This window comes from Suncus etruscus, chromosome 15 (assembly GCF_024139225.1).
Source record: "Suncus etruscus isolate mSunEtr1 chromosome 15, mSunEtr1.pri.cur, whole genome shotgun sequence".
Classification (NCBI taxonomy): Eukaryota; Metazoa; Chordata; class Mammalia; order Eulipotyphla; family Soricidae; genus Suncus; species Suncus etruscus.
The window spans coordinates 19,219,072-19,340,967 of NC_064862.1; the positions used below are offsets into that span (position 1 = coordinate 19,219,072).

Sequence of the window (121,896 nt, forward strand, 5' to 3'; positions counted from 1 at the left end):
CTGTGTTATCACTCTCGCCTCTCTTTTGCTGTCTTTTTTTGGGGAGAGGGGGGCACACCTGCTGACGTTCAGGGGTTACCCCTGGCTATGCACTCAGAAATCGCTCCTGGCTAGGGGTACCATATGCGACATTGGGGATTGAACTCCGGTCCGTCCTAGGCTAGTGCTGGCAAGGCAGACACCTTACCGCTCCACACCACTGCTCCGGCCCCATCTTTTGCTGTTTTTGATCCAAATTTGGGAGTGCTTGCAAGCTAATTTGTGCTCAGTGCAGAGGTCCGTGCAGTGCCAGGAACTACCTCCCAGAGCTACCTCCATTGCCGCCATCACTCTCACTTGCTCTTCCAACATCCTCCCTAGACTTTGTATCCTCTTACTTCTTCTAACTAGCAAATGTGAAGCCTTTTGTTTCTACATTTCTGTTAGTTTCTAATTGGACTTTTAAATAAAAGTGTCTACAAGTGTGTCTACTCTTTGCATAGACACTTCCAGTTCAGCTTCTTGCGATGGACCTCCACACTCAGGAGTAAACATATGCTGAATGAGGAACAGGGAGATGGCTCAAATGGCTGGAACATTCCAGAATCCCTGAGGACTACCAGGAGCAAATTATCAGCAGCCCAGTTCCCTATCCTCCCAAAAAACCCTACAACCTTCTTACCTTGGTGAAAGAGAGAAGATTTTTCCGGTACATCTATGGAGGCATCCCAGTGCCAGAGGGATCCATCTTCAGAACAAGTAAAAAGATGATCTGGGTTTGATGGATGAAAGTGAACTTCCCACACTAAAATTAAGAACCAAGACAGTTATTCCTGTGTAGATTAGTTAAAAAACATTAAAACCTTTCTTATAGATATTATCTTACATTCCTACCCATCACAATCTTCAACCCCCGGGGGAGAGATAGGAAATGGGGGGACAATGGTGGCCGGAAAGTTGCACTGGTGAAGGGGGGGGTATGCATTTTATGGCTGAAACCCAATTACAAACATGCTTGTAACTGTGATACTTAAACAAAAATTTTATTTAAAAAAAAAGAGCAATATTCAACCCTCTTAAATTGGTAATGAAAAGTAAGATCTAAAGAACTAAAGCCACAACTCTTCCAATAGCTGGGGAACCAGTGCCAGGCCAGACTCCATGGCAAGTTTTCTGTAGCGTGCAGATGAAACAGGCCTGGTAGCAAGGGATCTGGGACTCTGGTTGAATTGGCCTGGAGGCAGCAGTGCAAGAAGATAGTGGAGCAGGAAAAGAGCAGGTTCCACATTTGCAAGCTGGCAGCTTCCATTCTGACTTGAAATAGCCTAACACAGGGGTTGGAGCTACAGCACAGCAGGTGGAGCACTTGCCTTGTACACAGCTGGCCTGGGTTCGATCCCTGGCATTCCATAGGGTTCCCAGAGCACTGCCATGAGTGATCCCTAAGTGTTAAGCCAGGAGTAACCCCTGGAGCACTGCTGGGAGTAGCCTCCAAGTAGAACAATAAAAAACATCCTAACACAGAACATAAAATAGGCAGCTTCCAGGGCCGGAGAGATAGCACAGGAGAGATAGCACAGCTGTGTTTGCCTTGCAAACAGCTGACCCAGGACCTAAGGTGGTTGGTTCGAATCCCGACGTCCCATATGGTCCCCCGTGCATGCCAGGAGATATTTCTTTCTTTTTCTTTTTTTTTTTTTTTTGCCAGGAGCTATTTCTGAGCAGATAGCCAGGAGTAACAACCCCTGAGCATTGCCGGGTGTGGCCCAAACCCTCCACCCCCCAAAAAAACAGGCAGCTTCCCTGGGAGAAGACCAAGTTCTGAATCAGTCTTTCCCAGAGTGGTCTATGATACACCCCACCGCCCTGCCTGTCCTGGGTTGAGGGAGAAGTGCTGGGCACAACTAGGACACCTTCTATTTGCTTACAGCAGGGGGTCTCGAGGCAGTGCTGAGTGACTTCTCTGCTGAGAACGGGGTATTGGGCCAAATAAGATTGGGAACCCCTGTTCTAATTATATCTACAGTTTCATTAAAACAAAATAAAAATCTTTTTTTTTGAACCCAGGTCTGTCCTGGGTGAGCCATGTGCAAAGCAAACGCCTTACCGCTGTGCTATCGCTCCAGCCCAAAATAAAAATCTTGAGTGCAAAGTTACTTTAAAGTTAGAAAAAGTGGGGCCGGGCGGTGGCGCTGGAGGTAAGGTGCCTGCCTTGCCTGCGCTAGCCTAGGACGGACCGCGGTTCGATCCCCCGGCGTCCCATATGGTCCCCCAAGCCAGGAGCGACTTCTGAGCACATAGCCAGGAGTAACCCCTGAGCGTCACCGGGTGTGGCCCAAAAACAAAAACAAAAACAAAAAAAAAAAAAAAAGTTAGAAAAAGTGTAAATTTTTTTACACACATATTTAGCTTGTACTAGGTGTGTCGGTGTTGTGTGATGGTGTTCAGAGGATGATGAGGTTGAAGCTAGAGAGATAGCATAGAGGTAAGCTGTTTGCTTTGTATGTAGGACGGTGGTTCAAATCCCAGCATCCCATATGGACCCCTGAGCCTGCCAGGAGCGATTTCTGAGTGTAGAGCCAGGAGTAACCCGAGCGCTGCCGGGTGTGACCCAAAAACCAAAAAAAAAAACAAAATAAAATAAAGAGGATGATGAGGTGCCAGAGATTGACATCGGGACAACCCCCCCCAAACACACACACACATACATACAAACCTTATATCCAAGCATTTTGGTATTTTGGGGGGGCGGGGACACAACACAGCAGTGCTCAGGGATTACTTCTGTCTCTGTGCTCAGAAATCAGTCCTGGGGGCCGGGCGGTGGCGCTGGAGGTAAGGTGCCTGCCTTTCCTGCGCTAGCCTAGGACGGACCGCGGTTCGATCCCCCGGCGTCCCATATGGTCCCCCAAGAAGCCAGGAGCAACTTCTGAGCGCATAGCCAGGAGTAACCCCTGAGCGTCACAGGGTGTGGCCCAAAAACCAAAAAAAAAAAAAAAAAAAAAAAAAAAAAAAAAAAAAAAAAAAAAGAAATCAGTCCTGGCAGGCTCAGGGGGTCTTATGGGATGCTGGGCATTGAACCTTCTTCGGCTGCGTGCAAAGCAAATGCCCTCCCCATTGTGCTATAACTCTGGCCTCAACTCCAGTCTTTTGAGCTATCAATACAGTCCTTATAAAACATTATTATTTAATTTCTAGTCAGGAGTCAGGATGAACACAAAACATAAGTCACTACAACTCAGGGTATTGTTTATTTAGCAGTGCAGAATGGGTCCAGAGAGGACGGAAGACAAGGCACTTTCAGCAAGTGTCTAATCCACTTCCAACCAACCCTACTTTGGTCCCAGGCACTGTAAGCGCACAAAGCCAGGAATAATCCCTGAGCTCTGTTGAGTGTGGCCCAACATACCCTGACTCACACCCCAAATATAGGCTCGGGTAAGAGATCTAGTCCATAATTCTATTACCACTGGGTTAGTCTTTTTTTTTTTTTTTTTTTCAGTTTTTGGGTCACACTTGGCATCGCTCAGGGGTTACTCCTGGCTCTACGGCTCAGAAATCGCTCTTGGCAGGCTCGGGGGACCATATGGGATGCCGGGATTCGAACCACTGTCCTTCTGCATGAAAGGCAGGGGCCGGAGAGATAGCATGGAGGTAAGGCGTTTGCCTTTCATACAGGAGGTCATCGATTCGAATCCCGGCGTCCCATATGGTCCCCCGTGCCTGCCAGGAGCAATTTCTGAGCCTGGAGCCAGAAATAACCCCTGAGCACTGCCGGGTGTGACCCAAAAACCAAAAAAAAAAAAAAAAAAAAAAAAAAAAAAGAAAGGCAAAAGCCCTACCTCCATGCTATCTCTCCAGCCCCTGGGTTAGTCTTTTTCAGGTCTACTCTATTCCTGGCCCATATTCTGTGGTGCAAAGGATTAAATTCAGAGCCTCTCACAAGCAAGGCCAGTGTTTTACCACTGAGTCATGCCTCTGCACCTCTTCTTATCATATTTGGAGTTGGGGTATACCTGGCAGTACTCAGGGCTTTCTGCTCAGGGGTGACTCTGGCAATACTCGGGGATTCCTATCCAGTGCTGGGAATCTATCCAGGGTCAGTCATGTACAAGCCTTACCAGCTGTAATATCCTGCCTCCTCCTATTCCCTTTTTTTTTTTTTTTTTTGGTTTTTTGAGCCACACCCGGCGTTGCTCAGGGGTTACTCCTGGCTGTCTGCTCAGAAATAGCTCCTGGCAGGCACGGGGGACCATATGGGACACCGGGATTCGAACCAACCACCTTTGGTCCTGGATCGGTTGCTTGCAAGGCAAACGCTGCTGTGTTATCTCTCCGGGCCCCCTATTCCCTTTTATATTCATTTTATTTGGCAAAAGAGAAGTCTCTACAAAAAAAAAAAAAAGATAAGAACCCATATTGGTTTTTGGCCACAGCTGGCTTTACTCAGGTTTCACTCCTGACTCTGCTCAGGAAGCCATATCCACACTCCACACACACCCTTTAAGGTAAAAACTAAACTAAATAACTAAAAACTAAGATTAGCAATTACTAATTATGACACTGGCCTATCATACAACTGTCCAGTTTGATTCACAGCATCATGTATGAGCCTTGAGCACCTCCAGAAATGACCCTTAGCTAGAGCTGAAGAAATAAAAAATAAATCTTGAGCATGACTGGATGTGGCCTCCAAAACCAAAAAGTTGCCTGCATTTGCTTGAGAAAAGGATATTCTGAGCCACTGCATATACCAATATAAACTGGTCTTTATTTTGGAGGGGAGCTACTGGGGGACACACCTAGGTGCTACTCTGGGCTCTGTGATCAAGAATGACCCTGGGTTGTTCAGGGGGATGGTATGCGGTATCAGGAATCCAAAAGGGTCAGCTGTGTGCAAGGCAATGACTTTAATCCCTGTACTGTCTGTCTCTCCAACTCCAGAATTTGGCTTTTGGGTTTTTTTGGGTGTTGTTTTAGCTCACACTCAGTGGTCTCAGGGCTTTTTCCTGGCTCTGCCCTCAGGGATCATTCTTGGTAGTTCTCAAAAGAGATGCTTATGGGTACTTATGGAAAGCTGGAATTAAACCAGGCTTGGCCACACCACCTGCTGTACTATATCACTGTAGTCTCTAAACTTTTTTTTTTTTTTTTTGGTTTTTGGGCCACACCCGGCGGTGCTCAGGGATCACTCCTGGCTGTCTGCTCAGAAATAGCTCCTGGCAGGAACGGGGGACCATATGGGACACCGGGATTCGAACCAACCCCCTTTGGTCCTGGATCAGCTGCTTGCAAGGCAAACGCCGCTGTGCTATCTCTCCGGGCCCTGTAGTCTCTAAACTTGATTATTTTTATTTCATTCTTTTTTTTTGGGTCACACTGATAAGAGGACTCTGGGCTTACTATTGGCTCAGGTATCATTCCTGATGGGGCTCCAGGTACCACACAGGTTTCTGGGGATCAAAACTGAGTCAGCCCCGAGCAAGGCTGTACAACCTTGCTGTACAATTACTATAACCCTAAACTTCAAGCAGCACAAGCTTGTAACATGTATCAGTTTTAAAATTACAACAGCTTGGGGCCGGGAGAGATAGCACAGCGGCGTTTGCCTTGCAAGCAGCCGATCCAGGACCAAAGGTGGTTGGTTCGAATCCCAGTGTCCCATATGGTCCCCCGTGCCTGCCAGGAGCTATTTCTGAGCAGACAGCCAGGAGTAACCCCTGAGCACCACCGGGTGTGGCCCAAAAACCAAAAAAAAAAAAAAAATTTACAACGGCTTTTACAACCATTCATTTTACTCCGTATACACTATCTTTTTTTTTTGGTTTTTGGGTCACACCCGGCAGTGCTCAGGGGTTACTCCTGGCTGTCTTCTCAGAAATAGCTCCTGGCAGGCATGGGGGACCATATGGGACACCGGGATTCGAACCAATCACCTTAGGTCCTGGATTGGTTGCTTGCAAGGCAAACACCGCTGTGCTATCTCTCCGGCCCCCGTATACACTATCTTAAGAGCAGAAATGAAGGGGCCAAAGATAAGCACAGCAGTAGGACATTTGCCTTGCATGCAGCCGATCCAGGATGACAGTGGTTTGAATTCGGCATCCTATATGGTCCCCCGTGCCTGCCAGAAGAAACACCTGAGAGCCACCACGTGTGACACACACACACACACACACATAAAAATTAAGGGGGCCGGGGCCGGAGAGATAGCATGGAGGTAAGCTGTTTGCCTTTCATGCAGAAGGTCATCGGTTCGAATCCCGGCATCCCATATGGTCTCCCAAGCCTGCCAGGAGCGATTTCTGAGCATAGAGCCAGGAGTAAGCCCTGAGCAATGCCGGGTGTGACCCAAAAAGCAAAAAAAAAAAAAAAAAAAAAATGAAGGGGGCCAGAGTTATAGCACAGCAGTAGGGCATTTTCCTTGCACACCACCGATCCAAAACAAACCTGGGTTGAGTCCCAGCATCCTATGAGCATAGAGCCAGGAGTAATCCCTGAGCGCTGCTGGTGTGACCCAAAAAGAAAAACAAAAATAAAGAGTACAAATGAGGGGCCGGCGAGGTGGCGCTAGAGGTAAGGTGTCTGCCTTTCAAGTGCTAGCCAAGGAAGAACCGCAGTTCGATCCCCCGACGTCCCATATGGTCCCCCCAAGCCAGGGGCAATTTCTGAGCACTTAGCCAGGAGTAACCCCTGAGCATCAAATGGGTGTGGCCTGAAAATCCAAAAAAAAAAAAAAGAGTACAAATGAATACAGAACAATGAAACATGTTAAGGAACTGAAATATCTAATAAAAAGGGCCTACTAAGTAAATTTATAGAATTCAGCCAATGGCTGCAAGATGATTTATAAATGACATAGGATCACCATGGAAAGCTGGAAACAAGGACCACATGACTCACCCAATGGAAGTCCTCCAAGCCCTCACACTTACTTTCAGCTTCATGAGCCTTCAGCAGAGACACAGGCATAACGCCTTGCCTAACATCCCAAATACTCAACATTCCGTCCTGGCCACCAGTGGCCACGATGTGCTGCTGGTTAGGATGTCTGTCCACACAGTGGAGCGGCACTCGGTCCCCAGTCCTGTCAAGTCAGAGATAGACAAGGACATTTGGTCAAAATCCTGTGATGTGTTATCTGTATGTACATAGCCCCTCATCTACATTTCATTTTGGAAACTACATGGTACATCTGTGGCTGGAGCTACTAGATAAACTTGAGATGTTAGTTCTAAGTAGTGTGGGGAGAGACAATGAAAGCCAAATTTACTCATTCACTCTTCCATTTGGAGACATAGGGAGAAAGATAATAACATGGCAAGAGGTATAAAATGCTTTTATTTTATTTTTTTTTTGGTTTTTGCGTCACACCCGGCAGTGTTCAGGGGTTACTCCTGGCTCTGCACTCAGAAATCGCTCCTGGCAGGCTCAGGGGACCATATGGGATGCGGGATTTGAACCACCGTCCTTCTGCATGAAAGGTAAATGCCTTACCTCCATGCTCTCTCTCCGGCCCCGCATTTCCATTTCTTAACCTTCTAAAAACAATATATCTCAAACTGCAGGTCCTTTTTTTGGTTGCTTGTTTTGGGCCATACCTGCAGATGCTCAAAGGTTAGTCCTGGCTTGGGGAACGCCGGGGGGGGGGGGGGGGGATCGACTTGAATTACATCCTAGGCTAGTGTGTGCAAGGCAAACGCCTTACTGCTGTGCCACCACCCTGGCCCTAAAATGCAGGATTTTTTTTTGGGGGGGGGGGGGTTTTGGGTTTTGGGTCCACACCCGGCAGCGCTCCAGGGGTTACTCCTGGCTCTATGCTCAGAAAATCACCCCTGGCAGGCACATATGGGATGCAGGATTCGAACCACGGGTCCTTTTGCGTGTAAGGCATTTGCCTTACATGGACATTTGCCTTGCCTTTCATGCTATCTCTCCGGCCCCCATAAACTGCAGGTTCTTTTTTTTTGTTTTGTTTTGTTTTTTTTTGTTTTTGGGCCACACCCGTTTCACGCTCAGGGGTTACTCCTGGCTATGTGCTCAGAAATCGCCCTGGCTTGGGGGGGACCATATGGGACGCAGGAGCGATCGAACCGAAGGTCCTTCCCTTGGCTAGCGCTTTGCAAGGCAGACACCTTACCTCCAGCGCCACTACCGGGCCCATACTGCAGGTTCTTTATTCCCTCACTTAGCTTATTTTTTTTCTAGTTTGATACATTCTATTTTCTTCCTTGAACAAAGGTATCACAGGATCGGAGCAGTGGCGGAAGTTGTAGGGTGTTTGCCTTGCCGTTGCTAGCCTAGGACAGACCGCGGTTTGATTCCCTGGCATCCCATCTGGTCCCCCAAACCAGGAGTGATTTCTGAGTGTAGAGCCAGGAGTAACCCCTGAGCGCTGCTGGGTGTGACCCGAAAACCAAAAAACCAAAAAAAGAAAAAAAAAAAGAAAAAGAATTTCTTTAAAAATAAAATCTGTGGGCCGGAGATAGCAACAGCCGTAGGGTTTTGCCTTGCAAGTGGTCAACCCAGGACCAACCACCAACGGTGGTTACGAATCTCAGCATCCCATATGGCTCCCCCAGTACTTGCTAGGAGTGATTTCTGAGTGCAGAGCCAGGAGTAATCCCTGAGCACCACTGGGTGTGACCCCCCCCCCAAAAAAAAAAAAAAAACATAAAAATAAAATCTGGTAGGGCCAGAGCGGTGGCACAAGCGGTAGGGCATTTGCCTTGCACGTGCTAACCTAGGACTGACTGTGGTTCCATCCCCTGGTGTCCCATATGGTTCCCAAGCCAGGAACACTGAGTGTCACTTGGGTATGGCCCAAAAAAAGCAAAAAACTAAAATAAACAAATAAAATAAAACAAAAATAAAATCTGGGGCCGGAGCAATCACAGCAGGTAAGGCATTTGCTTTACACACGACCTGACCTGATGGTTCAATCTCCGGCATCTCCCATGTGGTCCCCAGAGTACCACCAAGAGTGGCCCCAAAAAAACAAACAAACAAACAAAGCACACAACCAATCTTCTCCAATTCACTTCTAGCATGCTTATATCTATTATTAAAGACTCAAATAATGAGCCCAAATAAATTTTTCATAAAGAAGCATTAACTACAGGGAGAAAAGTTCTGAATCAATACAACAAATATGCCAAATATGACAGCATTAAAACAACACACATACCTGCTTTATTAATAAGGAAAACATTCTCTCAAACTTCAATTAAATCACAATTTGATTTTAAAGTAACTTGCTCTAAATGAGTTAAATAATTTTGTTTTTACTACTGGGATTACACATTGAAACTTACAGCGATAATATCTGAGAGGGCTCATTTCCTTGTTGTCTGAAATCCCATATTTTTAACTGTCCAATCGAATTCACTGTAACAATCTCAGGAGTTCGAAGAAAGGTCACTGCATGGAGCGTGCTGCTATCTGCATTGTCTACAAATTCAAAAAGTGTGTGTGAATAAGTATCCCTTTCCACGAAAACTGAAGTCACATTCCTTTTTTTTTGGGGGGGGGGGCACACCAGGCAGTGCTAGGGGTTACTCCTGGCAGGCTCCGGGGACCATATGGGATGCTGGGTGATCAAACTTGAGTCAGCTGGTGTAAGGCAAATGCCACACTGTGCTACCACTCCTGGTCCCATTTTTCTTTGATTTTTAAACCCAGGACAGCTGCACACACCAGGCAAGTGCCCCTATCCCACCCAACTGATCCTCATCACATATTCTCCTTCTCCACTAGATCTTCATTGTTTTTACAGATCCTTTTCTTTTTACCTAGAATAACTTGGCATTATCAACAAAACTTATGTGACATTCTACTGCCACCCACAGGAGTACTTTAACAATGAAATGGTGCATTCCCTCTGAATGAAAAATCTTTTAGAGAAGACATGTATGAAGTTCTGCACTCAGGCGATGCTCAGGGCTACTCCTCATCAGTCCCAGAGGACGTATTTGATTTTGAACCCAGGTTAGCTACATGCAAGGCAAGCACCATACCCTTTTTCTCCTCTCTGGTCTCAGAACTAAAAATTTTGTAAACACACACTTTCCTCAAGGGACCTCCATCAAAGTCTAGTAACTGATCCATTTAGCGTGACATTTCAAAATTTCAAAATTTCAGTGGCAGGGGGGCAGAGAGAATACTTGAGAATGATGCTTGCCTCACATGCATCCAACTCCAATTCAATCCCTGGGATTCCATATGGTTCACTGAAACAATTCCTGAGCGCAGGAATCAAGAGTGACCCACCGGGTATGGTCCCCAAACAAACAAAAAATAATAAAATAAACATTTCCAATGGCTGAGTTGCCCACCTAGTAAAATGTAACCTCTGGAGCTATGTAGGCATTATGTTCCCCACTACTTGGCTTCATTTTACCATGGGTCTTTCACCTCTTTTCTATACTCAGATGCATGGCTGGAGGACAGGGACAGAGATTATGGTGCTTGCTACAGCTGACCCCTGGTTGGCTTAGTGGCCAGGGTCCACACCTGCTCACAAAGCCAGGATTCGCCAGGAGCTCAGGGTAGTCACTTCTCTTGTATAGCCCTTTCAACGATCTTATCCTGTCTCCTGCCTCTTCCCTCACTCTGATACCATCTATACAAATACCTAAAGATCTAGATTTAGTATAACTAGCCTTGTCAGTTTTTTATCTACTGCTTTCTCCCTTTGAAAGTAATGTTAACAGGGGCCTGAAGTGATAGCACAGAGGGACCAGAGCCGTAGCACAGTGGGTTCAATCCCCGACATCCCTCCCACATGACCCCCCAGGAGCAATTTCTGAGCATAGAAACAGAAGTAAACCCTGAACACCTCCAGGTGTGGCCCAAAAAACAAAAAGAAAGTTATAAATAAGTTTCTACTGCCTCTGTCACTGATGCTTATAAAGCAGGCCTTATCAGCATACAGACCTAAGGAAAGGATCCATCTGGCTTTGTCTATATTTTGCTGTAGGGACTGGATGTGGGTAAGTAAAGCAAACTCCCTACCTGCTGTATTATTGCTCTGGCCCCATTTTGCCTGTTTTTATACCCCTCAAACACAGCAGTGTGTTTACTCATGACCATGGCAGTTGGAGAGACCAAAAAAGAAAGAAGACTTACCTATAGTTCTCACAGGTTCCTTGTGATCTGCTTTGAAAAGATTGATTCGACCATCTTCTCCCACTGTGACAATTTCTGGATTGCTACACACAATGCCTGTGCATGGAGCACTGCTGTAGGAAGGACTGCCCTGGCCCATGTGTAGTGAGCGTCTCGTCCATTGTGGCTGACGGACACGGTCTTTATGATCAGGAACAAGGATGGGTAAGTAAAGCAAAATGGAAAATATTTAACTTTCCCCTACTGAAGGTTTTTTTTTTTTTTTTTTTTTTTTTGGTTTTTTTTTTTGTTGTTGTTGTTTTGGGCCATACCTGGCCTGCGCTCAAAGGTTACTCCTGGCTCTGAGCTCAGAAATCACTCCTGGCAGGCTTCGGGGACCCAAATGGGATGCTGCCAAATCGAACCAGCCCATCCTAGGTCTGCTGCTGCAAGGCAAATGCCTACCTCCCGTGCTATCTCTCTGCCCCTACTGAAGAATACTTTAAAAATTTAGTCTCATATAAGTCTAAAGAGTAAATTTTCTTTTTATTTCTCTTGTATTTCCAGTTATTAAAATCTAAAATATTGGGGGGGGGGCCAGAACAATAGTACAGTGGGAAAGGTGCTTGCCTCTGCATACACCCAATCAGGATTTGACCCCTGGTATCCCAAAGGGTCTCTAAGCCCCACAAATGTGATTCCGGAGCACAGAACCAGGACTAAGCCATGAAAACCACCATATAGTCCCCAAAACAAAAAACAAATTTAGGGGCCAGCGAATAGTGGCACAAAGCAGCAGGGCGTTGCCTTACATGTGCTAACCTAGGAACTGACCGCGGCTCAATTCCCTGGGCATCCCATATGGTCCCCCAAGCAAGAACAATTTTCAGAGCCCATAGCCAGGAGTTAACCCCTGAGCATCAACAGGTGTGGCCCAAAAACCCAAAACAAAATAAAACAAAAAAACAACCAAACAAACAGAAAAACATTTGTAGGTATAAATGAACAATTACATTAATAGATATCTGGTTAGAAGGGAATGTAAGTTTAGAATCTAACTGCTGTTTCATTTCTATAACAGTGCTTTGCTATAGACATTAGGACTGCCAAGACAGGGCCTCAGATATGTGGCCAAAAGGACTAGGCTAAAACAGCCAGTTTCAGGAACTTCGAAGACATGTACCTTGCTAGTTAGATAAACTAGCAACATCGGGGACCTGTGGATGATAAATCTTATGAACCTGCATGCCAAGGTCATGGGCACAAAGTGGTGTGCCCGAGAATTTCTCTTCTCTAATAGTTCAGCCAAACTGTTTAAACCTAATGATACAACACATACAATAGTTTTACCCCTAGTCTTAAAGCCCTATAAAAAAAGGGAATGTTAAGGTCCCTCTAGGAGAGGTGCGGCTCCTAGCATGTTAGGAACTGAATATGCTCCCTGCCTTTTGCATTACTGCCTCTCCCTGGTCTTCATGAATAGGACCTCAAGTATAGAGTAACATATCCAATCTCAATAAAGGTCACAGAAACAGTTCTAGAACTGCACTAATAAAGCATGGATCAACTAATGTTATTTTCCCTCCTCCCAAGTTTTAGCTTTATAAAAACCTCATTATTTGTGCCCATTATTGAGTATAGTCTTCTTTCAAATAATTTCAAAAAAATACCCTGAATACAAATCTCGTTTCAAACAAAATTTCCTTACCTGATTTTTTGGATGGTGAAGAAAAATAGTGACACATCCTGTTGAAGAAGCAGCTACAATTCTTTCCTGGTCAAAAAACTAAAGAGAAGATTCCTGCTTGTTAAGATTCAGAAATACTGGTAGGAGAAAACCCAATCAATTACTACTGTGATTCCCTGAAAATAAGGCCACCATAGGTTCTGTCTCCAAATAAAAATTAATTTACTGTAAAGTGGTTTAATTGGGCTGCCCCTGACTGGCATCTGTACGATTCAGTTTGTGTAGTTTGTGTGGACAACTACCATACAAAGGTAATAAATCTCCTTTATTTTCATTTAACAATGTGTACCCTATTCTTCTTCATGGAAAAATAAGATATCTGGAGCCATAGAAATAGTATGGAGGTAAAAGCATTTGCCTTGCATGCAGTGATTCGAATCCCGGAATCTCATATGGTACCCAGAGCCTGCCGGGAGTGATTTCTGAGCGTAGAGCCAGGAGTAACCCGAGCGCCACCGGGTGTGACCCAAAAACAAAACAAAACAAACGAACAAAAAATGACATCCCCTGAATATCAAGACCTAATGCATCTTTGGAAGCAAAAGTTAATATAAGACACTGTCGGGGCGGGGCCGGGCGGTGGCGCTAGAGGTAAGGTGCCTGCCTTGCCTGCGCCAGCCTTGGAAGGACCGCGGTTCGATCCCCCGGCATCCCATATGGTCCCCCAAGCCAGGAGCAACTTCTGAGTGCATAGCCAGGAGTAACCCCTGAGCGTTACAGGGTGTGGCCCAAAAACCAAAAAAAAAGACACTGTCGGGGCCGGAGAGATAGCACAGCGGCATTTGCCTTGCAAGCAGCCGATCCAGAATCTTGGCGTCCCATATGGTCCCCCGTGCCTTCCAGGAGCTATTTCTGAGCAGATAGCCAAAAGTAACCCCTGAGTGCTGCCAGGTGTGGCCCAAAAACCAAAAACCAAAACAAAAAAAGATACTCTTATTTTTGGGATAACAGGTAGTGGGACAATTTGAGGCACCAAACTCATAGTACTGTAATTTAGGGTATTGGCTTTGCACACAGCTGACCCAGGTTTGATCTCCAATATTCCATATGGTTCCCAGCCCACCAGGACTGATTCCTAAGTGCAGATCCAGGAATAAGCCCTGAGCATCACTGGGTATAGCCAAAACCAAGAAAATAATAAAAAATTAATCCCTACTTATGATTGTTATAACCATTTAAAAGAAAATCGAGGGTTAGAACAATCCTCATCATCCCCCAAGCCCACTAAGAATAATTCCTGATGGGGGCCGGGCGGTGGCGCTGGAGGTAAGGTGCCTGCCTTGCCTGCGCTAGCCTAGGACGGACCGCGGTTCGATCCCCCGGCGTCCCATATGGTCCCCCAAGAAGCCAGGAGCAACTTCTGAGCACATAGCCAGGAGTAACCCCTGAGCGTCACAGGGTGTGGCCCAAAAAAAAAAAAAAAAAAAAAAAGAATAATTCCTGAGTGCCAAACCAGGAGAAACCCCTAAGCAATACTGGGGCTGACCCAAAAACAGTGCCTTGCATTTTGTTATCACCAATTTGTGTGTGTACACATGAAATAAAACTTTTCTTTTTTCTGGTTTTTTTGTCTGTTTTTTGTTTTTGTTTTGTTTTTTGTTTTTTGGGCCACACCCAGCAGTGCTCAGGGGTTACTTCCTGGCTGTCTGCTCAGAAATAGCCCCTGGCAGGCACGGGGGAACATATGGGACACCGGGATTCGAACCAACCACCTTAGGTCCTGGACCAGCTGCTTGCAAGGCAAACACCGCTGTCCTATCTCTCCGGGCCCTTTTTTCTGGTTTTTGAGCCACATCCAGTGATGCTCAGGGGTTACTCCTGGCTCTACACTCAAAAATCACTCCAGGCGGGCCGGAGAGATAGCATGGAGGTAAGGTGTTTGCCTTTCATGCAGGAGGTCATCGGTTCGAATCCCGGTGTCCCATATGGTCCCCAGTGCCTGCCAGGAACAATTTCTGAGCCTGGAGCCAGGAATAACCCCTGAGCACTGCCGGGTGTGACCCAAAAAAGAAAAACCACAAAAAAAAAAAAATCACTCCAGGCAGGTTTAGGAGACCATAGGGGATGCCAGGGATTAGACTCAAGTCAGCAGCAGACAAGTCAATCGGCCTACCATTGTGTTATTGCTCTGGCCCCAAAGTAAAACATTTTTGAAGAAATTTACTTAGCTTAGTAAATTTTCTCATTGGTAAAACAAAGGTAGAAAAAACTTGAGTTGGGGCCGGGCGGTGGCGCTAAAGGTAAGGTGCCTGCCTTGCCTGCTCTAACCTTGGACGGACCGCGGTTCGATCCTCCGGTGTCCCATATGGTCCCCCAAGCCAGGAGCAACTTCTGAGCACATAGCCAGGAGTAACCCCTGAGCGTTACTGGGTATGGCCCAAAAACCAAAAAAAAAAAAAAAAAAAAAGAAAAAACTTGAGTCACGGGGGCTGGAGAGATAGCATGGAGGTAAGGCGTTTGCCTTTCATGCAGGAGGTCATCAGTTCGAATCCCAGCGTCCCATATGGTCCCCCGTGCCTGCCTGGAGCAATTTCTGAGCCTGGAGCCAGGAATTACCCCTGAGCACTGCCGGGTGTGACCCAAAAACCACCACCAAAAAAAAAAACTTGAGTCACAAACTGGAATGAGTCATGCAAAGCTCCTTATTGTGAAGAACAGAAAAAATGGGGCCAGAGCAGTGGTGCAAGCGATAAGGCATCACCCTGCAAGCACTAGCCTAGTTCGATGCCCCGGCATCCCATATGGTCCCCCAAGCCAGGAGCAATTTCTGAGGGCATAGCCAGGAGAAAGCCATGAGCGTCACTGGGTGTTGCCCAAAAACAAAGAAAGGGAAAGGGAAAGGGAAAGGGAAAGGGAAAGGAAAGGAAAGGAAAGGAAAGGAAAGGAAAGGAAAGGAAAGGAAAGGAAAGGAAAGGAAAGGAAAGGAAAGGAAGAAAGAAAGAAGAAAGAAAGAAAGAAAAGTCAAAGGAGGGGCTGGAGAGATAGCATGGAGGAGGTTGGGCGTTTGCCTTGCATGTAGGACAGTGGCTTGAATCTCGGCATTCCATTTGGTCCCCCAAGCCTGCCAAGGAGTGATTTCTGAGTGTAGAGCCAGGAGTAATCCCTGAGCACCGCCAGCTGTGACCCAAAAACAAAAAATCAAAACAAAAGTTCCAGTGAGGGATCAGAGAGGTGGCGCAGCAGTAGGGTGTTTGCCTTGCACGCATCTGACCCAGAACAGACCTCGGTTCAATCCCTGGCATCCCATATGGTACTTGAGCAGGAGCGATTTCTGAGTCCATAGTCAGGAGTAACCCCATAGGTGTGGCCCCACCAAAAAAAGAAGTTCCAATAAAATAAAAGGAGTAAAAATCTAGGATACATCTCAGGAGCTGGAGAGATAATACAGTAGGTAGGTCACTTGCCTTGCACCCAGCAAACTAGCATTCAATGCTGGGGCACTCCATATGTTTCCCCCAGCCCTTTAGGAGTGAACCATAATTTTAGAGTCAGGAGTAAAACCTGAGTACAGCTCAGTGTGAACCAAGAACACCCCTCCATAATAAAAGTCGCAACCCAACAGAAAAACACAATACAAAAATGCCTTCTGCACACCTATACTCATTGCAGCGCTATTTACAATAGCCAGACTCTGGAAAAACCTAGATGCCCAACAACAAATGGAATATTATGCAGCCATCAGGAGAGATGAAGTCATAAAATTTTCCTATACATGGATGGGCATGGAAACTAGTATGCTGAGTGAAATAAGTCAGAGGGAGAAGAGAGGTAGACACAGAATAGTCTCACTCATCTGTGTGATTTAAGAAAAATAAAAGATATTTTTGTAGAAATACAGAGACTAGAGATGAGGGCTGGAAGGACTGGCCCATGGTATGAAGCTCACCCCCAAAGAGTGGTGAGTATAGTTAGAGAAATAACTACATTGTCAACTATGGTGACAATGTCAATGAGTGAGTGTTGGCTACCGTGACTGACTCAGTGGTTACTTTTGCAAAACTCCCTGCCATTTTTTCAGTGCTAAGTGCTATTTGCTATAAGCCCATATACCAACAGGAAAAAGGCAACCATCAAGTAATAAGTAACTTCTCAGCCTAGGGGAGGAAGACACTGCCTGATACCATGGAGCCAAGTCTCCCCTTAACTTACATTTCTGAGTTAATAGCTAAATGCAACAAAGCTTGCCTGCTGAAAGTTCCGGAAAGTGGTCTGCAAACCCTACTTTAGGGTCATAGGGCAATTCCTTGAAAGCTGCTGACTTAGGAGTGCTTGTAAGATGTCACTGCTTCTCCCTCCCTTCTGGAGAATGATTTACTGCCTTTGTTTCATGGCTTTCGCGCCAAAAAGTATGATTGACATGCCTTTTGCCTGCCCCCTTTCACCTTCCCTATATAAGGGGTGCAGGACCCTAATAAACCTTACCTTAGACCGGTTTAATCGCCTAAGGTCATTATTACTAACCTCTCACAGATTTTTTACAGGTGTGGTTGTGCTTCTAGCCCTGCTAAATAAAGATGTGGTCCTCCGTGAGCCTCCCGACTGATTCCTGCTGGCCGGGCCCCCCCGGGGGGCTTGCAGGACCCCGCAAGTGAGGGAAATACAATGCCTATCTCGAATACAGACAGGGACTGGGGGAGGAAAGAGATGGGCGATATTGGTGGAAGGTTGCACTGGTGAAGGGGGGTATTCTTTCTATGATTAGAACCCAACTACAAACATGTTTGTAATCATGGTGCTTAAATAAAGATATTTAAAAAAATGTCACACCCCCTTCCACAGTCTTAATTTTGCCAGTGAGCGGACTAATCATACCCAAGAGGTTCCTCGGTTTCTGTCAACGAGGGCTGGCATTGGACAAACTTTGAGCATTTCTCAATAACTACCCTTGCCTACTACGTCTTGTCACCCTGAACCTCCCCATCTTGTCTAAATACCCATATATATTTTTTAATTTTTGGTTTGTGTTAAGTTGTCGAGCTTTGGGGTGGTTTGGGGTGTGACCAGCTTACTTGCAAGTCCATCACATCGCCTTGATGTCTGATATCACACAACAACTGATGATCTCCATCCAACCCTCCTTCACCATTCCCGAAATCGCCCACGGACCACAGCGACACGAAATTTTTCTGGAAAGCAAAAAAAAAAAAAAAAAAAAAGAAAGAAAGTTTTACATTGAGAAGCAAACTAGACTGGAGCTTTTAGAAAAGTGCCTCATGGCCTTCCTCCTGCCTTGAAGTCAGCCATCTTGATGGAAACCCAACAGAGAGGTTCAAGCATGCTCGGAAGTGAGTTTGGAGGAGCACTTGAGCGACTCAATCAGAAGATAAATAAATTAACAAACAAATAAATAAGGGGGCTGGGGTTCAAGTATGCTCTGAAGTGAGTCTAGAGGTGCACTTGAGCGACTCAACCAGAAAACAAACAAATAAATAAGGGGGCTGGTACCAAACAAATATATAAATAAGGGGGTTGGGGCTCTCTCTTCTCTATCTCTTCTTCTCCCTCTTCCCTCTCTCCTCTTTCTCTCCCCTCTCCCTCCTTCTCTCTCTCTCTCTCTCGCTCTCTCTCTCTCTCTCTCTCTCTCTCTCTCCCTCCCTCCCTCCCTCCCTCCCTCCCTCCCTCCCTCCTTCCCTCCCTCCCTCAATAGCCCTACCCTCTTTTCCTGTTCTCTCTCTTTCTCTTTTAGTTTTTGGACCACACAGGACCGTACTCAGGGGTTACTCATAATTCTGTGCTCAGAAGTAGCTCCTGGCATGCTCCGGGAACCATATGGGTTGCTGAGAATCAAAACCAGGTCCTCCTCAGGATCGGCTGCGTGCAAGGCAAAGACACTACTGCTGTGCTTTCTCTCTGGCCCCTCTCCTCTCTTTTTTCCCCCCTCTCTTTCTCTAAAAAAGAAACAAAAAAAGGGGGGGAGGCTGGGGCTCTGAAGTGAGTCTGGAGGAGCACTTGGACGTCTCAAACCAGGAAATGAATAAATAAATAAGCAAGTAAGGCGGCTGGGACCAAACAAACAAATTAATAAATAAGGGGGCTGGGGCTCAAGCACGCACTTGAGTGACTCAACCAGAAAATAAATAAATAAATAAATAAGGGGGCTGGGGCCAGAATGATATAGCACAGCGGTAGGGCCTTTGCCTTGCACGCAGCTGACCCAGGCCGGACCCGGGTTCGATCCCCGGCATCCCACATGCCCCCCCCAGCCTGACAGCCAGGACAGCTGGAGTCGTGATCCCAAAAGCCAAACATAAACAAACAAACAAATAAGGGGGGTCCAGGGCAGGGGTGGGCGCGCGGCCGGCCGGGCTCGGGGGTGCACCTCGTTGTCCCAAGACCCCGTGGCGAAGGTCTCGGCGGTCTGCAGGCTGCCGGGAGGCAGCGGCCTCCAGCGGGCCTTTCCGATCTTCTGGGCGACGAACTTGGCGCTCAGGTCGTCCATGCTGCCGGCGGGAAGAAAAGCCCCGCGCCCTCCGGGTCCCGCCCCCGCGCGCCAGGCGCTGATTGGCTGGCGCTCGCCGGGACGACGGTGGCCGAGGAGGGCCAGTCTGCTCCACGCCCCACCCCTCAAGGCTCCCGGGACGACGGTGGCCGAGGAGGGTCAGTTTCAGCCACACCACGCTCGACACACACCCCCCCACTTGGCTGCGCATGTATTTTCTCTCTCTTTTTTTTTTTTTTTTGGTTTTTGGGCCACACCTGGCGGTGCTCAGGGGTTACTCCTGGCTGTCTGCTCAGAAGTAGCTCCTGGCAGGCACGGGGGACCATATGGGACACCGGGATTCGAACCAACCACCTTTGGTCCTGGATTGGCTGCTTGCAAGGCAAACGCCGCTGTGCTATCTCTCCGGGCCCCCACTTTTTATTATTTTCCATCCAGGTGGAACGGTAACGCTGAGGCTGCCTTATGCTGTTCAGTATGCTGCTTTACGTGTGTGTGTGTGTGTGTGTGTGTGTGTGTGTGTGTCTGTGTCTGTGTGTCTGTGTCTGTGTGTCTGTGTGTCTGTGTCTGTGTGTCTGTGTCTGTGTGTGATGCTCCCCTGAGCACCAAACTTGGAGCTCATCACCAGGAATGCTCCTAAATCCCCCCCCAAAAAACCTCAAAACCCTAAAAACCCAAAACAAAATCACACACCGTTTGTAGGTCCTGCACCTACTCTCATTCTATAGGAGCAGAGACTGCATTTGCATTTGTTGGAGTTTTTTGTTTTGTTTTGTTTTGTTTTATGGGGGGCACACCTGGCAAAGCTCAGGCATTACTCCTGGCTCTATATTCAGGAATTACTTCTTTCCGCTTGTGCTTGGGGTGAGAGGTACCCTATGGGATGCCTGAGATTGAATTTAGGCTGGCTGCTTTACTAGGCAAGCACCTTACTATATCCTTGTACTATCTCACTGGGCCCTGGAGTTTTGTTTTGTGGGTTTTTTTTTTGGGGGGGGGGGTTGACTCACCCGCCTGTGCTCAGGGCTTACCTCTTGGTTCTGAGTCACTCCTGGCGGGTTCAGGGGAATCATATGTGGTGCCCAAGAACCAAATCCTGGGGCGGGAGCGGGTGGCACAGCGGTAGGGTGTTTGCCTTGCTTTGCACGTGGTCTGACTAGGACAGACCTTGGTCTTGATCCCCCCCCCCCCCAGCGTCCCATATGGTCCCCCAAAGCCAGGAGTGAATTCTAAGCACATAGCCAGAAGTGGCCCCTGAGCGTCATTGTGTGTGACCCAAAAGCCCAAAAACAGAGAATCAAATCCAGGTCAGCTGCTTGCAAGACAAGCACCTTACCTGCTGTGCTGTACTGCAGCAGATAGTCTCGAATCCCTAGACTGCATTTGTGAAAGAAACAACAATCACTGACATTCCAACAGAACAACTAGGAGTGTTAACCCATGAAGAAATCACTATCATCTCTCACTAAAGATAACGCATAGAAATTACTATGACCCTTTGCAATCTGATGTGTGACTCTCGATGGTGTGCACAGCTAAAAATTGTGCCAGCAGCAGCTGGGACCAGAGAGATAGCACAGCGGCGTTTGCCTTGCAAGCAGCCCGATCCAGGACCAAAGGTGGTTGTTCAAATCCCGGTGTCCCATATGGTCCCCCCGTGCCTGCCCAGGAGCTATTTCTGAGCAGACAGCCAGGAGTAACCACTTGAGCACCGCCTGGGTGTGACCCCCAAAACAAAAACAAAACAAAAAATTGTGCCAGCAAAAAATAAATAAATAAACAAATAAACAAACAAATAAATATGTGCCAGCACCACAGTTAGGCATCGTGTGATCCCAGCTCATGCCACAACAGCTTTAGCCTTATCCTCAGACACCTAAGAGGAGGCAAGAGGCAATACAAAATTTTATTTTAAGAAAAACCAGTATTCATTAGCACACTAACTTATGATTCTAAATCTTTCCCCATTTTGTCCTCAGAAATGAGTCATTTTCTTTTCTTTTTCTTTTTCTCTTTTTTTCGTTTTTGGGTACTCCCGGTGGGTGCTCAGGGGTTACTCCTGGCTTTGCACTCAAGAAGTCGCTCCTGGCTGGCTTGGGCTACCATATGGGATGCCTGGATTAGAACCACAGTCTGTTTGAATCAGCCTGCGTGCAAGGCACTGTGCTATCTCTCTGGCCCCTCAGAGCTTATTCTTGGCCTCCTGAACTCAGTTTTCATTCCTTGTAAACTCAGAGGACCCACGCAGGGTGCTGGAGATAGAAGCTAGGTTGGTCTCGTGTAAGGCAAACACCTTACCTACTATACTCTTTCTGTATCCCCCTCCAACACAGTATTTGTTTGCTGTTATTTTGTTTTGGCCTTAGTCAGGAGAAGCTCAGGGGGTGCTTGAGGTTACTCAAGGAACTCTGTAGTGCCTGGGAAACTCAACCTCTGCTTCCTGCACACAAAGAATGTGCTCCAGTCCCGGGATCTAGGGATCTATTTATCTTTTTTTGTTTGCTTGTATTGTTTTGGGGCCACACTCGGTGATGCTCAGGGGTTACTCCTGGCTATCTCACGCAGAAGTTGCTCCTGGCTCAGGGGACCATATGGGACACCAGGGATTGAACCCAGGTCCGTCCTGGGCAACTCTTGTGCCACTGCCCCTACTTCTGTGCTGTTGCTCTGACTCCAATGGATCTATTTACTCTTTAAAAAAATAATTTTGGGGGGCCAGAGGAGTAGCACAGTGGTTAGGGCATTTGCTTTGCAAGTGGCTGACCCAGATGGACCCTGGCTTGATCCCCAGTGTCCCTTATGGTCCCCCAAGCCAGGAGTTATTTCTGATTGCAGGAGCATCAGTAACCCCTGAGTGCCCGCAGGGTGGTAGGTAAAAAAAAAAAAAAAAAAAAAGAGGAAAGAAAAGAAATTACAGAGATGCGATAGACTGAAAATTCTGAGTGGATTACTAGCTGACAATTTTACTGTTAGGCCTTAAGTGAAAGAACACTGACTGCTTTGTGAACAGTTGTTAGTGTGCAAAGAATCTAGAAAATAGGTTATGTATACTCTAGATTAAAATAGGTCTAGAGTAAGAAAAAAATAAGGCTCTAGAGGCTGGAGCAATAGCACAGTGAGTAGGGCATTTGCTTTACACATTGCTGACCCCAAGTTCGATTCTCATTCATCCCTATGTAGTTTCTCCATGAACTACCAGGAGAAATTCTTTTTTTTTTTTTTTCTTTTCTGTCTTTTGGGCCACACCTCGCAGCACTCAGGGGTTACTCCCTGGTTCTGCATTCAGAAATTGCTCTGGCAGGTTTGGGGGACCATATGGAGATGCTGGGATTTGAACCACCATCTGTTCTAGATTGGCTGCTTGCAAGGCAGACATCCTACTGCTGTGCAATTCCCCTCCCTACCCGCTTTTACTTTTGACGGAATCTAACTTGCTTGGACTAATCTTTGAAAAGCATGCTGCAATAGAGGTCTTCTTTCTTCTTTACCTATTTTTTTTTTTTTTTTGGTTTTTGGGCCACACCCTGTGCCGCTCAGGGGTTACTCCTGGCTATGCACTCAGAAGTTGCTCCTGGCTTCTTGGGGGGACCATATGGGACACCGGGGGATCGAACCGCAGTCCGTCCTAGGCTAGCGCAGGCAAGGCAGGCACCTTACCTCCAGCGCCACCGCCCGGCCCCTCTTCTTTACCTATTTATTGAATTAGATGATGATGAATTTTCTCAGTTCTGACTCAGACACAGGAAGCTCAGTGGCAGTGGTAACTTTCCTGTGGGAAAAGTAACAATTCTCATTCCTTTTGATTTGAAAATGATAGAGCTGACGTCCAATCTAATGGCCAGTTTAGGAGGCTTAGCTATCTGTAAACTTTTTTTCTTTTTTGGTTTTTGGGCTACACCCATTGATGCTCAGGGGTTACTCCTGGATTTGCACTCAGAAATCACCCCTGGGGGCCGGAGAGATAGCCTGGAGGTAAGGCGTTTGCCTTGCATGCAGATGGTCGGTGGTTTGAATCCCGGCATCCCATATGGTCCCCTGAGCCTGCCAGGAGTGATTTCTGAGTGTAGAGCCAGGAGGAACCCCTGAGCGCTGCCGGGTGTGATCCAAAAACCAAAAACCAAGATAAAAAAAAAATAAAAATAAGATAAAAAGAAATCATCCCTGGTTTGGGGGACCATATGGGACGCCGGGGGATGGAACCGTGGTCCGACCTAGTCTAGGGCATGCAAGGCCAATGCCCTACTGTCTGTGCCACCGCTCCAGCCCCCTAACTGTAAACTTTTATATCAAAACGCAAAAAAAATGTGTATTGGGAGAAAAATTATCACCCTTCAATAATACTGTTGTATTTTTTGTTTGTTTGTTTTTGTTTTTTTGGGTCTCACCCGGCAGTTGCTCAGGAGTTACTCCTGGCTCCATGCTCAGAAGTTGCTCTTAGCAAGCACGGGGGACCATATGGGACGCCGGGATTCAAACCGATGACCTTCTGCATGAGAGGCAAATGCCTTACCTCCATGCTATCTCTCCGGCTCCGTATTTTTTTTTTTAATTTTATTTTGTAACAGAGCCTCACATGGCAGTGTTCAGGGCTGACTCCTGTTTCTGCACTCAGGGATTACTCCAGGAGGTGTTTGGGGGACCATATGTTATGGTGGGGATTGAAGCAGTTTTGAAACAATAATACTTAAACCCCCTCAGAAAACCCACAAATTTTTATTTTGTAAAATTTGAGGCCACACCAAGTAATACTCAGTGTTTACTCCTTTTTTTTTTTTTTTTTTTTTTTGGTTTTTGGGTCACACCCGGTAACGCTCAGGGGTTACTCCTGGCTATGTGCTCAGAAGTTGCTCCTGGCTTGGGGGACCATATGGGACACCGGGGGATCGAACCACGGTCCGTCCAAGGCTAGCGCAGGCAAGGCAGGCACCTTACCTTTAGCGCCACCGCCGGGCCCCAGTGTTTACTCCTGACTCTTCTTTGAGGAATCAATTAGTCCTGGCTGGGTTTGGTGGACGACATGGGGTGCTAGACAATTGAAACCAGTATTGTGAAGGACAGTTTGTCTTACCCCTGTCCTATCGCACCAGTGGCCAAACAACTTTATTATTATTATTATTATTATTATTATTATTATTATTATTATTATTATTATTATTTTGTGGGGGGTTTTTGGGGGTCACACCCGGCGGCGCTCAGGGGCTACTCGTGGCTCTAGGCTCAGAAATCGCTCCTGGCAGGCTCGGGGGACCATATAGGATGCCGGGATTCGAACCACTGTCCTGCATGCAAGGCAAGTGCCCTACCTCCATGCTCTCTCTCTCTCTCTCTCTCTCTCTCTCTCTCTCTGGCCCCTATTTTTCAACGTTTGGCACATCTGTGAGTGTTCCCCTTAAACTCATGTTAAGGGCGGGATGCGACGTGGCCTTCAGCCCTTGGAAGTAGAGCAGGCCTTCCTTGGCATGTCTAAGTCTGGCAGTCCCCAGCCCTCACCGCGCCCTCCTTGTCCCGTTGTGCCACTCAACACTTTCTCAATCAGGGGCTGATAAACCCAGGTCCCAAAGTCCCTGCGAGCCTGTCACCAGGCCAGAGGCCTGCAAAGCAAGGGATGGTGGTAGTGGGGTGTGTCTTTGTGTGTGCGTGTCTCCTTTGCAAACATGCGATGTGTGCGTGTGTCCTTTGCAAACAAGCGATCCTCTCAAGAGGGGAGCTCCAGGCTTGGCCACGCCCGGGCCTCCTTCTCCACGCCTCGGGGCGCAGCTGGCAAAAGGCGGCGGGCAGTGAAGCACTTTCGCAGCAGCAGCAGCAACAGCAGCAGCAGCAGCAACAGCAGAGGGGGGGGGAGGAGGGCCGGGCGCGCCGCCACTTCCGCCCGCAGTCGCGCCCGGTCGTTCCGTGGCCTCGCGGCGTCCCAGAGCGCATGCGTACCGCGGGGGGTGCCGGGAGCGCTCAGCCGGGGAAGCCTCCGCTTCCGCCCGCGACCTTGCCCGGTCGCTTTCTGAAGGCGCGGCGTCCCAGGGCGCATGCGTGTTACGGCTGCGGCGCGGGGGATGCCGGGATCGCTAGGCCGGGCGGCGCACCACGCGCCACCACTTCCGCCCTGGACCCCGCCCGGTCGCGCCCCGAAGGCGCGGCGTCACAGGGCGCATGCGCGTCGCGCGCGCGGCCGCGGGGGATGCCGGGAGGAGCGCGCCAGCGGGCGGCGGCGGCGGCGGCGGCCACAGCCCCAGCGACAGCAACAGCAACAGCAACAGCCCCGGCGGGGACGCGAGCGCGGCGGTGAGCGCGTGGGAAGTGGCGTCGCTCCTGGGCAAGCTGCTGGGCACCGTCGCCGCGCTGAAGGCCGTCCTGTACCTGCTCCGGCTGTGCCTCGCGATGGCCTGGAAGTCCGGCGGCGCCAGCCACTCGGAGCTCATCCACAACCTCCGCAGTGAGTGGCCGGAGCTGGGCGGGAAAGGGAAGCAAGCCCGGCGCGGGGGGCTTGGGGGGTCCTGCCCGGCCTCAACTTCCCCCGGGACCCCTTCCTGGATGCCCTTCCCTCCCTCCCTCCCCGCCCAAGGCCTCGGCGTCCTCCTGCGATGGCCCCCCAGGAGCAGCAGCATCCTTCCTGGGCGATGGCCTCCGTCCCTCCCGCCCTCCGATGACACTTGGAAGCGGGAAGAGAAAGTCTTGGTTTGGGGGGCCCCGGGAGAGAGATTGCGTGGAGGTGGGGCGTTGGCCTTGCATGCAGAAGGATAAATAGTTCCTTTCCCTGAATCCCATAGGGTGTCCCCCCCCCCCCCAGCCTGCCAGGGGTGATTTCTGAGTGCAGAGCCAGGAGGAACTAACCCCTGAGCGCTTGCTTGCTTGCTGGGTGTGACCCCCCAAACACAAACAAACAAACAAAAGAAAGTCTTTGTTGAGCTACTTCTTGTTCTTTTGGGAAAGTCTATATAGGGCACCCAAAGAATGATCCCTCCACCCTTGGTGGTGGTAAAATGGGGAGGCAGGCAGGCTGCATCCCTCCCTCCTCCCTCCCTCCTCCCTCCCTCCCTCTGTCCTGCTCCTGTGTCAAATTCTGCAGCCCAACCCTGTCACCACCTGTGTACCTTGTTCCTGCCGTCATAGGTTGTGCAGCTAGCTTTGATCTCTTCTCCACCTTCTGTTTGAGATCTCTTGGAGGACTGAGACGGGATTTGAAAACATAAACATGCCCTTAAATTTGAGGGCTTCCTTCCTTCCTTTCCTTCCTTCCTTCCTTCCTTCCTTCCTTCCTTCCTTCCTTCCTTCCTTCCTTCCTTCCTTCCTTCCTTCCTTCCCTTCCCTCCCTCCCTCCCTCCCTCCCTCCCTCCCTCCCTCCCTCCCTCCCTCCCTTCAGGTTCAGGTTCAAAGTTCAGGTCTTAATCCTGTCTCTGAACTCAGAAATCAACCCTCTTGGTAGGTTCCAGGGACCCTATGGGATGCCCGGGATGGAACCCTAGTTGGAGGCGTGCGAGGCAAATGGCCCTCCCCTCTGTACTCTTTCTTGTTCGGGCCCCAGCTTTTGAGTTTTCTCAAAGAACGAAATACTCACCCTCTTTACCCTGCACATACTCATAATTATCATTAACATTTATGCTAGGAATACCGAGATAGAGGGAGAAATAAAGAGTTTGTAGCACATGGTTTAATAATAGTATCAGTCATTTGACATTTTTTTTTTGTTTGTTTTTTTGGTGTCACACTCAGTAGCGCTCAGGGGATTATTCCTGGCTCTGTGTTCAGAAATAGCTCCTGGCAGGCTTGGGGGACCATATGGGATGCTGGGATTTGAACCACCGTCCTTCTGTATGCAAGGCAAACGTCCTACCTCCATGCCATCTCTCTGATATTTGTTTTAAACAAAATAAAACTTAGAAGTGATGCTCTTAGTTTTAAAAAGATGATTTGATCCTTAGGCCACATCAGGCTGTGCTCAGGGATCACTTCTGGCACCACAGTGGTGACCCTGTGTGGTGGTGGGGAAGATGCTGGGAGGTGGGGATTGTGTGCAAGTGTGCAAGGCAAGCACCTTCCCTGCGCAGGCTCTACTATTTCCCCCTCTTTTTCTCTCCCCCCCCATCTTTATATGCTGTATAATTTTTATTTTTCAGGCGGCCCAGGTTTTTGAGGCCACACCCTGCAGTGTTTGTTTCCTGTTGGGAGGCTATTCTGGGCTCTGTGCTGGGGGTCAATTCTGTCAAGTTGGGTCTCAGCATGCATTCAGCCTTTTGAGCAATCTGTCTAGTCCCTCCTGTAAATAATTTTGTAAAATTTCCTATAACTTTGTGCCTGCTTATTGCAACAACCCACCTGAAACATCCTCCTTGCGAATTGTGAATGAGTAATTTTCCACCAGCTATCCTAGCTGACACTTGGCTATGGCAGAAATTTGTAATCAATCAGGCTCTTAAATTCTCCTTTTGGGGCCAAATTTGTAGTAAGCCAAGACTAGATCTTATTTTCAGTGGTTTTATAATCACCTTAATGTTCTGTTACCTTGCTAGTAACAGTGAAAATTTCTAAAGATGTTTTACTATCAGAAAATATAATAAATATTTAACATACATGAATATGGTTGAAAAAATATATTATTTTGTGGGCCAGCTTTGTCTTAAGAGGACACTAGAACACATAAATTATTTAATCTCTTTGGTAACTTGTGCAGCTCTAGTTTAAGCTACTTGCAGAACTAATTCTCAGAAAATAGGTTTTATTTCAGTAATTCTTTGTTGTTGCTTTTTGGTGGGGGCATATCCTGCTTACTTATCCACCTACTTCAAGCTTTGACCTGGCTCTGCATTCAGGGATGCTCAGGGAATGGAAACTGGGAACCTGGGATATCAGGGATGGAACCTGGGTTTTTTTGAGGGGACACACCCAGTAGTGCTCAGGGCTTGGCTCTACACTTAGGAATCACTACTAGTGGGGCTTTCGTGTCCATATGGAGTGCCAGAGATTGAACCTGGGTCATCTGTGTGGAAGGCAAGCACCTTACCTACTGTATTATCACTCCAGCTCCTCCTTTTAGTATCTTTTTTTTGGGGGGGGGGCCACACCCGGCTATGCTCAGTTACTTACTCCTGGATGTCTGCTCAGAAATAGCTCCTGGTAGGCACGAGGGACCATCTAGGACACCGGGATTTGAACCAACCATCTTTGGTCCTGGATTGGCTGCTTGCAAGGCAAACGCTGCTGTGCTATCTCTCCGGGCCCTCCTTTTAGTATCTTTTTTTTTTTTTTTTTTTGTTTTTGGGCCACACCCGGTAATGCTCAGGGGTTACTCCTGGCTATGTGCTCAGAAGTTGCTCCTGGCTTGGGGGACCATATGGGACACCGGGGGATCGAACCTCGGTCCGTCCTAGGCTAGCGCAGGCAAGGCAGGCACCTTACCTTTAGCGCCACCGCCCGGCCCTTAGTATCTTAACCTAAACCCTGCACATGATAAAAACTTGCTTTCTCATATTTCCTTGCACACCCCTCCAAAATCCATGTTCCTTATTATTATTATTATTATTTGTTTGTTTGTTTGTTTGTTTTTGGATCACACCCGGCAGCACACAGGGGTTAGGTTACTCCTGGCTCTACGCTCAGAAATCGCTCCTAGCAGGCTCCAGGGACCATATGGGATGCCTGGATTCGAACCACCCTCCCATGCAAGCCAAACCTCCATGCTATCTCTCTGGCCCCAAAAGTCACATTTTTTTTTTTTTTTTTTTTTTTTTTTTTTTGTGGTTTTTGGGTCACACCCGGCAATGCTCAGGGGTTTTTCCTGGCTCCGTGCTCAGAAATTGCTCCTGGCATGCACGGGGGGACCATATGGGACGCCGGGATTCGAACTGATGACCTTCTGCATGAAGGTAAATGCCTTACCTCCATGCTATCTCTCCGGCCCCCTTTTTTTTTTTTTTTTTTTTTTTTTTTTTTGTGGTTTTTGGGTCACACCCGGCAGTGCTCAGGGGTTACTCCTGGCTCCATGCTCAGAAATTGCTCCTGGCAGGCACGGGGGACCATATGGGACGCCGGGATTCGAACCGATGACCTTCTGCATGAAAGGCAAACGCCTTACCTCCATGCTATCTCTCCGGCCCCCCTTTTTTTTTTTTTTTTTTTTTTTTAATTAACATTACATTCAGTACTGGCCAACATGATTTGAGGATATCAGTGAAAAACTGAAGATTATCAGACCAGGGTGATGAAGATGACCAGAGGGTTAGCATTTTAGAAGAATACGATTTGATGAGATTGAGGTGATTTAGCTTAGCAATGAGCATGCTTAAGACAGCAAGACCTGGGGCCGGAGAGATAGCATGGAGGTAAGGTGTTTGCCTTTCATGCAGTAGGTCATCGGTTGAATTCCGGGGCCCCATATGGGCGCCCCATATGGTCCCCTGTGCCTGCCAGGAGCAATTTCTGAGCCTGGAGCCAGGAGTAACCCCTGAGCACTGCCGGGTGTGACCCCCCCCCCCCACAAAGACAGCAAGACCTTTAAAATGCTTAAAGAAATGTCTTATTCGAGAGGGTCAAAGCAGGACAAATGGGAGGCGGGCTTGGACTCTATAAAGAAGCATTCACAAAGCAAGGTTAACAATGAAAGAGTGGCTTTGGAAAGTATTTCTGTCATTGGATACGTGGAAGCAAGAATGGCTAACTTTTCCATGGTGAAAGAGATTGTGGAAGAGGTTTGTTTGCAGTTCTGAGTACCTGTGTGCTATCTAAATACCTTCCCCATCCAGATTGCATAATGAATGCACGAAGTCATCTGTGAGGGGTCTGTGTATATATTTGGACACACAAGTTGATATTTGGTTATTGTACTGTTTTGGTGTACCGCCCTTATGTCTCTCTGCTGGGCATTGAACCCAGATCTTCCATTAGCAAGGGGACACTCTGCCACTGAGTCACAGGACCATCTAGTTACCTGTTATTTTCTGGTATTTTGTGGCAGTGCTCAAGGGCTGCTGTTTTGTTTTGTTTTGTGGCCATACCCAGTGATGATCAGGTGTTATTCCTGGCTCTGCACTCAGGAATTACTTCTGGCAGGCTCTGGGTACCATATAGACGTTGGGGATTGAACCCTGGTCAGCAAGGCAAATGCCCTACTTGCTATATTGCTCTGGCCCCTGGGGTAACTATATTTTTCTTTTAATTAATACTTTTCTAAATTGAATCACCATGAGATATGTACAAAGTGGTTCATGATTGTGTTTTAGTCATACAGTGTTCCCAAATCCTATTCCTTCACCAGTGCACATTTCCCACCACCAATGTCGCAAGTTTCCCCATCTCAGACCTCCTCCTCCTCTTCTCCCTCCCCTCTCCTCCTCTTCTGTTCTTCTCCCTCCCACCCTTCCTCCCTCTTCCTCCTTGTCCTCCTCTTCCCCCTCCCTCATCTCCATCTCCATCATACTGGATTGCAGTATTGTTACTGAGAGTTATCATGCCTATCACTTTATCCCCTTTCAGCACCCAGTTCTTGTTTAGAATGACCATTTCCAACTATCATTGTCTTAGTGGTCCCTTCTCTGCCCTAACAATTCTCCCTCTTTGTGGCAAGTTTCTTGCTGTGGACTATTCCTCCTTGCCATTGTGTCTATTGTCTTTGGGTATTGTTACCATTATCAGTTTTTTTTTTTTTTTTTTTTTTTTTGGTTTTTGGGTCACACCCAGCAGCCTTGAAGGGTTAACTCCTGGCTGTACGCTCAGAAATCACACCTGGCAGGCTGGGGCACCACCATATGGGATGCCGGAATTTGAACCACGGTTCTTCTGCATGCAAGGCAAACAAACACCTTACCTCCATGCTATCTCTCCGCCCCCCCTTTTTTTTAACACCCCTGCCCCCCCAAACAAGTGTAATCATTGTATCTCTCTCCCTCTCTGACTCATTTCACTCAGCATTATACTCTCCATGTCCATCCATGTTTAAGCAAATTTAATGACTTATCTCTTCCTAACTGCTATGTAGTATTTCATTATATAGATGTACTTTATTTATTTATTTATTTTTTTTATTTATTTTGGTTTTTGGGCCACACCCGACGGTGTTCAGGGGTTACTCCTGGCTGTCTGCTCAGAAATAGCTCCTGGCAGGCACGGGGGACCATATGGGACACCGGGATTCGAACCAACCACCTTAAGTCCTGGATCGGCTGCTTCCAAGGCAAACACCGCTGTGCTATCTCTCCGGGCCCAGATGTACTTTAGTTTCTTTAGCCACTCATCTGTTCTTGGACAATTGGGTTGTATCCAAAATTTGGCTATTGTGAATAGTGTTGCAAAAAAGACATAGGAATGCAGAGGGTTTTTCTGCATTGTGTTTTTGGATTTCTTTTTTTTTTTTTTTTTTTTTTTTTGGTTTTTCGGGCCACACCCTTTAGATGCTCAGGGGTTACTCCTGGCTACACGCTCAGAAATTGCCCCTGGCTTGGGGGGGACCATATGGGACACCGGGGGATCGAACCGTGGTCCTTTCCTTGGCTAGCGCTTGTAAGGCAGACACCTTACCTCTAGCGCCACCTCGCCGGCCCATGTGTTTTTGGATTTCTAAGGTATATTCCCAGGAGGATTGCTGGGTCCTAAGGGAGCTCAATTTCTTTTTTTGTTTTTTGTTTTTGGGTCACACCCGGCAGTGCTCAGAGGTTACTCCTGGCTCTATGCTCAGAAATCGCCCCTGGCAGGCTCGGGACCAGATGGGATGCCGGGATTCGAACCACCGTCCTTCTGCATGAAAGGCGAACGCCTTACCTCCATGCTATCTCTCCGGTCCCTCTTTTTTTTTTTTTGAGGAATATTCATATTGTTCTTCAGAAGACTTGACTGATCTATATTCCTGCCAGCAGTGAATAAGAATTCCTTTCTCCTTGCATCCCTCCCAGCACTGATTGTTCTTGTTCTTTTTTTTTCTTTTTGGTTTTTGGGTCACACCTGGTGGTGCTCAGGGGTTACTCCTGGCTGTCTGCTCAGAAATAGCTCCTGGCAGGCACGGGGGACCATATGGGACACCGGGATTCGAACCAACCACCTTTGGTCCTAGATCGGCTGCTTGCAAGGCAAACGTCGCTGTGCTATCTCTCCGGGCCCAGGCCCTGTTAATTTTCTGTATTTGGAATGATACCTGGTTAGAAAAAGATTGTTTAAAAAATGTGGTCATAGGGGCCAGAGATATAGTATGAAGGTAGTGCATTTGCCTTGTATGCAGAAGAACAGTGGCTTGAATCCCGGCATCCCATATGGTCCCCTGAGCCTGCCAGGAGGGATTTTTGAGTGTAGAGCCAGAAGTAACCCCTGAGCGCTGCCGGGTGTGACCCCTCCCCCCCCAAAAAAAAAGAGTGGTCATTTTCTTTTGCCTTTGCACCATACTCAGCAGTGCTCAGGGCTTACTCTTGGCACTGTGCTCAGGGATAATTTCTTTTTTCTTTTTCTTTTTGGCTTTTTGGGCCACAACTGGAGGTACTTAGGAGTTAGTTCTGGTTCTATGCTCAGAAATTGCTCTGGGGTGGGGGACTGGAGAGATAACATGAAGGTAGGGCCTTTGCTTTGCATGCAGAAGGGCATTGGTTCGAATCCCGGCATCCCATATGGTCCCCTGTGCCTGCCAGGGGCGATTTCTGAGTGTAGAGCCAGGAATAATCCCTGAGTGCTGCTAGGTATGACCCAAAAACCAAAACAAAACAAAACAAAAATAAAAGAAAGGAAGAAATTGCTCCTGGCAGGCTTGGGGGACCATATGGGGAATTGAACCTGGGTCCATCCAGGTCTGCCACATGCCAGGAAACACTCTGCTGCTGTGCTATTGCTCCAGCCCCTACTTACTCCTACTTCTGTGTCCAGGAATAACTCCTGACAGGCTTGAGGGCTCATATAGGGTGTCAGTGATAAAATCTAGGCTGGCCATGAGCAAGGCAAGCACTTGGAGTACCCATTGTACTCTCTCTCTGGCCCACAAGATGATTTTATTTTTTGACACAGCTGATGGTACTCAGGATTTATTCCTGGCTCTGCTCTCAGGGATTATTCCCAGTGGGGCTCAGGAGACCATGCAGGACCCATGAGATTAAATCCAACTTGGCTGTGTGCATGGTAAGTGCCCTAAAGCTATACTGTCACTCCAGCCCAGGTGATGTTCTATCATAACTTGCCAGTTTATCAAATTCTTGTTTAATTGTATGATTTTTTTTTTTTTTTTGGCCTTTCCCTGCTGGTGCTTTGGCTCTGCACTCAGGGATCACCCTTGGTAACTGAGACTCAGGGAACTATATAGGGTGGCAGGTATCAAACCCCGGTTGGCTAAGAATAAAGAAAGCTTCATACCTGCTGTAATCTCTCTCTGGGCCCTCATAATGCAGATTTCTTTTTTTTGGTATTTGAGTCCCATCCAGCATCGCTCAGGGTTACTCCTGGCTCTGCGCTCAGAAATCACTCCTGGAAGGTGCAGGGGACCATATAGGAACCAAATCACTGTCAGTCCTGGATCGGCTGCATGCAAGGCAAACACCCTACCACTGTGCTATCTCTTTGGCCCCTCTCAAGCCCTTCTTACTCAACAGGATTAACTATTCTAGATAAAAATAAAAGGTGGGCTGGAGGGGCCGGAGAGATAGCATGGAGGTAAGGCGTTTGCCTTGCATGCAGAAGGTCGGTGGTTCGAATCCCGGTATCCCATATGGTCCCTCATGCTTGCCAGGAGCGATTTCTGAGTGCATAGCCAGGAGTAACCCTGTTGAGCACCAAAAACCAAAAAAAAGGGGCCCGGAGAGATAGCACAGCGGTATTTGCCTTGCAAGCAGCCGATCCAGGACTAAAGGTGGTTGGTTTGAATCCCGGTGGCCCATATCCCGGTCCCCAATGTCTGCTAGGAGCTATTTCTGAGCAGACAGCCAGGAGTAACCTCTGAGCACTGCCGGGTGTGGCCCAAAAACCAAAAACCAAACCAAAACAAAACAAAAAAACCCAAAAAAAAGAAAAAAGAAATTGCCTCTGGCAGGCTCTAGTGACCATATGGGATACCAGAACTGAACCACAGGGTCTGCTGTCTGCAAGGCAAATGCTCTACCTCTGTGCTATTGCTCCAGCCCCTGCCTTGCTAACTGGAAGTTTGTTTGCATATGTGTGCTCAGCTGTATACCTATATAATAAGTATACAGCATCCACTAGTTAAGATAATTTAAGAGATTAATATCTAGCCAAAGGGGGCCAGAGAGATAGCATGGAGGTAAGGTGTTTGCCTTGCATGCAGAAGGATGGTGGTTCGAATTCCTGCTTCCCATATGGTCCCCCGAGCCTGCCAGAAGCGATTTCTAAGCTTAGAGCCAGGAGGAACCCCTGAGCGATGCTGGGTGTGACCCAAGAACCAAAAAAAAAAAAATAAATAAAAACCTAGCAAAATAATGTGCACACTGAAGACAAAATAATGGAGGATTTGCTCTTTTCTTTTTTTTTTTTTTTTGTTTGTTTTTGTTTTTCGGGCCACACCCGTTTGATGCTCAGGGGTTACTCCTGGCTGAGCGCTCAGAAATTGCCCCTGGCTTGGGGGGATCATATGGGACACCGGGGGGGGGGGGGGGGGATCGAACCGCGGTCCTTCCTTGGCTAGCGGTCCTTCCTTGGCTAGCGCTTGCAAGGCTCAGACACCTTACCTCTAGCGCCACCTCACCGGCCCCTGCTCTTTTCTTTTCTTTTTTTTTTTTTTTGGTTTTTGGTTTCTGGGTCACATCCGCAAGCGCTCAGAGTTCCTCCTGACTCTACACTCAGAAATCGTTCCTGGCAGGCTCGGGGACCATATGGGATGCCGGGAGTCAAACCACCGTCCTTGTGCATGCAAGGCAAATGCCTTACCTCCATGCTATCTCTCCGATCCCTGGAGGTTTTACTTTTTTGTTTTTGTTTTGTTTGTTTTGGGTCATATCCACTCAGGGCTTACTCTGGGATCTTTGCCCAGGGATCACTCAGGGGTTGGAGGCACCAATATCGGTTGCTGGGGATCGAACTTAGGTTCAGCCATGTGCAAGATGAGTGACCTACTGTAAGGTGATACCCAGAACCCAAACAAAGGTGCTCCCTATTATCCTCTTCCCTTAAATTTCTTTTTATTTTTATTTTTTTGGGGGGGGGGTCACACGGCAGCACTTGGGTTATTCCTGGCAGGCTCAGGGGATCATATGGGATGCTAGGATTTGAACCACTCTCTGTCCTGGATCACTGCCCTGGATCGGCTGCATGCAAGGCAGATGTCCTATGACTGTGCTATCTCTCCAGCCCCCAAACCTTTTCTTTTATATGTAAAAGCCCACCTGCATTACTTGACCTTCCCCCTCCTGGCAAATGGATATTGGTTTAATAAAGAGTTTTTGGCTTGGTACCCTAGGAAACACCATTGGGGGGAGAAGCCATTGACTCCATAGCTTGTTTTTGTTCGTTTGTTTATTTATTTGTTTTTTGTGGTGTTTGGGTCACACCCAGCAGTGCTTAGGGGTTATTCCTGTCTCCATGCTCAGAAATTGTTCCTGGCAGGCACGAGGGGCCTTATGGGACGCCGGGATTCGAACCGATGACCTTCTGCATGAAAGGCAAACACCTTACCTCCATGCTATCTCTCCGGCCCCATGGCTTGTTTTTTAACCCTTTGTTGCTGCCCTACCTGCTTCAGACCTGTCCGCCTGGAGTTGGAGGGTTGGAGATGCGGTGCCTGGAGTGATCTCACCACTAGAGTTGTGATGTGTTTTTATTTTACACGCTACCTCCTGTACTTTCTCTCTCTCTCTCTCTCTCTGCCTGAGTACTTATTTTAAAACATTGTGTTCCTGGGGCCAGAAAGATAGCATGGAGGTAGGGCATTTGCCTTGCATGCAGAAGGATGGTGGTTTGAATCCCGGCAGGCATCCCATATGGTCCCCCGAGTCTATCAGGAGTGATTTCTGAGCACTGCTGGGTGTTACCCTTCCAGAACAAACAAACAACAAAATATCGTGCTCGTGTTCCTTCCCATTCCGAAACTCCTTACCTAGAGGGAACCCCTATTTCTACATTTATGTATTGATGGATAATCATAATGTATAATAATGAGGACTTAAAGCTTCACACTTGCAAGCAAATCCTGTCTCTGAGCTTTACCCTCTGGCCCTTATATGGAACTGCTTTCACTACCTTTTCTACCAGTTCTTTGAATCTCTGTCAAGTTTAAAATGCTTTTTACTTGTATTATTTATTTATTTATTTATTTTGCTTTTGGGTCACACCTGGCGGCTCTCAGGGTTACTCCTGGCTCTGTGCTCAGAAATTGCTCCTGGCAGGCTCGGGGGACCATATGGGATACCAGGATTTGAACCATTGTTGGTCCAGGGTCTGCTGCTTGGAAGGCAAACGCCCTACCGCTGTACTATCTCTCTGGCCCTATTTTTATTATTTTTGTTTTGTTTTTGTTTTCGGACCACACCCGTTGACACTCAGGGGTTACTCCTGGCTCTGCGCTCAGAAATCACTCTTGGGGGCCGGAGAGATAGCATAGAGGTAAGGCTTTTGCCTTTCATGCAGGAGGTCATTGGTTCGAAAACCGGCGTCCCATATGGTCCCCCATGCCTGCCAGGAGCAATTTCTGAGCATGGAGCTAGGAATAACCCCTGAGCATTGCCGGGTGTGACCCAAAACACACACACACACACACACACACACACACACACACACACACACACACACACACACACACACACACACACACACACAGAAAAAGAAATCACTCTTGGCTTGGGGGACCAAACCACCGTCCGTCTCACTCACACACACACACACACACACACAAATCACTCTTGGCTTGGGGGACCAAACCCCCCCCCCCCCCACAGAAATCACTCTTGGCTTGGGGGACCAAACCACTGTCCGTCCTAGGCTAGTGGTTGCAAGGCAGACACCTTACCTCTAGCGCCCTATTTTTATTAATTAATTAATTATTAATTAATTTACCTTTTACTTTTTTGAGCTTCACCTGGTAGCTTTCAAGGGATGCTCACTCCTGGCAGACTCTGGGGACCATCTGGGATGCTGGGGATTGAACCAGGTTGGCCGCATGCAAGGCAAATGCCCAACCGACTACTATTGCTTTGACTCCTGGACAGGTTTATTTTATAGTCCCAAGTATATTGTACTTTGTCTGGTATACATTGGAGAGTAAACATTGAGTGTTTTAATAAGAGCTTTATTGACTAACAAGTTTTTATATGATGATATTCCAAGGTATCTAAGCTTAGCATGTTGACTCTTACATATTTGGTGATTGGGGGAGTCAAATACGTTATTGACTTTTCTGAAAAATTAATTTTTTTTTTTTTTTTTTTTTTTGTGGTTTTTGGGTCACACCCGGCAGTGCTCAGGGGTTATTCCTGGCTCCAGGCTCAGAAATTGCTCCTGGCAGGCACGGGAGGACCATATATGGGACGCCGGGATTCGAACCGATGACCTCCTGCATGAGAGGCAAACGCCTTACCTCCATGCTATCTCTCCGGCCCGAAAAATTAATTTCTGTTTATGCTTTGCAATGTATCTGCCTTATATTTTTCTCTTTGGGGTCACACCTGGTAGTGCTCAGGGGTTACTCCTCAGTTTGCACTCAGGAATTAATCCCTATAGTGTATGGGAAACCATTTGGGTTGCCAGGAATCGAACCTGGGTCTGCTGCATGCAAAGCAAGTGTCCTACCTACTGCCTACTGTCTCTGGTTTATATGTGTTTTTTTTTTTTTTTTTTTTAATCCACTTCTGATTTTTATCCTTGTCATAATCTGCTTTTTCAGTATATTGTTTACTTCTTTTATGGGGTATGGGGTATCTTCCAAATGGTTCTCAGGGTTGAGGTTCACTCTTGGTGATACTTGACTAGACCAGATGGTTCAGTGCTAGGGCCTAAGGGGTTGCAGTGCTCGGACCTCCAGGACCACAACGGGGTGGGCGTGGGAGGGCACCTCTCGAACCACACCAAGCGGTACATGGGGAGAGACTGGGGCTTGCAGATAGTCTTTTTTTTTTTTTTTTTTTTTTGGTTTTTTGGGCCACACCCGGTAACGCTCAGGGGTTACTCCTGGCTATGCGCTCAGAAGTCGCTCCTGGCTTGGGGGACCATATGGGACGCCGGGGGATTGAACCGCGGTCCGTCTCCTAGGCTAGCGCAGGTAAGGCAGGCACCTTACCTCCAGCGCCACCGCCCGGCCCCGCAGATAGTCTTTAGTGTTCTGTGTGTGCCTTCTTCCCTGGCCGTTTAGCTCCTGCAGTCATCATCCATAAGTAGAAGCCCATGCCTGTCTTTTCTGAGCCCCAGAACTACATGTCCAACCGACTGCTGCATGTCTCACGCTTCTAACTCTGGACACTTTTGCTCCTGTCCTTTAAGATTTCTGAAATCACTGGCATTAGCAGCTTGGCCACAGCCCCTCGTCTTCCTTCCAAATCCAGCCAGTCCAGCTCTATCGTTTACTAAGAATAACAGGAATGTTTTCATCCTTACTGTCATGAAGGACCAGGTCACAGTTACCTGAACCTTTTTTTTTTTTTTTTTTTTTTTTGTTTTTGGGCCACACCCGGTAACGCTCAGGGGTTACTCCTGGCTATGCGCTCAGAAGTCGCTCCTGGCTTGGGGGACCATATGGGACACCGGGGGATCAAACCGCGGTCCGTCCAAGGCTAGCGCAGGCAAGGCAGGCACCTTACCTTTAGCGCCACCGCCCGGCCCTACCTGAACCTTTTCAACAGCTTTCAGTGGCCCCACATCCAGGCCAGGCCCAGCAGTTCAGCCGTGTTGTTTATTTTAGAGCACAGTTCATCTCACCTCCACAGTTCAAATATTTTTCTCCTTCATTGCAGAAAATGGTATCATCAAGACAGATAAAGTATTTGAAGTCATGTTGGCCACCGATCGCTCCCACTATGCGAAATCAAACCCTTACATGGATTCTCCACAATCCATAGGTGAGATTGCGCTTCTGAAAATGTCATATTGTAATCTATTTCATCTATAGTTTTTGTAAGTGAAAATAGAGTTGGTATACAAATATTTATTATCTGCTTGCCAATAGACTGATATATAGAAATGTGTTATTATACATATACATGTTAATTTAAATGTTTTACCTTATTTATTTATTTATTTTTGGTTTTTGGGTCACACCCGGCGGTGCTCAGGGGTTACTCCTGGCTGTCTGCTCAGAAATAGCTCCTGGCAGGCACGGAGGCATGGGGGACCATATGGGACACCGGGATTCGAACCAACCACCTTTGGCCCTGGATCGGCTGTTTGCAAGGCAAACACCACTGTGCTATCTCTCCAGGCCCGTGATTTTTGGTTTTTGGGCCACACCCGGCAGTGCTCAGAAATTGCTCCTGACAAACTCGGGGGACCATATGGGATGCTGGGAATCGAACCACCATCCTTCTGCGTGCAAGGCAAACACCTTACCTCCATGCTATCTCTCTGACCCCAGCACTGAGTTTATAGCCTTATCAAACAGGAGTAGAACTTGGAGGGCAAGTTGGGGGGTAATCTGTTGAGACTGTATGAGCTCATCAAGGCTTTCCTGAAGACTGTTTTCCAAAGTAGCATTTCTGTATAACTGATATGCCATGGTTTGGAGAAGAAATTATTTTCTTTATTCAGGCTTGCGTTGATATCTTTTCAACTGGTTTCATTGCTTCCACACTTGCCCCTACATGTGGATCCTACCTGGATAGCATTTAATGTTCAAGCTTTCTCAAGGAATTTTTGATAGTATAGGGAATGTTGTACTAGATGAGCATTTAGCCATTGGCTTGATAGTGTTTTTTATAATTTTATTTAGCTGCTGCATGATAGAACTCGTAAAGTATAAGGTTGAGGGGCTGGGCAGGGTGCTTGCATGGGACTAATCCAGGTTTAATCTCTGACACCCCATACTGCAAGGAGTCTATGATACTGCAAGAAGCCAAGTACAGCCAGGTATGGCTCCAAAACCAAGCAAATAAAATATAAGATTGAGTTTTAGTTTCTTGAGATTTATAGTTCTTGAATATTATAAAATGGGTTTGTATGGAATATTTGATATGTTTGTGCCTCTCAGTGTATCAGTTTTTCTTTTCTTTCTCTTTTCTAGGATTCCAAGCAACAATTAGTGCTCCACATATGGTAAGCTAACTTTGATTATTTGGGTATAAAGACATTTTCCCCCCTGAGTACTGTGAGTGCCCCTCACCAAAAAAAAAAAAGAGCAACCACCAAAAAAACCCCAGAAAATAAACTGGCCAATTATAGCAGTTATGGTTTTAAGTTTTTAATGTCAGTTAAACAATACTTTTCTGATTTTTTAATAGGTATTTAATATTGCAGAAACATTTTCTAAAAATTAAATTCTACATTGCCGGAGAGATAGCATGGGGATAAGGCATTTGCCTGGCATGCAGAAGGATGGTAGTTCGAATCCCGGCATCCCATATGGTCCCCCGAGTCTGTCAGGAGTGATTTCTGAGCAAAGAGCCAGGAGTGGCTCCAGAGCACTGCCAGGTGTGACCCAAAAAACAAAAAAAAAAAAAAAAAAAAAAAAAAAAATTTAAATTCTACTTTATGCTAAAATAAGCTATACTTATATTTATTGTATTAATTGCAGGAAAATAAAGGAGGAAAATTGTGTAAATATTAAAAATAGAACTGACCTTTTCCTTTGATTTTGTGACCATACCCAGTTGTGTGGGGCCAGGTTGGTGCCATCCCTCCCAGGGCTCCTGCATACAAAGTATGTGCTTCAGGCCTTCATTTTTCTTAAACTTTATTTATTTATTTATTTATTTATTTATTTATTTATTTATTTATTTAATTTTTGTTTTGTTTTTGGGCCACACTCAGTGACACTCAGGTTACTTCTGGCTATGCACTCATAAATCGCTTCTGGCTTGCAGACCATATGGGACACAGGGATTCAAACCACTGTCCATCCTGGATCTGCTGCATGCAAGGCAAACACCCTAGTGCTGTGCTATCTCTACGACTCCTAAATTTTATTGATTGATTGATTGGTTTTTGGGTCATACCCAGTGGGGCTCGGGTTGCTCCTGACTGCACTCAGAAGTCGCCTCTTGCTCGCTGGGGCAAAATATGGGATGCCGGGAATCAAACTGGTTTCGAACACCTGTCAGCCGCATGCAAGGCTAACTCTCTACCGCTGTGCTATCTCTTAGGCCCCAGTTCCAGGCCTTTTTTTTTTTTTTTAACATTTTTTTGGGGGTGGCCACACCCGGTGACACTCAAGGGTTACTCCTGGGTATGTGCTCAGAAATCACTTCTGGCTTCGGGGACCATATAGGATGCCAGGGATCGAATGCAGGTCCGTTCTGGATTAGCCGCTTGCAAGGCAAAATGCCCTACTACTGTGCTATTGCTTTGGCCCCAGCTCCAGGCCTTCTAACTGGTTCCCTAGCCCTGTGAAAGATGGCTTTTATGCAAGATTTCCTGAGATAATTTATTACCAAAACATTAAAGTGAAGAAAATAGTCAGCTTTTTTGTTTTTGTTTTTGGGCCCCAGAGATTGAACCTGGGTCAGCCACATGCAAGGCCAGAGCCCTACCTGCTGTACTCTTGTTCTGACACCCAAAGATCAACTGTTTATGTAGATATTTTTTCTTTTGGGGGGGAGTTTGGGTCACATTCAGTGGCAGTCATCGCGGCTCAAGGGCTCTTCCTGGCTTTAGGTTCAGGAGTTACCCCTGACTCTGCTTGGGGGACTCTAGGTGCTGGGGTCTGCTGTGTCCAAGGTAAGTGCCTTAACTTCTTTGGGGGGGGGGGGTTTGGGCCAAAGTCAGTGATGCTTTGGGGTTACTTCTAGCTGTGTTCTTAGAAATCGCTCCTGGCAGGCTCGGGGATGCCAGGGATTGAACCCAGGTCAGTCCTGGGTCAGCTGCATGCAAGGCAAATGCCCTACTGCTGTGCTATTACTCCGGCCTCTGGTGCCTTAACTTTTATATTATCTCTCGACCCTTTCATGATGATGTTTTGTTTTGGAGTCAGATGTAGCTTTTTGGGGACTACTCCTGGCTCTGTGCTCATGAGTGTCCTCTGGTGCCCTGGGGATAAGCTGTGGTATTGAGGATCCTAACTGGGGTTGGCCACTGTTCTCTCTCTCTGGTCCCCTGATGAGTTAAACATGTTATATTTAGACACGATGGCTTCTGAAGTTGCTGACAGATTTTAGGCCTGCAGTGTTCCCAAGTTCGTCCCAGAGACCTCAGGATTCTTCCCCTACAACCTTTAGGGAATTTTAATTTTAATTTTTTTTTTTGGGGGGCCACACCCAGCGATGCTCAGAGGTTACTCCTGAGGGCTGTCTGCTCAGAAATAGCTCCTGGCAGGCACGGGGGACCATATGGGACACCGGGATTCGAACCAACCACCTTTGGTCCTGGATCAGCTGCTTGCAAGGCAAACGCCACTGTGCTATCTCTCCGGGCCCTAATTTTAATTTTTTTACTTTGGGCAATACCCGGCATTGTTCAGGGATTACTCCTGGCTCTGTGCTCCCAGCTTCTTGCTAGGGGAGCACCTGGGGTGCTGGAGAACGAACCTGGGTCAGCTGTGTGCAAGCAGGTGCCTTACCTGTCAGACACTTTCTCTGATCTCTTCTTTTTTTTTTTTTTTGGTTTTTGGGTTACACCCGGCGGTGCTCAGGGGTTACTCCTGGCTGTCTGCTCAGAAATAGCTCCTGGCAGGCACGGGGGACCATATGGGACACCGGGATTTGAACCAACCACCTTTGGTCCTGGATCAGCTGCTTGCAAGGCAAACGCCGCTGTGCTATCTCTCCAGGCCCATCTTCATGATTTTTTAATAATGTGGTAGACATTTAAGTGTAGCTTTGTAATAACAGTAATTAGTTTTATTTATTTTTGGGTTTTGGGTCACACCCAGCGGCATACAGGTTACTCCTGGTAGGCTCGGGGACCATATGGGATGCCGGGAATGGAACTCAGGCCCATCCTGGGTAAGCTGTGTGCAAGGCAAATACCTTGATGTTGTGCTATCACTCTGGCCCCCAGTTATTAGTTTCAACTCCTTGTTTTGGGAAAATCTCTAAAATTAAGGGTTTTTTGTTTTGTTTTTTTGGTCCATATCTGGTGACGCTCAGGGGTTACTCCTGGCTATGCGCTCAGAAATTGCTCTGGCATAGGGGACCATATGGGACGCAGGGGATCAAGCCGAGGTTCATCCTAGGTCAGCCTCGTGCAAGGCAAATGCCCTACTGCTGCACCACCACTCCAGCCCCTAAAACGAAGTTTTATATGAAGAATGAACTAAAGGAGGCCCTATTTCCAAAGCATACCTAATGTGATTCTTTTAAATTTGTAATTTATTATAAACACACACACACATATATACTTCTTAGAATTTATCCTCTCTATTATGTTGTTACTATTTTATTGCCCTACAGATACACTTTATACTTTATATACTTTGATCTTTTGTTACAGGCGAGCAAATTTCGATATCTTTGTTTAGGGACAGGCTAATGTTGTAATGCGTCTTATCATAATACTCACCATACAAATGAATAAGCTTGACTAGGAGGATAAACCTGGGACCGAAGGACTTGCTTCTATATATGCTTGTATATATATATATATTGTATATATATATGCTTGTATATCTATATACATATATATACACACACACACACACACACAATGAACATATTTGGAAGGAATCACAAAAATAGGTGTGACATAGATTGTCTTTAAGGAATTCAATTAACTGTCAGGGAATGGATATGGAATGGAGACTTTATAAAAGAAAATTTGTTTTTGGATTCTGGGTCACACTAAGTAGTTCTCAGGAATTACTCCTGACTCTGCTCATCGATCATTCCTGATGGACTGAGAGGACCATATGGGGTGTGAGGGATTGAACTCAGCTTGGCTGTACTATTGCTTTAGCCCAGTAATGGTATCCAGTCAATTTCACACTAAATTCTTTTTTTTTTTTTTTTTTTTTTTTTTTTGGTTTTGGTTTTGGGTCACACCCGGCAGTGCTCAGGGGTTACTCCTGGCTGTCTGCTCAGAAATAGCTCCTGGCAGGCATGGGGGACCATATGGGACACAGGGATTTGAACCAACCACCTTTGGTCCTGGATCGGCTGTTTGCAGGCAAACGCCGCTGTGCTATCTCTCCGGGCCCCACACTAAATTCTTTATAGTATTTTGACTTTGGTTATTTAAGCTAAAAACCATTTCACAGATTTTAATTGCTAAATGTAAAAATTTAAAAAGTGACAATATTCTTTTTAATTTCATGTAGATATGTTTTATTGTCTTTATAGATGACAGTGGGAGATAGATTGATGCAAAACTGGTAGCTTCATGTGCCATGGTGTATATATGTATATACATATATGTGTACACACATACTACAGAGTCTTAAAAATGTCTGTGCTTTGTTTTCTTTTGGCAGCATGCGTATGCACTAGAACTTCTAGTTGAACAATTGCATGAAGGAGCTAAAGCTCTTGATGTCGGATCTGGAAGTGGAATCCTTACTGCATGTTTTGCACGTATGGTAAGAGCTGTATTGGTGTTTTCTTTCGCCCCCATAGTGTCATAGCAATTTGTAAAAATAAATTTCATTAAGATAGCAGTTGGAATACATATTATTTTGATCTTTTTTGGGTGTGGGTGGGTTGCAAGTGATGGAACAGTCAACTCAAATTGACACAGCTAAAAGGAGGAGTTTATGTGTTTGGCTTCCTGCATATCTGGAGTCAGGAAGCTTGGATGTTTTTGACAGGATTTTTTCTCTGGGTCTTGGGATGGTTTTGATTTCCTTTCCCGGGTTGGCTTCAATACCAGGCAAGCTCTCCCTTTGGATCGTAAGATGACACCCAGGAACTTGGAGGTTTTGTCTTTCCAAGTTTTCCTTCGTGTGGGAAATAGTGCCCCTAATTTCTAACTAGCCTTCATGGGTTTATTAGGAATGAGGATAAGAGGTTTTTTTTCCCTCTCACATTGAGAAGAAATACACTTAATGTGATGTGTAGTTATGGGCTGGGAGAATTGATCAGGGGGTTGGAGCCCATGATTTGTATGCAGGGACCCTGTTTTTTGTTGTTGTTCGTTTGTTTTTTGGGGCCACACCTGGTGATGCTCAGGGATTACTTCTGGCTATGCGCTCTGAAATCGCTCCTGGCTTGGGGGACCACATGGGACATTGGGGATTGAACCCGGGTCCATTCTAGGTCAGCTTCGTGCAAGCAGCCCTACTGCTCTGCCACCACTTTGGGCCCTGGACCCTGTTTATTTGAGCACCAGCACTTCATGGTGTGTGCCCTACATCTGTTGTAATGGGAGTGACAATGCCACCACCAAAATCAAGGGAGTCAGCAGACATTAGATTTTAAACTCCTAGTAGGTGGGAACTTGGTCTGATTTTTGTCGATTGCTATATCCTTCTTATTTGGCACATTATAAAGACTCAGGGTTTTTTTCATTGTTTTATTTCTTTTCTAAAAGTTAAGCCCTTGATGGTGCCAGCGAGGTGGCGCTAGAGGTAAGGTGTCTTGCCTTGCAAGCGCTAGCCAAGGAAAGATCGCAACCGCAGCATTCCATATGGTCCCCCCAAGCCAGGGGCAATTTCTGAGCGCTTAGCCAGGAGTAACCCCTGAGCATCAAATGGGTGTGGGCCCCCCAAAAAAGTTAAGTCCTTGTTAATAGAGTTCTGGCTATTGGCTTTTTTGGTTCTAACTGGCAGTATTCAGGGCTTACTGCTGGATTTGCATTCAGGGATCACTCCTGGTGGAACTCAAGACTATGGGGTGCCAGGATTGAACCCAGGTCAGCTACATGCAAGGCTTGTAGATAATACATAAAGATAATACATGCTGTATTATCTCAAGAATATTTTCTAAAAGCTTTAGATATAGCATTTAAGGGGGCCGGGTGGTGGCGCTGGCGATAAGGTGCCTGCCTTGCCTGCGCTAGCTTAGGACGGACCGCGGTTCGATCCCCCGGCGTCCCATATGGTCCCCCAAGAAGCCAGGAGCAACCCCTGAGCGTCACAGGGTGTGGCCCAAAAACCAAAAAAAAAAAAAAAAAAAAAAAGAAATAGCATTTAATTAATTCAGTATGCTCTCTATACTCAGCATATTTAGGCTTTAAAAATTTATCTTAAAAAGTAAGAGGTTGGCCCGGAGAGATAGCATGGAGGTAAGGTGTTTGCCTTGCTTGCAGAAGGATGATGGTTCGAATCCCTGCATCCCATATGGTCCCCTGATTCCCCCGGAAGCAGGAGTGATTCCTAAGTGCAGAGCTAGGAAACCTGAGCACTGCTGGGTGTGGCCCTAAAACAAAAACAAAAAATAAAGATACTAATTTAAATTAATGATTTGTATATATAATTGCTAGTTCTATATAACAGTCATTGCTCTAAGCGTATTTAAGATATTCTTTTTGTTTGTTTGTTTCTGGGTCACACCCGGCAGCGCTTAGGGGTTACTACTGGCTCTATGCTCAGAAATAGCCCCTGGCAGGCACGGGGGACCATATGGGATGCTGGGATTCGAACCACCGACCTTCTGCATGAAAGGCAGATGCCTTACCTCCATGCTATCTCTCAGGTCTCCTAAATATTCTTTATTGGGGGCTGGAGAAAAGCACAGCATTTGCCTTGCTGTGGCTGATCCAGAACCTGGGTTTGATTTCTGGCATCCCATATGGTTCCCAGAGCCTGCCAGGAGCAATTTCTGAGCACAGAGTCTGACCCCTGAGTGCTGCTGAGTGTATATAGGCCAAAACCCAAAAAATAAAATAAAATAAAAAGAGATATTCTTATTTAATTATTTTTTATTTTATTTTACTTTTTTTGTTTTATTTGTTTTTTGTTTGTTTTGTTTGTTTGTTTTTTTTGGTCACAACTGGCAGCACTCAGGGGTTAACTCCTGGCTCTATGCTCAGAAATCCCTCCTGGCAGGCTCGGTGGACTATATGGGATGCCAGTATTCGAACCAATGACCTTCTGAATGAAAGGCAAACACCCTATCTCCATGCTATCATCTCTCCAGCCCCCCAAAACCAAAAATAAATAAAATGTATCGCATAATTAGTCATAATAACATTTGTTTCCAGGTAAGTGAAAACAAAGTTACTTGGAAAAAAAGTGGAAGAGAAGAGGAGAGAGAGAGAGAGAGAGAGAAAAAGAGAGAGAGAGAAGGGAGAGAGAGAGGAGAGAGGGGGGAGAGAAAAAGGAGAGAGAGAGAGTGAGAGCGAGAGAGAGAGAAGAAAAGAATACATTTGTGAAAATTATTGTATTTTCAATGAAGTCAATACAAGGCTGAAGGTTTTTTTGGGGGGAGGTTTGGGTTTTTGGGCCACACCCAGTGATGCTCAGGGGTTACTCCTGACTATGCGCTCAGAAATCGCTCCTGGCTTGGGGGACCATATGGGACGCCAGGGGTTCGAAATGCAGTCCATCCTAGGCTAGTGCGGCAAGGCAGACATCTTACTGCTCCATGCCATCACTCTAGGTCCTGGGGCTGATTATTAAGCTGTTGTTAGCTGTCCACTCTGTTAAATTGTGTTCCTTTAGGGATGACAACATCAAACAAATGAAGTTTTCTAGAAATTCAAAGCACTGTTATTGATACTATGACTTTTAGGGCATGAACTCAGCTGGCAGATCTCCAGAGATGAGGGAGGGCCCTTGGACTTGTGATTTGGGGTGATGGAGGCAGCAAGCTAGGCTTTGATTTGAAGGCAGCTTGGCCCACCCTCTCCTCCTGAGATGATCAACTTTCTGCTGTGTGGGCTGGTGTACACATACTCTTCATGGCTCAGTTTATGACTTTTGAGAAAGGAATGAGTATGGAGCTGGATTGATTCCACTGTGGCACCTTTATTTGTGGGCATGGTTACAGCAGCCAGGCCTTTTGGAAGAAGGAAGATATGCAGGGAGGGTGCCCTCACTTGCTGCAAAAAACCCTGGTGATATCAGCCCCCTAGTTGCTGTATCCGAAGTTTGGTCAGATTGGGTGTCCCTGAAGGGAATTGTAGAGGCACTATGAGTCAGGGCCATCAGGAAAACAGTGGTTCTGGGTGATGGAGGCAGCTTGTATGGCTTGGGCAGCATGGGGGCTTGGCCTGCTCTCTCCTCCGAGCTGGCCAACGTTCTGCTTATGTGGGCCAGTGTCCCCGTGATCTTTCATCTCATTCGAGAAAAGAGTGAGTCTGTGGAGCTGCCCCATTCAAACATGGTGACTGCCTCATTTTTCTTACTATTACAAGTTTTTGTAATTCAGCATCAAAGATGAGAAAGTTGTATTTGGTAAATTATTAATTGAGTAGTTGGTATTCTTTTTTTTATTTTTTTTTTTTTGTTTTTGTTTTTTTTTTTTTTGGTTTTTTTTTGGGGCCACACCCTGTGACGCTCAGGGGTTACTCCTGGCTATGCGCTCAGAAGTCGCTCCTGGCTTGGGGGACCATATGGGACGCCGGGGGATCGAACCGTGGTCCGTCCTAGGCTAGCGTAGGCAAGGCAGGCACCTTACCTCCAGCGCCACCGCCCGGCCCCTAGAGTAGTTGGTATTCTAATTGGAGGCTTAAACTGTCACTTTAATTCTCTAGTTTCTTTTGGGGGGCATACTTAGTGATTCTTTGGGGGGCATACTTAGTGATTCTTGTTCTTTTCCCCCAGCTTATTGCTTGGTACTCTGCAGTGCTGAGACTCAAATCTCTGTCTCCTCTTTCCAAAGCCTGCATTTCTAGCCCTCGGAGCCTCTCAGCCCTTTATCTTGAATTCTTATTATTGTCTGTGCCCTGTGGAAACATTTTAATGCTTACAATGAAAAGGTTTGAGCAGTGCCTTACCAAATTATTTTCTCACTATAGGTTGGCTCTACTGGAAAAGTCATAGGAATCGACCATATTAAAGAGTTGGTAGATGACTCGATAAATAACGTCAGAAAGGATGACCCAGCACTTCTGTCTTCAGGGAGAGTACATTTGGTTGGTGAGTATCCGAGCATTTAAAAAAATGTTCTTGGATGATATTTTATGTTTACAAAATTCCATGTAATAGTTAACACTTAGATCTAATTCCTTTTTTTTGTGTGTGTGTGTGGTTTTTGGGTCACACCGGCAGTGCTCAGGGGTTACTCCTGGCTTCATGCTCAGAAATTGCTCCTGGCAGGCACGGGGGACCATATGGGACGCCGGATTTCGAACCGATGACCTTCTGCATGAAAGGCAACGCCTTACCTTCTTGCTATCTCTCCGGCCCCTAGATCTAATTATTGTCTTTGTTTATTTTTAGCAGTTTTTCTTTTCCTATGCTGGTTTCTAACACATGCAAGGCATATGTTTTATCACTAAGCTACAACCTGCTTCCATAATTTTTGGGTGGGGGGGAGGAAGGGGATGACAACCCATACATGGTGATGCTCAGGGGTTACCCATGGCTCTGCACTCAGGAATTACTCCTGGCTGGCTCAGGGGACCATATGGGATGCGGGGATTGAGCCTTGGTCTGCCACAAGCAAGACCAATGCCCTACCCTCTGTGATACTGCTCCAGGCCCTCTATATTCAATAGTTAAGTCCTAATTAAGAAAAAAATTTAAAATGTTAGAATCATTCTACATTAACTATGGTGACATGACTATTAAATTATTTCAGAAAAAGGTGATGTTGAATTATTTTTCCTTTTTTTTTTTTTGGTTTTTTTTTTTGTTTTTTTGTTTGCTTTGTTTTGTTTTGGAGCCATACTCGATGGTCAGGCCTTACTCCTGGCTCTGTGCTCAGAAATTACTCCTGGCAGGCTCAGGGGGCCATATGAAATGCTGGGGAATGAACCTGGGTTAGCCAAATGCAAGGCAAATGCCCTTCCTGCTGTGCTGTCACTCTGGCTCCTCTCCATTGGTTTTAAAGAAGTAATGCCAAACTGAAAGTAGGGGTACTGAGAGGAGGTTGTGAGGTGAAAGTTGGCACTCTGAGACAGCGATGGAAAATGTGGTGCTTTAACATTTCTGCATGAAGCACTGTCATTAATAGTCTTCTAAGTCATGGTGCCTCAGATAAAGTAAATAATAATGTGAAAACAAAGGAATGTATGTCCAATATGAGAAATCTAATCAGTACAGGAAAGACATTTTTCTGAATTCCTGGGTTTTTTTAGACATTTGTGAGACTGATTATATAACTTTTATAATTGTTTCATATTATATGTACTTTATGTTTTATAGGTTTTTTTTCTTAGCTATATACAATAGGTATATCCATGTAAGAACATTGTAGGCTGTTGTGGAAAAAACAAAAATATACAAAAAGCGCACAAACTATCACTTTTGAACTGGAGAGATAGCCCAGCTGATAATGCTCTTGCCTTGTGAACTGTCAACCAGGTTTAATCCTGGCACCCCAAAAGGTCCCCCAAGTTTTGTCAGTTGATCCCTGAGCATGGAGGCCAGAGTAAGGCCTGAGCACAGAGCTGTGATCTCCAAAAACAAACAAACAAAGAAAACCAAACATACAAAAATACAAACAGAAAGAAATTGGTGCCAGGGAGATAGTACAGGATTTGTGGCCACACATTTTGCACACACAGGTGCAAATCCAGGGACCCTAGCACTGCTGGGTCTGAGTGACATCATATCCTTGGATCCTTGGGCTCAGCAGTAATCTGTCTGGCCCAGATGGCTGAATATTGCCAGAATGGTCTGCCAAGGTTTCTTGAATACCACCTAGGAGTCCCTCCTGGGGTGAAAAAAAAAAAACAAAACAACAAAACAGAAACCACATTAGTGCTTCTCTTTTTTTTTTTTGGGGGGGGGGGGCCACACCCGGTGGTGCTCAGGGGTTACTCCTGGCTGTCTGCTCAGAAATAGCTCCTGACAGGCACGGGGGACCATATGGGACACCGGGATTCAAACCGACCACCTTTGGTCCTGGATCGGCTGCTTGCAAGGCAAATGCCGCTGTGCTATCTTTCCAGGCCCGCTTCTCTTTTTTCTAATGTAACTGAATATCTTTTTTTTTTTTTTTCCTCCTTTTTAATCCACACGTATTGTAATAATGTACATGGGATGCCGGGCTTCCAACCTGAATGGTTCCATACGGGCAGCTTGCTAGGCAAGCGCTTTTCCTCTGGGCTAGGGTTCCGGCCTCTACTGAATATTTTTTTTATAAAAATCTTATTATTCGGGCCCGGAGAGATAGCACAGCGGCGTTTGCCTTGCAAGCAGCCGATCCAGGACCAAAGGTGGTTGGTTCGAATCCCGGTGTCCCATATGGTCCCCCGTGCCTGCCAGGAGCTATTTCTGAGCAGACAGCCAGGAGTAACCCCTGAGCACCGCCGGGTGTGACCCCCCACCCCCCAAAAAAAAAATCTTATTATTCTGTGGTACTCGGATTGAACTCAGTGGCTCTACATAGAAAGTTTGCACTTTAGCTCTGAGCCACACCCCCCCATACACAAGTACTATCTTTTTTTGGGAGGTGTGTTGGGCTGGCTACACCCAGAGGTACTCAGGAATTACTCCTGGCCCTGTATTCAGAAATTACTCCTGGCAGGCTCATATGAGATGCCCGGGATTGAGCCTGAGTTGGCTGCATGCAAATGTTCTACCCACTGAGCTATCACTTTGATCCAAGCACTATCATTTTTATGACTTTATTGCACAATTACTCTACCATTGAGTTTTGCATAAATAAAGCCATACATTCAGGGTTTTGTTTGTTTGTTTTTGGTTTTTGGGCCACACCAGAGACGCTCGGGTTACTCCTAGCTCTGCACTCAGAAATCTCTCCTGGCTCGGGGGACCATATAGGATGTCGGGTCCATCCTGGTTAGCCACGTGCAAGGCAAATGCCTTACTGCTGTGCTATTGCTTCGGCCTCTCAGGGTTTTTTTAAATTTTTATTTAAAAATTAAATGGTTTTGAATAAAGAAAAAAAAAAGATAAAAATTAAATGGCTTTATCTAGGAAATACAGGGCTGGAGAAGTGTCAAAGAGAAGCCAGGCCACTATAAAGGAAAGGAAGGAAAATGATGCAACCTAAACTGAGAAGTGGATGATTCTTGACCTTCGGTTTATTGTTCAAATAAAAAAATTTTTTTTCTTTTTGGGCCACACCCAGTGATGCTCAGGGGTTACTCCTGGCGATGCGCTGATAAATCGCTCCTGGCTTTGGGACTCAGGGGGATCGAACCAAGGGTCTGTTCTAGATCGGCCACATGCAAGGCAAACACCCTACTGCTTGGCCACCACTCTGTTCCCCAATTAAATTTTTTTTTGTTTTGTTTTTGGGTCACACCCGGCAGCGCTGAGGGGTTACTCCTGGCTCTAAGCTCAGAAATCGCTACTGGCAGGCTCAGGGGACCATATGGGATGCCGGAATTTGAACCACTGACCTTCTGCACGCAAGGCAAATGCCTTACCTCCATGCTATCTCTTTGGCCCCCAAATAAATATTTTTATCATTCATTTATTCATTTATTTGTCCCACACCAGGCAGAGCATAGGGGTTACTCCTGGCTCTGTGTTCAGAAATACCTTCTGGCAGGCTTGAGGGACCATATGGGATGCCAGGGATTGAACCTTGGTCTGTCCTGGGTTGGCCGCATGAAGGTAAATGCCCTACCTGCTGTGCTAAAGCTCTGCCTCTCATATTTTGTTTTTTGACTTTTGGGTTATACCTAATTGTGCTCAGGGCTTACTTCATCTTTCTTTTTTTGGCCACACCCAGTGATGCTCAGAGGTTACTCCTGGCTGTGCACTCAGAAATTGCTCCTGGCTTGGGGGGACCATATTAATGCCAGGAGATTGAACCATGGTCCTTCCTAGGCTAGCACAGGCAAGGCAGACGCCTTACCAGTTGCACCACCGTTTGGCCCTCACACTTACTTTTATAGCTTTGCTAGGGGGTCAGTCCTGGTGAGGTTTGGGAGTCCACATGTAGTGTTGGGTATCAAACCCGGATCAGTCACGTGCAATGCAAGAGGCCTACCTGCTGCTGTACTACTGCTCTGGCCCATGCAGTTTCTTTTTATGACCATAGAACATTTCATAATCAGAGCATTCCTGTAATGATCAACTCGGATTGTGAATAGGTAATTGCTCCTGATCTGGGATGCATCACGTGTTTCTGTGAACAGATAGTTGTGTGTAGAGGTATATATCCACATCATGAAAGCATTCCTTTCTGTATGAGCATTCAACCTGAAGTCAGGTTTATAGGAAGATGACTGAGGAGTGGCAGGCCTGCTTTCTTTTTTTTTTTTTTTTTTTTTTTTGGTTTTTGGTTTTTTGGGCACACCCGTTTGACGCTCAGGGGTTACTCCTGGCTATGTGCTCAGAAATCGCCCCTGGCTTGGGGGGACCATATGGGACGCCGGGGGATCGAACCGCGGTCCTTCCTTGGCTAGCGCTTGCAAGGCAGACACCTTACCTCCAGCGCCACCTACCCGGCCCCAGGCCTGCTTTCTAAAGCGATTGCACCAGGCTGCAATTCTCACAGCATCGAGTCTGGTTTACTTTGCTCTGGATCTCTGAGCACCTCCTTTGGATGGGCCACAACTGGAAGGGAGTAAGGCTACTTCTGGCTCTGTGCTCAGGGCTGGAGGTGCTGGGCTCGAACCCTGTGTTGGCTGCTTGCAAGGCAAGAGCCTTGGCTTCTGTGCTCACTCTCTCACCTCAACACTTCCACTTTGTTTTTCTTTTCCATTTCTATGCAAGTGCATAGCAATATTTCTTTGTGACTTACATTTTGAAATTTTCTATTAGTGAGGTTCAAAACTTGCCTGTGTTTGCCATTTGCATTTTATCTTTGGTGAGCCGTTTGTTCAGATAATTGAGTGTGCTTAGATATTTTTTGCTTTATAAGACTTTTAAATGGTTTTGTCTGTGTGTATTGCTAAGTATCTGTTCCAACTCTGTGGCATGGCTTTTCAGTCACACATTGGTTTTTATTTTTAATAGAAATTCTTAATTTTAATGTAGTTTGATTTTCTAGTTTTTATTGTTGTTTCTTTGCCACACTTGGGGGTGCTCAGGACCACCTATGGCTTTGTGCTCAGGGGCTATACCTGCTGGTGCTCAGAATTTGAGCCAGTGTCACAGTTGTAGCCATGTGCTGAGCAAGTGTGTAGACACCTGTGTTGTCCTTCTTGCCCCAGAGCATGTTTGTCTGTATTATTTCTTAAAAACGTTATCACCATAGCTTTTCACGTTTAAATTTTTGATCTTCCTTTTCTTTTGAGGAGTGTGTGTTCACACCCAGTGTTAGTTGGGCTGCTTGTGGTGTGGCTCTTGGGAGCAATTCCCAGGGCCCTTTGGAGGACAGCGCAGTGCTGGGGTGAGCTCTGTTATCTCACAGGATCCTGTCCTGTGAGCCATCTCCCAGCCCCTGCTTCCTCATTGTCCTGACATTACTATTTTGCATGCATGAGGTAGGGGTTTGCATATGTTTTTCCTGTATAAATATCCAGTTGATTTCAATATAGATTTATTTAAAAACCCTGCCCTTGCCTTACTTTATACCTTGTGTAAGGTGGTTCCATCTGAACAGTGTTTTACAGCATCTTGGTTTTTCTTTCAGTGGGGGATGGAAGACTGGGATATGCCGAAGAAGCCCCTTATGATGCTATTCATGTAGGAGCCGCAGCCCCAGTTGTGCCCCAGGCAGTGAGTTGGGTTCTTTTCTGTGTTTGTGTGCTTCATTCGACGGGAACGACACGGTTTGTAAAGAAATGTCTCTTGAGTCTTGTCTATGTAGTTAGACTTTATGTCATGCATTTTAGTTCTAGCGACTTGTCATTTTTATGTACAAGAAAGTTAATATAAACAACAGGAAGATGACTAAACAGTAGCACATAACTCTTTTTTTTTTTTTTTTTTTTTTTTTTGGTGGTTTTTGGGTCACACCCGGCAGTGCTCAGGGGTTATTCCTGGCTCCACGCTCAGAAATTGCTCCTGGCAGGCACAGGGGACCATATGGGACGCCGGGATTCAAACCAATGACCTCCTGCATGAAAGGCAAACACCTTACCTCCATGCTATCTCTCCGGCCCCAAGCACATAACTCTTGTTTGAAGTGACATTTGACTCACTTAAAAGAGTACTCGAATTGGGAAACATACCTTTGAAAAAAAATTTTTTGTTGTGTTTTTTTTTTTTGTGTGTGTGTTTTTTGGGTCACACCCGGCAGTGCTCAGGGGTTACTCCTGGCTCCATGCTCAGAAATTGCTCCTGGCAGGCACTGGGGACCATATGGGATGCTGGGATTCGAACTGATGACCTTCTGCATGAAAGGCAAACGCCTTACCTCCATGCTATCTCTCCGGCCCCTGTTGTTTTGTTTTTTTGTTTTACCTACTGGCACTCGGGTTACTCTTGGCACTGTACTCAGAAATTGCTCCCGGCAGGCTGAGGACCATATGGGATGCCGTGTGCAAGGCAAACACCCTACTACTGCACTATTGCTCCGGTCCCATTGAAAGTTTTTTAGTTTGTTTTAGTTTTGGGGGGGGGGGTCCACACCTAGCATCACTCAGGGCATACTCCTGACTCTGTATTCAGGGCTCACCCCTAGTGGTGCTATGAGTCCATATGAGATGCCAGGGGTTAAATCCAGGTTGGCCACAAAAAAGGCAAATGCCCTCCTGTCACTGGCCCCTTGCCCCTGAGGCCTTTGACCTTGACCTTTTATTAAATTCTGAACTGTATAAAACTGTCTAATGTGATTGGGAGAAACCAGGATATATTTGTCGTACAGTTTGCCCTCACAGAGCTTATATTTTAATTTTTAATTTGGGGATGTCACACCCAATGGCGCTTAGAGGTTACTCCTGGCTCTGTGCTCAAAAATCATTCCTGGCATGCTTTAATTTTTATTTTATTTTTTTTTTTTTTTTGGTTTTTGGGCCACACCCGTTTGATGCTCAGGGGTTACTCCTGGCTATGTGCTCAGAAATCGCCCCTGGCTTGGGGGGACCATATGGGACGCCGGGGGATCGAACCGCGGTCCTTCCTTGGCTAGCGCTTGCAAGGCAGACACCTTACCTCCAGCGCCACCTACCCGGCCCCAATTTTTAATTTTTTACCAAGTTATTCATGATTGAGTTTCTGTCATAGAAAGTACACCAGTACACCACCCTTCCACTTGGTGCACATTTTTCGTCACCAGTGTCTCCAGGTTCCCACCTACACACCCATCCCTGGAGCTTATGTTTTGGGTTCTATTTTACTTTGTTTTTGAGTCACACCAAGCAGTGCTTAGGACATACATTGGGTTCTGTGCTCAGGGATCATTCCTTGTAGTACCCATGGCCCAAATGGTGTGCCAGGGATTAAACCCAGTGTGGCATTGTGCAAGGCAAGCACCCTATCCACTATACTATTGCTCTGGACTTCCCTTTTTTTCTTTCTTTTTTTTGGAGGGCCACATCCACCAGTGCTCAGGGCTTTCTCCTGGTTCTGTGCTCAGGGATCACTCCTTGTGTTCTCAGGGAACCCACCGTATATGGTACTGGGAATTGAATCTGGGTTGGCTCCTTGTCAGTCAAGCACCCTTCCCACCCTACCTATGACTTCAGCCCATCACAGAGCTTATCTTCTTGATGATCTCTGTTGGGTGAATTAGGGAAATGAATGACATGCAGTTTTTGATACATGTTGACTAGAAAAGTACCAGTGGGTGTTTTTTTTTTGGGGGGGGCCACACCCATTTGATGCTCAGGGGTTATTCCTGGCTAAGCCCTCAGAAATTGCCCCTGGCTTGGGGGGAACCATATGGGACGCTGGGGGATCGAACCACAGTCCTTCCTTGGCTAGCGCTTGCAAGGCAGACATCTTACCTCTAGCACCACCTCACCGGCCCCAGTACCAGTGGATTTTAAGGACCAGAGGATTTTGCATAGCCAAGGAGACTTCGTATATGGAAAGGAACTTGAACTGAACTTCCGAGCAAGAGGGAGGACAGTTCTGTATTATATGTTTGTAGGAAGGGAAATGTCCAAGTATGGAACTGATTTCTCCTCTCAGCAAGACCTGATGTTTGTGTCAGCCCTTTATAGATTCAGTTTACTGAAATCTTAGCTTTCTGTCCCCAACTTTATCAAAGCTCTTGATGATGAATAGGGACTGAAAGTGACACTGTCTCTTCTGTCCTGCCTCATATACTTGGCAACCTGGAAAAATTTCTTTTTGATAATTCTTTTTTTTTTTTTTTTTTTTTTTTGGTTTTTGGGTCACACCAGGCAGTGCTCAGAGGTTATTCCTGGCTCCAGGCTCAGAAATTGCTCCTGGCAGGCATGGGGGACCATATGGGACGCCGGGATTCGAACCGATGACCTCCTGCATGAAAGGCAAACGCTTTACCTCCATGCTATCTCTCCGGCCCCTTGATAATTCTTAGATCAGTGATGATGGCCATTGATCTGGTTATTGACTGAACACTTTGGGGGAAAATCACTTACTCTCTTTGGCCATATTTATTTTTAAGTTAAACTTAAATAAAAAATTGTTTCTTAGATTTTGTTTTTAGAACACAGCTACTGGTGCTCACGGTTGACTCTTGGCTCTGTGCTCAGGGGTCACTCTTGGTGGGGCTTGTAGCTCCTCATATGGCATTCTGGGGATTAAATTTGTTGGCCACTTGCCAGGCAAATGCCCCACTTACTAAACCTGTCTCTGGTCTTCTTTGGCCTAATTGTTAGTTTAAGAAAACAAGAAGAAAAGAAGTTTAGGGGCTGGAGCAGTGGCGCAAATGGTAAGGCTTTTTCCTTGCATGCGGCTGACCTAGGACTGACTGTGGTTTTTACCCCGGCATCCCATATGGTCCCCCAAGCCCCCAGGAGCAGTTTCTGAGTGCATAGCCAGGAGTAACCTGAGCGTCACCGGGTGAGACCCAAAAAGCAAAAACAAAACAAAAAACCCATTAAAGTAGTGTTTTTTTTCACACATTTATTTTTATTTTTTAGTTTCTTCTTCTTGCTCCCTTGGTCGATGTTAATTTGTTGACTAGAGGCTGCTTTTTACGTGACCAGAGGTCACGTGGTGCACTGCTCTCACACTAGGTCTGGGTGATCGCCACAATCTGCATCCCTTAAGTGTAGGTTGACACACATTCTTAGCCGAGCCAAACAGTTCTGGGTTGTGATGCTTCCTGAGGATCACTGTCATGCTCGCTCACGTGCTCCATGCACACAGACATCAGGGATTTGGATGGTTGTCTCTTGGGTTCCTTGGCTTTCAAGCCATGTGGGTGGGGTTCAGGGGGGCTTCTCTCAGCACTTCCCTTGGAGATTCCTGATGTCCTCGGGACTCTCTGGTTCCAGGGATCCAAGCCAGCCCATCTGCATGTTGAGCTGTACATCCCTCCCGAGCTTGGTATTTATTCACTTTGGCTTAATTTTAAATAATGTGTGAGGTGGGGTCAATTAATTATTTTGGGGTTTGTTTTCTCCTTTTAATTTTTTTTTTTTTTTTTGAGTTTTGGGCCATACCCTGTGATGCTCAGGGGTTACTCCTGGCTCTGTGCTCAGAAATTGCTCCTGGCAGGCTTGGGGGACAATGAGATGCCAGGGATCGAACCCAAGTCTGTCCTGGGTCAGCCATGTGCAAGGCAAACACCCTACTGCTGTGCTATCGCTCTGACCCCTTTCATATTTATTTATTTATTTAGTTTATGGGTCACACCTGGCAGTGCTCAGGAGTTACTCCTGGCTTTATGCTCAGAAATTGCTCCTGGCAGGCTCAAGGGACCATATGGGACCTTCTGCATGCCAGGCAAATGCCTTACCTCCATGCTATCTCTCTGGCTCCTTTCACAGTTATTTTTTTTTTTTTTTTTTTTTTGGTTTTTGGGCCACACCCGGTGACGCTCAGGGGTTACTCCTGGCTATGCGCTCAGAAGTCGCTCCTGGCTTGGGGGACCATATGGGACGCCGGGGGATCGAACCGCGGTCCGTCTCCTAGGCTAGCGCAGGTAAGGCAGGCACCTTACCTCGAGCGCCACCGCCCGGCCCTTCACAGTTATTTTTAAGGTACATAGTGACAGTGAATCAGGGCCATTCTCACCACCAGTGTTAACCTCCCTTTGCCCTTGTTCCCAGCACGCATCCCATACCACCTCCTTTCCCCCAGGAAAGGAGTGTAACTGCTAGTGTAACTGGTCCCTTTTGTCTATAACTTGTTGTAGATTGGGTATCTTTATTCTGTTGTCGTTGACTTTGGGTTGAGTGGGTTGAGTAGCGTGTTTTTCTATGGTCTCAAGGCAGATACTGATTGTCCAAGCTGCTTTGGTACTCCTCTCAGTCTCCTTACAAGATTTTTCCCTCCCCTTCCCCTGCTTGTAATACATTTTAATTGAAGTATTTTTGCTGTTATTTTTGGGTCACGCCTGATGGTGCTTAGGACTTTCTTCTGGCTTTGTATTCAGGAATTAATCCTGGCAGTATTCAGGGAACTATAGGGGATGCTGGGAACTGAATCCTGGTTGCCTGAGAGCAGGACAAGTACCCTCCCCACTGTACTCTCTCTCAGACCTCCAATTAACATGATGTAGAAAGATGTAGTCATGTGTCTGTATATATGTATATCTACACATATCTATATATATATACACACACATTCTATCTATATATATACACACACAGTCATGAGTAGTTTGGTGAACATGATAGTTAACTTTTGTTTTTTTGTTTTTGGACCATACTCAGCAGCGCTCAGGCATTTCTCCTGACTCTATGCTCAGAAATCAATGTCTGGCAAACTCAGGTGACCATATGGGACGCTGGAAATCAAACCTGGGTCGGCAGAGTGCAAGACAAATGCTCTCCCTGCTGTGCTATTCCTCCAGCTCCTATAGTTAATGATTTAGTTTTGTTTTGTTTTTGGTCCACACTTGGTGGCGTTCAGAGGTTACTTTTGGCTCTGTGCTCGAAATCACTCCTGACAGGCTTGGGGGTCCTTATGGAATGCTGGGGATCGAAACGGTTCATCCAGGTTGGCCACATGCAAGGCAAATGCCTTAACCGCTGTGAGCCTGCTATATTCAAATTTTAATTTGGTTATTTGGTGTGTGATGCCAGAGTTGAACCCAGGATGTAGCGCTACCGTTAAGCTACAACTTTGGCATAGTAGTTTGTGTTTAATTTGGGGGCAAGGTGAGGGAGGATACCTGGCAATGTTCAGGGCTTATTTCTGTCTCCTTGGGGTTACTCCTGGTGGTATTCAGGGACATATGTGGTGCTGGAGATAGGCTGCATTCAAGGGGCTGGTTGTATTCAAGGCAGGTGACTTAAGCCCTCAGTACTATCTCTGTGGCCTTTTAATTTTTATTTTGCTTTGCTCTTTGGCTTGGGACCCTACCTAGCTGTGCTCAGGACTTAACTCCTGTTTCAGTGCTCAGGGATCACTCCTGGCATAGCTTGGGGGGTGCACATGGAGTGCTGAGTATCAAACCAGGGTCAGCTGAATGCAATGCAAGTCCCTTATCTGCTGTATATGACTTTCTTTTCAGCTCCCCCTCTTCCTTCCTTCCTTCCTTCCTTCCTTCCTTCCTTCCTTCCTTCCTTCCTTCCTTCCTTCCTTCCTTCCTTCCTTCCTTCCTTCCTTCCTTCCTTCCTTCCTTCCTTCCTTCCTTCCTTCCTTCCTTCCTCCCTCCCTCCCTCCCTCCCTTCCCTCCCTCCCTCCCTTCCCTCCCTCCCTCCCTCCCTCCCTCCCTCCCTCCCCCTCCCTCCCTCCCTCCCCCTCCCTCCCTCCCCCCTCCCTCCCTCCCTCCCCCCTCCCTCCCTCCCTCCCCCCTCCCTCCCCCTCCCTCCCTCCCTCCCCCTCCCTCCCACCGTCCCTCCCTCCCACCCTCCTTCCCTCCCTCCCTCCCTCCCTCCCGCCCTCCCTCCCTCCCTCCCTCCTTCCTTCCTTCCTTCCTTCCTTCCTTCCTTCCTTCCTTCCTTCCTTCCTTCCTTCCTTCCTTCCTTCCTTCCTTCCTTCCTTCCTTCCTTCCTTCCTTCCTCCGTTTTTGGGTCATACCCGGTGGTGCTCAGGGGTTACTCCTGGTTCTGCACTCAGAAATCGCTCCTGGCAGGCTTAGGGGACCATATGGGATTCTGGTATTCGAATCACCCTCTATTCTGTCTGGGTCAGCTCCCTTTTTAATTTGTTGTTTACATAGGAAAGGTGGTGCTAGTTCCCAGAGTTTCTGTAAGGGGAAATTTAGGAAGTCCTGCAAAGAACTTCCTAGGTTTGGAGCAGGAGAAATGGAGAAATACCTCAGGGATTCTCCCTCTACACTCATTCCATAGTTTTGGCTCTATGAAATTTTTACTAAGATGCTGTTGGAAGACGAGACGTTATGTTAAAAAGAAAATTAAATGAATTTAAAAAAAGAGATAGATCTCAATTAGTAACTGCAGGGAAAAAAAGGATCCTACAAGAAAGAAAACCCAGTAGGGAAGGTGCTGCAGGGCTGGTGATGGTGTTTGGTCTGGGAACACTGGGGTTTTGCTTCTTCCCTGCATGGTTCCCTCAGCACTGCCAGGAATCAGCCCCCAAAGACCCATCCCGTATGACCCTCCCAAGTCCCCTATGCCTGGCCCCCCAAGTGGGGGAAATGATCATCAGAATCTGGTTCCAAAGCAAGTCAAATATACACAGAGTAACAAATGGTTTCCATATAAAAGTAGGATGTTGCTTGTCTTGGGGAGGAGTATGTGTGAGAGACTTTGGTGCCACAGAGCATCATCAAATTTGAAAGAGAACAGTCAAAAGTGGCTTGTTCTCTGCCCAGAGCATCCCCTGCCATTGTACTTCCTCTCTTATTGACTCCCCTTCAATTTCTTTAAATAAAACTATTTTACTTTAAAAAAAAAGGGGGGGCTAGAGAGATAGCATGGTGGTAAGGCGTTTGCCTTGCGTGCAGAAGGTCAGTGGTTCGAGTCCTGGCATCCCATATGGTCCCCTGAGCCTGCCAGGAGTGATTCCTGAACCTGGAGCCAGGAGTGACCCCTGAGCACTGCTGGGTGTGACCCAAAAACCAAAAAAAAAAAAAAAAAAAATAATAATTGACTAACTGGTAACTGTAGTTAATATAGACTATGAACTATATATAGTGTATTTAAAAGGTCTGAGAGGTGAATGTGCTGCTAAAGCTCAGCTCAGTAAATGGGCTAGTAAAGTACATGGATGTGAACTCAGCTGTCTTGACAGTTTTTTTTTGGTTTTTTTTTTTTTTTTTGGTTTTTGGGCCACACCCAGTAACGCTCAGGGGTTACTCCTGGCTATGCACTCAGAAGTTGCTCCTGGCTTGGGGGACCATATGGGACACCGGGGGATTGAACCTTGGTCCGTCCAAGGCTAGCGCAGGCAAGGCAGGCACCTTACCTTTAGCGCCACCGCCCGGCCCCCTGTCTTGACAGTTTTGATGATATATTGCAACAAGTCATGATATTGTATATCTAAAACTGATTCAGTGTTCCAGATATGTTTTAGAAATAAGTACTAGACTCTCCTTCTCCCTCTCCCTTCCCCTCTCCCTCTCTCCCTCTCTCCCTCTCCTCCCTCTCACTCTCTCCCTCTCTCCCTCTCTCCTCCCTCTCTCCCTCTCTCCCTCTCTCCCTCTCTCCCCCTCTCTCCCTCCCCCTCCCCCCCAAAAAAGAAATAAGTACTAGAGAAGAAAAAATAGTGAGTGGAGCCTGGAAGATGAGATTCATTGGTTAGAGTCCGCCTGGCAGAGTGAGATCAACCCCAGACATACCCTATGGAGCTGAATGTGATCTTAGTCACTGTGACCCCCGAACAAAGGGCACTGAAAGGGCAGCACTGTAACCTTGGCTTCTGAACGAGGAAGGGCACAGTCTCTGGTGTGTGAACATTGGAATCAAATGTGTGATCCTAACACATTGCGCAACAGTATTGAATTGTTGGAGTGTGGGGCTGGAGAGATAGCATGAGGTAAGGTGTTTGCCTTGCATGCAGAAGGACGGTGGTTCAAATTTCGGCATCCCATATGATCCCCCGAGCCTGCCAGATGCGATTTCTGAGTGTAGAGCCAGTAGTAACCCTGAGCGTTGCCGGGTGTGACCCAAAAACCAAAAACCAAAAAAAAAAAAAAAAAGAAATGTTGGAGTGTGGAAAGAAAGGTAGATGCCAGAAGAAACAATTAAAATGATTTAGAATATTTGGATTTTGGTGTTCCATGAGATTTTGAGAATTCCATGGGCCATGGGCCTGTTTTGCTTGAGGGAGATCTGAGTTTGATCTCCAGTACTGCTTATTCCCCTGAATACAGAGCCATGTGAACCCCTGAGTCCCCTCTGGGTGTGACCCAAAAACAAAGGAAAAACACAATTTGGGGAGCAAGATTGGGATGGGACAGGAAGACTGTTTTCCAGTGACAAACCTTGACTTTTAGTAAAAAGCTCAGAATAATTAGAAGTATTGATGTGCTAGAAAGTGAGAGGGGGAAAAAATTAGACTTACTAACTACCGAAATCACAGTGAGCTGTAATACTTCATTCCTCTGACAGGGCACTTCAACATTTTATTGACTGGGACATTCTGATATTGTTTAGTCTCTCTTCACTGGTTGTGTTACTAGTAACCGTAAGTTCAGTCGTAGGACCAGGCTCGGTGATTGCCTAGACTAGAGTCTAGACCAGTGATGGCTAACCTTTTTTGAGCCCGAGTGCCCAAACTGCCGCACAAAACCAAAGAATTTCCTCAAAAGTGCCAGCACGTCAATTAAACCTTAATAACAAGATTTTAGTATCTAAAAACTATGCGGCATGCTCCTCATATCTTAATTGTGGACCTTCCCGTGTGCCAGCTGCAAGGCCTTCGTGTGCCACCTCTGGCACGTGTGCCATAGGTTTGCCATCTTGGGTCTAGACTATAGATTATGGCTTCTTTGCTGGTTTTCTACATGGTCCTTCCACTTCTTCCCTCCAACCCCCAAGTTGAACAAAGGCAGGCACAGGTAGGGAGTTTCTGCTCCTAAGTGGCCGGTTGTGAGCTTCTCTAATAGAACCTGAAGGGACACTCCACCTTCTAGTGTCCTGGGGAGATTGCTAGGCAAACAAGGTGGTGAAGTAATTATTTAAAGGCCAAAGTATGTCTGCACAAAGTCAAATGATGTGTCTGCTTCTGTCTGTGGACACCGTGAGTTGCTTTCTAGGGAGGGAAATAGCTTCCTGTAACCTTTGCTCCATCTTCCTTCTTTTTCTTTCAGCTCATAGACCAGCTAAAGCCTGGCGGAAGGTTGATCCTGCCCGTGGGCCCCGCTGGCGGGAACCAGATGTTGGAGCAGTATGACAAGCTTCAGGATGGCAGTGTCAAAATGAAGCCGCTGATGGGCGTCATCTACGTGCCTTTGACAGACAAAGAGAAGCAGTGGTCCAGGTGGAAGTGATTTTCTCTTCTGCTCTTTCTTCCTCCACACACGCAAGGTGAAAGGGTGTGGATTTTAAGGCATTACCTTCGAGAGCTGCTCCTCCGGCTGCCCCCTTGTGCCACTCCATTTTAGCATCCAAAATCGGCTCCATTAAAAGTGTAGACACATTTTTGCATGTCTGCCTGTCTTTGGGTTTACCTCATATCTTTGGGGAAGGGACGTGAGACTTGGATGGCACACTTTTTTTTTCTTTCTTTTTTTTAAAGCTACTTTGAGCCAGTTTAGTCATTTCTAAGGGCATCTGGTTATGAACCACTGACGCTGCATTTTTAAATAAGTTTGACAAGTGCTCACTGGCCACAGAAACAAAGGCTTGAGTCTGAAAGGAAGGACGCTATCACCTCCTGACCCTCATTCTCCGTTGTGAAGAAAGAAAGGAAAAGGTGCTCCTGACCTAGATTTTGATGGTGTCAGATTTCCACAGGAGACAGACAGTTCTTCCTGTCTGCTTGATTTTGCTCTTGTCAGCTGGAGTCAGCGATGTCTGACCCTCTGCTGGTTTTGCATTCAATTATTTTAGATATGTGGAAAAGATCCACCATGTTTTGGGCACTGTGAGTTGGACCCATATGCCGCTCTCAGGACAACTCGGAATTAGGAACGGAACCTGGGTTCCTGCTTGCAAAGCATGTGCCCTAGTTCTGTGGGGCTCTCCTGGTCTCATCAATGTTTCAGGGCCTTGAGCTAAGTTCCTGGAGAGGGGGGACTTTTCCGCAAGCCCTCCCCACTGAGTGCCCAGGTCTCACAAACCCACCCCAGGGCCAGCAGCATGCTGCATTATCTCCAGCTCTGCATGGTTCATCAATGCAATGCCTACCTTTGTTTGATGTTTTAGCATAATCTGAATATTTTATTTGAAGCCAAGATCTCTCTTCTTTCTTTCCTTCTCCCTCTCCACCCTAGTCCCTCTGGTGGGAAGGAGTGACAGCAAATAAGTCTGAGTAAATTAACTACAGATTACTTGGAACTAAATGTGAAAGTAAGAAGGGCTTTACAATGTCCTTGTTGTAGAATTTAGTTGACAAAGGTACTTATTTTAAGGTTATTTACTTCACTAATAAGTAAAATAGTGTTTATAAGTTTAATCACCCTTGGTTGTGTCTTCTGGAAAGTGGAAAGAATGATACCTTTGGAATGAATGAATGTTGTAATATGGTTATGAGTTGAATTCGATTTGTTCAAAATAGTTTTACTTTTAAATAAATTCAGATTGTCAACTTCTGATATCTTACTAGGCATCGCATTTTATTCTTCTAATGTGATTATAGTGGTTTTCTTTCTCTAACCTGGGGAATACTACTTAAATTAGGGCTGGAGTGTAGTTTAATGGCAGAGCACTTGCCTGCTATATGTGAGATCTGGGTTCAATCCCTGGTACAAAAAAAAAAACCAAAAACAAAATACAAAATAAAAGGAAAATCCAAAAAAAAGGGGGGGAAAAAAGCACCTTCCTATTCCTCCGGTTGGCATTTTGCATTTTTGCATCATACCCAGCTGTACTCGGGGTTTACTCCTGGCCCTGCTCTCAAGGATTACTCCTGCCAGGACTTGATGGATTATATGGATTTCCAGGAATCAAACCTGAGTTGGCTGCCTCAAGGCCAGCACCATCCCTGCTGTACTGTCTCTCCTATTTAAATACATTTTCTAACAACCAAGAGATAGTTTTAATTTTTTTGGTTTGCTTTGGGCCTTACCTGGCAGTGCTCAGGATTTACTCCTGGCTCTGATCTCAGAATTTCTCCTGGTGGTGCTTGGGGGACCATATGGGATGCCGGGGTTGAACTCATGTCACCTGCATGCAAGGCAAGCTCCTTGCTTGTTCTACTATTGCTTGAGTCACCCCCTCCCTTTCTATCTTTTTGGGGCATGGGATGAGAGGAGAATTTTTTGAGTTTCAGCCAGCAGTGCTAACGGCTTACTTACTCTTGGCTCTGTGCTAAGATCACTCTGTCCTAAGATCAGTCCTGGCAAGGCTTGGGGGTCGGATATGTGGTTCTGGGAGTCAAGGAAGCTTAACTCCTGTAATATTTCTTTAGTCCTTATTTATTCTTTTTGTTTGTTTGTTTTTTGGGCCACACCCAGTGACGCTCAGGGGTTACTCCTGCTATGTACTCAGAAATTGCTCCTGGCTTGGGGAACCATATGGGAAACTGGGAGATCGAACTGCAGTCCCTCCTGAACCGAGGTCCGTCCTAGGCTAGCGCTGGCAAGGCAGACACCTTACCTCTAGCGCCACCACCCTGGCCCCTCTTCCTCCTCCTCCTCCTCCTCCCTCTTCTTCCTCCTCCTCCCTCTTCTTCCTCTTCCCTTTTTTTTTTTTTTTTTTTTGTTTTTGGGCCACACCCGGCAATGCTCAGGGGTTACTCCTGGCTGTCTGCTCAGAAATAGCTCCTGGCAGACACGGGGGACCATATGGGACACCGGGATTCGAACCAACCACATTTGGTCCAGGATCGGCTGCTTGCAAGGCAAACACCGCTGTGCTATCTCTTCGGGCCCCCTCTTCCTCTTAAGGGAATGCAGGAATTCAACCTGGGACCTCATGCATGTACTCTGTGTCTGAGGTAGATCCCTGGCCCCCTCATTTGTACATTTTTTTCCTCTAAGTAATTAATTCCCTTTCCTATCCATGCCCCCTTTTTATTTTATGTTATTGTCATTATTATTATTATTATTATTATTATTATTATTATTATTATTATTATATTTTTTTTTGGTTTTGGGGTCATACCCAGCAGTGCTTAGGGGTTACTCCTGGCTTCATGCTCAGAAATCACTCCTGGCAGGCTCAGGGGACCATATGGGATGCCAGGATTTGAACCAGTGACCTTCTGCATGAAAGACAAACATCTTACCTCCATGCTATCTCTCCAGCCCCCCTTTTTGTTAATATTATGTCCGTCAGACACTTATTTCAGAGCTTGCAATCTTGGTTGTGGTGCTTTATGGGATACACACAGTTGATTGAGATTGTATGTTTTGTTGTGGCACTTGGCTTGGGTTATCACATGAGAGGCCTGTGGGACAGTTCTGTGGGGTTGAATTTATGGGCTCAGCAGCTTCATACAGGGGCAGATGCTCTGCCACCGAGCTGCTCCCTTTCACTTGTTCCCTTTCACTTACTCTCAATTAAGAATATTGGGCCAGGGGCTGGAGCAATAGCGCAGTGGTAGGGCATTTGCCTTGCATTCGGCTGTCCCAGGTTCGATCCCCGGCATTCCGTATGGTCCCCTGAGCCTGCCAGGAGCGTTTTCTGAGTGCAGAGCTAGGATTAACCCCTGAGTGCCTGTGACTATGACCCAAAAACCAAACCAAACTGAAACAAAACAAAAGATTGGGCCAGAGCAATAGTACAGCAGGTAGTGTGCCTTGCACACAGCTGATCCAATATCCTATCGGGTCTCCTGAGCACTACCAGGAGTGATTGCTGAGTTCAGAGCCAGGAGTCACCCCCAAGCATCACCAGGAGTGATCCCCAAACCAAAAAGAATGTATGTTAGTTGTTTAAAACTATTAGCCTAATAATTATATCTAATTATGTTCTCTACTAAACTAATATGTAGTTATTATCTGTAGTTAATACATAGGTGTAAGTTGCTATTTTAAAGAACTCTAGAAATTTAGGATATCACTTTTTAATTGTAAATGAGCTGCATAAATCATTCCAAGGAAGTCATAGTTAGATAGAATCTAAAACATTAGGAAATAATTATCTTTTGGGACTGGAGCAATAGCACAGGGGGAGGGTGTTTGCCTTGTACCTTACACAGGATGGACCTGGGTTTGATCCCCGGCATCCCAAGTCACCTGAGCCTGCCAGGAGCAACTTCTGAGTGTTACTGGTAATGACCCAAGAACAAAAAAAAAAAAAGGGAAATAATTAACTTGAAAGTGATAAGCTTTTGAATATTAGGATACCACAGGTTCATTTATGCACAGGTAGAAAAAAAATTTTTTTTTCACACTGAATGCTAGTATTCAGCTCTAGAAACTTAATTTTTTGTGAGTGGAGGTTTGATTCACACACAGCAGTGGCCAGAAGCTATTCTGGTCCAGTGCTGGGAATGGAAAACAAGCCTTCCACATGCAAAAATGCACCTTTGAGCTCTATGTTGGTTTTCTTTCTTTTTGGGGAATTGGGGAGAGTGGGGCATACCTTGCTATGCCCAGGGCTTATTCCTGGTTCTGGTATCATGGAATACTCTTGAGGATGTTAGGGGCACCCTATGAGGATTGAACCCAGGTGAGCTGTAATCAAAGCTAAGCTCCTGGACTGTAGAAATTATATAATGGGGAAGGTGTTTTCCTTGCACAGGGAGGGAAGGCAGATCAAGGTTCAATCTGTGGCTACCTCAAGTGCTTCCTGAGTGCAGAGCCAGGAGTTATTCCTGAGCATTTCAGGGTGTGACCACAAAACTAAACCAAACAAACAAAAAGCTGTTCATCTGTCACCGTGTGGACCCCAATTTTTTTTTTTTTTTTTTTAAATTTCTGGGCCACATCTTGTGGTGCTCAGGTTATTCCTGGCTCTGTGCTCAAAAATCACTCCTGGCAGCCTTGAGACCATATGAGATGCTGGGGACCAAACCCAGGTCAGTCCCGGGTCAGCTGCATGCAAGGCAAATGCCCTACCCTCTTTGCTATTGCTCCACCCTCCCTTTCTTTTGGGTAGGTGGGGCACATCCAGCTGTGGTCAGGTGTTAATCACACACACACACACACACACACACACACACACACACACACACACACACACACACACACACGGGGATCATATGGATGCTGGAGATCAAACCTGGGTTGGCTGCATGCAAGGTAAATGCCCTACTTGCTTTGCTATTGTTCACATACACACACCCATACCAACCCACCCAGCCTTTATTTATTTCACACATATACACACAACCCTTTATTTTACTTTATTTTTTTTTGGTTTTTGTTTTTTGGGCCATACCTTACAGCACTCAAAGATTACTTGTAGCTTTGCACTCAGAAATCAGTCCTGTCAGGCTCAGGGTACATAATAGGATGCTGGGGATTGAGATCGAACCTGGGTGAGCTATGTGCAAGGCAAATGCCCTACCTGTTGTGCTTTTGCTCTGGCCCCAGCTTTTTTTTTTTTTTTTTTTTTTTAATTTGTGGCCATACCAAATGGTACTCTGGGGACCATGCTGCTTTTCGGTTGGTTTCAAACCTGAGGCTACTACATTCAAAGCATATGCTTCAACTCTCTGAGCCATATCAGTTGGGGAACTTTTTCCTTTTCAGTGTCACATATTTTTCCCCTCCTATTTTATTTTTGTTTTTGAGCCACATCTAGCTGTACTTAAGTTAGTCCTGGCTCTGTGTTCAGAAATTACTCTTGACAGGTTCGGGGAATCATAAGGGATGCCAGGAATCGAATCACCATTTTTCCTGGGTTGGCCGCATGCAAAGCAAATGCCCTACCACTGTGCTTTCTTTCTGCCCCTTCATTCAATTTTTCTATATATGACTGGCCATTTTCTGAGCATCATTTTTTGCAGATGCCCACTGTAATTTGTGGTTTCTTAATTGATTGGCATATGTAAGTGTGAATGAGCTCCTGGGTTCTCTGTTCTGGTTACTGCAGCTTACTGATGGAAAGTCCTGTGATATCTCACGTTTTTTCCTTTCCTAGGATTACTTTCGTTATCATAGGGTTCCATTTACATTTTAGGTTTATTCCAATTTTGTTGAAAATGCCGATGAAATTTTGATAGGAGTTGCCTTCAGTCAGTAAATTACTCTGGGTAGTATGGATTGTTGAGCAATGCTAGTTTTTTTCTGATGTGTGATCATAGGACTTTTTTATAGTTTCTTTTACCAGTACCATAACTTCTTTGGAATATAGATCTTATTCCTCCTTGGATATATTAATTTCTAGGTACCTTGTTACTTTTTATGAAGTTCTAAATGTGTTTTTAAAAATTTGCCTAATAGTTCATCACTTGTGTACAGAAACAAAGTAGATTTTTGTGTATTGACTGTTTTGCAACTTAACTGAATTTACTAGTTCTTAAGTTTTTGGGCTGGTCTTTTGAGTTTTTTTAAATCTAGTATATCATGTTATCTACAAAAAAGAGTGATATTCTTCCCTTTCCAATTTTGATGCCTTTCATCTTTTTTTTTTATCTTGCCTAATTACTTTGGCTAGGACTTCAAGTACTATGTTGAATACAAGTGACGTATATGAGTACCCCTCCCATGTTCCTGCTCTTACAGGAAAAGCTTTCAGCTTTTCACCGTTGAGTGTGATGTTAGCTTGTCAGATATGGCCTTTGTTATATTGAGGTATGTTCCCCTATTCCCGGTTTATTGAGAGTTATTATTTTTTCTTTAAAAAAGTTTTTTTAACTAAAAGGATATTATACATATTTATATATACTATTGATAGGGCTTAAGTTTTGTTTACAATATCTGTAATGCCTTGCTACAGGTAAATGTGGATCATATTTAATAAATCAGTTGCCAATTGATTTTCACAAGCACAGAGATTTTAATTTATGAATAGACACTATGCAAGCAAACCCTTTGCAGGTGAAATATTTTAATGATCATATGATTTAAATCAAAGCTGTTCTGTAAGACAGGCTGGGAATGTAGCTCAGTGGTAGAGCATTTGCCTTGCATGTGTAAAGTCCTGGATTCAATCCCTGGCACCACATAACCAAAACAAAAGCCAGAACAAATCCCAAAACTATTATTTAGAAAAGTACACTGAAGAGAAAAACTAATCATGAAAGAGACGGTGCAGTATTTTATAACAGGCAGTTCGAAAGTGCTTTGTTTTTAATTTTGGGCACACCCAATGGTGCTTGGGTTACTCCTGGCTATGCTCTCAGAAATCGCTCCTGGCTTGGGAGGCATATGGGACACCGGGGAATCGAAGTGCGGTTGATAAGTTAACCTTATGCAAGGCAAACACTCTACTGCTTGCACCATTGCTCTAGCCCCCGGGGAGTGGTATTTTAAAAAGACTTGTTGGTAGTTAGAGAGCTAGTACAGCAGGTAAGGTTCTTGCCTCTCATGCCACAAAGCCGGCTTTGACACCCAGTGCCATGTAGGATGCACTGAGCCCCACCAGAAGCGATCTTTGAGCTCAGAGCCAGGAGTAAATTCGGAGCACAGCCGTGTCTGACTTCCCCAAACAAACAGACAAACAAAACACGGCAGCTTCTCTTACACACTATACGAAATTCAGTGTAAATGAAAGCAGTTTTCCCACCAATCCCTTAGTGTAGCACTTAACCAGGGAAATTTTAGTTCCCTATCTATCTTACAAATAGATTTTTAAGACCTCTTAAACCATTTGATTTTTGTGTTTTACAAACAAGGTACAAAACTGGTACACAGAGTTTCTGAGTCTTTTCCTGGCGTTACCAATCTATAACTAGTCAATCAGTTATTAACATCTTTCTACAGTTACTTGGTCATTCCCTCTTTTTTTGTGGGATCCCATACCTGATGGTGCTCTGGGTCTCTTAGTTTGGGGATCAGTCCAAGTGGTGCTTGGGGGACTATTTGGTACCAGGAATTGAACGTGGGCTTCTGGTGAGCAGCTTATGTGCTCTGCCCTCCCTCCAGTCCCTTCGCATTCTTTGTATAGAAAAGCATGTGTAAGCCTATATATGTTTTTCCTGACTCATTTGAGATCTTGTGACACACAAAGACTTTTCATTCCTAAAGGACTTGAGTGTTTAATAATTTTCTGTCATTCAGATTACTATCTTCAGATGTGGAAATTTTAGGCTTTTTGTCTGGCGGTTGACTTCCACCCCTTGCTACACTCAGTGGTAGCTTACTCCTGGCTCTGTGCTCAGGAATCACTCCTGACATGCTGGGGGGGGGGGGGCTCCATATGCGATGTTGGGGATCAAATCTGGATTGGCCAGGTGCAAGGCAAGCATCCTACCTGCTATACTATTGCCCCAGCTGCCACTCCCCACTTTCTGTCAGTTACTAAGGTATCATATACCTATTTTCTCTATATTTTTGTTTTGGCTGGGTGGGGGCACATCTGGCAGTACTCAGGGGTTACTCCTGGCTCTGCACTCAAAAATTACTTTTGGCAGGCTCAAGGGACTGTATGGGATGCTGAGGCTTGAACCTGTTTGGACGCACACGAGGCATTAAACGCCCTACTCACTGTGCTATCGCTCCAGTCCCTCTAAACAATTTTTGTCTTTCTTCCTCTCACTAGCAGTAAGAGTTTAATTTTTTTTGGTCCACTTTTGTGAATGTGACTATAATTTACTTGAATTCTACTTTTCAAGCGGTCATTTTTGTAGTACATAGCGTAACAAGACCCTATATGTCAAGTTCTCCGACTTCCAACTCTTTAGGCTTGAAGGAAGAAAGATTTTTTTTTCCAGAATGAAACAATAAAGAACTCGAGCCCTTCAGGTTTTCTAGTTTATTCTGCAGTGAAAGATGAAGTTGCAGACTTTTTTTTTAAACTTATTTTTGCTTTGACTTGTTTGCTTTTTCTTTTTCTTTTGTTTTCATTGCTTGTCTTGGCTTACCTCTGGTGAAGTAATCGTGATATCTGAACGACTAGAAAGCCATGCATCACGGTCTGTAACTCCTGTTTATGTATTTCTTTCTTTTCCCTCCCCCAGGGATGAACTGTAAAAGCCACATCAGCTTGACCAGTATCAAACATTACAGTGGATCTTGCTCATCTCAGTCCTCAGAGCTTTCTGAAAAACAACAGCGTCACAGCTTGTTTTGGACTTTGTCACACTCTTATTTTCAGCATGCGATTGTCTGGTTTTTGTAGAGTATCTAATTCTTTAAAGAGGCAAGGGAGCCACAGTGGTGGGAGGAGGCGGAATATAGATTTGCGTATCCTTTAACATGCCCACATTTTACTTTGAAATGCCATGAGAAGATGTGCTCCACCGTGAAAACTTAGGCTTGTGGACTGATCTTTGAGGACCTGCTTTACCCAGACACTTAGTTGTTCCGGTAAGAACTGAAGTCAGACTCTTCCCATCACCTTAGCACCACCATTCACAAGTTCAGAGTCTTGGACTGGGACATCTGTAGATGCTACTAAGAAACTAGAGACGAGCTTTCTTTTTAAAGCTTTTGATGTGGTATCCATAGAATCGCATGTTGTAGATACAATCAGCTTCTTCGTTACCTTCCGGTAGCTCAGCATTTGTAAATATTAAACCTTAAGGTGGCAGGTGGTGTCCCTTAGAACACTGCAGCTGCTTGAAGGGACATAACTGACATGGCTCTTCCTCCCCCGCCCCACCCCAATTATAAACGATAGACTCTGTTAGCTGAGTATTCTTTTTCTCTTCCTGTTTCAACCTGGCTGCTGATACTGTACCTGACTTTTAACATGCTGTGTCAGCTGTGTCCTAGTTCCTGAACAGTTTATGCAGTGCTGCTTTGCCAAATAAAATTAAAAACTATAAAGAGGTGTTTGGTGGTAAATTCACGTGAGTGCATGACCTCGCACCACATGATGGCAAAGGGGACAAGTCTCCCACGGCCAGGAGATGGTACAGGCTTAAGGAATGTGTGCCTCTGTGCGGGCAGTCCACACGACCCTCTGTGCATCACCAGATGCTTTAGACTGGGTGGCTGAGGATCGCCTAGAGGGGCCCAGGCCTCTCAAGCTCCCTGCCCCCACTCCCCATGCTTCCGTGGGTCCAGAGATCATTCAAAGGGCTGGAGTACATGGTTTGCATAACAGAACCCGGGATCCAGGGTTGGTTCTTCACACAGCACTGGATTGACCCCTGAGCACTGAGCCAGGAGTAGCCCGAGCACAGCTCTGTGAAGCTCCAAAACGAACTTTTCTCTGCCGAGTAGACCCATCTACAGTGTACTGTGCAGTTGTACCTGTGCTTGCTTGCTTGGGGAGGAGTGTTTCCACACCTTACGGTACTGAAAAGCTCACCCTGGCTCAGTGCAGTGCCTGACACTGAACCCTGGTCCCAAATGAAAAGCCTGTACACATCCTGCTGCGCTGTCTCTGGACCCAACGATTCCTGAAGACAACTGCACCTCAGTTCTCATCCCCCTTGGGTCGAAGTAGGTCTGTCTTGCCTCTTGAAGGTGCCCAGTAAGTGTTAGTCAGTTGAGCAAATGAACTCAGTGTCAGGAAAGAACAGGGCAGAAAAGCAAAGCAAAACGTGTCTTCTATGAAAAAAAAAAAAAGATTTATCAGTGTGATTGAGGATGAGTCTCAAAGGTGTCGAGTTGAAATATTCTCTTTGTATTCATTTCACAGTTAGCTCTTACCTAAGAGTTCTAGAATTTGATTTTTTTTTTTAATTTTGGTTTTTGGGCCCACCTGGCAGCACTCTGGGGTTACTCCTGGCTCTACGCTCAGAAATTGCTCCTGGCATGCTCGGGGGACCATATAGGATGCCGGGATTTGAACCACCGCTCTTCTGCATGAAAGCCTTACCTCCATGCTATCTCTCCGGCCCCTACTTAGAACTTCTTATTAAACTTTTTTTTTTTATGGGGCTGGGCGGTGGCGCTAAAGGTAAGGTGCCTGCCTTACCTGCGCTACCCTAGGACGGACCACGGCTCGATCCCCCGGCGTCCCATATGGTCCCCCAAGCCAGGAGCGACTTCTGAGCGCATAGCCAGGAGTAACCCCTGAGCGTCACCGGGTGTGGCCCAAAAACCAAAAAAAAACAAAACAAAACAAAACAAAACAAAACTTTTTTTTTTTATTAGCCATGCTAGAGCTTTTTGTTTTTGTTTTTGCACACCCTGCAGTGCTCACAGGTTACTCTTGGCTCTGCACTCAGATGTGACTTCTGGCAGGCTTGGGAGGTCATGTGGGATGCAGGGGATCAAACCTGGATCAGCTGTGTGCAAGGTAAACGTCCTGCCCATCGTGCTATTGCTCCAGCCCCTCTCATTAAGTTTTTTTTTTTGTTTGTTTGTTTTTTTTGTAGTTTTTGGGTCACACCCGGCAGTGCTCAGGGTTTACTCCTGGCTCCATGCTCAGAAATTGCTCCTGGCAGGCACGGGGGACCATATGGGACGCCGGGATTCGAACCCATGACCTTCTGCATGAAAGGCAAACGCCTTACCTCCATGCTATCTGGCCCCTCTCATTAAGTTTTAACACTGACATTTGTTAAAAAAAAAAAAAAAAAAAGTAATCCGGGTTCCAGAAAATACCGATAATAGAGCTAACTCTGTTAGGAACAAAGTAGTAGTATCCCATCAGAAAGTAAACCAGGGGCTGGAGCAATAGCATAGTGGGTATGGCATTTGCCTTGCAAACGACCGACCTGGGCTCACTCCCTGCCATCCCATATGGTCTCATCACTGCCAGGAGTTTCCCTGACTACTACTTGGTATGTTCCAAAAACCAAAAAGAAGAAAATGTAATCCAAACTAGGAGACTATTTGGAGGATAATGTAGTTTTCCAATGAGCCTGAATATTACTTTTGGGGGGTGGGGTTACTCCTGGCTTTGTAACTCAGAAATCACTTCTGGCAGGCTTGGGGGACCAGATGGGATGCCTGGAATCAAACCAACTTCTGTCCTGGGTTGGCCCCTTATATGTTTTTTAAAAGTCCTACTCAGACCTTTTGCTATATTTTGTAGGCCTTTATTCTTCTCTGAACCTATCTTGCCCCTATGATAAAATAGGGTTGCCTTGTTAAATTAAATATAGGTAAAAATAACAGTGTAATAGCATCTTACATTAAAAAGTTGTAAAAAAAAACTTATGAAAATACATTTTATTTAAGGAATATTGTACACAGAGATTAGGAGCATCTTCCCTACAGTATTTTAACACCCAGAAAACCAAAAAAAAAAAAAAAAAACAAAAACAAAAACAAACAAAAAAAAACTTAAATGGGGGAAAGTGAGACTGGAGCGATAGCACAGTGGTAGGGTGTTTGCCTTCTGCCAACCCAGGATGGACCCGGATTTGATCCATGGCATCCCCTATGTCCCCCAAGCTTGCTAGGAGTGGTTTTTTTTTGTTTGTTTGTTTGTTTTGGTTTTTGGGTCACATCCAGCAGCGCTCGGGTTACTCCTGGCTCTATGCTCAGAAATCGCTCCTGGGACGCCAGGATTCAAACTACCTTCTGCACGCAAGGCAAATGCCCTACCTCCATGCTATCTCTCCGGCCCCTGCTAGGAGTGATTTTTGAGGGCAGAGCCAGGAGTAACCTCTAAGCGCATCTGGGTGTGGCCTCAAAACAAAACAAAATGGGGGAAAGTGGTTCATTCCATTGGTTGAAAGAACCTGATATTAAAACATAACATTCTCATAGAAGTCGGTGCCAGGAATTTACTGCCCCCTCCACCCCCGCTCTCCATTAAGTCTTCCATACTACACCAAGCACTTGGAAACTGTTGCCCATATGCATGAGACCCTCAAGCAGTGTTAGATTTGTGAGAAGGTGCCGATCTTGTTCATTTTGTTCAAAGTGTGACCTTCCAGGCGCTCTGCTTCCACCTTGATTTCCTTATCACTATATGACCATGTAATCCAGGTCTGTGGTTTATTTTCAGGCTCAAGGCTTATTTTTCCCCACATAGAGGTGATACCGTCATGAGCTAGCTGCCAAGATGATGTCAACTGAATAGGACCTTGGAAGACTTTCTGGCCACCTGTTCAGAAGGGGTATAATTTAAATATTCCTGCCATGGATGACCTCTCATTGATGGTGTCAGTCTCACAATGGGTTTGTTTTTATTTGTTTGTTTTTGGATCATACTTGGCAATGCTCAGGGGTTACTCCTGGCTCTGTGTTCAAAAACCGATCCTGGCAGGCTTGGGGGACCATATGGGATGCTGGGAATTGAAACTGGGTCCATCCCGTGTTGGCCACATGCAGGGCAAATGCCCTACTGCTGTGGTATCTCTCTAGCCCCCTCACAAGTGGGATTTGAAGGGAGAAGGACAGGGAATGAGTTGGGTGCTTCATTGGCTAGAAGAACCATGGTTGCTGAGGATTGATTGGCTGCTAGGAACCAAGAGCTAACTGACACTGGCTAGTTTAAAGGCCACCTCTAGAGATGCTGAATCTTTTCTCTCTCTTTTTTTTTTTTTTTTTTGAATCTTTTCTTAATTAGAAATCTTTCTCCAAGAACAGCTTACATGATCCAGAATTATAGTTCTCTTTAATCATACAGACTTCTAAATCTCAAAATATTTTTTTATATCTCCTAAGGAAAAACAATAAACACAGATTTGCAGAACCTTTTGGGTTTTAAATGGCTTTCCCAGGCCAAATTAAAAAAAAATCATCAAGGTCTAGAGCCCAGTGTTTGTATGAATTATAAGAGCACTGTCATGGCCGCCCAGCTATTTCAATGCTGCTCAGAGATACATTCCGTTGATGAGATAGTCAGACTCCTCTGATGTAATGGGCCGAGCTTTCTTCAGCTTCTGTTTGACCAGTCGGAGTCGGCAAGCAACCAACAGAAGCAGCAAAGCAGTAATGGCCAATCCCAGGGCCAGGGGCAGCACAGCACCTGTGAGAGGACAGAAATGGACAGGTCAGTGCTGACAACAAGAGCTATGGGGTCTGAGTAGCTCTTCGAATCCATTGCAAAGTCTATTAACTCAAGGAGGTCCTAGCAAGTGAGAATTTGTATTGCCACAATTTTGCAGGTCAACTGAGGTACAGAGGTTAATTGAGCTGGGAGCACATAGCTTGTGAGGCTTCAAACAGACTTCTTTAGAACAGAAACTCTGGGGCTGGAGTGATAGCACAGTGGTAGGATGTTTGCCTTGCTGACCTGGGACAGACCCAGGTTTGATCCCCATTATCCCACCATGCCATTTGGTCCCCTGAGCCTACCAGGAGCAATTTCTGAGCACAGAGCCAGGAGTAATCCCTGAGCATCTCCAGGTGTGCTCCCCCCCAAAAAAATGTAGGAACTGTATCATAATCTACAAAATCTGTAAAAGCAAAAGAACACACATTGCAGTCAAGATCACCTGTACATCCAACTGGAGCAGACATTCTGTAAAGGCAAGTCATGTGATCGTGACCATAGGAAACTTTGTGGTCATAGATAAGAGTTCTGGATTCATGATCATTCTCTCTCTCTTTTGCTTTTTTGGCCACACCCGGCAGTGCTCAGGGGTTCCTCTTGGCTCTGCACTCAGAAATAGCTCCTGGCATGCTAGGGGGACCATATGGGATGCTGGGAACCGAACCTGGTCTGTCCTGGGTCATCTACACGCAAGGCAAACACCCTGCCACTGTGCTATTGCTCTGTCCCATGATCATTCTCTTTTAAAACAAGAATGAACATGTCAGAGCAATAGTCCAGCAGGTAAGGAAGCATGTCTTGCACACATGCAGCTGACCTAGGTTTAATCCTTGATACCATATAAGGTCCCTGTGTCTTGCGAGGAGTGATTCCCGTGTAGAGGCAGGAGCAAGCCCTGAATACCACTGGATATGGCCTCAGGTACCCCTTAAAAATCCTCAACAATGGGCCCGGAGAGATAGCACAGCGGCGTTTGCCTTGCAAGCAGCTGATCCAGGACCAAAGGTGGTTGGTTCGAATCCCGGTGTCCCATATGGTTCCCCCCCCCCGTGCCTGCCAGGAGCTGTTTCTGAGCAGACAGCCAGGAGTAACCCCTGAGCATTGCCAGGTGTGGCCCAAAAACCAAAAAAAAAAAAAAAAAAAATCCTCAACAAGACCTCCCAAAAGTGGAGTGGGCCATAGAGAACAAATAGGCAAGAGCATGCAAGGCCAGTAGTGCCTTAACCCCTCCTGTACTATTTCTCCTGCATACAGGGAGCCAGGTTTCCAAACACTTCATGACTCCCTGAGCACTGCTGAGACTGATCCCTGAATCCTGTCAAGGGTGGTTCAAGAACAGGAAGGTCTGGGCTAACACCCAATTTCTGATTCAGGTTAGAGCTTTTAGAAATTTTTGTTTCTTGGGACCAGACCAATAGAAGAGTAGGTAGAGCAGTGCTTTACTTGCCTTCAGCCAACACTGGGTTTGATTCTTGGAATCCTGCATGGTCTCCAGCCAGGAGGGATCCTTGAATGTGGAACACTCAGGAGTAAACCCCCCCCCCCCCAAGCATTGCTGGGTGTGGCTCAAAAAGTTTTTGTTTTTTTTTGGTTTTTGTTTTTTTTTTGGTTTTTGGGTCACACCCGGCGGTGCTCAGGGGTTTCTCCTGGCTGTCTGCTCAGAAATAGCTCCTGGCGGGCACGGGGGACCATATGGGACACCGGGATTCGAACCAACCACCTTTGGTCCTGGATCGGCTGCTTGCAAGGCAAACGTCGCTGTGCTATCTCTCCGGGCCCAAAAAAAAAAAAGTATTTTTTCAATTCAGGTAACCTACTCATGAGAGAGGGCTGATCCAGTCCATGGATAAGGATTGGCTGAGATCCAAGGTTGAGGGATGCCAGTTGAAGAGCATAAAGCCTGGCAGAAGACGCGTGCATGTTCTGATCCCCACACAGATCATTGTTAGCATCATCAATGCTCAAGATGTCACCTAGTGGCCCCCTCTGCAAGACAGAGGGTCTTAAAAACTTTAACAGTGTTAAGTGAGCCTCCCGGGTCTTTCTTACCTGCTTCTGGGGCCGGGTGTTCCCTTCCTCCTCGATTGCTCTTTGACTCAAAAATAGAATTTTCCTCTGTTCTGTCCTTCCCTGAGGAAGCACTCGCTATAAGAAACAAATTGATGTATATTGAAATTGCATCAAAAGTGATATAAAAATAAGGCATGTTTTGCTTTTTAAGGATGGACGACATAAAGGGCCATATTTTCCTTTAAAAAATGTAATTCCATGAGGCTAGACAGAGCACAGCCAACAGAGTACTTGCCTTGCATGAGGATGCTAATCCGGGTTCAATCCCCAGCACGCCATATGAACTGAGCTTGGTCAGGAGTGATCCCTGAACAAAATATAAGCCCTGAGCAATATTGCCTAGTGTAACCCCCAAACCAAAAATCAATTAAAAAAAAGTATTTCCAGGAGGCAACAAATGATTTTTCTTTTTGTTGTTGTTGTTCTTTTGGTGCTGAAACCCAGGAACGAACCAATGAATGATTTTTCATAAGGCGTCACCCAACCCCCAAATAACCAAATAAACCCTCCAGCCCTCCCCAACCTAATATCTATGTTTGATTTTAAAGCTCTACAGAGGTTTCCAAACTTGACTTTCTGCCCTCTGGTCAGAAAAGAAAAATCATTCTTGCCCCCCACTCTGTCCTGAAAATACCTTTTTTTTTTTTTTTTTTTAATTAAATTTTGGTTTTGTGTCACATTTGACCTTGCTCAGGGCTTAATCTTGGCTTTGAATTCAGGGATCATTCCTGGAAGGATCTGGGGACCCTGTGTGGTGCTAAGGATTGAACCTGGGTTGGCCATGTGAAATGCCAGCACTTTGACCCCTACTATCTCTCCAGCCCTGCAAATCTACCTTCTTTAGGGGGCTGGAGAGATAACATGGAGGTATGGGTTTTCCTTGCATGCAGAAGGATGGAGGCTCAAATTCCAGCATCCCATATGGTCCCCCGAGCCTGCCAGGAGCGATTTCTAAGTATAGAGCCAGGAGTAACGCCTGAGCGCTGCTGAGTGTGACCCACAAAACCAAAAAAAAAAAAAAACCAAAAAACCAAGCTACTGTCTTTAAGCAAATAAACACAAAGCTCCAGTTGCACCCAGAGCAACTACTACCCTTCTGCATTGTCCCACTTTGAGGCTGTATTTGCCCAGAGGACTAATGTGACCCAACTCATAAATCTGTGTGGCTGGAACAGAACATGGAACCAGAGCTAGGTAGGGGCACTCATAGTGTCCAAGTTCTTTCACATGGAGAGAACTCAGCCTACAAGTGAGGAGCAGTCTCTGGATTTCATAAGATGGAAAGCAGAGCAGTCAAGAAGAATTTCTTAAAAGAAAAAGATGAAGGGGGTGGGGATACATTAAGGGGTTTACAGATATTTTCATTTTTGTTAAAATGAATTTAAAAAGAAGTCGGAGACCAAAAAAGAAAAAGGAAGGTCAAAGGGGCTGGAGACATAGCAATAGGGCATTTGCCTTGCATGCAGACGATCCAGGACAGACAATGGTTCGAATCCCGGTATCCCATATGGTCCTCCGACCCTGTCAAAAGCAATTTCTGAGCACAGAGCCAGGAGTAACCTGTGAGCACTACTGGGTTTGATCCAAAAACCAAAAATTAAATAAAATTTAAAAAAGGGGCTGGAGTGATAGCACATTGAGCAGGACATTTGCTTTGCATGCAGCTGACCTGGCTCAATCCCTGGTATCCCATACAGTCCTCCGAGCCTGACAGGAGTGATTTCTGAGCTTAGAGCCAGGTGTGGTCTCCCCCAAGTTAAATAATAAAAAAATCGGGCCCGGAGAGATAGCACAGCGGCGCTTGCCTTGCAAGCAGCCGATCCAGGACCAAAGGTGGTTGGTTCGAATCCCGGTGTCCCATATGGTCCCCTGTGCCTGCCAGGAGCTATTTCTGAGCAGACAGCCAGGAGTAACCCCTGAGCAATGCCGGGTGTGGCCCCAAAAAACCAAAAACCAAAAAAAAAATAAAAAAATTATTATAGGGGCCAGAGAGATAGCACAGTGGTAAGGCGTTTGCCTTAGATGCAGAAGGAGAGTGGTTTGAATCCCAGCATCCCATATGGTCCCCTGAGCCAGCCTGGAGCGATTTCTGAGCATAGAGCCAGGAGTAACCCCTGAGCGCTGCCGAGTGTGACCCAAAAACCCAAAACCAAAAAAAAAAAAATCATGACTATAACAACAATGCATGTAAAATAGTGAATCCAGCCTGTATAGTATTTATTTCTATAACAAACATGATTTTTTTGGGGTTTAGTTTTGGGTCACACCTGCCCAACTCAGTTTCTGTGGATGGCTCCTGGTGATTCTTGAAGACCCTGTGGTAACAGGGATCAAACTCAGGCCTCTTGCCTGCAAGACGTGCTCAACTTGCTGAACTATATCTCTAACCCCTACCACATTAATTTTTTTTTTTACCACATTAATTTTTTTTACTTTGTTTTTGGGTCACATCTGGCAGTGTTCATGGGTCACTTCTGATTCTGAATTCAGGAATTATCCTCGTGGTGCTCACAGGACTTTATGGGATGCTGGGTATTGAACCCGGGTCGGCTGCATGCAAGGCAAACACTCATCATACTATTGCTCTAGCTCCCACATTATTTAAGTGGGGGTGGGGGGCAGGAGTCCGGAAAGTGCTAGGGGCTTATCCAGTTTCAACACTACCTGTGCATATGAAGTATGTCTGGTAAACATGATGCAGTAAATACATTCATAGAGCATGAAAAAATTTCTTTCTGAGACATTAACCAAAGACTTGTCCTTTGGCCTCCAGGCAGCCTTCAGCAAATTCATCCAAATCAATGTGGGTTTCTGTGCAACACTGCATAACAAGATTCCTCCCTCCTGGCCTGGAAACTCAGTTCTACCCACACTAACATTCCTTCTGCCAGAAACATGACTCCATTTATTTTAAGTTATTTAATTTAAACTAGGTTATAGTTATGTTAATGGTTACAGTTTAGTCATGAAGTATTATCATAGCAAAGATACTACCCAAATGCCAAAATCATACAATGCCAAATACCACCCAATGCCAAAAACACGAGGCAATAAAACAAGTTCCAAGGATTAGAACCGGTATGCTATTAGGTGGCAGCACCAAATTACAAGTAAGCTTGAAAGTGGCCTGGACAGGTCAAACACAAGAAATTCAGCTCTAACAAAAGAGACACACTACTTAACAGGAGAAAGTATTTACACACCATACATCAGATATCCAAGATCTATAAAGCACTCACAAAACTCACAAACAAAAAATTGTAGTGAAAAAGGAGCCCTCATCCCTGGTTGGTGGGAATGTCAAGTGGGTCAGCCTCTATGGAAAGCAATATGGCAACCTCTCCAAAAGACAGGAAGAGGACATCTCACAGCCACTGCCATGGAAACAGCCAAGCTTCACAGCTTCCTGACTGCTCTTGAAAGAGATGCCAAGGTGATGAAACCCTCAGGTTCACCAATCTTTGAACTGAAAACTCTGGGACCCGCTCAAGAGGGTGGGGGTGAGCTGTTCTCAAGATCTTGGAGTAACACCTTCATATGATACACCGACATTCCAGTTAGGAGCACAGCAAATTAGACATAAAGTAGCCATGGAAGTTCACTAAGCATAATAAATAAAAACAATGACATAGGGTCCAGTGAGATAGCATGGAGGTAGGGTGTTTGCCTTGCATGCAGAAAGACGGTGGTTCGAATCCCAGCATCCCATATAGTCCCCTGAGCCTGCCAAGAGTGATTTCTGAGTGTAGAGCCAGGAGTAACCCCTGAGCGCTGTTGGGTGTGACCCCAAAACAAAACAAAAAAAAAAAACAATGACACAGAAGGCTCAACTTAACCAAAAGCTCCATAAATCCTTAGACAATGACTTTAATAACACCATTGTGAGATATGACAAATTTCAAACATTTTCTTTGACTTTTTGTTTGTTTTTGTTTTTTTGGGTCACATCTGGTTGTGCTCAGGAGTTATTGCTAGCTCTGTGCTCAGAAGTCGCTCCTGACAGGGTTGGGAACCATATGGGATGCCGCGATTCGAACCACCATCTGTCCTGTGTTGGGTGCATGCAAGGCAAACGCCTTACCACTGTGTTCTGGCCCCTCTTTGACTTTTTTTTTTTATAATTTCACATAACATTCTATTGTAAGAAGCAATATGAAATAAATTATTTTGTGCCTGCCAATGGGGCAGGAATTGAAAGGGTGAGTGGGAAAGTGGAAACAATGCTGGAGGTGGTGGGATTGGTGTTAGAATGCTGAATGCCCAAAACAACTGTATTATGAACAATTTTGTAAACCAGGGTGTTTAAATAAAGGTAGGAAAAAATAGGAATAGGATTCTCATACAACTAACCAATGCCACTTCTTGCATCTATCCCCCAAATACAAAAATATTAATTGTAAAGAATATATGCACACTTATGTTTATTGCAACACTTAGTACAACAAGGTACTAAGATGAGAGCTACCCAAATATTCAAATGCTATATATAATGGAATATATGCAATATATATACAATGAATTCAATATACAATATATATGCAATGAAATATATATAATGGAATACTTCTAAGAAAGAATAAAATCATGCAACTTGCAACAATTAATGGAACTAGAGGCCCTCATCTGAGTGAAGTTATTGAAGGAAAGAAACAGATACGGAATGATCTCTCATATGTGGGACTCAAAGATACACAGCAAGGTCAACAGACGTTCAAAGGGAGAACTGATCAACACAAGAGAGAGAGAGAGAGAGTCTGTGTGTGGTTGTGGGGGAAACTGAAAGGGGGGACAATAGGGACCTGGTGGGGTGGGAGGAGGGTAATGCACAGTGTGGTGTTGGAATTATATACTTGAGAAACCATTATCATTATTATAATAAAAGCAATAAAAATACAGAGAGAGGGGAAAGGGAGAGAGAAGAGAGAGCACAAACAAACCTGGACTGTCAAAAAGAAAGGCCCTCAGGAACTAGAACCCCAGTTCAGGAGGGAAGGTGCTTGCCTTGCACAAGACTGGCCCAGGTTCAAGCCCCAGCTTCCTGAGTGGTTCCTGGTGCCCAGCAGGAGTGACTTCTGAGTGCAGAGGCAGGCATAAACCCTTGAACTACTGGGTGTGTTACAAAATAAAGCAAAACCAAAAAATGCCCTTTAGAGCCCACAGGACTGAGTTCATGCCTTGCTATCAGGGACCTGGGTCCAGTTTCTGGCATGCTAAGGGTGACCTCAAATCAAGCCAAGCCAACCAACCAACCAACAAACCAATCAACCAACAATAACAAAAAATACAAAAAAAAAAAAAACAAAACACAAAAATAGATGTCCTTCATGGGATATATTAAGGACATACTATTATGAAGGTGTTTTAAAAGTAGATAAATAGGGCCCGGAGAGATAGCACCGCGGCGTTTGCCTTGCAAGCAGCTGATCCAGGACCAAAGGTGGTTGGTTCGAATCCCGGTGTCCCATATGGTTCCCCGTGCCTGCCAGGAGCTATTTCTGAGCAGACAGCCAGGAGTAACCCCTGAGCACTGCCGGGTGTGACCCCCCCCAAAAAAAAAAGTAGATAAATAAGGGGGCTGGAGTGACAGCACAGCAGGTAGGGAGTTTTTCTTGCATGCAGCAGACCCCAGTTCCATCTCAGGCATCCCATATGGTCCCCCGAACCTGCCAGGAGTGATTTCTGAGCACAGAGCCAGCGGGTAACCCCTGAGTACTGCTGAGTGTGACCCAAACACCAAAAACCAAAACTGAAACCCAAACCCCAAACTAAACCACGCCAAACCAAACCAAAAGTACCCAAGTAAGGCCACAGCTGATGCGGAGGCTGTTGTGGATACGCAAGAAGTGGGTGAGCCTAGCAGCAGTATGGCAGGGCCTAAGCATATAACTGCTTATTGAACTGTAGGCCTTAATGTGATCCTCTGGTCTGTTCATCAACTTTCACCTGTATTACTCCTGATGGTTTCTGAGGGAGACAATGCCTGGGATTGAACCCTAGTCAGCAGTGTGCAACACAGGTGCCCTACCTGCTTTGTGATCACTCTGGTCTCATTTCATTTTTATCCTACATATGGGAGAGATTTTTTTTGTTCTGTTTTGTTTCATTTTTTTGGTTTTTGGGTCACACCCAGCAGTGCTCAGGGGTTACTCCTGGCTCTCTGCTCAGAAATCGCTCCCGGCAGGCACGGGGAACCATATGGGATGCTGGGATTCAAACCACCGTCCTTCAGCATGCAAGGCAAACGCCTTACCGCCATGCTATCTCTCCGGCCCCAATATTTTTTTTTTAATTGTGGAGGTGGTGACACCTGCACAAATATAAACAGAGCTAATGAGAACTCACCTACAATTACCTGTAGAGACCCAATATGTGTATAGGTATGAATACATTTAGAATCAGCATAAAGGTCAGGTGCTTTGGTTCTTCTGTCTAAAGACTTTCTTTTAAGCCTTCTCTCTTTTTTTTATTTATTTATTTTTTTATTTATTTATTTATTTTTTTTGGTTTTTGGGTCACACCTGGCAGTACTCAGGGGTTATTCCTGGCTCCAGGCTCAGAAATTGCTCCTGGCAGGCACAGGGGACCATATGGGGCGCCGGGATTCGAACCGATGACCTCCTGCATGAAAGGCAAACGCCTTACCTCCATGCTATCTCTCCGGCCCCCTTTTTTTTATTTTTTTTTTATTTTTGGGCCACACCCAGTAATGCTCAGTGGTTACTCCTGGCTATGTGCTCAGAAGTCGCTCTTGGCTTGGGGGACCATATGGGACACCGGGGGATCGAACCGCGGTCCGTCCAAGGCTAGCGAAGGCAAGGCAGGCACCTTACCTTTAGCGCCACCGCCCGGCCCCAAAGCCTTCTCTTTCTTTGAAGAAGAGACTGTATCCCCCTAACACACTTCAAATCTAGACTTAACATTTAAGGCACGTCTTGCTCTTTCCCTTGGTGGAGAACCTGCTGGAGGTTCTTACCTGATGTGACAGGACGAATTTGAGTCCCAGATGACCAGAAGGTGGAATGATTCCTCCTCTCTGTGTCTGGCAGTGCAGGGGGCTGCTTTGGGGCTTGTTCCAATAAGGAGGTCCACTCTTTGTCTTTGCTGGGTCCTAGGGTTCTGGGCGACGCTGTGGCTGTGTGGGTCACCGTCTTCCGACTGAAGTCCACTAGGGAGTGGAAGAGTGAGCATCATAGCTGATGACATTCTCTGAGCTGTAACCAGAGCCCCTCAATCTGCAGAGAGTTAAGGTCAGGATTCTCTGGGGCCATTAACCCAAGGACTAAGGCAAGTCAGTCAGGGCCTGACTTGAAAAGCTGCTTGTTGGAGCCGGAGCAATAGCATAGCAGTTAGGGCATTTGCCTTACATGTGGCTGACCTGGGATGGACCAGGGTTCAATTCCATATTCCAAAGAGTCCCCTAGCCTACAAGGAGCAATTTCTGAGTGCAGAGCCAGGAGTAACTCCTGAGCACTGCCAGGTGCAGCGAGAGAAAGAGAGAGACAGAGAGACAGAGATAGAGACAGAGAAAGAGAGAGACAGAGAGATAGAGACAGAGAGACAGAGAAAGAAAGCTGTTTATTTTGATGAAATTGGATAATCCATTCTATTTCCTTCCAGTAATTAGTTTTCAAAAAAGCACAGTGTAGGGCTGGAGCTATAGCTCAGCAGGTAGAATACTTGCCTCACACGTAGCCAATGTGGTTTTGATTCCTGGCACCCTTTAGCCCCCTCCCCACCCCAGACATACCAGGAGTGTTCCATGAACTCAGAGCCAGGAGTAACCTCTGAGCACAGCTTGGTGTGGCCCCTAAAAGTCACAGAGGAACTGCCAAAGACAAAAGATCAAACTGAGCAAACTGAATTTCCCACAGTGGTGATGCTTATGGTCTTCTCAGGCTGTTGCACAGCTCTGGCTTAGCCAGATCCAGTGTGCTGTTCCTTTTCTACATGTTAATCAAGATAGTTATTTCTGAGTTTATTTCTAGACCACATTTGCTGTGCTCAGGGCTTACCTCTGTGAAGACCATAGGTGGTGTTGGGGATCCAAACATTATTTGTTTCTTTTTGTTGTTGTTGTTTTTTGGGGGGAGGGTCACAACCGGTGATGCTTGGGGGCTACTCCCGGCTTGGCACTCAGAAATCACTCCTGACTTGGGGGGCCATGTGGGACTCCAGGGATCAAACCCAGGCCCGCCCTAGGTCAGCCGCATGCAAGGCAAACACCCTACCGCTGCACTATTGCTCTGGCCGCACATCACTTGTTTCTTGTGAAGTGTGTGTGTGTGTGTGTGTGTGTGTGTTGGGCCACAGCTGGTGATGCTCACGATTGTGTGTGTGTGTGTGTGTGTGTGTTGGGCCACAGCTGGTGATGCTCATGATTGTGTGTGTGTGTGTGTGTGTGTTGGGCCGCAGCTGGTGATGCTCAGGGATTGTGTGTGTGTGTGTGTGAGTGTGTGTGTGTGTGTGTGTGTGTGTGTGTGTTGGGCCGCAGCTGGTGATGCTCAGGGATTACTCCTGACACTGCACTCAGAAAGATTTAGGGGGCCAGTGGTTGAACTCCAGTCAGCTTTGTGCAAGGCAGTTGCCCTCCCTGCTGTACTCTTTCCAGCCCCAGCATTTTTAGGATGGGCTAGAATCTTTCTGGAGCATGGCATGCAGTAGCAAAACTTTAACATTTATAAATAGGACTAGACACTCAAAGAAATGCTTTCTGATATTGTAGCTTTTTCACAGAAAGTTGTCTCTTTAACCAGGCAGAAAAAGAACAGTCCCAAGTCTGCATCTTATTGCAAGAACACAGACATCCTTTCCTCCCATTGCTTGAAAATGTGATGTGGTCCAGCTCACAGTTTTGGCAGAAAGCTTCATCAGATCCATCAGGACACTGCTCCACCCCATTACAGGCCAGTGTGATGTCAATGCAACAGCCATTGTCACAGAAGAAGTCATAGCGTGAGCACACAGATAGGCATCCTGTTTATAAAAAGTCTCCTTTCAGAAGGTGAAGGGATAGGCCATAACACTATCACAAATCACAAAAGGAAATCGAAAAGGATAAAAGAGACATCGGGGCATGAGCTCTGCTGAAAGGATAGGTACTGGAAAACTGCAGGACCAAAATTCAATCATCAACAACTTTGTAACTCTATCTCATGATGAGTCAATGGAAAACGTATCAATTAAAAAATTACACTCTCGGAGCCGGAGCAGTAGCACAGTGGTAGGGTGTTTGCCTTGCATGCGGCCAACACTGGACGAACCCCCCCGTTCAATTTCTGGCATCCCATACAGTCCCCCAACCCTGCCAGGAGTGATTTCTGAGTGCAGATCCAGGAGTAACCCCTGAACACCACTGGGTGTGACCCCTCCAAAAAAATGACACTCTGTTGGATACGGAGAGTGAAGGGTCACATTCTCTAGGAAGTTGGTTGAAGTTTGTTTCCCATCAAGCTCCCAGACAGAAAAAGTAGTTCCCATTCCCCTGTCCAATTAGGACAGGGGAAATAGTTCCAGTATTAGTAGTAGAGATCTGTAGGAAATAATTCACACAGTGAAGAGGTACAAGAATGGGCTCAGGAAATCCAGTGCTCAAGCAAGAAATTCAACCACTCCTAAGAAGGAGTGAAGCTTCAGTGGAAGAAGACCGAAGAATGAGCCTCTGCCTTCCTCAGACCCCTGCTTTACTGACCAGAATCAGGTCCCACCCTAGGGTGAGAGAAGTCTACCAAGGAGGGAATAACCCAATATACCATCAACAGATCACACCCTAGGGTGGAGTACAAATATTAATTAGGGTAAGATCAGTAACCCAACAGGAGAGTATTATGCTGAGTGAAATGAGTCAGAGGGACAGAATAATAATAATAATAATAGACAGAATAATCTCATTTGTGGTATATAAGAAAAAAATAGTATAGTAATAATATCCAGAGATAATAGAGATGAGGGCCAGGAGGACCAGTCCCTGGAACAAAACTGCCACAAGTCCACAAGTAGTGGAACAGTGCAGATAAAGCAAAGAAGGGACCACTAAGACAATGATAATTGGAACTGATCATGCTGGATAAGAATTAGGTGTTGGGGCAGGAGCAATGGTGCAAGCTGTAAGGTGTCTGTCTGCCTTGCCCGTGCTAGCCTAGGACGAACGGTGGTTCGATCCCCTGGCGTCCTATATGGTCCCCTGAGCCAGGAGTGGTTTCTGAGTGCATAGCCAGGAATAACACCTGAGTGTCACAGGGTGTGGCCCAAAACCAAACAAACAAAAAAAGAATTAGGTGTTGAATAGAGATAAATATGGTATGGTACCCCCTCATTAACAATCTGCAAACCAGTGTCTAAAAAGGAAAAAGGTGGGGGAGAGAAAGGAGTAAAATGCCTGCCCCCGTGGCAGTCAAGGGGGAGGGTGGGAGGGAAACTGGGAGCATTGGTGGCAGAAAATGTTCATGGGTGTACATTGCAAGACTGAAACGTATTTTTTGATGGTTTGTAGATTGGTCCATGTTTGTAATTTATCCATTGTTTTGCTTTGTTTTGAGGTGGGGAGCAATTCAGGGACTACTTCTGACAATACCAGACCCACAGAGTGAGAGAACTCAGTACCTGGGCCCACAGATACAGTGTGGTCTGTGGACCACAGGGCCACCAGGTGATGCTTGGGGGCTCTAGGGTCACACCTGGTGATGCTCAGGGATTTGTAAGGCTGCATTCTGGGATGCTTAGGGATCCAAGTTGTGCAGGGGATCAAATCAAGGTTGGACACAAACAAGAGACAAACCCCTTACCCCTTGCTATCTTCCTGGGCTTCTTTCTTCCCTTTTTCTCTCTTTTTTTTTTGTTTGTTTTTTGGGGTCACACCTGGCAGTACTCAGGGGTTACTCCTGGCTCTAAGCTCAGAAATTGCTCCTAGCAGACTTGGGGGGGAGGGCATATGGGTTGCCGGGATTCGAACCACCAATCTTCTGCATGCAAGGCAAACACTTTACCTCCATGCTATCTCTCCGGCCCTTCTTCTCTTTTTCTTTTTTTTTTTTTTTTTTTATGTGCCCCAGGATCTAACCATGGGCCTCACACATGTGAGGTAGATGCTCTAGTATTCAGTCACTTCCCTGACTTACCATCTATTTTTGGAGCAGTGGTCCCCACACTTTTCTGACCAGAAATCCCATCAACAATATACTGATGGACACATTCCAATTTATTTTTTATAACCAGTTGCATATACTATGGTTCTAACTTATTTTATACCTTATAAAATATAATAGAAATCTAAAAGAAGAGATGGAAAATTGTCTTTCTCTGTGGGAGATCCTATTTGGAGACCACAGATGTATTGGGAGAATTTGTTGGCTTGCTTTTTGGGGAACAGATCATTTCATTCCTCCACATGCTTAAAAAAATGCAGCACTGAGTCTGAGTGATAGCACAGCAGTTAGGGCATTTGCCTTGCATGTGGCAACTTGGAATGAACATTTTTTTGCCCCCTCACCTGGAATGAATATTTTTTTTTCAGCCACACCAGTTTGATGCTCAGGGATTACTCCTGGCTAAGCGCTCAGAAATTGCCCCTGGCTTGGGGGGACTATATGGGACGCCGGGGGATCAAACCACAGTCCTTCCTTGGCTAGTGCTTGCAAGGCAGACACCTTACCTCTAGTGCCACCTCACCGGCCCCTGGAATGAACATTTTTAAAAATACACATATGTACTACAACATTAAGCCATTAAACTTATCGCTGAAAACCCAGTTCTGTACTCTTCTGTGCACTCATCCTTCTACCCCATCTACCTACTCTTCTCCCACTTTTCCCATTGGGTCATCTTGATTAGTATTATAATATAAAAGTTAATGTTTGCTATATTTACTACAGCATAATTTTGGTGTTGGGGCTGGAGTAGCCCCTGAGCACTTCCGGTGTGGCCATAAAACAAAACAAAACAAAAAAGTACTATTCCACATGAAGCAACACACCTATCTTTTTTTTTTTTTTGGTTTTTGGGCCACACTCAGTGGTGCTCAGGGGTTTCTCCTGGCTGTCTGCTCAGAAATAGCTCCTGGCAGGTACGGGGGACCATATGGGACACCGGGATTCGAACCAACCACCTTTGGTCCTGGATCGGCTGCTTGCAAGGCAAATGCCGCTGTGCTATCTCTCTGGTCCCAGCAACACACCTATCTTACTGTTTCACTCCTATGTGGTAGATAGATAGAAAACAAAGGAAACCAGTGGTCTCCATAGTCACGGGAATAGAAAAGTCCCAAACTTTTTTTTTTTGGGGGGGGGCACACCTGACAGAGCTCAGAGGGTTTTTCCTGGTTCTGCACTCAGAAATTACTCCTGGAAGTGCTTGGAGTGCCATATGGGATGACAAAGATTAAATCATTGGCCACGTGCAAGGCAAGCACTCTTCCTGCTGTGCTATCCTCTGACTCCTGCTGCAACCATTTTTATATCTACTGACCAGCACCATAGACCACAAGAGTCCTAAAAGCCCACAGACCAGCAGTTCTGCCAGTTTGGCAAAACAGTAGCTTTGGACTTTTCTATTCCTGTGATCATGGAGACCACTGGCTTCCTTTGTTTTCTATCTATCTACCACACAGGAGTGAAACAGTAAGATAGGTGTGTTGCTTCATGTGGAAATAGTACTTTTTTGTTTTGTTTTGTTTTATGGCCACACCCGGAAGTGCTCAGGAGCTACTCCTGTCTCTGCACTCAGGAATAACTCTTGGTGGGCTTGGAAGACCATATATTATGCCGGGGTTGGAATCTGGATCAACCGCATGCAAGGTGAATACCCTATCCACTGTACTATCGCTCCGGCCCTGGAAGTACTGCTTTGAAATGGACATATGGCATATTTTGGACTTGGTTTTAAATGCATGCCTAAGTGGCCCTCTTTGAACACATGTATCCAGACCATGTCCTTGACACAGAGTTCATGGAAGAGTTGAGGAAGATGGTGCATCTGTAGGGCCCCTTCTCACTCCCTAGAATGTATTTCACCTCAATCGATTGAGGTCCCTTATCCCAGACTACAGTGAGCGGTGGTTATAGAATTTTCTTTTTCCTTTTTCTTTTGGGCCACACCCAGAAGTGCTCAGGGTTTACTCCTGGCTCTGCCCTCAGAAATGGCTCCTGGTAGGCTGGCTATTGAACCCAGGTCAGCCACCTGCAAGGCATAGGCCCTACCTATCACTGTGCTATTGCACTGGCCTCAGATTACCGCATTTCCTATAAAGACTCTCATCCAGTCACCTGCAAGATCAAAGGCTCCAGGTGGCTGCTAAGAAGTCAGAGCATTTGCTCACCTCCTGGGGAGAGGGCTGCTGGAAGCACCGTCACAGAGACATTATCGGAGCTGCTCTGCCCAGCCGTGTCCATCACTGTCAGCTCAAAGTCGTACTTTCCTTCCCGCAAGTGGGACAGCTTCAGGATTCCAGACTGAGGTACCTGCCACCACAACAGCAGACATCAGGCCCAGTTAGGAAACCCGAGGCTACACCAGTGACTTCCTGACCCAGGTCCCCAACGGAGTGACCCTAAAACCTCCTACCTCCCTGGTCCCAGGTCCTCACATCCCACATTCCATTTTCACAATTGGCTCCAATTTGAATTCTCTTTTTTTGGCCACACCCAGTGATGCTCAGGGGTTACTCCTGGCTATGGGCTCAGAAATCACTCCTGGTTTGGGGGACCATATGGGATGCTGGGGATCAAACTGAGTCCATCCTGGGTCAGCCACATGCAAGGCAAATGTCCTACTGTTGTGCTATCACTCTAATCCTGAGAATTCTCATTTCTGATTTTATTTGTTTTGTTTTTAACTTTTTAAGTTATACCCAGCAATGCTCAGGGGTGTGAATCCTGACTCTTCACTCAGGAATTACTCCTGCCAGGCTTGGGGGATCAGATGAGATGAAGGAGATTGAACCAGGGTCAGGTGCATGCAAGGCAAATGCCTCACCTGCTGTGCTATCTCTATGCTTTTTTCATTTGTTTTTGTTTTGGAGGTATAACTAGCAGTGTTCATGGGTTAGTCCTAACTCTGCATTCCTGGAAAGTTCAGGGAACCATATGGAATGCCAGAGACAGAACTCAGGTTGACTGTGTGCAGTGTTGTGCTATAGCTTCGACCCCACCCATGCATTTTAAATTTTTGTCTGAGTCCAAGATATGACTGACAGTCTTTCTCTAAAACACTACTGGGTCTGTCTCCTCCATGCTCCACCCCAATATCTAGGCCCTTTTCCTCAAGGACTTCGCTGACTTAGAGAAGACAACTAGGATCATAACTGTTATGATAACTATGGACATTGCTCTATACATTATCACCTCATCCCCAACAACAACAAGTGAACTTTCCCTTTCTGCATGCCTGGGTCACCCTCTCCACTCAGTCCCTTGTTAATTCTTTCTATGACTCTCCATCTCCAGGTGCTCTTTAAAGATCTTGGCTATCTTCAACAAATAGTGTTGGGACAATATGCAAAAATGTGAACTCAGACCTCCATTTAACACCATATATAAAGGTCAAAGCCAAATGAATTAAAGACCTTGATAACAGACCTGAAACCATAGGTATATAGAAGAACATGTAGGTAAAACACTCCATGACATTGAGACTAAAGACATCTTCAAGGAGGAAACATCAATCTCCAAATAAGTGTTAGTGGGGATTAACAGATGGGACTATATTAAGCTGAAAAGCTTCTGTACCTCAAAGGAAACAGTATGTAGGATACAAAAGCCACCCACAGAATGGAGAAGCTATTCACTCAATACCCATCAGATAAGGGACTAATATCTAAGATATACAAGGTACTGTCAGAGCTTAAAAATAATAAAACATCTAATCCCATCAAAAAATGGGGAGAAGAAATGAACAACACTTCCTCAAAGAAGAAATACTCTACATCACTAATCATCAGGGAGATGCAAATTAAAACAACAATGAGGTACCATCTCATGCCACAGAGACTGGCACAATTCACAAAGAACAAGAACAATCAGTGCTGGTTGGGATGTGGGGAGAAAGGAACTCTCATTCATTGCTGGTGGGAATGCCGTCTAGTCCAGTCTTTATGGAAAACAATATAGAGAGTCCTCAAAAAAAACCCACTGAAAATTGAGCTCCATATGATTCAGCTGTACCACTCCTAGGGATATACCCTAGGAACACAAAAGTACAATACAGAAAAGCCATCTGAAAACCTATATTCATTGCAGCGCTATTTACAATAGCCAGAATCTGGAAACAAACAACATGCCCTTCAACAGAGGAATGGCTAAAGAAACTGTGGTACATATATACAATGTAATATTATGCAGCCATCAGGAGAGATGAAGTCATGAAATTTTTCTATACATGGAAGAATATGGAATCTATTATGCTGAGTGAGATGAGTAATAGGAAGAGAGATAGACACAGAATAGTATCACTCATCCGTGGGATTTAATACAAATAAAAGACAGTATTGTAATAATACCCAGAGACAATAGAGATGAAGGCTGGAAGGACCGGTCCATGATATGAAGCTTACCACAAAGAGTGTTGAGTTCATTTAGGGAAATATCTACACTAACAACTATCATGACAATGGTCATGAGTGAGAGAGGTAGAATGCTTGTCTTGAATACAGGCAGGAGGTTGGTGAAGAGGGAGATGGGGGTGTTGGTGGTGGAAAGGTTGCAATGGTGAACAGGGGGTGTTCTTTGTATGACTGAAACCCAACTATAAACATGTTTGTAATCATGATGCTTAAATAAAGATATTTAAAAAAATAAAGACCTTGGTTTATACTTTGCTCATTTCTCTTTAGCCAATAAAAGTAAGCAAAACAACAATTAATAATTATCTCCCTGAGCAGTCTGGAGAGATAGTACAGGAAGTAGAACACTTGCCTTGCATGTATTGACCTGGGTTCTATCCCTGGCATCCTATATGGTCCTTGGAGCCACTCCAAGAGTGATCTCTAAGTGCAGAGCCAGGAATAAACCTTGACTGAACACTACTGCACATGGCTCCCAAACAAACAAAAACATCTCCCTGAGGGTCAGATAGTACAGGGGTAGAACACTTGTCTTGCATGTGGCAACATGGATTTGATCTCTGGCACTCTGTATGGTCCCCCAAGCCTGCCAGGAGTCAAACATAAACACAGAGCCAGGAGTAAGCACCGAGCACTGCTGGGGTCCAAAAACCAGGAAAAGAAAAAGAAAGAGAAAAAAGAAAAGAAAAAAGAGACAAAGAAAGAAAGAGAATGAGAGAGAAAAGAAAGAGAAAGAAAAAAGAATAAAAGGAAGAGTCTCTTTGAACTCTAAGATATTCTCTAGACTCTTTTTTCCCCCCACCCCTCTAGACTCTAGACTCATTCTTATTTTATTCATTTCCTTCAACTTCTAGGAAGGGCTATCCACACTGCATTTGTTGGACAGCATTCACCCTGTTTTTATGCTTAAGGATTTTCCTTCACTGAACTGAGATGCTAGTTGTGAAAGGTCTCTAAGCTGTACTTTTCGTGCAGATGCTTCCAGCCAGAGAGCTGGAGTTACAGCCTTTTTCCAAGAGATATTAAGGGTGATCACCTGAGTGTGTTGTGTGTTGGAATTATGTACACAGGAAACCATTGCTAACAGTATTGAAAATCCAATGGCTCAGTTTCACCACTTCTCTGTAGAGACACCAAACTGCCGAAAAGTCCAGGTATGTCGTTTATGTGGCTGACATCTCCTGGGACTCTTTGGAACCAGGCGGGCCACTCCCCCAAGCCCCAGACTCTGTACTATACAGAACTCCCACCATATGATCTCATTGGCCCAACTCTACAGATGCTCAAAGTCCTAGATCTCATAGCTGAGTATTTTGGCTGTACAACACCTTCATAGTTTTAATATTTACTCTCGGTAAGAATACAGCAGATTAGATATGAAATGATCACAAAAGCCATCTAAGTTCTACAGACAAAACCAACAACAGAATGCTCAACAAGCCTTCAGACAATGACAAAATGTCCCCATTGACACGTATGACAATTTCCACACATATTCTTTTAATTAAGTTTTTTTTAAAAAAAAATAATTTTGTGGGGCCGGAGAGATAGCATGGAGGTAAGGCATTTGCCTTTCATGCAGGAGGTCATCAGTTCGAATCCCGGCGCCCCATATGGTCCCCCGTGCCTGCCAGGAGCAATTTCTGAGCCTGGAGCCAGGAATAACCCCTGAGCACTGCCGGTGTGACCCAAAAACCACAAAAACAAAAACAAACAAAAAAAAAACCCTGAAAAAAATAATTTTGTTACCAATTAGTTGTAACAAGACGTATTAGGTAAATTGTCATAAATGCCGAGGGGCAGGCTTGGAAGAGGGTGGAAAACTGGAAACAGTGATGGAGGGAATGTTACAATGGTGGTGGCATTGGTGTTGGAACACTGAATGCCAGAAATAACTGTACTGTGAGCAATTTTTTAAACTATGGCATTTAAAATAAATAAGTTATTTTAAAACCCCAATATATAGACATAGAATAATCTCACTCATTTGTGGGATATAAGAAATATAAAAGACAGTATGCTAATCATTTTCAGAGACAATACAGAAGAGGACCAGGAGGAAGCCCATGGTAGGAAGCTTGTCACTAAGAGCAGGGAGTGCAGTTAGGATAGAGAAGGGTCCTCTTGGGTTAACCTGCTTCCATCTTATTCAGAACATGCTTGCTACTCATTGGTCAGAAGCACCTTTGCTTGGAAGCGTCTTTTGGATTGGTGCTTTAGAATGTCTGTGTGGTCTTGTACTTCCTCGTAAAGACCCAGTTGTCTGGGGGAGACCGCTTCCAGTTTTGGGTTTTACACGACCGAGCTATCTGCTTCTTAGGAATGAAAGGCTTGCCGTGTGGAAGTTCCTGAACCTGTTTTATCCTCTTAAGCAGTTGTGAGTTACTTCTTGCAGCAGCGTTTGCTTTCAGACTCAAGTCTCTCCAATGCCCTGGGATTGGGGCATGAGATTTCCACTATAGTCCACCATGACAATGAGAGTTGAAACTGATCCCTCTGGACAAGAACTGGGTGCTTAAAGGGAATAAAATGATATGCATAGCACCTCTTCATCCCTTCATCAACAATAGTGCAAACCAATGTCAAAAAGGAAAAGAGAGAGAGAGAGAGAGAGAAAGAGAGAGAGAGAGAAAGAGAGAGAGAGAAGTAAAATATCTGTTGCATTTGGGGTGGGGGGAGTATGGGAGAGAACCTGGGAATACTGGTGGCGGAAAATATGCACTGGTGAAGTCATACATGCTATGACTGAAACTGAACCATGAACAATTTTATATCTGTGCTTAAATAAGTAATAAAAAAAATAAAGAGATGCAAGCACATGAAACAACGCCATCCCCCCATCAATTTTTGCTTTGGACAACAGTTTAAATGTTATTTATGTTAACTTACTCTTTGTTATTTATTTTTAATTTTTTTTAGGGTTTTTTTGGGTCACACCTGGCAGTGCTCAGGGATTACTCCTGGCTGTCTGCTCAGAAATAGCTCCTGGCAGGCACGGGGGACCATATGGGACACAGGACCTCAACCAATAAATCACAGGACCTCAACCAATAAAAATCACAGGACCTCAACCAATAAAATATGTTAAAACAAAATCACAGGACCTCAACCAATAAAAAATGTTAAAACAAAAGTGGAGGGTTTGACTTATCAAAGGGAACCCTGTATTTTTCCACCCCTGAGGAACACCAGCCTGCAGTTTCAGTTTGACCCATTCTTCTCTTTTTGGAGGTGGGTGTGGTAGACAGGGGAGGGGGAGGTTGGGCCACATCCAGCAGCGCTTAGGGCTTACTTGCTCAGGGAATCACTCAAGGGGCCATATGCAGTTCCAGCAATTAGATTAGAGCCAGCCACATGCCAGAAAAGTGCCTCAGCCCCTATAACATAGTCTTTAATAAAATAAGGAGCTTCTGTTATCCACCCATCCACCCATGATTTCATGTTCTACAGTAATTGAATTTGGAATGACTGACCTCAACCAGTGCTTAACTCAGTCTGTTATTCTGGCTACCACTCCTCATAAGAAGGTATTGTAACAGAGTTCGCCTCATCAAGCACACAGAAACCATTGTTAGGCAATACAAAAACAAAAATAAAGGGGTCTTTATTAATAACATCAACAGATTGCAGGAAATCACCCAAAATTGTAGCCCAGTGCAGGGATCTAGAGAGTCTTTGATAGGAAGATTGCTGGCAAAAGAACTCACTTGTGGGACAAAGAGAAGAAGAATTTCTCAAGACCAAAGAGATAGTTCAGTGGTAGGGCAATTGCCTTGCACATGGTCAATTGTGGACTGGTCCGGGTTTGATCTCTGGCATTACACAAAATCTCCCAAGCCTGCCAGGAGAGATTTCTGAATGCAGAACCAGGAGTAATCTGAGTGCCACCAGATATAATCCCAAAACAAATAAAAGAATGGAGTGACTGCTTTCACACAATATTTTAAGGTATACCAAGGCAGGAAGAGTTCAATATATGCTTGAACGCAGGCTCTTGTTGGGAATCTTGGACTCTTTGGGTTGGAAACATTCTAAACTCCATATGGACATATCCTAATAGTACTACTAGTTTTTGTGGTCTCACCCCCCTCCCCTGCAATTGGAATAGCCTGGCTCCTCATTCCTGTCCTTTTAGTCTTAACTTTATGACCTGTTCATTCCTGCCTGGTTCTCAGAAGGAACCACTGTATCCCTACTTACCTGCTTGGTGACTTATTTGTGTTTGAACCTTCCCACCACGACAGCATTACATCAAGATTAAGCATTTCTTGGGCCAAAGTGGTAGGGTGGTTTGCCTTGCATGTAGTCAACCTGGGGACCATATGGGATGCCAGGATTTGAACCACCGTCCTTCTGCATGCAATGCAAGGCAAACACTCTAACTACATGCTATCTCTTCAGCCCCTTATTATTTGTTTTATTTTATTTTATTTTTTTCAGTTTTTGGGCCACACCCGGCATTGCTCAGGGGTCACTCCTTGCTGTCTGCTCAGAAATAGCTCCTGGCAGGCACGGGGGACCATATGGGACACTGGGATTCGAACCAACCACCTTTGGTCCTGGATCGGCTGCTTGCAAGGCAAATGCCACTGTGCCATCTCTCCGGGCCCTATTATTTGTTTTAAATCAGAATTTGCTTCCAATGCAGATAAGGTCAGTGGACATTTTAATTTATTTATTTTTTTGCTTTTTGGGCCATACCCGGGGATGCTCAGGGGTTACTCCTGGTTATGTGCTCAGAAATTGCCCCTGGCTTGGGGGACCATATGTGACACGGGGTGGGGGAGGGAATCGAACCACAGTCCGACCTAGGTTAGCACATGCAAGGCAAATGCCCTATTGCTTATGCCTTCACTCTGGCCCAGTGGACATATTTTTTGTTTGTTTGTTTGTTTTTTGGGCCACACCCGTTTGATGCTCAGGGGTTACTCCTGGCTATGTGCTCAGAAGTTGCTCCTGGCTTGGGGGACCATATGGGACGCCGGGGGATCGAACTATGGTCCGTCCAAGGCTAGCGCAGGCAAGGCAGGCACCTTACCTCTTGCGCCACCACCCGGCCCCCCAGTGGACATATTTTAATCACAAAGGAGAGAAAGTGAAAGACTAAAAAAAATTATTTGTCTTGAGATTTATTTTTAGAAATATTTTTGGCCATTCTCTTTCTCTTCAAATCCTCTCTAAACAGAATTTCTAAAAAAATAGGCAAAACCAGAACTTGCTCTCCCCCTCTCCATGTCCACCTCATTTGACCTCTGTATTATTATTTCTGTATGATTGTTACTAATTTTCTCAAATATTCCCTAATTACCATCATGTCTATAATGATCCAATTACAGAAACTTTTTTGGGGTGGGAGGGAACACCTAGAGGTGCTCTGTGTTCAAAAAATATATTTTACTTCTCTTAGTTACAATACCTTTCCTGGAAAGCGCTCTCTCTCTCTCTCTTTCTCTCTCTCTCTCTCTCTCTCTCTCTCTCTCTCTCTCTCTCTCTCTCTCTCCTCTCTCCTCTCTCTCTCTCTCTTTCTCTCTCTCTCTCGTGTTGTTTTGGGGCCACACCCAGCAGCACTTAGGGATTACTCCTAGCAGGCATGGAGGACCATATGGACTGCTAAGATTGAACCTACCAGGTTGGCTGTGTATAAGACTTATACATCTTACCTACTGTACTATTGCTCCAGACCCTGTATGAGCTTTTTTTTTTGGGGGGGGGCACCCGGTGATGCTCAGGGGTTACTCCTGGATATGTGCTCAGAAATCACTCCTGGCTCGTGGGACCATATGGGACGCCAGGAGATCGAACCGAGGTCTGTCCTGGGTCAGTCACATGCAAGGCAAACACCCTACTGATGTGCCACCGCTCCAGCCCCATGTATGAGCTTTATATATATATAAATATATAAAATATATATATTGGTTTTTGGGCCACACCCAGCAATACTCAGGGGTTACTCCTGGCTGTCTGCTCAGAAATAGCTCCTGACAGGCACGGGGGACCATATGGGACGCCGGGATTCGAACCAACTACCTTTGGTCCTGGATCGACTGCTTGCAAAGCAAACGCCGCTGTGCTATCTCTCTGGGACCAGCTTGAATCTAGGTCAGTATAGAATCAACAATACAGGTCTGAGAATGTAAAAAAATCTACCGAAAACAGGTGGTGGTGTGGGAAAGCCAACTCCATAATCTAAGGGCTACAAAATAATAGATGAAGTGATGGATCTGAGGAAAATTAAAAGGGGTGGAGATAGGATCTCAGGGGAAAAGACCTTTATTAAGGAGCATACAAAACAGAGGGGTAGTCACAAGACACAAGATCAAGGACAGCCAATAACTTCATTGGTTTTCCCTGTTAGGCTTCATCTGCCCTTCCTCCATCTCTCAACAACGTCCAAGTTAGTTCCATTTTTCTTTTTTTTTTTCTTTTTGTTTTTGGGTCACACCCAGTAGCACTCAGGGGTTCCTCCTGGCTCTACGCTCAGAAATGGCTCCTGGCAGGCTCGGGGGACCAGATGGGATGCCAGGATTTGAACCACCATCCTTCTGCATGCAAGGCAAACATCTTACCTCAAGGCTATCTCTCTAGCCCCATTAGTTCCATTTTTCAGAGTGAAGGAAGAATATTAACATTCCAGCCAACTGGAGCCCATGCCGGGGGTGAGGGGAGTAACTTGAGGGGCAGAAGGATTGTTTGTTGACAGAGTGCTTGGTTTACAAGCTCGAGATCAGTGAGACTGTTTTCAATCTCCAATGCCAACCTACATGCCCCAGACTCAACCACATGTGTGGAAGCCCCATGGCTAATGTGTATGAACAGCAGAAACAAGTCGTGGGATCTGTGGTCACTGCTAAAAGGAAAGGGAAAGGAAGTGAGGTGACTGAGAGTCTCAGAAACATTGTGGTGGGGAATCCGGCCATGCAAGTTAAAGAGGTCAGAGGGACGGTGCCTGAGGTTTCCTTCCAATCACTGTTTCCTTCCTCCACCCCACTCCACCCCACTGTTTTTGTTTTGTTTAAGGGACACATCCAACTTTTACTCAGAGGTTACTCCTGGCTCAGAGCTCAGAGATCACTAGTGGAATGGTGGTGCTTGGGAAACTATATGGGGTGCCAGGAATTGAACTTGGGTCACCCAAATACAAAGCAAGTGCCTTACCTGCTGTACTACCTCTTTAGCCCCAAACTTTTTATCTATGTATTTATTTTTATTTTTTAGCCCCAAACCTTTTAATTTAATTTTTTAAATTTTGGCTACACTCAGTTCTTCTTTTTCCTTTTTTTTTTTTTTGGTTTTTGGGCCACACCCTGCGGTGCTCAGGGGTTACTCCTGGCTGTCTGCTCAGAAATAGCTCCTGGCAGGCACGGGGGACCATATGGGACACCGGGATTCGAACCAACCACCTTTGGTCTTGGATTGGCTGCTTGCAAGGCAAACACCACTGTGCTATCTCTCCGGGCCCAGTTCTTCTTAGGGCTTACTCCTGGTTCTAAGCTCAGGGATCATTTTGGATTCCAGTGCCCAAACCTCAGTGAGATGCCTGCAAGGCTGGTTCCCCTCCTCACAGTACTAGCTCTGCAGAACTGCCTCCATTGTTAATTATTACTAAAAGAAAGTGTTATAAAAATGCTCAGAACATGACTCACACAGACATATGTCAAGGGTTTTATTTGAGTCAATAATTCAAAAGAAACGGAAGTGACATTCTGCTGAGCTAAAGTATGATCAGGCAAATAAAAGGCAGCTAGTTACTTGCTAGCTGAAACACAGCAATGAAGCCCTGGGGGGGGATTATTTTGTTATTATCTTTGTTTTGCAAAGATCTCAATAAATTAAATACTGAAACATCTGCATCATTGTGGAATTAATCGGATCCCATTCCACTCAAAATATGCCTTGTTACTCAGTGGATGGAAACATCTTTGAGTGTAGCATTTGGATTGGTGCAAAGACCACCTAATCCCATCTCTGGGTATGCTCTGTTCCTATCTAATAAATACTTCAGGATTCAGAAAAATGCTCTTTTGCATTTCTGGACTTTCCACTGAGCTTCCTGCTTCTTAGGAACTAAAGGCTTACATGAACCCGTTTCTCCCTCTTTAGTGTGTGTGTGTGTGTGTGTGTGTGTGTGTGTGTGTGTGTGTGTGTGTGTGTGTGTGTGTGTGTGTGTGTGTGTGTAGCTTTGGAACCTGAGGCCTAATTCTAGAACATTATTATTATTATTATTATTATTATTATTATTATTATTGTTTTGGAACCACACCTGGAGGAGCTTGAGGGCTATTTCTGGCTCTGTGCTCAGAAATTACTCCTGATAGGTTCAAGGGCCATATGGGATGCCAGGGATAGAATCTGGGTTGGCTGTGTATGAGGCAAATGTCCCACCCACACACTGTACTATCGCTCTAGCCTCACATTTGTATAAATTTTTGCTGCTGTTTTTGAGCCAGACCTGGAAATGCTCAGAAATTACTCCTGGCTGGCTCAGGGGGACCGTATGGGATGCTGGAGATGGAACCTGGGTCAGCCATGTGGAAGGCAAATATCCTACCTGCTGTACTATTGCTCTGGTCTCTGTATAATTTTTATTTAGTGTTCACATATGCTGACTCTGGATTTTATGGGATAAAGTTGTTAGCCACAAATAGGGCAAAAGTGATTTGCAGCTGCTTGAACAAATCTAGCCCAGAAGTACCAAGACACAGTATCCTTCTCCAGGGCTCTCTTCAGTGGTGTAATAAATGGTTATTCCATGCATATTTTCTGGCTAATAGCAGTGAGTAAAAATTTCCACAAAGATAGGCTCCTCTTGCAGTTGACACAAAGCAGAGAAAGATAATAAATTCTGGCAGAAGGTACTCTGATTGAAACAGTCACCTGTGGTAGATGAAAACACAAATGCTGGGCCCGGAGAGATAGCACAGCGGTGTTTGCCTTGCAAGCAGCCGATCCAGGACCAAAGGTGGTTGGTTCGAATCCCGGTGTTCCATATGGTCCCCCGTGCCTGCCAGGAGCTATTTCTGAGCAGACAGCCAGGAGTAACCCCTGAGCAATGCTGGGTGTGGCCCCAAAACAAAAAAAAACAAACAAAAAAAACCCCACAAATGCTAATGTATACAAAGAATAATACCTGGTTCTTTCTTTTGGGGGGCCATATCCAGCAGTGCTAAGAGGTTACTCTTGATTCTGGGCTCAGGAATTACGCCTGGTGGTACTCGAGGGGGAAGCATATAGGATACTGGAGATGGAACCAGGGGCAGCAGTAAGCAAGATAAACGCTTCCTGCTGTACTATCACTCTGGCCCTGAAACAGGCTTCGAGTCGTCCTACTAATTGAAAACTACACACAAACCAATTGTCTAATGCACCTACTGAGTTTATGTCAATTAAACTTCATTCATGGCAGTGAGCATGAAGTTTGTTAGCATCCTAGCAGACAAGACATGGCATCTAGAAGAACTACAGTTATGTATGGGTATCAGATTTGAAGAAGGGCATGGATAAATCTGAGAAAATCTTGAACAGGCTCTCTGCTAGCTGGTTTGAAAATCAGTCCAGCTGAGGAACATCACAAAAGAATGTAATGAGTTCCCAGAAGAGCATTCTAAACATCTACATTCAAGTTTTCAAAGACTCAAGGGGCTGTTATACAGCATGGCGAGAAGCTGTGCTCAGAGCTTTCCCCAGGAGAAGACTCAACACCAACGCAGAGAAGTCACAATGAGTCACTGAAAAAAATCAATGTGCTGAAGTCAGTCCTTAGTGTTTGTTTTTTGGGTCACACCCCAGACCAGGTAGACTCCAGGGACTACCTGATGGGCATTTTTGTTCTAATACACTATAAGATAGGGTTTTCCCTAAAACTCTACAAACATGGGAAAGAGGAAACAACAGTAAATGAATGACCAGCCAAGGAGTGAGGTCTCAGGAGCAACCAATGACAAGAAAAAAATATATAGATGGCTTGTGTTTCCATGTTGGTCCCCACCCACCCCAAACCCAATCTGCTATACTTTGTTGCAGCCATAGAATATTCTGATATTCAGTGCTTAAACAAATAAATAATTATTAACAAAATTAATCTGGGGCATAAGCATAAAAACTAATGATCATGACCAGTTTCATGTACAAGATTTGGACGGTTTTCTTAACTATAGGTTTTTGTTTTTGGTTTTTTGGTTTTTTTTGTTTTGTTTTGTTTTGTTTTTGGGCCATACCCAGTGCCCCCTCTTGGTTTCTCCTGGCTCTGTAATCAGAAATAACTTCTGGCAGGTTTAGAGAGATCATATAAGGTGTCAGAGAGAAAACCCAGATTAGCTGCATACAAGGCAAATGCCCTACTGTTGTGCTATCACTCCAGCTCCTCTTAATTCAATTTTATCTGAGTGTGAAATCATTGAAGATTGTTGAGCAGAGATATGACAGGATTAGAAAAACCTGTTGAAGAATGCCCCCCAAAGCGGCATAGAATAGTTAGAAAATAGCCATGAAAAAGATTAGGAGCATAGATGAAAGTGGCTAGTCTAAAATTAAACATCCAGACGGAGCATGATAAAACGTGGTGTAAATTTAGTCTTGGAAAAATAGCAAATCATATTTAAGGAATGGGGCAAGACAATTTTTATCACATTCATTTGTGGAATACAAACAAAAAAGATATTATGGTAATAATATCCAAAATCAATAGAGACAAGGGCCAGGATGATCAGTCCATGGTAGGAAGCTTGACAAAAAGAGTGGGAATGCAGTTAGGGTAGAGAAGGGACCACATGACAATGATAGCTGGAACTGATCACTCTGGAAAAGAAAGGGTGCTGGAAGGAGTTAACATTAGATATGCATAATACCTCATCAGTAATAATATTGCAAAGTACATTTCCTAAAAGGAAGAGAGAGAGGGAGAGACAGAGAGAGAGAGAGAAGAAAAATATCTGTCATAGAGGCAGGTGGAAAAATAGGGCAGGAGAAAAACTGGAGACATTGGTGGTGGGAGATATGCTCTGGTGAAGGGATTAGCGGTGGAACCATATATGACTGAAAATCATGAAAACACTTGTAATTGCATATCACGGTGATTCAATTAAAATTGTTAATAAAATAAAGAATAATCTTTTGCTGAGATTTCCTACTTCCTCTAATTTAGTGGTTAGGTGTGGGTGTACCTACAGTTACACCCACAGTGTACACCCACAGTTAGGTTGAATTCATTTGCCTAAATCAGGTAATTCTCCTAAGTAGCATTAATCCCCAGCAGGGTTTAGTTAAAAAGCCTCTTGCTTCATTGTCAAGGCTCTGAGACTGTAGGCAGCAGCTGAAGGAATGATTCACTCGAAGTATCTAGTCCATTCCCACACAGACTGAGCATCTACAGTGCTCGAAGCTGTTCAACCACTGAGGTAGCCTAAGTGTTAAGAAGATGATGGCAAAAGAGAGAAGGAGGAGAATGAGTTCATTGTTCTGTTCCTTTCTTGACTTAAAAAAATTATTTTCTTTTAAATTTTGGTTTACACTAAGCTGTGCCCCAGGGCTTACTCCTGGTTCTCAACTCAGGGATCACTCCTGGTGAGCTCGGGAAATCATATGGAGTGCCAGGGATTGTTGAACCCAGGTCAGCTGCATTTACTCACTATAGAATTTATCACTCTGGGCCCATACTCAGCTGTGCTCAAGGGATTGCTCCTGGTTCTGTGTTCAGAGATCAACCCCAGTGGGGCTCAATGGACATAGAGGATATGTAGTGACAGGAATTGAACCAGGGTTGTTGGTGCAATGCAAGCACCTTACCTGCAGTACTACCTCTCCCATTTCCTGTACTTTTCTTTTCTTTTTCTTTTTCTTTTTTTGTTTTTGTTTTTGTTTTTGTTTTTGGGCCACACCCTTCAGTGCTCAGGGATTACTCCCGGCTGTCTGCTCAGAAATAGCTCCTGGCAGGCACGGGGGACCATATGGGACACCGGGATTCGAACCAACCACCTTTGATCCTGATCGGCTGCTTGCAAGGCAAACGCCGCTGTGCTATCTCTACAAGCCCTGTACTTTTCTTTTATACTCAGTTGTATTACCCCTTTTTCCTTGCTCTTATAAAAAATATTTCCTACTTGAATCCTGAACTAAGAAGAAATAAAAAATTAAAAATATTTATTTATTGGGGGCCAGAACAATAGCACAGTGCAAAGGCATTTGTCTTGCATGCAGCTGACCCAGGACAGACCTAGATTCAATTTCCAGCATCCTCTATGGTCCCCTGAGCTTTCTAGGAGCAATTTTTGAGTGCAGAGCCAGGAATAATCCCTGAGAGCCGCCAGGTATGGCCCAAAAACAAACAAAAAAGTATTTAATGGTGCCAGAGTGATAGTATAGCAGGTGGAGTACTTTTTTACATGCGGCAAAACCCGGTTCAATCCCTGGTATCCATATGGTCCCCTGAGCCTGCCAAGAATGATCCCTGAGCACAAAGCCAGCAATAAACCCTGAACACCACCAGGTGTGACCTCAAAATCCAAAACCAGGGGCCAGAGCAAAAGCATAGCAGTAGGGCATTTGCCTTGTACGTGGCCGATCCAGGACAGACCTTGGTTCGATCCCTGGTCCTGGCATCCCAAGCCAGGAGTGATTTCTGAGCACATAACCAGCAAGGAGTGACCCCTGAGTGTCAGCAGGTGTGGCCCCAAAACCACCACCAACAACAACAAAAAAATCCAAAACCAACCAACAAACGAAAACTTTATTCACTTATCTTTTATTTGTTTGTTTTTCGGCCACACCTGGTGATGCTCAGGGGTAACTTCTGGCTATGCGCTCAGAAATAGCTCCTGGCTTGGGAGACCATATGGGGTGCCGGGGGACCGAACCACAGTCCATCTTAGGTCAGTCACATGCAAGGCAAACACTCTACTGATGTGCCACCGCTCCAGCCCCCCCCCCCCCTTTTTTAAAGGAACTACTCTGTGATTGAGAAACAAGGCAGAGTCAGGGATTGAATCTGAGCCTTCTAGATGTAAATTATATGTGGCAGTCCATTAAGCTCTCTCTGGTTCCTAAATAAACAAAAATCTTTAAAGGAATTGGAGTTGTCAAAGCTAGAAAGAATCTTTTTTTCCTCCTTGAAGCATTTTTGTGTTCTGGAGAAGGCAACAACAGCAACAACAACAACAACAACCATAAAAGTAAGAACAAGCCTTAATCGCCATCATTGACTGTGTTATCAAAAAAAAAAAAAAAATAAGATACATGAGGCTGGAGAGACAGATAGCTCAATGTACTGGTTAAAATCCAGCAGGAGACCTGGAGTTGAGTGCTAATCCCCAAAGTCCAACTGGAGCCATCTCCAAATATAGAGCCAAGCGTAACCCTTGAGCATCACCAGTTGTGCCCAATTAAAAGAAACCCCCTCCCAAAATTTATGGAATAAAAAATATTCTCAAGCATCATTTGAATACTTTCTCCTTTGCACACTTCTCTGCTAAGCTTACAGACCATTTGGGAACTAAGGTGTGAGGGTTGTTACCGAAGACGATTTTTTTCTCTGAAACTCAGTTTTCATTACCACCAGGTCACAGATTACCTTCATGTCCACTGACGGGTCTCCCTGCAACAACATCCACGTATACTGACTGATGCCGTGGTCATCTGTGCTCCTGCGACCATCCAGAATTACTCCATCCGTAGGCAAGTGCAGGACCATGTCCTGCCCGGCCTCGCTCACTGGAGGTTCATCCTTTCCTGTGAAAGAGAAGTTAACTCCTGAGAGGTAATTTTCTTTTTTTTTCTAATTAATTAATTTGGGGGCCACACCCAGCAATGCTCAGGGCTCATTCTTGACTTATTTGTATTCAGGGATCACTTCTATGAGCTTGGGGGACTGTGTGTGAATCTGAGCATCAAACTGGACTCAGGGGGCCTGAGTGATAGCACAGTGGTAGGGCATTTGTCTTGCATGTGGCCAACCTGGGATGGAACCGCGATGGACCAGGGTTTGATTCCCACCATTCCATATGGTCCCCCAAACCTACCAGGAGTGATTTCTGAGCGCAGAATGAGTAATCCCTGAACTGTGCTGGTGTGACCCCCTGACCTCCCAAGAACCCCAGAAAACAGCCCCCCAAAAAACATAATCTGGCCTCAGCCACATGTTAAGCAAGTGACCTACTGCTGTGCTATTGCTCTGGTGCTTCTAATTTGTTTGCTTTATTTTGTTTTTGGCCCACACCCAGTGGCACTCAGAGGTTACTCTTGGCTCTGCTCTCAGAAATCATTCCTGGCTCAGGGGACCATAATGGATGTAGGGGATTAAATCCGCGCCTGTCCTGGGTCAGCCATGTACAAGGCAAATGCCCTACCGCTGTGCTACCACTCCGGCCCTGTTTTTTTGACCACACCTGGTGATACTCAGGGATTACTTCTGGCTCTACACTCAAGAACTGCTTCTGAAGGTCCTGAGGGCATATGGAATGCTGGGCATCAAATGTGGATCAGCTGCATACAAGGCAAGTGCCCTACCCATTACATTATCCTTATGAGCCTACTCATAACTAAATGTTTTTTTGGTTTTGGGGTCATACCTGTGGTGCTCAGGGATTAATCCTGGCTTTGCACTCAAAAATCACTCTTGGCAGGCTCGGGGGACCATATGGGATACCGGGAATCAAATTTAGGTCTGTCTTGGGTTTGCCACCTGCAAGACAAACACCCTGCCACTGTGCTATTGCTCCAGCCCCTACTCATAGCTAATTTTATAACTAAACCAAAACTAAAGTTTTGAGTTGTTCTATAAAAATAAAATAAGTATGTTTTTTTTATCCTTTGCCTGAAACAGTACTAAATAATTGGAGGCTATATTTATTTATTTATTTATTTATTTTTGGGCCACACCCGATAATGCTCAGGGGTTACTCCTGGCTATGCACTCAGAAGTCGCTCCTGGCTTGGGGGACCATATGGGACACTGGATCGTCCAAGGCTAGCGCAGGCAAGGCAGGCACCTTACCTCTAGCACCACCATGCCAGCCCCTGGAGGCTATATTTAAATATAAATACTCATAGCTGGAGATATAGTTCAACAGGCTGCCTGCTTTGCATGAGAAGCCCAGGTTCAATCGCCAGCATTGCACAGTCCCTTGAATAGGGAATGATCCTTGAGCACAGAGTTGGGAGCAGGACCTGATCATTTTGGGTATGGCCCAAAACCCAATAAATTATTAAATTAAATAGTATCATTTGGGTCGGGAAATAGTTTAATCGGCATGACTGCATCTTGTGGACACCAAGCCTGAACCAATTTCCTAAGCACTGGCCTCCAAACCAAAATAAATAAACAGATACATAACATGAACACTTAACCAATAGTTGATTCACTACGATTGGAGACATTCACACAGAAAATCTTTCTTTTTTTCTTTTTTTTTTGGTTTTTGGGCCACACCCAGCGATACTCAGGGGTTACTCCTGGCTGTCTGCTCAGAAATAGCTCCTGGCAGGCACGGGGGACCATATGGGACACCGGAATTCGAACCAACCACCTTTGGTTCTGGATCAGCTGCTTGCAAGGCAAACGCTGCTGTGCTATCTCTCCGGGCCCGCACAGAAAATCTTTTTAAGAACAGTTGTGAATATTTTCATTGACGTTAACTCCTTGCTAAACAAATTTACCCAAATACTCACACATTGGTGGTTTTTTTTTTTTTTTTTTTCACAGCTCACTGCTTGAAAGTTGCTCCTGGCAGTGTTTGTGGGATCAAGAGGGGGGAATCCAGGGATCAAACTTGGACCTCCTGCATACACGTTCTACACTCAATCCACTGAGTTGTCTCTCTGGAACATGCATCTCCATTTTAAGAGATGAGTATACTATATGTATAACTATAGACAATGGTATTGTTTGTATAACTTGATATAAACTTAGTGTTTCTATCTATACACTGTATAGATAGTATAGCTAACTATAACTTAGAAAATATAAGTGTTTTTGGAGCAAAATCAAATGGTGCTTGGGGAACCACTCCTGGCAATGCTGGGGATCCAATCAAGGTTGTTTGCATGCAAAGCATGTGCTCTAGCCTCTGACTTATCAAACTGACAAGCTACCAAATTTGTTTCAGATCTATAAATCCTGGACCACGTTCCTGTAAGTAGCCATGCGACACCTCAAAATCTTATAGTAGTGTCAACCCAGTAGTATCACAGGAAATCTGATGGGAAAGTAATAATTCACCACGCTCAGTGAGCCTAAATAGTAACACAGAAGGCTCAAGTAGCACCAACCACACCCAGTAAGTCTTTAGGTCAGGGGTCTCAAACTCGCTGGCCGATTGCGGCCCTCCGTACAAGATTTTGTGGCTCGAGGCAGGCCTTCAAATATCACAGTATTCACGATTATTCGCTTACCAAATAATCGCAATAAAAATCGCATTAGTAAGAAAAAAATTGCATTAAACATTTTTTTTTTTTTTTTTGGTTTTTGGGCCACACCCTGTGACGCTCAGGGGTTACTCCTGGCTATGCGCTCAGAAGTTGCTCCTGGCTTCTTGGGAGACCATATGGGACACCGGGGGATCGAACCGCGGTCCGTCCTAGGCTAGCGCAGGCAAGGCAGGCACCTTACCTCCAGCGCCACCGCCCGGCCCCTGCATTAAACATTTGCATACCCCGAGCAGTTCCGTTTGGGATATGCAAATGTTTAATGCGATTTTTTTCTTACTAATGCGATTTTTATTGTGAATATTCGGTAAGCAAATAATCGCGAATACTTTGCGCCTAGCGCAGACATCATTTCTGCTGCTCCTGCCCGCTGTCCCTTTTTTTTTTGTGTGTGTGTGTGAAATCCCTTATGCGGCCCTGCCTCACCCTGACTTTGCCTCCTGCGGCTCCCAGGTAAATTGGGTTTGAGACCCCTGATTTAGGTAATGACTTCAGTACAACCATGGAGAGATATAACGGTCATTTCAACCCTTGTTGATCTAAGTTTTGATCATTCCACTTGTCTTTATGTTGTAACAAACAAAAGGAAGTAATTTTTCATGTGCCTGTCAGGGGAGCAGGGTAGGGTGGTGTGTGGTAAATTGGGGACACTAGAGAACGAAAGGTCACACTGGTGGTAAGATTGGTGTTGGAGCATTTAATGTTGGAGTCATGCCAGAAATGTGGGGAGCAGAGGAGGAAGAGCAAGTGATGAGGTACAAGTGCAGTAGCCGAATTAAACTATGTATCAAGGTGCATCAGCATATCTAAACCATCAGGTTATGCTTAAGAAAAAAAACATATAATCAAAAATGGGGAGAAGAAATGAACAGACACTTTCTCGGAGAAGAAATACAAATGGCCAAAAGACACATGAAAAAATGCTCCACATCACTAATCATCAGGGAGATGCAAATCAAAACAACAATGAGGTACCATCTCACACCACAGAGACTGGCCACATCACAAAGAACAAGAACAATCAGTGCTGGCAAGGATGTGGGGAGAAAGGAACTCTCATTTGTTGCTGGTGGGAATGCCTTCTAGTCCAGCCCTTATTGAAAACAATATGGAGATTCCTAAAAAAAAAAAAAAAAAACCTGGAAATTGAGTTCCCAAACCTGGAAATTGAGTTCCCAGTTGACCCAGCTATACCACTCCTAGGGATATACCCTAGCAACACAAAAATACAATACAAAAATCCCTTCTGCACACCTATATTCATCAGAGCACTTTTTACAATAGCCAGACTCTGGAAATAACAATAGATGAATGACTACAGAAACTGTGGTACATATACACAATAGAATATTATGCAGCCATCAGGAGAGATGAACTCATGAAGTTTTCCTATAAATGATGTACATGGAATCTATTATGCTGAGTGAAATTAGTCAGAGGGAGAGAGAGACACACAGAATAGTCTTACTTATCTATGGGTTTTATGAAAAATTAAAGACATTGAAATAATTCCCAGAGATGAGGGCCGGAAGGACCTACTCAAGATATGAAGCTCACCACAAGGAGTGGTGAGTGCAGTTAGAGAAATAACTATGCTGAGAACTATCATAACAATGTCAGTGAATGAGATATGTAGAAAGCCTGTCTCGAATACAAATGGGGGTGGGGAGGGATGAGATGGGGACATTGGTGATGGGAAGGTTGCACGGGTGAAGAAGGGTGTTCTTGTTATGACTGAAACTCAACTACAATTATGTTTGTAATCACGGTATTTAAATAAAGAAATTATTTTTTAAAAAAAAGGCTATAGGAAGGTCTGGCATAATATCACAGCAGGCAGGGAGGGCATTTGCCTTGCATGCGGTCAACCCAGGTTTGGTCTCTGGCTTCCCATAGGTTTCCTCAAGCCAGTCAGCAATAATTTCTGAGTGTAGAGCCAGGAGTAACCCCTGAATGCCAATGGAAATGACTCAAAAACAACAACAACAACAAAAACCCAAAAAACCAAACAAACAATAATAAAAGGTTATAGAAATGAATACCTATCTTCTTGCCACAAAAGCTACAATAGAAAAATCTCTGATGTTTGAACAAACTGAGGAGTATTCCTTGTCATCTATGTGGGCTTCCATAAATGACTGTTTATGGAGTTAGAGGACTTTGTCCTCTGTATATACTTCCTGCAAAGCAAGGGCTTTGGGGACCATTTTCTTTATTTTTTTTTTCAAATTTTATTACTTTATTTCTCTTTTTAAAATAACTTTAAATTGAATCACTGTGAGATACCCAGCTCTACAAAGTTGCTCTCGATTGAGTTTCAGTCAAACTATGTCCAACACTCTTCACTGCACATTTCCTCTCTCCAATGTCCCCACTTTCCCTCTCCTGCCCTCTCCTCTGCCCACCGCTGTTTTCTTCTTCTCTCTCTTTTTCTCTCATTCTCTCATCCTTTTTTTCTCTTTTAGACACTGTGGCTTGCACTCTTTTAGACATTATTACTGAAAGGGTATCATGCCTATCACTTTATCTCCTTTCAGCACCCATTTCTTGTCCAGAGTAATCATTTCCAACTATTACTGTCATAGTGGTGGGGACCATTTTCAACTTCTCTTAAAATACTCACCTTGATCAGCACTATGGGATCCTCTTTGCAAGCTCAGTGCTTAACTTAATTAAACTTTGGTCTGTTCTTGGGAAACTGAAGGATTCTTTATTTCCACAAGAACCAACTGGCATATCCTGTCAAGAAAGTTCAGGAGAGGATTTGGATACAGCCAAATTCTCTCATGCCAGGTGGCTGACGTGGTGGTCTCTAACTCTTGTTTCTTATGGAGTATTTCTTTTTTTTTTTTTTTTTTTTGGTTTTTGGTCCACACCCGGTAACGCTCAGGGGTTACTCCTGGCTATGCGCTCAGAAGTCGCTCCTGGCTTGGGGGACCATATGGGACGCCGGGGGATCGAACCGCGGTCCGTCTCCTAGGCTAGCGCAGGTAAGGCAGGCACCTTACCTCCAGCGCCACCGCCCGGCCCCATTATGGAGTATTTCTTACTTCTGCTGGGATACTGATAGAGCTGATTCCTAATCACAGACCCCAAGAATCTGGAAAGCATCAACAGACACTTCTATCAAGGTATTTACTTACTCTTCATGTCTGCCCATGTGAACAGATTGTACACAAGCACAGAGCAGCCCTTTCATTAGAGATGCTCGTCTTTAAGGAAATTCTGGTGCCTTTCTATTCATTTCCCTTCCTTTCCCCTAAACATCAGAGAAGTTCTGAGAATTACTGAAGAATTTTATTTCCGAACCTGCAGCTGATGATACTACAGAACAAGAAAACCTGGGTCACTTAATGAAGCAGGAATGAAGGCCTAAGATACAGCTCAACAAGCTTAGCATGTGGAAAGAGACCCACTGCATGTCACTCAAAAACCCAAACTAGAAAGGGAGAAAGCAAGAGGTGGGCTATAAACTAGCCAACCCACCAAGTAATTTAATCACAGGGAACTAAACAAGATGTGACAGTTAATCCCTGTGAATCTTTGGGTAGAGCTGAGTGAGGAGCAGCAAAAGCCCTTTCGCTGTCTGATCTCAGCTGGGAGCATGCTCAATTTTCAGAGATCTGATGGTAGAGACAAGTGGGGGAGTGTAGGGGAAGATTCCCAAGCAGACTCACAGGTCACACCTGGCAAAACTAAGTCAAACTGGGTCCAGTAGCTCAATCTTAGGGCCTGAGGATGTGGTGTTGCTCTAGCTCACAGAGATGGTGACCACCAGGTCCACAGTGGTGGTGCTTGGGGGCCTTGGTGATGGCTAGAACACCTCATGGCACTGAGGTTTGAACTCAGAACTTCTGACCACTGAGGCATAGAGACATTTAAATTTTATTTTGCTTTTGGGGGCACATCCAGAGATGCTCAGGACTTCTGGGGCTGTGCTCAGGATCACTCCTACAGGGCTTGAGGTGACTATATAAGTGCCAGGGATTGAACCCAGGTTGATGGCATGCGTGGCAAATGCCCTACCTGCTATACTATCAGGCTCATTAGAGAGATTTTTTTTTTGAAGTAAAAATCAGGTTTTAGTGGCTGGAGAGATAGCACAGCGGTAGGGCATTTGCCTTAGACACAGAAGGTTGGTGGTTTGAATCCTGGCATACCAAATGGTCCCCCTAAGCTTGCCAGTAGTGATTTTTTTTGGGGGGGGTTTGGGTTTTGGGCCACACCCGGCGACGCTCAGGGGTTCCTCCTGGCTGTCTGCTCAGAAATAGCTCCTGGCAGGCACGGGGGACCATATGGGACACCGGGATTCGAACCAACCACCTTTGGTCCTGGATCGGCTGCTTGCAAGGCAAACGCCGCTGTGCTATCTCTCCGGGCCCGCCAGGAGTGATTTCTTTTTCTTTTCTTTTCTTTTTTTTTTTTTTTTTTTTTTTTTTTGTGTGTTTTTTGGGTCACACCTGACAGTGCTCAGGGGTTATTCCTGGCTCCAGGCTCAGAAATTGCTCCTGGCAGGCACAGGGGACCATATGGGGCACCGGGATTCAAACCGATGACCTCCTGCATGAAAGGCAAATGCCTTACCTCCATGCTATCTCTCTGGCCCCCAGGAGTGATTTCTGAGCACAGAGCCAGGAGTAACCCCAAGTGTGATCCAAAAATCAAAAACAAACAAAAAAAAAAGATTTTATCTGGAGGTTCTGAGGAAGGGGAGGGAGAAGATAAGAGAGTAATGAGTAATGTCCTCAAGAGACAGCATAGGCGTCTTCAACCCAGCTTGGATGCAGGAAGTGCACATCTTTAGAGGGGAGATGCAGGGGACATATGCTTGGGCACCTTGTAGCCAAGCAACATGTGTGCACCTAGAGAGATTTTTATTGGTTCATTTGTTTTGCCATACCCAGTGATGCTCAGGGGTAGGTCCTGGCCCTGCGCTACGGAATCACTCCTGAAAGGCTCAGGGGACCATATGGGATGGACCATATGTACTGAGCTCAGGTCAGCCTCGAGCATGGCAAATGCCTTATCTGCTGTGCTATACTTTCACCTCCTTGAGAGATTTTTTTTTTTTTGGTTTTTGGGCCACACCCGGCGGTGCTCAGGGGTTACTCCTGGCTCTCTGCTCAGAAATAGCTCCTGGCAGGCACGGGGGACTATATGGGGCGCCGGGATTCGAACCGATGACCTCCTGCATGAAAGGCAAACGCCTTACCTCCATGCTATCTCTCCAGCCCCTTGAGAGATTTTTTAAAGGTAATAAGCCATCTTAGTTAAGGACCTGGGGCTTAACTTCCATGTAAGCTTTCTTGGAGAAATCTTCATAGATGTCCGAGATATCTTTTCAGAATCCAAAAGGGAGCCGAAGAGATAGCATGGGGTTACTCCTGGCTATCTGCTCAGAAATAGCTCCTGGTAGGCCCGGGGGACCATATAGGACGCAGGGATTTGAACCAACCACCTTAGGTCCTGGGTTGGCTGCTTGCAAGGCAAACACTGCTGTGCTATCTCACCGGCCCCTGAGATTCCTATTCTTATGTTTAATTTTGGCTCTATTCAGCTGGAGTGAGCCCAAAATATTGGGTCACATGGCGTGTGATTCAAAGATGGCCAAGTCCCCTTCTGGGGGAAGGTAAAAGGTTGGAACACCCCCATCTGAGGCCCAGGACTGAGATTTTGCTGCAAAAGGTCCTTTTCCAAGGACCTCGGCCTCCTCAGAAATTGATGGAGAGCCCTAATTGGAAAAGGACAAGAAAAAAAAGACTTTATTGAGGGTGAATTGATTTCTGATTATAACCTTCAGCCGGGACATAGATTTTGACTTTTGAAATTTCAGACTCTCAGCTTGAACTACTTTGAACTTTGAACACCCAGATGCACTGGCAGCAGCAAGAAGCTGCGGTGGCAGCAGCGGGACCTGCTTCCAAATACTGCCCAGAAGGGAGGAGAAGAGGCAGCAGCATCTGAGAGTCATGGGCTGCTCCCTTCCTGCTAGCAGGCAATTGGGACACAGTGGCCAGGTGGGGCAGAAAGCTACAGGCTGTAGCTGGGGAGATCCAAACCAGGCAAGAGGAACAGCACTCGTGGCTCCCAGCCGGACCCCTCTTCGGGGGCCTGGGATTCCATGGAAGTGAAGCCAAGTGGTGAGTGGCCTGGACAATTTGGGATACAATTTTAATATATATATTAATTAAATTAATTTAATTTAATTATTTAATATATATATTAAGGGAGAAAACAGCTAAGCCCAACTGAAAAATTTGATTTTAAACCACCTGCATCTAATTTTGTTTCAGGTGTATCTCTTGATCTAAGTCATTTACTTGCTGATTTAAATGTGCTTTATAGTTTTCCATAATTAATATTTCCAATTGCATAATATTTTACTGTGTATTTTAATGTAGTAGCCTGTTTTCAAAATGTATTTTCTGTATAAATGTTCTTGTACTTGTGTTTAGGGAAAGGTTAATAGGAATAAGAAAGTTCCAGGAAAAAATGCTTGGTTAAATAGCGTTAAGAAGAATAGGAATGTGCTCACTTCGGCAGCACATATACTAAAATTGGAACGATACAGAGAAGATTAGCATTGCCCCTGTGCAAGGATGACACGCAAATTTGTAAAGCAGTCCGTATTAAAAAAAAAAGGGGGGGGGGCCCCGGAGAGTTAGCACAGCGGCGTTTGCCTTGCAAGCAGCCGATCCAAGACCTAAGGTGGTTGGTTCGGATCCCGGTGTCCCATATGGTCCCCCGTGCCTGCCAGGAGCTATTTCTGAGCAGACAGCCAGGAGTAACCCCTGAGCAACGCTGGGTGTGGCCCAAAAACCAAAAAAAAAAAAAAAAAAAAAAAAAAAGGATAGAAACAAGGAAGTTCCAGGATATGCTTGTTAAGTGAGTATTAAGAAAATTTTAAGTTACAAATATATTTTGCACAGAAGTTATGTTTATAGAAAAGACTGATATTTTAATTTACACTTTAAACTTTGTTGCTATGAAAATATTAAGGTTCCTGCCTTTAAGGCTGAAGCCAGGAAAACAAAGGATAACCTATGCTCTTTTGTTTTTATTTGTTTTAAGAAAGGGGCAGATGTTATCCCCATCCCCATTCTTCCTGTGTAACCTTACCTGATAGTAAGATCTGCCCATTTCTGGGAGGGGTTTTTGGTAGGCAACAAAAAGATTGCCTGAGCAAGAAGGGGATTGATGGAGAGATTCAACAAAGGAGAAATGAGGGAGAGCTGGCAGGATGGAGGAAGAAGAAACATGTTGAATGCAGGGCTAATAATGGAGCTTGCTTGAAAGGTTATGGTAGAACATATGATAGATACACCTGTTGGCTAGGTCCTGAAAAAAGCTGATGTCTCCTGAAACTTGATTGCTGTGAGTCTTTTCCTCAGACTCACCGGCTGGAGGGAGCTGGAGGCGCGAGGCCCAGGCTGGACGAGAAAGGCCTCTTTCCACCCATCTCACCATCATCCACATCCATCCAGCACTCCATAATTAACCTGCTATTCTACACTCACAACGTGGGGATTTATCTTATAGGCTGGGAGTCAAAACACCATGGACACAGATTTACAGCCCCTTCATACTGGTCCCACAAGGCGACTTTAGGCCTTTAATCTTGCAGTGCCAACACTGTGTAGGTATAAATCAAATAAACCAGATTGGCACGGAGACCAGTGAGTCAGCCAGAAGCTGATCCAATCAAAATCTAATCCTTTTGTGACCTTCAACTCCGACTGCTACACTCTCTGTTTTTGTGCCTCCCGGTAGTGTTCCAGTTATTTGCAGAACGTGAAAGCAAAGCAGCATTTTCTTTTTTTCCTGAGCCTTTCCCAGTTTTGAAAATTTCAGATCAGCTGGATTTTGTTTTGTCTTAAATGCTGGAAGACCGTGTGTGGTGGGGTTAGTGGGTGGGTGGATTTTTCTTAAAACAGACTGAATAAGGAAGGGGAATATCACTCCTTCCTGAGGTGCCCAGGAGTCTCGTGGGCCCTAACTTGCAAAGCATACATGCACCTCAGACCTGTGAGCACTGTTGCTAGGAGTTTTTTTATACACTCTAGCCTGCCCGGTGCCTGCTTCTGCTCGACCTCTGGACACTTTTCAGAAAAACATGAAGAATCCCAAAGCAGGTGAGTTTTCGGGCTCACACGATGAGGAAGGCCCTCAGCAGCAGACTGGGCTTAGATGGGTGTCCCAGGCCTGGACTAGGCAGGTGGATGCCAGTGTGAGAACCAAAGTCCCCTGGGCCTAGGACCAAGGTGGTTCCAAGCTCCCAAAGAAGCCACTCTAAAATATTTTTCCACTTCACAACTTCCCCATGGGCAGAAGGTGTTAGTCCAAAGATAATACCGTAAAATGTACCCTGTAAAGGGCAGGGCCCTCTCTGTTCAGCTGAAAAAGAGAAACTAGATGGGTCTGATTGTTCCACCAGACAAGGACGCCCTCCCCACAAAGTTGAGTCAGCAATAAGTTGGGACACCCACCCTCAGCATGGTGTGATTTTTGATGTGATTTCTATTCAAATGGCTGAAATGCATTACTGTATCCACGAACGAAACGCTGGAGCTGTGGAAACCTGGTCATCTCCATATAAACTGCTGGAACCTGTAACTCGGATCCTTGTCCAGACTCCCTTGCTCGGACGAGCCTTGGACCTCGACTAGTCGAATAAACTCCCTTTTGCACCTGGCACGACCCGAGGTGGTCTCGGGTTAGGGCGGTCGCCTGGGACCCTAACTCCAGACCCCAGGCGGAGCTGGGGAGCTGGGCCTGGGGCCTCTCCATCCCCACATCCCCGGCGCTGGCTGGCTGGCTGGCTGGCTGGCTCGCTTGCTTACCCAGCGGAGGCGAGGGCCGGCCGGGGCCGCGCTCGGGGGCTCGGCGGAGGCTGTAGCTGCTGTAGCCGCGGTGCGGGGCGAACCTGCAGACGCTGCGGCCGCGCGCGGTGCAGTCGAACAGGTAGCAGCCGAGCGCGGCGTCCGGGAGCGCGGGGGGCCCGGGGGGCGCGGGCTGCTCCACCACGGCCACGGAGCAGCGCGGCTCGGCGCAGCAGGCCGCCACGCACTGCCGCCAGCCCCGCACGGCCTCGGGGGCCCGCAGGTAGCTGGCCCCGGCCGCGAGGGAATCCTGCGTGCGGATGATGGCGTCGCGCAGCTGGGCGAGGCCGCCGCCCGCGCCCGGGCACCTCTCCTGCGCGCGCGGCTGCGTCTCCGGCTCCGGCTCCTCCCGCGGCCGCTCCTGCTGCAGCTGTCGCCCAAAGCCCCCCAGCAGCCGCTCCACGCCCGAGAGCCGAGCCTGCAGCTCCGGCAGCGCCGCTGAGGCCGCCGGGTCCGGCCCCAGCAAGGGCAGCAGCGGCAGCAGCAGCAGCAGCGCCCGGAGCGCGGAGTCCGCGCGCGTCATTGCGCACAGCCTTGAAGAGGGGCGCGCGCGGGGGGCCGCGGAGCGCGGGGAGGGAAGGGAAGGGTAGGAAGGGAAGGGGAGAAAGGGAAAAGAAGGCGCCTGGCTTGGCGGAGGAGCCCGGGGGTCAAGCAGCGGCGGCCCCGAGACGCCCCTCCACGCTGGCCACGGCGGGGGCTGCTGGCACCGAGGCTGCTGCACGCATAGCCCGACGCGGCTCGGCTCAGCTCGGCTCCCGGC

At 45.7% G+C, this 121,896-nt stretch overlaps 3 protein-coding genes and 1 non-coding gene across 5 annotated transcripts in view; 2 read left to right on the top strand and 2 right to left on the bottom strand.

Moving 5' to 3' along the window:
• NUP43 (nucleoporin 43) overlaps positions 1 to 19,271 on the bottom strand; it is a 24,429-nt gene extending 5,158 nt beyond the window's left edge. Inside the window, exons 1-8 of the mRNA XM_049789392.1 lie at positions 19,152 to 19,271; positions 17,842 to 17,958; positions 12,794 to 12,871; positions 12,099 to 12,110; positions 11,107 to 11,272; positions 9,294 to 9,429; positions 6,915 to 7,066; positions 662 to 784 (exon numbers count right to left, since the gene is read on the bottom strand). Coding sequence (XP_049645349.1) covers positions 662 to 784; positions 6,915 to 7,066; positions 9,294 to 9,429; positions 11,107 to 11,272; positions 12,099 to 12,110; positions 12,794 to 12,871; positions 17,842 to 17,958; positions 19,152 to 19,271 — 904 coding nt within the window. The remainder of the gene's footprint in view (positions 1 to 661; positions 785 to 6,914; positions 7,067 to 9,293; positions 9,430 to 11,106; positions 11,273 to 12,098; positions 12,111 to 12,793; positions 12,872 to 17,841; positions 17,959 to 19,151) is intronic.
• A 6,141-nt stretch (positions 19,272 to 25,412) lies between these two features.
• Positions 25,413 to 74,151, top strand: PCMT1 (protein-L-isoaspartate (D-aspartate) O-methyltransferase). The gene is made up of 8 exons (XM_049789360.1): positions 25,413 to 25,698; positions 39,113 to 39,217; positions 40,375 to 40,406; positions 44,713 to 44,817; positions 49,137 to 49,257; positions 54,842 to 54,927; positions 64,472 to 64,688; positions 73,336 to 74,151. Exons 1-7 carry the CDS (start codon positions 25,416 to 25,418, stop codon positions 64,649 to 64,651), a joined length of 912 nt encoding a protein of 303 aa, XP_049645317.1. The 5' UTR covers positions 25,413 to 25,415; the 3' UTR covers positions 64,652 to 64,688; positions 73,336 to 74,151.
• A 3,670-nt stretch (positions 74,152 to 77,821) lies between these two features.
• Positions 77,822 to 121,674, bottom strand: LRP11 (LDL receptor related protein 11). 2 transcript variants are annotated; one of them, XM_049789349.1, is made up of 7 exons: positions 121,098 to 121,674; positions 109,406 to 109,563; positions 93,604 to 93,745; positions 89,142 to 89,267; positions 87,268 to 87,459; positions 80,274 to 80,369; positions 77,822 to 78,197 (listed from the first exon to the last, which is right to left on the bottom strand). In XM_049789349.1, the coding sequence occupies exons 1-7, from the start codon at positions 121,657 to 121,659 to the stop codon at positions 78,043 to 78,045; spliced, it is 1,431 nt and encodes a 476-aa protein (XP_049645306.1). In that variant the 5' UTR covers positions 121,660 to 121,674; the 3' UTR covers positions 77,822 to 78,042. The 2 variants fall into 2 exon arrangements, with proteins under 2 accessions (XP_049645306.1, XP_049645307.1); XM_049789350.1 differs by lacking the exon at positions 80,274 to 80,369.
• Positions 118,785 to 118,891, top strand: LOC126031679 (U6 spliceosomal RNA). Its single transcript, XR_007503512.1, has one exon. It is a non-coding gene; the product is annotated as a U6 spliceosomal RNA (small nuclear RNA).
• Positions 121,675 to 121,896: the final 222 nt, after the last annotated feature.

Coding starts and splice junctions, on each gene's coding strand:
- PCMT1 (XM_049789360.1), top strand. CDS start 25,416: ATGCGCGTCGCGCGCGCGGCCGCGGGGGATGCCGGGAGGAGCGCGCCA. Junction 40,407..44,712: donor CAATTAGTGCTCCACATATG/GTAAGCTAACTT, acceptor TTCTTTTGGCAG/CATGCGTATGCACTAGAACT. Junction 44,818..49,136: donor CTGCATGTTTTGCACGTATG/GTAAGAGCTGTA, acceptor TTCTCACTATAG/GTTGGCTCTACTGGAAAAGT.
- LRP11 (XM_049789349.1), bottom strand. CDS start 121,659: ATGACGCGCGCGGACTCCGCGCTCCGGGCGCTGCTGCTGCTGCTGCCG. Junction 89,268..93,603: donor AGCAGCCCTCTCCCCAGGAG/GTGAGCAAATGC, acceptor TTTTATAAACAG/GATGCCTATCTGTGTGCTCA. Junction 78,198..80,273: donor ACACCCGGCCCCAGAAGCAG/GTAAGAAAGACC, acceptor GTCCTCTCACAG/GTGCTGTGCTGCCCCTGGCC.